This window comes from Lampetra planeri, chromosome 58, assembly GCF_965212315.1.
Source record: "Lampetra planeri chromosome 58, kcLamPlan1.2.h2, whole genome shotgun sequence".
Classification (NCBI taxonomy): Eukaryota; Metazoa; Chordata; class Hyperoartia; order Petromyzontiformes; family Petromyzontidae; genus Lampetra; species Lampetra planeri.
The window spans coordinates 1985692-2088845 of NC_136164.1; the positions used below are offsets into that span (position 1 = coordinate 1985692).

At 48.8% G+C, this 103154-nt stretch overlaps 5 protein-coding genes across 7 annotated transcripts; 2 read left to right on the forward strand and 3 right to left on the reverse strand.

The window, feature by feature from the left end:
* Positions 1-10014: 10014 nt before the first annotated feature.
* Positions 10015-17127, forward strand: LOC144735953 (uncharacterized). Of its 2 annotated transcripts, XM_078618551.1 has the most exons (3): positions 10015-10191; positions 12239-12344; positions 14228-17127. In XM_078618551.1, the coding sequence occupies exons 2-3, from the start codon at positions 12241-12243 to the stop codon at positions 14724-14726; spliced, it is 603 nt and encodes a 200-aa protein (XP_078474677.1). In that variant the 5' UTR covers positions 10015-10191; positions 12239-12240; the 3' UTR covers positions 14727-17127. The 2 variants fall into 2 exon arrangements, with proteins under 2 accessions (XP_078474677.1, XP_078474676.1); XM_078618550.1 differs by having other exon boundaries at positions 10015-12344.
* Positions 17128-33497: 16370 nt separating this feature from the next.
* Positions 33498-51659, reverse strand: LOC144735977 (cAMP-dependent protein kinase type I-alpha regulatory subunit-like). The gene is made up of 10 exons (XM_078618577.1): positions 51464-51659; positions 49047-49244; positions 46854-46945; positions 44691-44752; positions 39662-39708; positions 38424-38582; positions 37438-37498; positions 36490-36611; positions 35908-35989; positions 33498-35349 (listed from the first exon to the last, which is right to left on the reverse strand). Exons 1-10 carry the CDS (start codon positions 51620-51622, stop codon positions 35177-35179), a joined length of 1155 nt encoding a protein of 384 aa, XP_078474703.1. The 5' UTR covers positions 51623-51659; the 3' UTR covers positions 33498-35176.
* Positions 51660-55253: 3594 nt separating this feature from the next.
* On the reverse strand, positions 55254-68258 carry DPH7 (diphthamide biosynthesis 7). 2 transcript variants are annotated; one of them, XM_078618665.1, is made up of 11 exons: positions 68169-68217; positions 67293-67350; positions 65899-66102; positions 63597-63718; positions 63255-63342; positions 62757-62851; positions 62081-62229; positions 61570-61639; positions 61173-61238; positions 58400-58575; positions 55254-57563 (listed from the first exon to the last, which is right to left on the reverse strand). In XM_078618665.1, the coding sequence occupies exons 3-11, from the start codon at positions 66091-66093 to the stop codon at positions 57106-57108; spliced, it is 1419 nt and encodes a 472-aa protein (XP_078474791.1). In that variant the 5' UTR covers positions 66094-66102; positions 67293-67350; positions 68169-68217; the 3' UTR covers positions 55254-57105. The 2 variants fall into 2 exon arrangements, with proteins under 2 accessions (XP_078474791.1, XP_078474790.1); XM_078618664.1 differs by lacking the exon at positions 67293-67350 and having other exon boundaries at positions 68169-68258.
* A 13-nt stretch (positions 68259-68271) lies between these two features.
* On the forward strand, positions 68272-74571 carry MPG (N-methylpurine DNA glycosylase). Its single transcript, XM_078618666.1, is given in 4 exon segments — positions 68272-68592; positions 68595-68809; positions 71425-71632; positions 72730-74571. Coding segments are annotated over 4 exon segments (891 nt in total). The 5' UTR covers positions 68272-68546; the 3' UTR covers positions 73152-74571.
* Positions 74516-84812, reverse strand: LOC144735959 (WAP, Kazal, immunoglobulin, Kunitz and NTR domain-containing protein 2-like). The gene is made up of 6 exons (XM_078618559.1): positions 83325-84812; positions 82029-82261; positions 78367-78526; positions 77463-77732; positions 77202-77299; positions 74516-76955 (listed from the first exon to the last, which is right to left on the reverse strand). The coding sequence occupies exons 1-6, from the start codon at positions 83568-83570 to the stop codon at positions 75407-75409; spliced, it is 2556 nt and encodes an 851-aa protein (XP_078474685.1). The 5' UTR covers positions 83571-84812; the 3' UTR covers positions 74516-75406.
* Positions 84813-103154: the final 18342 nt, after the last annotated feature.

The following is a 103154-nucleotide window of genomic DNA, read 5'->3' on the forward strand; positions in this document are numbered from 1 at the left end:
CCACCATTCCCGATATTTAACCGCGAGATTCCTTTACAGTACGGATCATAAAGAGGGCCTGTAACTGGTTATCCAACTGCACTGCTCGCGATGATGCTGCCACGGAAGAACACACACGCCGTCTTGTCTCCGTCCGTCTTGTCTCTGTCTTTGACTCCATCTCGACTCCCACGCAACCCAGAGTGGGTCTCAGGCCACGCGGTGTTCCCAGCCTTTAGTGAGAAGGCGGTGAGGTTCAGCCAGCCGCGAATTCTCATAAAAAATACATGTTTTTTATTCTAAACGTTTACTGTACAGGTTATATGTATACTATTTGGTTTGTTTCGGTAAAGTCACGTAGGTATGAAATAAAATAAATCACGACGTTTCGGGCATAACACAAGCGTCCATCATCAGGTGGGAAATTATACCTCCATGACTTTACCGAAAAAAAAACAAAGCGTATGGATTCCTGCAGTCACGAAAGCTTCAAATCAAGGTTATATTTATCGCTATAGAAATTTTTAATCACGTTTGACATTACATATACTTCCTGTTAAATGTTTTAGTTAATGTAGGGTAACATTAAACACATGGAGGAGGTGGCATTACGAACCGTGAACCAAATCCTCGTTTATTCAGTAATGCATTTAAGTTTGCAGATGTCGGTTTTTGCCAATTGTTGCTATTTTTCAAGAACGTAACCCCCACGGATGAGCAGGCGCTTGGTGTATAGCAGATAAATCCGGTTTTACAGAGATGAGTTATGCAGAATGGGATAAACAAAAATTGTCAGTGCTCCGTCTGAAATCTGAAAATATTATTCTCTTCTCCTGTGCCAAACATCACCAAGACGCATTCTTCTGAACTCCAGCCTGTCATGAAGCTTCTATGAACAGCTCGTCGGTGGAGAAGTCCTTTGGCAAACGGTTTGCTTGGAGTGAAAACGGGTCTCTGAACCAGATTTATTTTGTTACATCTGTAGTGAGTTCCAGGGAGACTGACGACGGAGTCGAGGCACACTCTTTTATTAAACTCAAGGACAGTACAACACTTGAAGGGGTAACGGCCCCTTCACCCGTACTAGATGGGAAAACACCCCTAGCACTATTTCCCTGTCCTATTCCCAGTCCTCCTCTAATAGTCTATGGGAGGCTATCTGATCCGGCCCTGGCAAAGCACGGATCCCGGCACCCAGCTAACCCGGCCATGCTCTTACAAGAGCAGAGGTCCGGAAGCTCTTGGGGCCGCGTCACTGGCTTGCCCAGCTCGGCCCTGACAAGGGCAGCGAGACAGGGGAGTCCCAGGGCCTATTCTGCCGGTCTTCAGACTTCACTGGTAAGCTTCTTCCACTCTGGCCCCGAGCTCTCTGGCTCCCCGCCTTTTATAGGAATTCCCTCCGAGGGGCGGAGTTAAGGGGGATCACAGAGCCCCCATGGCCCCCCAGTGGTTAACGGATGCGGACGTGGATGTAGACACCCGTGTGTGGGCGCAGACACCCTTGTGTTTTCTGTCCGCCCTTCTCCCCGTAATAACCCCTACACATCTGTAATGAGCGGCTTCCGTATCGCGTCGTATAGAGGGTACTTCTTTTATTCTCACATAGGTATAACCCAGACCAACCTTGTCCGTCTTGCTCTGAGTACAACACTTAGATATTAATGTCTCTACTAGCTACACACAACCGATCACTCGGCGTGGTCCTACCGTCCTCACTCGGCTATGCCGAGTGGAAACTGCAAAAAGACTGACAGAGATAAGATATTGGCATTCAAAATGTATTGTTATAGAAGGATACTGCTGCATCTAAGTTCGCCCAAAGAGTAAGCAACATAGAAGTAAAAAAGGTTGCAAATATAAGAAGACAATCTGATAATGCAGGCAGTGATGAGAAGGAAAATGAAAGAACCGGAAAGAGAGGACTACCGAACAGAGAATGGTTTCACGACGACATAAGAGATTGGTGCTTGAAAGATGTGGCACTATTTGAGCATATTGGCACTTCAAGACAGAGAGGAAAGTGTTTACCAATGACACAATGTGCAGTGGACCCCTACGGGGCTACCTGCCCATGGATCGTGACGAAATAAACATCTCGTTAATGGTCCTCACACTCACTGTTGTTCAAGTGCCCAAATAGGTTGATGTTATTGAATGTTGTTCGAGTGCCCAAACACCGTAAGCCACCAAATGAACGCTGCCAGGAAAATGTTTGCAATGTGAAAGCAGTTACTTGAACGCCATCTATGTGTAGTGTCTTGAAAAATCACTCAGACAGACACGTTGTAACAAGTCACCTGCTTACACTTTATTAACCTATTCTTGCACCAGTTGTAGACACTCCTAAAACTATCTACACGGTCATTTAGATCAAACTTCTTCCACTCGTCTCTACGTTACACCTCACCTATCCTGCCCTCGGCAGCTCTGCTCCCAGCGACTCCTCACGCAGCTTAGTCGCACTCAGAGTCTTCACACACAGAGGCTTCGCACACAGCGCCTCGGCACGCAGCTTCTTCTCTACACAGAGACTTCGCACTCAGCGCCTCAGCACACAGCAGCTTCTCACACAGAGGCTTGCACACAGCGACTCTGCACACAGTTTAGCTGCACTCAGAGTCTTCACACACAGAGGCTTCGCACTCAGTGCCTCAGCAAACAGCAGCTTCTCACACAGAGGCTTCGCACTCAGCGACTCCGCACACAGCAGCTTCTCACACAGAGGCTTGCACACAGCGCTTCAGCACACAGCAGCTTCTCACATTCCACCGCTGCCCTCGCCTACGCTCCCCCAGACCCACTCACTCGTCTGCCCAGGCGGAGGGATCAACCATCACCCGCCTGGCGACTCGTGAGGGTTGAGGTCTGTTGACGGCAGAGGTGTGGACTCGAGTCATGTGACTTGGACTCGAGTCAGACTCGAGTCATGAATTTGATGACTTGCGACTCGACTTGGACTTGCATAACAATGACTTTGTCCCACCTATGAGATGTGGACTCGAGTCATGTGACTTGGACTCGAGTCAGACTCGAGTCATGAATTTGATGACTTGCGACTCGACTTGGACTTGCATAACAATGACTTTGTCCCACCTCTGGTTGACGGCGTGAGCGACAGCGGCGAAATGTCTTCACTCTTGTACCCAGCAACAACTAACCCCCCTACGCTCACGCACACGTCCTTATATCCTCCTGCCAATTATCCGAGAGCTCTCATGCGTCTTTTTAAGGCTAGCCAGGCTGGTACCTGTCAGCAAAGTAATCAACCCTTATCTCCCGTCTCCCTGGCAACACCTCCGGTGTCAGCGTGCACAACCGTCGACCCAGTTTGCACCCGCTTAGTCCCTTAATTAGGTAGCGGTTTAAATTTTGATTTAAAGCTTTCGTGACTGCAGGGATTGAAAAAAGTGGCGGTTTTTCCTAACGTCAACGTCCTTGGTGCTGACGTTAGGAAAAACCGCCACTTTTTTCAAATTTTCTTGCCGTGGATATCACACCTGATGATGATTGCTTGTGTTGCAGTCGAAACGTCGTGAGAATTTTAATTGTTTTATATTTTTAATATTTTATTATTTCCCTTTTACGTGACTTTACCGAAAGAACCAAGAATATATATAGGTGGCGGTTTGTTCGTGCAACCCCATGTTGCACACGCGCACCTGTTTGCCCTCGGTTGCACTCGGTTAACAGTGTGCACAGAGTATTTTACTTATCTACATATGGATAACATTATAGACGAATTTTCATGCATTATTGTCATTTGTAATGGACAACATGAGCGATATAAGTTCGCGGCCATGGCGTGAATCGCATCTTCTCAGCAATCACGTCAAGATAACAAATTACTCTAAACTTAGATCTCACCACTTACGCCATAGATGCAATCAAACAATCGTTACATCGTATTTATGTAAGGCAGATCCGGTTTTGTGTATTGTCAATAATTTGGTGTGCAGTGGGTACTACAACTGGCTGCAAAGCGGACTTTATCCTTTGTGCCTATTAATCTGTGTACGCATGTGTTTTTGCAAGTGCCCTATGAATCTGGCGACCCGATTTCGTTTCCCGCTCACGACCAAAACCAGTGATAATTATCTGAACCTGTTCTGGGTCTCCCCTAGGTCGACTCTGCCTCCAATGAGTACCTGAAGCGATGTGTAAACTTCGCCACTAAGGAGACAAATGCGGCCGGTCGTGTGGCGTTCCGGCCTTTATCTTATATTAAAGGCATACATATAGCACCTTAACCAAGGCGCTTTACAAGAGATAAACATCGTTTGAATGTAATGGTGGACATCTCCACCATTACAGCACGCAATGGGCGAACCTATGATGCGTGAATTCGGTGAAGCGAAATGTATTGCAGTAGATGGTGATAAATGGAGTGAATGAATGGAGAATTAGTGAAAGCTATATGAAAATATGAAGAGAGAAAAGTAACGGTGGTGGTTATAAGGGGGCGATTACAGGGGGGGGGGGGGGGTCGCGGAGTGATATAGGGAAAATACGTGAGTTTTTAGTGTGGAGCAGAAACTTAGTGAGCGAAGGCGAATGCTTAATGTGGAGGGGAATTTTCTTGAAGTGAAGGGGGCGAGAAGAGAGAAAGAGCGAAAGCGTGGATTGAGCACAGGTAAGAGGAGGAACAGAGAGACACAGCAAAGACTGAGAACGAAGAGGGTGAGAAGACATGTAGAAAGATACAAGCGTGGCAAGATATAGTGGGGAAAGACCATGAAGGGATTTGTCGACCAGGGTGAGGAATTTGAACAGGCAATGGCAGTGCATGGGCAGCCAGTGCAGTTGCGCGAGGAAGGTCAAAGTATGGGAATTCTCGGAAAGGTTGAATATGATTCGAGCAGAGTTGTTTTGGATTTGTTGAAGAGGGGCAAGAGAGTAAATGGGCAGACTGAGCATAAGAGATTTGCAGTAGTCCAGACGGGTATGGATAAGGGAATGAATGAAGAGTTTTGCAGCAGAGGTGAAAATAATGTCGGATTTGGCGAATGTTAAATTAAATCGGCAAGCACGGGTAGTGGTGGAAATCTGGTCTATAAGGGAGAGGGAGGAGTCAAATATAACATCAAGGTTTCGGACTGAGGAAATCTGGTAAATAGATACATGAGGGAAATAAATGGTGGGACAGGGAAGAGGGGAACGGGAGGCAGGGAAACAAAAATGTAGTATTGGAAGAGTTGATGGACAGAAAGATACGTGACATCCAAGATTGGAGAATAAAACAGGCAGGATGAGACGAGAGATGCGAGGTCCGGGGAAAAAGATTGAAAGGAGAAGAAAATGTGGATGTCATCTGCAAATAAATTATGGGGAAAGTTCAGCGAAGGAAGGGGAAATGTAAGTGGTGAGATATAGAGAGAGATCAAAGTAGGGGACCAATAACTGACCCTTGGGGAACGCCAACAGTGACTGGGGCTGGGTGGGATGTGGTATGGTTAAATGAGACTGCAGAGGTGCCCAGCGAGAGACAGGACTTTAGCCAGGAAAGTGGTGTGCCAAAGATACCGATAAGAAAGAGTAGAAAAATAACATCGGATGGTCAACCGTGTCGAAAGCTGAGGACAGATCGAGGAGTATAAGAATAGAAGAGCAGAGTTAGCCAGATGATTTTGAAACGAAAATAAGAGTCGTTTCGGTTGAATGAGAGGGACAAAAAACATACTGGAATTGGGGGTAAAGAGAGTTGGAAGATACGTAGTCGGTAAGACGAGAGTGTACCAGGCGTCTCAAGAGTTCGGGGAAATAGGGGAGAAGGAAAATGGGGCGGTAGTTGGCAGGAGAAGAGGTATCAAAACAAGATGTTTTAGGAGTGGTACAAGAATGGCTGACTTGTAGATTGCAGGAAATACACCAGAGGAGAGGGGGGAATTGGATAGGGACACTAGGTAGGAGAGAATTAAAGGTAGGAGTCGGGATAAAAGGGAAGCAGGGATGGGTTCGAGGAGAGAGGAAGTGGGATGGACCTTAGAAATGATAGAAGAGATTTCAGTCATAGAAGTTGCAGGGGAAATGGTGAAAGCAGAGTCATTATGGATATTTTTACGTAGGGGGAGAGGCTGCTGAGGTGAGCTATGGGAGGAGGAGGATATAAGTGTAGATCGAATAGAGTCAATCTTGGTGGGAAAAGATGAGAGCCAGCAAACAGTTATGTTTGGGAAGCTCTAGGGGACATTGGAATTGGGAAAGGAGGGAGTGGTAGGAGGAAAGGTTCTGGAGTAAAGTAGATTTTGAAAGCCTTTCAGCTTTACGTAGTTGTCACCGCTCTGATTGAAGGGATGTAATGAACCAAGGTTGTGGAGGCTTAGATGAGCGGAGCTGAGATAGAGGGGAGCTAGGAGGTTGAGAGAAGAGAATTAGAGAGTGTGGAGGAAGCTAAGTCAGGGTGCAAAGAGAAGTCGGAAATATGAGGAAGGAGAGAGGAGATATGAGTGGTTATGGAGCTAGTTTGAAGGGATCGGAGGTTGCAATGCAGAATGGGGTGAGCCATTGTGGGAGTGTGGATAGGGGGGAAAGGTCGATAAATAGAGGCAGAGAAGGAGGTGATCGGAAGGTGGGAGGGGGGCCGTAGTGATAGAGGATCAAGTGGTGAGACCCAAGTTTCAGTGCGAGCGAAGGCATCAAGAAGGAAGGATAGAAAAGGATGAAGAGTCGAGAGCAGATTAATTGCCAAATGGTATGTGCATTCTAGAGCCCGAGTTTAAACGGACAGTACGGGGAGGAGGAAGCGGTGGGTGGAGAATGGGATAGGGAGAATATTAGCAAGGGGTAGGATGTGGATGAGATTGGATGGAATGGAGCGAGTAGTGTGAATACATTTCGAGGTGGACCGAGGGTGGCTAAGGGAGGAGATGATAGGTATTGACGAGGGTGATGACGAAGCGGTGGTAGGCGGTGGATGATAGTACGAGCTGTTTAGGATGGGAGTTAGTGGATGCATGGAGGAGATGGATGATCGAGCATGAGGAGCGACATGAAGACTATGACTCATGCCACCTCGACAACGGCGATGGCGAGGTCTGCGGCGTTTGACTCGGAAAACACCGAAACTGTGAAGTTAAGAGACGGCTAAGGAGTGAAGATATTTAAGAAAAGCAGTGGGGCGGAGGGTAAGCTGCCCGTCTTGTGAGTAGGTCGGACCATTGTTCGGGTGTATGCTGTCCCAGGTGGCGGCACGGCACACGAGGGTCAGGAGTAGCCCGACGCCATGGCAGCAGTCTGTTAAGGCTATAGGGGGGATCTTTGTCTTTCTTTGTGCAAGTGTTTGAATGAGTTCGAGCACGTTCTGCGTGTGTATGTTTTCAATCGCTGTTGCCGAGCACAACCCCAAATGTCGAAAAAGCCAAATAGCCAAGAACAAACAGCACTATTGAAGGTATATTCTCCAATGGGGTAATATGTTTCCAGCATTGCTCAACTTGGGGAGAGGAACGATAGAAGTACATTTAAAAGTCGAACAGTGCGATGAAAGGAGTGGAGAAAAAAGTGTTTGTTTCTTGTTATCAGCGGTGGTGTGTTGAAAACATATAAACGGATTAGACCAATAACCAATCTATCGGGTAGACTGTCCTCAACATGGGCGAACAAATCAATTCGTAAAACTCAAGAGAAGAGTTAACTGTGTCGCAGTGATCCGGGTGATAATGAGGCGACTGACTGCCAGTGAGTAAGTGACTAAAGTGAAAAGTTTGAGTACCGCATCGTTAGTCAATCTAGCTGGTTTACGTTGATTTATGTCAATTACTTTGACGCTGGTACTGGGTGATCCAGCCCAGATATGACAAGAGTAATCCAGCTTCAGCCGAATTAGCGATTTGTTTAGAAGTAAATGGAAGGCCATGATAACCAACGTCTTTGAGAAAGGACACAGCACAATAAGATATCAGAAATAATTGGTTGGAGCTAGATAACGTTTTGGCACAAAACATTAACCCAGCCCTCATTGATGCCCCGTTCAGCATATTATATCGTCATTCCATGACAGCATCGATGATAATGATGTGCCAATACGAATATTTGTTTTACTATACAAGAAATGCATCGTTAAATGTAAAGGGATAGGTGTGTTTTTTGCAGAACCTACGTGATAATATTACGACTGATTGAATTTTCCAGCAGAACGTGAGCAGGATTTTCTAACCCCAATCAAGATTTGTATTGAAGCAATTGGGAATTGATGGTGGAATATCAATCAGCACGTTGAGCAGATCCATGTCAATTATATTCAGCTTGTGTTGAGTATTGCGATATGCAGATTACTTCGTTTTTGGGAGGATTACAAGTCATAAATAAAGAGATAAATCATATTTGAGACGAAGCCGGGCCTTTCGTAATGTAAAGTCTGATATTATTGTAATAACAGCTATAGTGGGTTCACGTGGGGGATTGGCTTGCCGGTCCTGCTTGTAGCCAATAAGGGTCGAGATAGGGAGCGTGGGGCCGGCGTGATCACGGCATGTCATCAGGGGTGATTGGCCCAGCCATTGGGGCCCCAGCTAATGGGGATCCGGATAAGAGGCGTGGTCCCGGGAGTGACAGGGAACCATCGAGAACGGTCGAGATTGCCCATGGAGGATTGGCTGGGGGGACCACGTGACGAAGGGATTAAGAGGGAGGAGAGAGGGATGATCGAGGAGAGACGGGGAACTGAACGGGGTGAGAGCCACGCGCGAACGGGGCTCCGGGTGCCACGTGCGCGGTGGGAGTTGTGGGAGTCTGCCGCTCTCCGTTGTCTGCCAGCAACGGAGCGTGTGGGAACAAGCGTACCGTGAAGTGAAAATAAAGAAGACCGATTCCGAATCCATCTCCGGAGAATTATTACATTATTATACTTATTCATCCAGGAGAGCCACACTGAATCGTGACTCATTCAGGAGGGTCCTGTCACATTGGGTGTTTATTTCAAGATGTGGTCAGCCCAAACCATGATGACGAGCTCTGTGTTTATTATACGAGTGGAATGAAACCGAAGCACCTGGAGAACGCCCACGCCTTGTGAGAAGGGGAAACACACGATCCCCGTACAGATGGAATCAGGTGGCGATTAGTCCACTCGCTGTACCGCTTTCGCCTGTCGATCAGGCTACGGCTCTTTCTCGGTGCCCACGGGAAGGGACTTTCACAAAAATTGTGCGGTGACGCACCAACCCTCGCTGCTTCGACAGCACTGGATTACAAACCACGTGCATAGCCCCACCGCTCAGCTGATGGTGAAGTTGTCAAACTGGCATCCTGTCAAACAGCTAGAAATCCAAGCTGGCAGATTAAAGTGGAATCCAAATGAGGGCAGCTTGGCAAGTCCTGCATGATGCCAAACACGATCGCATTGCTTCAGAAATGTCCAGTGCCATGACCATATACTTTACGATATGTTCAAAACGTGGGCTAATAAGCTAACAGTTACGTTCTGCTCCAGGATTCCTGCAGGGCTGCTCACTACGCGTGCTGAATTTTGGCACTCACCAAACTCTGCTCAAAGTGGTTGTCTCGCTTGCTTTGTTCTCTCGCTCTCTCTTCTGGCACAGCTCGATTTGTTTGCTCACGGATTGCTTTGTTTGCTTTAAGACCTTTACCTTTGTTCTTCCTTTGGTGTATGTTATTTTACTTCCTCTTTATTTTATTCCATATTCCCCCTCCCCCCTCTTTCTCGGTCCATATCTCATCTCCTTCCTCACTGCCTCAAAACCCGTTCACATCTCCACTCACTCTCCGGTGGTGACGTTTATTAGTCGTGAACGAGAATAAAACTCAAGGCGCCGGATTTTTTAGCCCTTGCACCTAAACCGGCACGACACCCCCCCCCCCCTCACAATAGTTGCCCGGCTCAGAGCACCTGCCCGGTAGTCTGTTGAGTTAAAGGCCTTTGCACTTTGTGTGAACGTGACGTGCGTGAAAAATATTGAACCTGAATACACACACGCACACCTCCTATTCAAGCACAGCACAAACATCTTGCCCAAGACACGACAAATACCCCCCTTAAAGCCTACATAGATGTTTTTGGGCACGTTTTGTTAGCGAGCACCTATGAAAGCTGGCACGGCACACGAGTCGGCGGGTTTCCAGCACCACACACGACTGCCTCTTTCTCCCTAGTGGCGATGTTCACACACCGCACCGTCTACTAATTTTGAGGCTGAGACGACCTAGATAATCGTCACTGGTGTTGGCCGTGAGCTGGAATTGAACTCGGGAAGACGGGTTCGTATAGCGCAACCACTACGATACCACTCCACCTGCCCAACACACACACATCCAACACAATGCATCAACAAACACATACCTTCAACATAACAAGGGGCGCGTACACTTCCAACAGACACGTGGCTCGAACACAACACACAACACCAACACAACATCATACTCACACATACACCTCCACACACACGACCCCAACACAACACACACACAACACCAACACATCATCATACTCACACATACACCTCCACACACACGACTCCAACACAACACACACACAACACCAACACATCATCATACTCACACATACACCTCCACACACACGACTCCAACACAACACACACACAACACCAACACATCATCATACTCACACATACACCTCCACACACACGACTCCAACACAACACACACACAACACCAACACAACATCATACTCACACATACACCTCCACACACACGACTCCAACACAACACACACACAACACCAACACAACATCATACTCACACATACACCTCCACACACACGACTCCAACACAATACACACACCATACACCAACACAGCATCATACTCACACATACACCTCCACACACACGACTCCAACACAACACACACACACAACACCAACACAACATCATACTCACACATACACCTCCACACACACGACTCCAACACAACACACACACAACACCAACACAACATCATACTCACACATACACCTCCACACGCACGACTCCAACACAACACACACACAACACCAACACAACATCATACTCACACATACACCTCCACACACACGACTCCAACACACACACACAACACCAACACAACATCATACTCACACATACACCTCCACACACACGACTCCAACACACACACACACAACACCAACACAGCATCATACTCACACACACACCTACACACACACGACTCCAACACAATACACACACCATACACCAACACAGCATCATACTCACACATACACCTCCACACACACGACTCCAACACAACACACACACACAACACCAACACAACATCATACTCACACATACACCTCCACACACACGACTCCAACACACACACACACAACACCAACACAGAATCATACTCACACATACACCTCCACACACACGACTCCAACACAACACACACACCATACACCAACACAGCATCATACTCACACATACACCTCTACACACACAACTCCAACACAACACCAACACAACATCATACGCACACGAACACCTCCAGCGCAATACAAGCACAAAGGGCTCTTTGATATTTTATTCCGATTTGGACCTCTGCTTGTGACCACTAAGGTCGTACTCACTTTGTAAATGTTGTGGCTTTGCTGTCCAACACACACTTCTTTATTTTAAGCTTTCGTGACTGCAGGAATCCATACTCTTTGGTTCTTTCGGTAAAGTCACGTAGGTAGAAAATAAAATAAATCACGACGTTTCGGGCGCAACACAAGCGTCCATCATCAGGTGGGAAAGCATGGTCTGCTGCTGAGGAATGTTTTGTTAACGTGACAAACCTTACTAATTGGCCGTGATGGGTGGTGGGTGGTTTAATTAAACATATATTTACGCAATCTAACCCCTGTATTATAGTGTTTATGCTGTTCGTCTTTTGGCGTTCCATTGCTCGACATCACTGGTGAGACAAAGCCATGGCAAAGTCTGTATCTCTGATGCAAGTCAATACGTTTCAAGGAGAACGAATAGCATAATTATCAAGTATGTTTGTTTGCATTGTTTTACCACAAGTATGTGTGGTTAATGCATACTTCACACCTCGTAATAAAAGGTGTCTATTGTATTTGAACATCGGAACACCTGCATTATTGCCTGTTATAATTTTGTATTGTCAAATTACCATGAGTTCTCAAGAGTATATATGTTGAACAGTGCAAGTCTAGAAAGGCATGCAATCAAAAATGAAGTAAACAAATTAAACAAGCAAACATACTTCAAACTAAAACACTTCAAGTGCCGTCGTGAGCCCCACACACACAGGATCGTCCAGCGAGGTTAAACTCTTCACAGGGATGGCGCGGTCATCTCCAGAGACGATGCTCAGCGCGCTCACGACGGATTGCAAGGTCGTTGTTAATGTCACCAACAACTCCAGATACACTCTCTCCGAGCCACGGTGAGTGAAAGGGCACACGCTACACGCGCGGTAGGTGTTTGGCGCGATGCGCTGCGATCCCGGCAATGATTCCCGCTCATGGCCACCAACACCAGTGACGGATGATCTGAACCGGTTCTGGGCCTCCCCTAGGGCGACCCCGCCTCAAATGAGTAACTGGTGACACTGGGGAAACAAAGGTGGCCGGGCATAGTTCTGGCCACCCACCCCCTCGTGTCCCGTGCCGGCCTTCATCGGTGCTACGAGCTAACAGCACTTGCTCAAAAACATCTGTTAAGGCTACACGGGGGATCTTTGTCATGCATGGATAACCATTGCTTCGAGTAATCAATAGTAATTGATAGCGTAGTGTGCGCGTGCGTGTGTGGAGAGCGGTAGTGTAGCTACCGCTTAGGGCGCTGCGCTACGAACTCGGCGATGACCCGAGTTCGATTCCCGATCATGGCCACGTTGTATGCAATGCGTTACGAACGCAGGCGACGTGCGTAAAATTTACAGCCATGGATAGCATCAGCGGCCAGTGATATCTGAAGCAGTCTTGGAGCCCTTGATCCACTCAGCCTTAAATGAGTACCTGGTGCTATGTGTAAACATCCGGTACTCGGGGTACAAAATCGGCCGTCGTGGTGCGGATCACTCCACGTTATCGTGCGCCGGTGCCAACCTCAATAGGTGTTCACGAAGAGCACTTGCCAAAATAGTTTATTGGAATAAAAAAAATTGGAAGGAATGGTGAGGTGTTGTATTTATGAAATAACCACTCGGCTTAGCTGAGGGACAAACAGGCTACAATCATGGGTCAACTTACTCTATATAAGATACAATTGTTGTAAAAACGAATCAAGAGATCGGAATACTATAGGGGAGGACCATCCAGAATCATAAAGGGTAGAAAATCCGCGTTCTCGAGGTTTTCAAGGGCGTGGGTTCTATATGCAATGGCTAGAGACTGATCCATATATTTATTATTTAAATAAAATAACCCACTTTTTTACATTGTATAATAACTCATTTAACTTTTCCTGTCTTAACAAATGAATCTGTAAGGGATCTGTTCTTGATTCACGGTTGTTCTTCCTCTTCGTAAATAATGCGGTGGTGTACAAAGTTAGGGGCCGTCCATAAATGACGTCACGCACCTAGGGGGGGGGGGGGGCAGACATTTGTGACGATGTGTGACGAGGGGGGGGGGGGGTTGAGAAATGTGCCGTCACCACAAAATGCGAAACTTTAAATAAATATAGACAACACGTTCTACTTAATTAAATACACTTTTTCATAAATGTTTTCTCCTACAACATCAGAGTGCAGCGCCACATTAAATACGCACTACAATTACAATAGTTTAAAGCGATTTGAAGCATGGTTTTTTTTGGGGGGGGTGGGCAGAGCTTTGTGACGTCAAATTTGAGGGGGGTCTGACTTTTTGTGACGCCGTGTGACGAGGGGGGGGGTCAAAAATCGTCCAAAATCGCGCGACGTCATTTATGGACGTCCCATTATTACATTCTCATATTCCCACTTTCATTCCGTCATAGTGAAAATGCTAATTTTGTTCACGAGTTTAATGAGAATTGCCTTCCTGTGGGGAGGAAACCAGATCACCCAGAGGAAAGAAAGCTACCGAGGAGTTAAAACCTGCCATCTTCTAGCCACACCTCGCAGCCTCACACTCATAACTTCTAGCAAGCCCTTTGGTGTCACCCATTCAAGTACGAGCCGATATTCTGTGATTTGGACGAGATTGGGTGCACGAGATTGGGTGCAATTCTGGTTATTTGGCAATCAAAATATCGCAAAACTTGGCAGAGTGACGACTTAAAAAGTAAACAAAAAGATTCCTTGCTTTTCCTGACAACCTCACCTCTCCTGCATTTGTTCAGATTTTTCCTGAAGTCAGGAATTTGCCAGTTCCCACATAACGAACCCATAACGCCGAGAAGACGCGCGCTGTACGGATTCCGCAAGATGAGTTCCGACGTTAAAGGCTGCCACGGCATCCTGGGCCTGCGCTTCAAGGGGACCGACGAATATTTGGTGCTGCTCTTCAAAATCCCGCTTATGTATCAACGCAGGAAGCTCGCCCTCTCCATGGAGAACTGTGCCGGTGTTTGCGACATGGACTTGCGGAAGCTGAGAGAGATGACGAGGCAAGAGGCGACTGCGGACGGCAGATTCGCGTGGTCGCATGCAGGCCCCGACTGCTTGGTAGTGAAGAGCGAAGTACTCAGAGTTCGAGTCAAGGCAGAGATGTCCGCATGTCACGAGGCCATTGCGCACGTGACGGTGATGGATGATGGCGTGGACGAGCCGCATAAGAAGAGTCCCAGGATCAAACACTTGATTAAGATATTTGAGAATGACGTGCGCGCGGATAATTGAGCCAATTGTGCATTGAAAATGCCAAAATATGCGCTGACGTATGTACAGATGTACGTTGAACTTCTTTCGCGCCGTACGTAGCCGACGTGCAGAGAAAAGACAATAATGCACGCAAAAAAAATCAAATGAGTTTTGATACAATATAATAGTTGTTTATCCTAAGAGGGTCCCTACGTTTGGAGGGATTATTCTAACCAATGTCATGATGTAGAACAGCAACGTTTTACAAGCACGCAAGTCTACCCCAGGACTAGGAAAATGTTCAAAGTATCCTAAAGTCATGTTCTACTGGTTAACATAAGTCCAGACTCTAGAAAACCATAGGCATAATAGACTTAATATAGGTGTTTTTTTATGTGCAGGTGCAGAGCAGAAATGGAAATATTTGTTCAACTTATGCGCAAAAAAGCCCACCAATTTCTTCCGTAAACGTCAAGTAAAAAACAACGCATCCCATTAGATATTACGTTTGATTTTGAAACAATATTACACATAAGCCATTTACATCTTGAAATCGCTGTGGTTCTCCACTTATAACAGTGAGAGTGAAATGTAATACATATGCCAAGAGCTTTCTTCTCTGAAACTCTAGCTGTCTCTCAGATGATGGGCCCTGGCTCCATTGGTGATGGACCATGTACATTTAGGCGGTCCCTGGCCACAAATGAAAGCTCAAAGACGTGGCTTATTATGTGGGAATTTATATTGGCAGCCAAATAATCTAAACACATGATACTGATTCTAAATGTGGAGGGGAAAACCAGAGGACCCTGATAAAAATCCATGCCATCACAGGGAGGAACACGCAATCCCCAAATATACAGCCATCGTCAAGGTCGGAATCGAACTCGATGAGAATGGGTGGCTATGTATGGTGCGAAACATTTTCAACATACATTTGTGGCCATGTTGATTCTGAACAAGAGCTACAGCACCGAGAAAAAAAGTGTGAACCCCAATGATTATTATGGAAATTCCATAGTTTTACCTTGATAGCCTTTTTTAATCAAAATCGGTCTTTTCTTAAATATCCAAAAGGGTTTATATTAACAAATTCCATTTATTATGAAACAAAATGATGTATGAAATGAACAAACGAAGAGTAATTCAGGTTCAGGGTATGTGAAAAAGTAAATGAACCTCTGGTTTCATTCGCACCAGTAAGGTAATAATTATAATCAGGTGTTTAAATAATTAGGTAGATCTTCAGGGGTGAGTTTGGGAAGCCCCGCCATATATAATGTTCAGAAACATTGTGAGTCTGGTCTTCACCATACAGGTGTGTGCAAAGGAAGTCATGCCACAAAGTAAAATAAATCTCTGAGGATCTCAGAAAAAAAGTTATTGATGCTCATCAGTCCGGAAAGGGTTACAAAAACATTTCTAATGATTGGGGCTCCATCAATCCACTGTCACACTGATAGTCTACAAATGGAGAAGTTCAAAATCACAGTCACTCCACCCAGGAGCAGTCGTCCTACCAAAATCTCTCCAAGAATAAAACGGGAAAATCATCAAGGATGTCACAAAGAACCCCAGGGAAACATCCAAGGATCTACAGGCTACTTTCGCATTAGCTAATGTGAGTGTTCATGACTCGGAAATTATAAAAAGACTGAACCAGAGTGGTGTTCATGGAAGGATAGCAAGGAGAAAACGACTGCTCTCCAAAAATAACATTGCAGCCTATCTGAAGTTCGCCAAAGAGCACATATATGATCGACATGACCTCTGGAACAATGTTCTCTGGACATACGAGTGAAAGGTATAACATTTAAGCCTCAATGAGAAACGATATATGTTTGGCGAAAACCAAACACTGCTTTCGAACAGAAAAACCTCATCCTAATCGTCAAGCAGTGTGGAGGGAATGTGATGGCTTGGGGCTGCATTGCTGCTTCAGGACCTGGACGGCTTGCCATCATTGACACAACCATGAATTCTGCATTATACCAGAAGATTATAGTGGAGGATGTCAGGCCATCCGTCTGTGGCCTGAAGCTGAACTGAAATTGTGTTTTACAGCAAGACAATGCTCCTAAACATATAAGCAAATCGACAAAATAATGGCTGCAGAAGATGAAATTCCGCATTTTAAAATGGTCCAGTCAATGTCCGGACCTAAACCCCGTAGAAATGTTGTAGGAGGACCTTAAGCGAGCTGTCCATACAAGGCAACCCTCAAATGTCACGGAGTTGCAGGAGTTCTGTAAGAAGGAAGGGGTCAAAATCCCTCAAATCCAATGTCAGAGACTGACAAACGGTTACAGGAAACGCTTCGTTGCAGTCATTGCTGCTCAAGGGGGTGTCACCATATTCTTAGGTTTTTTCGGTAAAGTCACGTAGGTAAAACATTAAAATTAATAAAAGTAAAAGAAAATAAAAATCACGACGTTTCGGAGGCAACACAAGCTTCCGTCTTCAGGTGGAACCGTCACAGCCACGACAGCTGTATCAAGTGTATCAAGTACAGCTGTCGTGGCTGTGACGGTTCCACCTGAAGACGGAAGCTTGTGTTGCCTCCGAAACGTCGTGATTTTTTATTTTATTTTACTTTTATTAATTTTAATGTTTTACCTACGTGACTTTACCGAAAAAACCTAAGAATATGAATCCTTGCAGTCACGAAAGCTTCAAATCTAGGGGTGTCACCAGTTACCAAATCTAAAGGTTCACACACTTTTTCAAACATGGTTATTGAATGTAAAATCGTTTGAGGATGAATAAATGTTGAAAGAGTATCACGTTTTTGTGTAATTTGTTTAATCAGGTTATCTTGATCTATTATTAGGACTGAGATTAAGATCAAATAACATTTTAGGTTGGAAATATGTAAAATGTTAAAATCCTTCGGGGTTCAAAAACCTTTTCTCGGCACTGTATAAAGTTCAGTGAGCCTTACCTGCTAAAATAAACGTTTAGTTTAAATAATTGTAACAGAAACATAGATTATGAAAATCAAGGGGAACATTTTTAAGGCGAACCCAGACCAGAATGAAAGAATATACAAGCGATTGAGAGCAAAATGGAATGCTTCTGGAAATTCTTATTTGATAATGAAGAGCACACGTTATCCGCCGTGGATCGGACACCTAAAGAAGGACAAAGAGTGTGACACAAAAGCTGAGATGTACTGAGAGAGAAAAAAATAAGCGTGGCAAGTTGCACTCTGAGAAGCATAAATAGGAACACAATCTACATTTCGTGTGCATCCAAACCCTGGCCAGCTCTACGTGTAGACTAATCGACTGAAAATCTCCCAGCCACGCTGTTTGATAGTCCGACGGAGCTGAACAAATTGGGGGCATGGCTGTTAAACGATCGCTGGGTGCTACCTGTACGCATCAAATACACTGGTCACATTTAAGTTGTGAATTGGGGAATCCTTCATTCAGCAGCAGATAGAGCAGAGGCTACTTCTGACAATGATTATGAACCTATATTTATTTCCAGGCAGTGGTAAAATGCATTTCCAAATTTTACTAAGTTTGTTTTATTAAATGTATTTTCTCTCTCTCTATGTCTCTGTATTGTCTCTCTAGTAATTCCTGCAGTCACGAAAGCTCCAAATTTCTCATTGACATGCTCATTTCTCTACCCCCCCCCTCTCTCTCTCTGCCCCCCTCTATATTTAAGGCCTTGACACAGAGTCGTCGTCTCTCTGTGTGCTTATGTGTGACTTTCTTTGTGTCTCTGTGTTATCTCTCTCTGCTTATGTCTGTCTATGTGTCTGTGTTTTGTCTCTCTCTCAAATGTAGCACTCTTTGGAAGAACGTAATCAACCAGGTAGGGTGTTGACTGTTATGTTAGTCGACTCTCTGTGTTGTATTGCATTATATTTCTAAGTTTACTAGGTTTGTTTTTTCTCATTCATTCGTACCTGATGATTGCTTGTGTTGCAATCGAAACGTCGTATTCTATTATTTAATGTATTTTCTTTCTACGTGGCCTTACCAAAAGAACAAAAATATTGTGGTAAAATATGTTTGATTCACATTCCCGTGGCATGAGCAGCCTTGCTTTGTAGTGCTTACTCGAATAAAGGTTGAAATTCGTTGCCAAGGTAACCCGTGCAAATTGTTACATTGGCATACACGTGTAGGGGTGATTGTCACTCACCATTCTGCAGGTTGGTAGTTCCCCTTATTGTCAATAGGGGGCAGAAGCGTTACCACGCCAAGGCGAATGTCCATGGGTCAGAAAGGGGCCAACGACAGATCCCAGCAAACGGATCCTAGGACACATTCCCCAGGGTCCCGGGTGGGGGGAACCGGGGGAATGATGTCACCTTCCAGAATGTTCCAGAAGGAAGGCATGGCTAGGGCGGAACAAGCCACGAACGAGTATATAAGCCAGAGCTCTCAGAGCTCTGGCTCAGTTATCTACACGCTGAAGACTGAAGACCGGGCTGGAGAATAGGACACTGGCGCCCAAGTTCCGCTATCCTTCTAAGGGCCGAAGCTCAGTGAGGCCAGTGGTCAGGACCCACGGACCAGGAGGGTCGGGTCAGATAGCCTCCCCTAGGTCCCAGCCGGAGGACGATAGGGTACGGGTTACCCAGTGATAGGTACAGTATAGTCCGGAGGCCATACCTCCCCAGGTATCGGGTAAAGGGACCGATATACCCTTTGTGTTAGGGACCGTGTCGAAAAGACAATAAATATCGTGTTGCCTCATAAGAAGTTTATTCGTCAATATATGCAACACTACACACGTATTTAACAACTTGGTGAAAGTCAGATATTCGGAACAATTCGTCTGTGAATTGAGGCGATGAATCTAATTCCGAGTGGAGAGTGCTCGGAGTTAGAGAAGTGTGACTGGAGCTGTTCTGCATAATGGTCCAGACAGTTAAGGAAGTAAGCCATTAATCTGTTATTGTTTATAGTTTGTCCAAAGGCACGTGTACATGTACGAATGAATACAATTGATGTATTGAAATATATAATGGCTAGCTTGTTTGCCCATCCTAGGACGGAAGCTGTAATATTTATGAAAAAATTGAGCAGAGTATAATTGTATCTTGTGTAAATTTAATGGCAGTGAATATTGCACGAAAGTACGTCATCAAACACTTCACTGCATTGTACTGTAGCACTGTATATAACTGACCTTCAATATGTTCAAATTCACTGCTCTGATACTTTATTCTCTTCTGCTTTCGGTAGCTGGGGTTGAAATAAATTGGAATTCGATACAATATGTGGAAAATCCTCGAGAAATTAATATTTCTCCATAATGTAGACGCATAAATTAGACTTACCTTCTGTCTCAAGTGCTGAAGAAATAAAGACACCAAATCCACTTTGTTGCTGCGTAGAATTATTTATTTCTTGTACCCAGGTGTTGATGTACCCAAGTGTTGATGTACCCAGGTCTTAATTATTCAAATTAATAACACAAATTCCATCCAAGAATCTCAGTGCACAAGGCACGAAAAGCAGGAAACAAAAACACAGCCAGGGCAACCGACCAAACTAAAGAGGGACGGACAGTTTCATTTCAAGTGGCAAGGCGTTCCATAGTTTGGGTGCCACGCTAACAAAAGCCCGATCACCAAAAGCGCGCAACCTAGACCTCGGAGTGCCGAGTAGTTGGAGATCAGAAGATCTTAAGGACCTTAATGGAATATATAAATGTATTAGTTCCTGCAAGTAATGCGATGTGAGCCCTTTTAAAGCCTTATAGATGTAATAGCAGGTTATTAAAATCCACTCGGGATTTGACTGGAAGCCAATAAAGAGATGAGGACTGGTGTTACGTGGAAATAAAACTAAATAATTGTATTTCTACCTACGTGACTTTACCGAAAGAAGCAAAGAGTATGGATCCCTGCAGTCACGAAAGCTTCAAATCAAGATTGGTCTTCTTGGTTCTTTCGGTAAAGTCACCTAGAAGGGAAATAATAAAATAATAAAAATAAAACATAATCAAATAATTCTCACGACGTTTCGGCCACAACGCAAGCAGCCGTCCTCAGGTGAAGAACAGGTCTGTCGGAAAGACAGCGTCCTCACCTGAGGACGGCTGCTTGCGTTGTGGCCAAAACGTCGTGAGAATTATTTTATTATGTTTTATTTTTATTATTTCCCTTCTACGTGACTTTACCGAAAGAACCAAGAAGATGAATCCCTGCAGTCACGAAAGCTTTAAATCGAAATCAAGATTGGTGTTATGTGCTCACGGGAATGGTGTACGTGTCAGCACTCTAAAAGCTGCATTCTGAACGAGATGCAGACTGCCCAGTACTTTTCTCGGAATCCCAACCAGTAAGGCGTTGCAATAATCAAGTCGGGATAATACAAAAGCATGGAACAGTCTCTCCAAGTCAGCAGGTGACAGGAACCTATGCATTCTGGCAATATTTATTAGGTGGAAAAATTATATTTAACCACCTAGATAATCAGGGTGTTTCAAACATATGGACCCAATTTCAAAGCAGTATATTTCACGATGGCAACATATTACAATTACACAAAAAGTTACAAACGGTTTAATGAGTTATCAAGTTTTACTAATCCTTTTATAAATGCTCTATGTGCCCTCCACCTGCTGTACGGACAACATCGAGACGATAGTTGAATTCGTCCCAAACGCCTCTCTTCTCACGTTTTCCTGAGGTGCGTGGTCGCCCTGTGCTCTTCCCCTTACATCAACAGCCCGTTTCCTCAAATTGTCGGTACCAAAGACGAATGCTCTTTGACATTGGCGGGTCAATGCCAAAACGCCGTTGAAACGCACGCTGCACCGCAATTACGGATTCTGTCTTGCTGAACCGCAGAACGAAAAACGCCTTGTGTTGTGGGGTCACCATCTTGCGAATGACTGAGGCTAGGGGCTGTTTGTGCGCTGGGAGAGGCATCGAGCGGTAATCATTTGAAACTCTATGCTTCGCCCTTTCAAGTGGTAAGAGTTTCATTCATGGGCGGTTCATGATTGCAGAGATATAGCGATTTCAAATCGAATCCATCTTTTTGAAACACCCTGTATGTGCCTCAAAAGATGACCGGTCAATCTGAACACCAAGGTTTCGGACCTCCCATGTGGGACTGACATCATGACCATCAATCAACAAACGAGGCCAACCAATTTTAGAAAGATGCAGAAGGGAGCCGATAAATATGGCTTTGATTTTGTTGGCATTTATTAGCAAAACGTTTTGGCTCAACCATAAATTCACTGTTAGTGATGCAGACAGTGCAAAAAATCTGTTGCGTAGTCTGGTCCTAACCAGATATAAATGTGAGTGTCATCTGCATAGCAATGGTATTGTAATGCGGGCGAAAGCGACCTTCCGGATGTGACGTCACGAGGAGGCGGAGCCAGGTGACGTGGGTGAAAGGTTGGGGTCCTTAAGCGGGTAAACCGGAAAGAGAAGGCAGTCGGGGTGTGAATGGAAAGGTGTGGGGCCACGCGGGCGTACGAGCCGAGGGGGCACCGTCGAATCTCGTTTCTGCCGTCGCCCTGGGGGCGACCTGCTTCGGCCGTACAGGTGCAGGCGCTGTCCGTCGCATCTGTGGACATCCCACCTGGTTCACAGATGCTTATACCCTTGCGGTATCGGAAGCCCCTGCCCAATCGGCTAGGAGCAGTAGGGGTCTTGTTGTCGCCATCCGCCACGATAACAACAGGATTGGCGTTAGTTGGGGCACAGACCATCGTCCGGCCGGATCAATTACCGGTTTTACAGGTGCTTAATGCGGGGGTGGAAAACATCCGTGTTCCGGCCGGTACGGTTGTGGCACATGCCACTACGGCGTTTGCGACGCACGATTGTCCGCATCGCCGGGGAGTGGTCGCTGGTGTTTCCGAGCCAAGGGGTTCGGATAATCGTTGGATCGCTACCTTATGTGACGAAAATTCTTCCCTGTCCGTGGGGCAACGTGATGCGCTGCGTAAATTGTTGCTGACGTATTCGGATGTGTTCAGCTCCGACGATTTGGATTTGGGACGCACATCGTTGCTTTCCCATCACATTGAGACGGGCGACGCTGCCCCTATTCGGTTAAATTCGCATCGGATGAGTCCAGCGGAGCGAGAACACGTTCGGGGGGCGGTGGAAGACATGTTGGCTGCGGACATTATATCGCCATCTAACAGCCCATGGGGCGCTCCTGTGGTCTTGGTTAAGAAAAAGGATGGCAACTTGCGATTTTGTGTTGATTTCCGGAAATTGAATAAGATATCGGTGGCAGATGCGTACCCCCTGCCGCGTATGGACGACTCCCTTGACGCATTGTCGGGGGCTAAGTTCTTTTCCACACTGGACCTCTCTTCGGGATTTTGGCAGCTTCCCCTTGACGAGTCCTCACGGGAGAAAACCGCATTCCGTACGCCGCAGGGGTTATTTCAATTCAACTGCCTCCCGATGGGATTGAATGCGGCCCCTGCTACGTTTCAAAGGTTGATGGAGCTCGTTTTGACGGGGTTGCAGTGGGAGACGTGTCTTATATATTTGGACGATATTATTGTGTTCAGCCGCACATTCGAGGAACATTTAACGCGGCTGGAGACAGTGTTCACGAGGATGCGCTCTGCCAATTTGAAATTCAAACCAAAGAAATGCCACCTACTGCAACGGTCCGTCCGTTATTTGGGGCACATTGTGAGTGCAGAGGGGGTGTCCACGGATCCCGAAAAGACGGCGTGCGTCCGGGATTGGCCGACTCCGGCCTCCGTGGGGGATGTTCGGCGGTTTTTGGGATTTGCCTCGTATTACCGAAGATTTGTGCCGGGGTTTGCGACGATTGCGAGGCCCTTGCATCTCCTTACGGGTAAAGGACGGAAATTTGTTTGGGGAGAGCCGGAAGAGGCGGCCTTTCGGAGTCTGCGTGATCTATTGGCTACGGCCCCGACATTGGATTATCCCGATTTTGATCGCCCTTTCATTCTTGATACGGACGCGAGTGACACAGGTATTGGGGCGGTATTATCACAGTCTAAAGGGGGCGTAGAGCGCGTCGTGGCGTATGGTAGCCGAGTCTTGTCGCTTGCGGAAACACGCTACTGTGTCACTCGTAGAGAACTTTTGGCGGTTGTTTTTTTCCTACGCCAATTTCGACCGTACCTTTACGGTCGTTCGTTTATTGTGCGTACGGATCATGCAGCCTTGCAATATGCACTCAAAATGGACCAGCCATCGGGACAGTGGGCACGTTGGTTGGACACGCTGCAGGAATTTTCCTTCCAAATTCAACATCGGAAGGGAGTGCGCCATGCGAACGCTGACGCACTTTCCAGATTACCAGGGCGCGCCCCTTGTAAATGTGCGTCGGGGACGCATAGGTGTTCGCCGATTCTGAACCCCCCTCAGCCGCTTACGTTGGCCGTCGGGAAGTCGGATACTCCGATGGAACCGGGACCGACTGATGGGGTTTTGAATCTGCCGCGGTCTGTCTGGATTCGGGAACAGATGATGGACGAGTCGTTGTTGTCCATGCGGAAGCGGTCTATGAGGGACAATGGGAGTCCGAGTTCGGCTGTGGGGCCGCGAACTGCTCTCCGAGATGGTCTGCTTATGTGGCAAGAAAGGTTCCAGGAAAGCTGGCGTGTGGTGGTACCAACGTCCTTGCGATTTGAGTTGATTAGAACTCTCCATTGTGACACACTATTGCATTTAGGGGTGCAGAAGACTTTGTTGACGTTACAACGTCATTATTTTTGGCACGGCATGGCGACAGATGTCGTAGGGCACGTGCGCGCGTGCCCTGAATGCGCCCGGCGTAAGCCGCCTATGAATTGGTGGCACTGGACATATTGGGACCCTTCCCACCATCGGCGAGGGGAAATAAATATTTGCTGGTAGGGGTTGAGTATCTCTCCCGTTGGCCGATGGCCTGGCCGTTGCCCAATCAGTCGGCCACGGCCATCACCGACGCCTTTTTGTTTGGGTACATTATGGACAAGGGGGCGCCTGAGAGACTCCTCACGGACCAGGGCCGAAATTTCTCTTCTAAATTATTGGCTGAAGTGTGCGCAGGCCTTGGGACTAAGAAAATACGGACATCTCCATACCATCCGCAGACGGATGGTATGGTTGAGCGGCTGAACAGGACATTGTCTGCCATGCTTTGCCATACTGTGAGTGAACAGCAATCAGATTGGGATCTGCACATCCCCGGAGTGCTTTCGGCGTACAGGATGACGCCCCATGCGGCTACAGGGTATTCGCCGTTTTACCTTATGTATGGTCGGGAAAACGTGCCTCCGGTGGATGTGCAATTGGGTACTGGGGTGAAGGGACCTCGTAAACCACTCCCTGAATACATTCAGGACACGGTTCGCCGGGTTACGGAGGCGCGGGAAAACGCCCGCGTGGCTACGGCCAAAGCCCAGGCCCGGAACGAGCGGTATGCTCGGCGGTCTGAGGGGGAGTGCCCCTGGAAGGTGGGAGACCTGGCCTGGCTCCATTGCCCGCAGGTGCGGCCGGGGACCTCTCCTAAATTGCACAAACCTTGGCATGGTCCTGTGCGCCTCATTGAGGTTCCCAATCCACAGTCGGCGCGCGTTCAGATTGGGTCTCGCCGTTGGTTTGTTCATACGTCGCGGTTAAAACCATATGTTGCTCCCCTACGTGATGCGTCATCTCCCAATGTTGCCTTGCCGGGGTCTGTTGCTGCTGACTCTGACTCTTCCCCGCCTGCGTCCATTGATCTTGCTAGAGCGCCTGTCGTACCTGTTCCAGACAGGCCGACCGTGACACCGCGGGGGAGGAGTGGGCCTGTTCGGAGGGCGCCTGCCAGGGCTGCGGGACCTTCAAGCCCGGCGACCCTTCCGACCCCGCTGCAGGCGCATTCGCGGAATACGACCAAGACTGATTCGTCAGGGACACGAGACGTCGGTGGACTTCCAATCGCAGCAGGGGAATTACCCCCTGTCATTCCTCGTGTTCCATCGCGTCCCCGTTCTACAAGTGGGCCGCCGACCGTCCGGGACGGGCCGGCGACCCGCACTCGTTCCAAATCGCTTACGTTTCGTTGATTGTATGTTGTTATTGTTCTTGTTCTTGCCGTCGTATTTATCGCATGCTTTCGTACGTTCGTCGATGTTACTTGTGTTGTTGTTCTTGTTGTTATATTGCATGCTTAGTGTCCTTTAAGGGGGAAGGTCGGTTCACCGCATTACGCTTTGGTATTGTTCAGCCGAGGTCGGCTGGGTTTTTTCTATGGGGGAGGGTGGTGTAATGCGGGCGAAAGCGACCTTCCGGATGTGACGTCACGAGGAGGCGGAGCCAGGTGACGTGGGTGAAAGGTGGGGTCCTTAAGCGGGTAAACCGGAAAGAGAAGGCAGTCGGGGTGTGAATGGAAAGGTGTGGGGCCACGCGGGCGTACGAGCCGAGGGGGCACCGTCGAAGCGGGAGCCAACCCCGGGAACAGTAGGGAGCTACTGGGAGGTGTAAAGCTGCAGATAGAGATAGGCAGTAAGGCTGTGTGTGAGGGGCAGCGGGGTGGCTGCCAAGAGTCGCAGGAGCGACGAGGAGGCGAGACAGCACGAGGCTGTCAGAGCTGCAGCAGGAACAGCCAAGGGAGCTGTGTGAGATTACAGCAGCGGAGCTGCTGTGGGGCTGCAAGAGCGACAAGAACAGCAGCGGGGCTGCTGATGGTGACTGGAGTGACATCGGAACCAGCACTGAGAGAATAAGAGAGACAGCCGTGTGGGAACGCAGTACGGACCGAATAAAGGACACTGAGCCAGAGATCGTGGTCAAGTCTTTTATTACAGTATGATACGCCAAGATGTCGGAGCAGAATACCCAATGGTGCGATGTAGATGCTAAAAAGTGATGGGCCAAGCACAGATCCCTGCAGAACACCACAGAGAACTGGTTTAATTGGAAACTTGACGCCATCCTTTGTGACGAAGTATCTACGTTTCTTTAAGTAAGAGTGGAACCACAACAAAGTTATGCGAGAGGTCCCCACTGAAACTTTCAGTTGCTGAAGGAGAACCCCGTGATAAATGGAGTCAAATGCCATGCTTAGATCGAACAGAATGAGGAGGCTGACAAAGCCTTTGACTGCTGACAAAACGTAAATCATTGACCACCATTACCAGAGCAGTCGATATGTGCAGCAGCTGAAAAAGCAAATACAGTCGACATGAAAGGCTGGCAGTACACTGAGTGAGGTAAAGAAGCAGGCAACAGATTATAGACTGGCATTCACTCATAATGGTCAAAAGGAAAATTAGCAGTGTCGATAATAGAATGGCAGTGCGCTGACGTTAATTAAGCAGCAGGCAGCAGGCACATCATAGACTGGCAGTAGACCGTCGCAGCGTCATAAAAGCACAGCTAAAAAAGGGAATATTTAGCAACCTAATAATAAAACATTAGTTTTGTGCACACAAACATTATAATTGTAATATCTGCCAAAGTATTTGTTTAATAATAAACAAGAATACTACAAGAATGCTATCTAAACGCTGTAATAATTTGAATATCTACGGTCTTTATAGCAGTAACTGCACGCATTGTGTTGGGGGGGGCGCGAAGAGGACATGACACTGTGAAGAAATAGCCGCAGTGTTATGTGTATATTTATTGCATGTTAAACGCGTAAAAGAAAATGTCCCCCGTGAGCTCAACCGAACGCGCATCACTTGGCAGGGTCCACCCCCCCCCCCCCAGCGCAATTGGCGTGAGTTGGTATGGTCGATGGCGCGCAATAAATAAATAAGTATAGCAAAATCGCACTAAATCGCTCATTTAACTCATTTAAAGGTGACGGACGTGAAAAAAGAATACCATATTCCCACCACGGCGCTTAGGGCGTGCCGGCTGGCAAATTTTTTTGACCTCAAGCCCACCGTTCAAGAGCCAAATCCCTCGCAAGCGCGCGCGGAGACTTTTATATATAAGAATAAAAGAAAAAAAGAAGATATCATCCATAAGAGGTTTTTTGGGTTAGATCGTGTAAATATATAAACGTGTTGTTAAACCTGCCACCACCCGACACAGCCAACTAGTAAGGGTTGTCACGTAAACAGAACATGGCAATTCGTCCCTAGTGTAATAAACGACTTCCACGAGGATTGTCGACTGGCATCTTTTTATGAATAGAACTTCTACACAGCTCCACTCTCTCCCTCTCTACTGCCGTTGACGAGCCGTTCTCTGGCCACTGTCGTGGCACGCCTCTCTCTCCGATCCCGCCGCTGGCTGCGGCGCGCCAGGAGGAGAGACTGCTTCGCTGGGAGTCCGCCACGTGGTCGTCGGCGAGGAGAGGTTGAGCGGCGATGCAGTCCGGACCCGAGGCTTCCCACACCGACCACGGGTCCCCTCCTGCCTCTGCTTATATTAGTTTTGGTGGAGCAAAGCTCCGCCTCCAGCCACACCCCCTTGTGTACAGCACACAGTCTGTGTACAATCGTACACAAATTGTAAATGTTGTGGCTTGGCTCTCCAACACATCGATGTGCTGTACTAGTGACGAATTGGCATGGTCTGTTTATGTGACAACCCTTACTAGTTGGCTGTGTCGGGTGGTGGCGGGTTTTAATGACACATTTATATATTTACGCGATCTAACCCAAAAAACCTCTTATTAATGTATCCATGTGATGTCTCCGTGTTTGTGGATCGGGCACTGCGTCGGTATATGTTGTTACGGTCTATTCTGGATGACCAGTCGCACGCTGGAGAGTTTTTAATTTTCCATTTGTGCATCAGGTATCTGCATCTGCCATGGTTTGTGCAATGGATGCAGCTTAGGGTGGACCATGAGGTTCGTGTAAGATCAAACTCAGGGATCTGTGTTGGGTCTTTAACAACAAGGCGGTGTTTGTTTACCAGTTCTTTTGAACACCATTCAGCTCTCCAAGCTTCATTGGGGGTTGAACTCGCTCGCATTGTTGAAGGTTCAGCGCATGGGTCCAAAAGGGCTTGCGTGACTTCAAGCGATGACGAGGGACGTTATTGACGTCCTGATGAATGGGAAGGCGACTGTCTTTCTCGATTCGCAGGACTTCCCGGACGGTTGCAGCATTGCGGCAGATGGGTTGGGAGAGATATGTGATAACACAGGAAGCCAGGATTTTGAGGTCGACTGGAGGGTTCCAGTGATACACCGCATTGCAGAGTTCATTTGGACATCAACAAGTCGAGTGGGTGACTACTTCTGGTCAATACTGGTGCACAGCACTCGGCTACAAAGATGTCCGTAGCACTGGTGCTGATGCTTCCCAGCTTGTGCTTGCCAATTTCTGGACTCGGTTTCCCCTTGTTTTGGTCTCGGTAGCTACCTGTTTCACGTGGTTATGAAAGGTGAGCGTACGGTTTATCTTCACTCCGAGATACGTTGGAGTGGGATCGTGCCAGTGTTGCTCCAGGTCACTTTCAGAGTGTGCTTCACTAGTTTGGATGCTCGAAAGTTTGGCAGGACTCTTGCGGTCCGGTATTGTTGGGTTATCAGCACCCAGGCATCGTAGTAGGCCCCAGGTACGGTGGCTGGAATGTGTGAAGTCCAGGCCTTTAACGCACTCAATCCACCGCCATTGTCTGGCTGAATCTAAAGACTCCAGCAGGGCCTTTCCAACATGTGGGCTGCCAAACTGGTTGTACTGTCTTCTTGGTTCTTTCGGTAATGTCACGTAGAAGGGAAGTAATAAAATAATAAAAATAAAACATAATAAAATATAATAAAATATTATGTTTTATTTTTATTTTATTACTTCCCTTCTACGTGACATTACCGAAAGAACCAATAAGATGAATCCCTGCAGTCACGAAAGCTTTAAATCGAAATGGTTGTACTGTCTGAGCAGTGCCTGGGAAGCCTTGGGGGATGCTCTTCTTGGCGGCTGCAGCAAGGAGGTCAACTAAACGGTGACAACATTCTGGTGTCACGGGAATTCAACTCACTACTCTCTCTCTACAGCCTCCTTATAATGGTCCCAAGTCAGCTTTGACCAAGTTCCACCTTGGTCATCGTTTTGACACAATCACAGGGATTTCGATGCCAATGTGGGTGATAATGGGCCTATGTTGACTTTTGGGGCAGCTTGGGAGTATTTTTCGGGATGCGTTCAGTGTGCTCCCACGTTGATCTTTGGAAACGATGCCATGGTCCGGGCTGTAGTCACGTTGCGAGTGAGCATAGTGGAAAGTTGCGCACTGCTTGGGATCGAAAATGAGATGCAGATCTTCAGCATACATCCATTCAGTGAGGTCTTCGCCGATGGCCCGATCTACTGCATAGCCCAGATAGTATGGTGCCTGTTAAAGTCACCAGAATAGGTGAAGAAAGAGCAGGAGAGTGGTAACGAGTCAGAGTTACTTGATTACACTCGGCAGCTTGATGTGTTAATTATGCGAGTTTGTGTTGATGTTGATCCTGATTGGTGCAGTAAGACGGGGAGCGTGGAACATGGGTGGGAGCAGAACTGGCTCATAGAACTTAAGGCTCCCTTGGGATTCTTAGTGTTCAGTAACAATACATGAGGCTCAGAGCCAGACGAAAGCTCCCTTGGAATGCTTAGGGTTCAGTGATAATGCATGGGACACCACAGCGGCCAGATGTCAATTCCCTCGCCTGGTATGCAAGTCGTGGGTTTGATCCCGACCCTCACGATATCTGTATATTTGCAGTTTGCACGTTCTCTCTTCACGTGGTTGCATGGATTTTTCTCAGCCCTGTTATTTCTCTCCCCTTTTAGAAACATGCTTTTAAGTATTTAGTTGCAATACATTTACACATAAGCCACTATGTTGAGCGACCATTTGTGGCCAGGTCGCTTCTGAACAGAGCTATATAGCTCAGTGGTCCTTACATGGCAAAATAAACGATTTTAGTTGAGTTTAAATGCATGAGGCTCATGTGACCTGACAAAGGCTCCCATGGGTTTCTTAAGGTTCAGTGATAATGCCTGAGGCTCAGAGCCAGACTAAGGCTCCCTTGATATTCTTAGGGTTCAGTGGGGAGGCCCTCATCCAGCAGTGGATTTACACCAGGGGCTTAATGCAACAGTTGTCAATGGCAGAGGCAATCCTACTATAACACAACACATTTTTAAAATATTTTATTAAAGTTTAAGAAAAAAATTGAAATACTTTCATATTCAGAGTCATGTATAATTAAAGCCAATGTCTACAACGTTGCTAAACAATGATATATGAACTTAATACAAATGTATGCTGTTAGGTAATACACTTTGAACATAAATGACTTCACACTGTTTATAAGGTATTATTTAAAGGTAGACAGTTTGACAATATGGTACATTTGTGGCTGAGTAAACCTAGACATTACCCAGTACATGCACTGCTTTGTTAATACAGGCGATATCCCATTTAGATGCATGGTCACTTGCCACTGAGGTCCTTTATTTAACCAGGTGAGCACCCATTGAGAGGCTCATAATGGCTTGCGAGACACTTGACGAGCAAACTTAAGAAGAGTTCTCGGTAAAATTCCTGGTCTACCAATGGTCGGGTGTTCTATCCTTCCCCTAAGTCTACTCAGCCATTACACAATTATGATTATAATCAGGTGTCGATTGACAGACAGGGTAAACACTGGTGCGATGGAGAGTATGATATATAAAAAAAATACACGCGCCACTATTGTATCTCACGTAAATCAAAAGCCAAATTCCACCAACACTGACCACCAACGGAAGCCAATGTGCGCAGAACTCCGCTCGAGTCTCTGCTTGTAAATAAAAACGTATCTTTGTCCTTCGGGCCACCTCCCCATTGGCTTTCCACACCAACATCACCGAGCGGTTTTTATTGAAGCACAAAAACACCGTGGACCGGTTACGACCTCCTGGTGTTCATCAGCAGAGTAGACACAGGTTCGTTAAAGACAAACGCTGCCGACTGTTGATCTGGAAAGCCAATAGGCTGATGGAACTAAACCACGAGGGTTATTTGTTCTTATTAGTCGAGACACAGAAGAGATATCTGCTTTTACAGGGCGTTCGTTCGTCATTATGAGGGCAGCGCTTGCAGTGCTGGAAGAATGTCTGCTGCTGTGCCAGGGTGTTTACGAGGTCGGGTTCAATGACAAACTGAACCGGGCATTCGAAGAAACGCGTAACATTAACGCACTATCGCCCCAGCCGTGTACATATATATTCGTACAAAGATACCCCGTATAGCCTCAACAGTCTTTTGGGAAAAGTGTTATTAGCGAGTAGCACCTATGAAGGCTGGCATGACACACGAGGGGGTGGGATGGCCAGCACTAGTGATGATGTTTACACATCACAACCGGTACTCATTTGAAGCAGTCAACCCAGTGGAGGCCCAGAACTTCTTTCCCAAATGTACATTGCCAACCGTGCTAATCGGAGGTGTTGGGGAAGGACAACAAACTAAACAGAAAAAGAACCTCAGATCATCATCACTGAGTGTTGGCCATGAGCAGGAATTGAACTCGGTTCTACTGGTCACGAGCAACATTAAACAATGCACACGGGCACCGTTGAGCAAACGAGCGACGATCGATTGGAAGTTCGGCAGCACGCCACGCATGGCTCATTATAAAGAGGCAACAATACTGTCTTTGCCTTCACCCATAATGCTAGATGCCCACGCATCTTGAGTGTCTCCGTTATGAAGCCAGGAGTGTGTTGCTGTGGTGTGCTGCATGTGTACACGATGGGTAATGGTAGTTAGTGTCTGCACAGACTGGGGCCACCGCGGTATCATTGTTAACGATACTTTGGGATGTCAAATTTCGCGATATTCACGACACCAGGTTTCCCACGACTTTGTAATTGCTTTAAAAATGTTATCCTATCGTTGCTGTGATTCGCTAGATTTCCAGGATGAATGGATATTGCTCGAAAAAGTCCTTCAGGTGCGGGTCACTCAACGCGAGCCGTGTTATGACATCACAACGAGTAGCTGCTTGTAACAGGACGCGCCGTCAGGAAACGGTGAAGTTGAATAATCGCCGTGCCCTCAATTACCCCGGAATTTTTTTTTTTACAAAATATTATCTTCATGGGTCAGAGCTGTTTTCTTCAGAACTTAAATTATCATCATCAACTTTAATTACGGTTCTTTCTTGAATATTTTGTTCGCAAATGAAATACTTTAGGAAAACATTTACAAACCACAGTTAGGATATGGCGATATTTTGTGCGACTCAGATGCGACGATGGTCGTCGCATCTGATCTTGGCGGCAGCGCAGTGAAAACACTTCCTGCCTCGCAGAAATAGAGTCCAGGATTTGATTCCCGACTCAGGTGCCCATATCCCCTTTCTGCATTAGGTTTCCCTCTGGGTTCTCCAGTTTCCTTCCATAGCTTAAAAAACACGTTCCTTCGGAGTGGGCAGGTAGAAACTTGGTTGGACAGCGCATTCGTGCACGGCAGAAAGCTCGCGGTCACGTGACGCACTTCAACCAATCCGGGAGCGTACATGTTTGGGAGGGGCTATGCACGACAGACAAATAATCCCTGGTGGGCAGTGTGGGACTGTTGTTCCTACCTGTAAAAACCCAACCATACAATGTAACTGGTATTGGCCAAAGACATTCCAATGTAAAAAGTTTAAATTACCTGCTAATTACTCAATTGGGATTACAAAGAGCAACACTGACCACCAACCCCGACTGTGAAAAGTTAGCAGGACCCTCCTCACAAAGGGTTTTGAGGCTCGGTGATGATTACATGGGGAAACGTAATAACAATATCGTATGACGCGATGTAGTATCGCCAAATGATAGCAACCTTGAGTACGATGGACCAGTCCTTGTGCATACCGATTGTGATGCGTATGAGGGACACAATGAACGGCACGAATTATGGGTGAAGAGCTGGGATACAAATCATACGGAGGCACTTGTTTGTAGATTCAAAGTTTGGTTAAAATACACTCTGAGACTTGAGTGTAAACACATACACACAGACACGCATGCGTACATACAAAGACAAAGATTCCCATATATCGGCTTAACAGACTGTTGGGGCAAGTGCTGTTAGCAAGTAGCACCTATGAAGGTCGGTATGAGGGGGTGGGTGGCTAACACCATGCCCGGCCGCCTTTGTCTCCCCAGCGGGCTTGTTTATACACCACACCAGGCACTCATTTAAGGCTGGGTCGACCTAGGGGAAAGGTGGGGGATCGGTTCAGATAATCATCACTGGTGTTGGCCGTGAGCGGGAATCGAAACTCGGGTCACCGGGTACGTAGCACAGCGTGCTAACCGCTACACTAGATACTCCCCACATAGAGACAAAGATCCTCCATATAGCCTTAACAGACTGTTGGGGCAAGTGCTGTGAGCGAGCACCCACAAAGACATGCATACACACACATAAGGATACAGACCGACACACCAATATACACACGTACAGAGGTAAACACATGTACCCAGGGCTTAATTTCTACACTGAATATTGGACGTGGTGTGCACGGAGAGGCACATATTTGCTGGTAGAATGGTGTCGGTGACCTGTGACTAGCAGTATCCACAGCTGTTCGAGAGAGGTATACTGGATGTGGTGTGCCACATTTCGAAAATGGAAGCGTCTGCACGTACATATTGACCGGCGCATACGCTATGTGTAAACGCACAAAGCGTAAAAAAAAGCGCGTGCAGACATATGAACGTGCCTATACAGACACATGCATTCACACACAGATGCACTTACATGTAAGCATAGACAAAGATCCCCCATGTAGCCAACACAGATTGTAGAGGGAATTGCTGTGAGCAACTATTAAGGCTACCATGGCACAGGATGAGTGGGTGGTGCTGCTGTTTCATTCTGCACGAGGTACTCAGTTAAGGCTGAATCAACCTAAATGATTCCCAGGACAAGATGAGATCATTTCCACTGATATTAACCATGGCGGGGAATCAAACTTAGGTCGCCGAGCTCATCGTTAAAAGCGACAACTGCACCACCACTCCCCAAAAGGAGACACTCACTCACACAAAGACAAAGACTCACACTCGAGATACATAGGCATACGAACACACGGAGAAAAGACACTCACACAGAAACAGAGGGACTCGCACACAAGACACACAGAGGAACACAGACATAAAGCCTTTTCTCCAGGAAGACGCACAGAAACCCAATGACACAAACACAGCGTCACACAGATACACACACACACAGCATCACAGATACACTTACACATACAGACTCACTCTCACAATGATACTCGCACAGACTCTCAAGACTCGCTGCTCTCGCAGACACCGGCAGAGACACTGACAGATGAACAGAGAGACTCTCACACGGAGACTCTCTCACACGGATAACACTGACAGAGATGCCGATAGACACTCTCACACGGAGACACTAACAGAGACACTTAGAGATGCACAAACAAACTGACACACACACTTTGTCACATGGAGACACGAACAGAGATGCCGACAAGACACAGACAAAATCTCTTACACGGATAATGACAGATGCTGATAGACAGACTTGCTAACACGGGGACAGTGACAGAGACGCTGATAGATGCACACAGAGACTCTCACACGGAGAGAGACACGAAGCTATTGTACTGCTGGATGTTCCGCTTGAGGATGCTGGAGCAGGGCCCCATGACCCTTTCGAAGCGAGGCCGGTCCAGCTTCACGCACTTGAGCTGGCTGCGAGCCACCACCGTGGCCGCTCGCGGGCGGTCCAGCAGCAGAGCGATCTCTCCTGGCATTGCACACAGAGCCCAGCATCACACGCAGCGTCACACGCAGCGTCACACGCAGCGTCACACGCAGCGTCACACGCAGCGTCACACGCAGCGCCACACGCAGCGCCACACGCAGCGCCACACGCAGCACCACACGCAGCACCGTCGCACGCACAGCAATAGTGTCACACACAGAAATAGTGTCACACACAACAGCTACTCATACACCCAGCGTCACTCAGCACAAAACATTAAACAATCACCGGCATGATCTATCCACTGCTAGATGAAGGCCTCCCCAAATCCTGCGCTGTAACAATCCACAAGCACCTGCTCTACACATGAGCCGATTTCATCATCGTTCCATTGCCGCTGTCTCCTTCTTGCCCCCCCCCCCATGTCTCCCTTCCCCTCCTCCCCGTGTCTCTATCCTCCTACCCGTGTCTCCCTCCCCCTCCTTCCCGTGTCTCCCCCTCCTCGTGTCTCCCACCCCTCCTCGTGTATCCCTCCCCCTACTCCCGGTGTCTCCGTTCCCTCCTCCCAGTGTCTCCACTCCCGCTCCCCGTGTCTCTCACCGAAGTAGTCAGAGGGGCCGAGCCGTCCGACCTCCACAAACTCGTCGCTCTCGGCGCGACGCTGCAGCACGGCCGCGGAGCCCTGGACACGGACGGGCGGTGGGGGCGGGAGTGTGAACAGGTGTCTGTGTGTGGCAATGTGTGTCTGTGTAAGTATTAGTGTGTCAGTTTTTTTGTCTGTGTCTCAATGTATGTCTGAGTAAGTAGCAGTGGATGTGTCTGTGTGTCTTCATGTGCATGTCTCAATGTATGTATGCACAAGTATCTGTGCATGTCTCATGTCTGTGTGTGTCTCAGTGTGTCTCAGTGTGTGTCTGTGTGTGTCTGTGCGTGTCTCTGTGCGTGCGTGTCTCTGTGCGTGCGTGTCTCTGTGCGTGCGTGTCTCTGTGCGTGCGTGTCTCTGTGCGTGCGTGTCTCTGTGCGTGCGTGTCTCTGTGCGTGCGTGTCTCTGTGCGTGCGTGTCTCTGTGCGTGCGTGTCTCTGTGCATGCGTGTCTCTGTGCATGCGTGTCTCTATGCGTCCGTGTCTCTGTGCGTGTCTCTGTTGCGCGTCTGTGCGTGTCTCCGAGTGTGTCTCTGTGACCTCTGTGATGATGTAGAAGTCGTCCCCACGTTCCCCCTGCACCACGATGTTCTCCCCGTCCTGGAATTGAACCGGTTCCAGGGCATCGGCCACAGTGAGGCGCTCCCACTTGTCCAGGGACTCTGAAAAAGATAAACACAAAGATCCCCCATATAGCCTTGAACAGACTCTTGGGGCAAGTGGTGTCAGCGAGTAGCACCTATGAAGGCCGGCACGGCACACGAGGGGGTGGGTGGCCAGCACCAAGCGTAGCTGCCTTTGCTTCTCCAGCGGCGATGTATACGCACTGCATCTGGATGAGTTGACCTAGGGGAGGTTCCGGAGCAGTTCAGATGTTTGTCACCGATTTTGGCTATAAGCGGGGATTGAACTCTGCTCACTGGGCTCGTAGTGCAAAGCGCTAACCACTACACTACCGCTCCCCATGTCACACACAAAGTCAAAGATTCCCCGTATAGCCTTAACAAACTGTTGTGGCATGTGCTGTTAGCGAGCACCCATTTAGGACAGCATGGCACACAAGGGGGTGGGTGGTCAGCACTACGCCCGGCCGCCTTTGGCTCCCCAGTGGCAATGGGTTTACACACCGCACAAGGTACCCATTTGAGGCCGAGTCGACCTCGGGAAGGCCCAGAACCGGTTCAAATAATCGCCACTGGAGTTGGCCATGAGCGGGAATCGAACTCATGTCGCTGGGTTCGTAGTGCAGCCGTGTTAACCGCTACACTACCGCTTCCCCATAGACACGAATACACTCGCACACACACGGCAACATTCACTGAGAAACAAGACACGAATACACTTCACAGACACGGAGACGTGCGCGCACACACACACACACGAATACAATCACAGAGCAACTCAGAGGCACGGACACACACAATGGCAGACACGCATAGACTACTACACTACCGTTCCCCACGTCACAGTGACCACACGCACACTCACCGAGTATGGATACTTTGCTCAAAAACTCTTCATACATCTTCCTCTTCCGCAGAGTGCTTCCCTGTACACACACAACACACATAGTATACCGGTGTAAGTGTCAATAGGTGTATATCGCCATCTGTGTACGTATAGATCTCGGTTTGTGTTTATCTACATAAGTGTGTATCTATATTTGTGTGTGCTTCGGCATGTGTGTATGTGTATACCCGTTGTCTCTGTGTGTATCTATGTTCATCTCTGGGTGGCAAAAATGCAGCAAGTTGGCACAGTAGGGGGTACAGCTGGTGCATCTACCAGTCATCTCAGTCAGCCAGCCCATGGCACCTGGGTCTATCCCGTGACCTCCTGTCAGCGAGTCTTCGACGACACTTCACGTGGCCTCAAAGTGCACGTGGCCTGGCACAGGCGCCGTGATGACATCACTGTCACTTAGTGGTGAATGGCGGGTATTGCTATCTCTGTGTGCATCTGTGTGTGCATCTCTATGCTTGTCTCTCAGCCAAGAGGATGCATCTTTAGCTGCCTGTGTGCATCTCCCTGTGTCTCTGGCTCTCTGTGCAGATCTCCCTGTAGCTGTTTTCATCTCTGTGCATATATCTCTGCGCATATATACAGCAATACCCCGGTTTACGTCATGGATGCGTTCCTGAAAGGTGCGACGACGAATATCGAAACGTAAAACAAAGCGATTTACAGGGTAGGTGATGGCGAAAGCTGAGGTGATGGATACGGGAAAGGATGACCGATGATGCTGTCAGCTGAGTGTGAGTTGAGGCGACGTAAATCTGGTCGTGGTGTTATAAAAGTGATGTACTTGCCAAACAACGTAAAAGTGGATAGCGTAAATGGAAGTCTGACTGTATCTCTGCGTGTGTAATTCTGCATGTGCATCTCTGCGGCGTATTTCTGCGGCGTTTCTCTGCCCGGGTATCTCTGCGCGCATATTTCTGCATGCGTATCTCTGCCCGGGTATCTCTGCGCACCATGAGGATTCTCCGGTAGCTGTCTCTGTCGATGCCCCACAGTTTGATGTCGCTCCGCGCTTTTACGGTGGCGGCGCGAGGAGTCCCATAGATCAGCGCCAGCTCCCCAAAGCTGCCCCCGTCCCCGATGGAGCCCACCCAGTCACCCCCCACGTACACCTACACACACACACACAGGGGGAGAGAGATACAGAGATATACTTATACACAGATACACAGCCACCAACGTACACTGACACGCCATGGGAGAGACATACATAGAGAGATACAAAGATGCCCCTCATAGCCTTAACAGACTGTTGGGGCAAGTGCTGTGAGCGAGTGGCAGCTAGGAAGGCCGGCATGACACATGAGGGGGTGGGTGGCTAAAACCATGATTGGCCCAGCTTTGTCTCCCCAGTGGTGATGTCAACACACCACACCAGGTAATCATTTAAGGCTTAGTCGATCTAGGGGAGGTCCAGGACCGGTTCAGATAATCGTCACTCGCCGGGTTCGTAGCGCAATGAGCCAGCCGCTGCCCCACAGAAATACACACAGGTACACACAATAATAATAATTGAGTTCAATTGCGGTTTGAGCTATCGTTCGTAAACTGCAAGGGCTATCATACCGCAAGGCGCTGTGTTGCAAAGTCTGCAAGAGTAGGGGGCGATGTTACTGCTGTGTCTGATCCCAATTGAGTAACTTGCCGTGTAAATGTAAACATTTAGCAAATTTTTACCGTGATGCCAGCACACGGTCGCCTGTTGCTCGTTCATAATGGCATGACGGGTTCTTTCACGTCCACTGTTTGTGAAGCGGACACCAGGCAGTATTTTACAGTTAACATGCACCGCAAAAGTTACTGGGGCGGCCTGCAGGTGTTGGTGGCCATGGGAGGGAATCGAACTCGGGTCGCTTGGATTCGTAGCGCAGTGTGCTAGACCCTGTAGTACCGCTCCTTCATACATAGAGAGATAAAAGCCAAAGATTCCCCCATATAGCCTTCACAGACTGCTGGGGTAAGTGCTGTTAGCGAGCAGCACCTACGAAGGCCGGCACGGCACACGAGGGGGTGGGTGGCCAACACCACGGCGGGCCGCCTTGGTGTCCCCAGTGGTGATGCTAACACACTACACAAGGTACTCATTTGAGGCTGAGTCGACCTCGGGGAGGCCCAGGATCGGTTCAGATAATCGTCACTGGTGTTGGTGGCCATGTGATCTAACGTGGAGAGGGAACACAAGGACACTCACATCAACTTCTCCCTGATCCAGAACGTAAAAATTATCCCCTTCATCACCTGCAAATACACATCATCCTCATCAGGATCATCCTCATCGGCATCATAATCATCAGCAGCAATATTGTTAATATCATCATGATACATATATAATTTTAACACACAGGCTTTTGTGACCAATATCATCCATAATAATGGCTGTCACCTGATGAGGCTAGTTGTAATTACTGGTGAAACATCGTACTCAGATTGTAAATGTTGTGGCTTGGCTCTCCAACACACCGGTGTGCTGTACTAGTGATTAATTGGCATGGTCTGTTTACGTGACAACCCTTACTAATTGACTGTGTCGGGTGGTGGCGGGTTTTAACGACACATTTATATATTTACGCGATCAGTATTTATTACTATGAGCCAAAAATGTGTGTGTCCCGTGCGTGACGTCACTCCATGTCGGCCAGTCCTCCGCATTAATAGTCATGAACAGGAGACGTCCTCCACATGAACACCCCCCCCATTAATAATAATTATTAGTGGGTGACCCTCACGTCACGCGATCTCCGTAACGCTATTGAGACATTGAAGTAAAAAGGACGTCATTATGAACAAGGGATTATAACCTTTAAATGAAAAAGCTCTATCACCGCAGCCTTACAAACTGCACACGAATTGATGCAATTGTAATAACCGACTCTGGACCACGATGTCTGGCTCAGTGTCCTTTATTATTCGGTTCGTGCTGTACACCCACACGGCTGTCTTGACTCGGTAGCTTCTCCACGGTGCTGACTCCAATGTCAGCCCGATCCACAACAGCAGCTCCGCTGCTGTTTCTCTCACACAGCCCCCCAACGGCTGTACTCGCTGCTGCTCTTCTCCCTCCGCAGCTCTCGCAGCTTCTTGCTCTCTCTCTCTCTCTCCGCAGCTCCTCCTGGCAGCCACACCGCTGCCTCTAACACGCAGCCCTCCTGGCTGTCTCCTCCCCAGCTGCACACCACTCCGCAGCTTCCTCTTATCTTCGGGGTTGGCTCCCGATGGCCGTCGGCGCCCCCCCTCTCCACACTCGCCCCCGTGGCCTCTCCACACTCGCCCCCGTGGCCTCTCCACACTCGCCCCCGTGGCCTCTCCACACTCGCCCCCGTGGCCTCTCCACACTCGCCCCCGTGGCCTCACCCTTTTCCATTCACCACCGGACTAACTTCCCCTTCCGGTTTCCCCGCTTAAAGCCCCGAACCTTCCCCCCACGTCACATGACTCCACCCCCCGTGACGTCACCTCCGGAAGGTCGCTTACGCCCGCATTACACCACCCTCCCCCGTAGAAAAATCCCAGCCGACCTCGGCTGACCAATAGCAAATCGTAATGCGGCGAACCGAGCTTCCCCCCCTAAAGGACACTAAGCATTTAATGTAACAACAAGAACAACAACAACGCAAAGCACAACAACGCACATCCGCATGTCGTACACGACAGCCCCCCGGCCCCAGGATAGAGATGATGTAATTCCGGGCCGCTTAAGAAACCCCAATAATTACCCAAATAACCGCGATGGACGCCCCAGTATTTACATTTGAACAGCAATATTATTTACACGTGAAAACAACAACAACAAAAAAAAATTCTGCTCTTACCCACCAGCAGTCCTCCCTTGAGGACCAGCACAGACCTCAGACGTACACAGCATGCACCCACAGTCACTCTCAACAAACCCCTAATCGCACACCCTCGCGTGGAGAGCCACGCTCCCCAGCGGTAACGTTTAACTCGCCGTAACCCTCACCGTGGTCGTCAACCCACGGCAACATCCATTTACCATACTCTCGGCTAGTGCCATTTCGGGGATGAGCAGCACTCGGCCATGCTCCTCCCTTACTATCCCATCAGCGATGGACACACACCAGCCTCTTATAGTCTGACGCTTTATAGCCAAGGGAAGATCAATCCCTCGGCAAGGCCAGATATCAACGACCCCCCCCATGGGGTAATGTTCTCTTATAGAGACAATAACGCCCTAACCCAATCCCGTGAGCCCCCGGCACACCAGGTTCAGTCTGCCACCGCACAACTGAACCATGACTCCCCGAGCCATATGAGCACACGGCCCATTAGTTTAAGACATACCACGGAGGTTTCGCCTCCCGGCTGTCAGGTCAGCCATCAGCCATAGGCCGACGTGACCACCACTCGTGCATCACCCAATGAACAATGGCAGGCATAACAGATGGAATATTTGCCCCACCGAGGTTTTTCCCGCGCGCTCACAATGGCGGCCCTTTCCGCAAAGCGCATCGTCGCCATACCCCGCGTGTGCGCAAAATGGCGGGCCAACGCGCGAACACGTGGCCAGTTTTCTCCATTCGTGCACCCCAGCTTCCCTTTGCTGGGGGTCACAAATTGCATCCCCCGTCTTATTGTAACAATCCCAACAACGATAGACGCACAGCCCCAGCTTGCTGTGCGCAGCAGTCATATCGGGGAATTTTTAACCAATATTTTACCAACCACATTGGTTACACAACCCAACTCGCAAAGCAACTCGTGGCTGCATGCGACCAACCGAATACGCGACGCAACTTGGCGCCAATTACGGTCCCATTAGCATTAACCTTTGAGACACCCACAACGGCGTCATCACGCACCCTCAAAGCGCGCTCTCTCTCTCCCAAAGCGCCGTTACCCATAATATACACAAAATCGCGTGTACATAACATCCATACGACCAAATAATAGGGTCCCCCTCGAATTTGTTACCACATTCCAAACAGGTACGCACAATTAATAACATCCCAATCCCAATAGTCAATCAATGCATCGCACCCCATAACCGTACAGAACGGTGTAACAGCACATACAGTCAGCATATCGCGATCACACGCGCACATTTAAGCACAATAGCAACCCGATCTGCAGGTAACCAACACACCATTAATCCAGTCGTAACATTGCAGCAACAACACCAATATTCTCTCTCTTGCAACAACCACATCGCACCTAGCACCTCGCAGCACAATACACCAAAAAAAATATATATATTTTCCAATTAAGCCCATCGCACAAGGTAACCCACGAGATGATACAGCGCAAGATACCCGACGCTCCCGAGTTAATAATTAACTTCGCCATCAATATAACAACTCCACACTGCAGCGCACAGACACAATTTAACACTCAGCAAGCACAGCATACTCTCCGTCCATTCTCAACACACGTACACACTTTAATTGACACCGAGCAACAAGCAGATAGCGCGTTCATCGTTACTACACACACATACCCACAGTCCGAACCGCGCTCCGCACAATCGAGTCATGAGAGAAACAAAATCGCCCCCACCCGGCCCTCGAAAGATGGGTGAGGTGTGTGTAAAGGCCGGTTGCGTATCGTTACGACCCGCCCGGGGCTGCAGCAAGAAGAGGATGGCAGGGCGGCAACTTGAGTCGTCTCGCAGAACTCGTTCGGCGACTTGACTGCTCCGTTGTCACGCACCCGAGCCAGGATGGGAGAGCTCCCGCCCCAGCAGCTGTAGCGTCGTCGTCCTCTCCTCGCAGCTCCCCCTCGCAAAACAGCAGCTCACAGCAGGCTGCTCTCCCCGCGGCACCTCCAGATGGCAGCGCAAGGCTGCCTCTCCGCCGCGATGTTGAAGATGGCGGCGTCTCCCCGCCGCGGTGAAGACAAGATGGCGGCTTCCCGCCGTTTCTCCCCTGCCACGCCCAAGATGGCGTCTCCGTGCCGCGTGGCAGATGGCGCTGGCAGCGCAGGCAAGGCGTCGGCCTGCAGACCACCATCGGCTTTCCCCACTGCCGTCGTCGGCGTGGTGAGCTCACACGGTTTCGCCAGCACGATTTTCCAGGTCTCCAGCTGCGCCATCTGTCTCAATCGTAAGTCGGATGATGTAGCAGATGATGGCACAGGAATATTCTTTCTTCCGAGCCGTCTTGACAAGCCGTTTCACTTCTGACACCAGTGTAATGAACGACTCTGGACCACGATGTCTGGCTCAGTGTCCTTTATTATTCGGTTCGTGCTGTACACCCACACGGCTGTCTTGACTCGGTAGCTTCTCCACGGTGCTGACTCCAATGTCAGCCCGATCCACAACAGCAGCTCCGCTGCTGTTTCTCTCACACAGCCCCCCAACGGCTGTACTCGCTGCTGCTCTTCTCCCTCCGCAGCTCTCGCAGCTTCTTGCTCTCTCTCTCTCTCTCCGCAGCTCCTCCTGGCAGCCACACCGCTGCCTCTAACACGCAGCCCTCCTGGCTGTCTCCTCCCCAGCTGCACACCACTCCGCAGCTTCCTCTTATCTTCGGGGTTGGCTCCCGATGGCCGTCGGCGCCCCCCCTCTCCACACTCGCCCCCGTGGCCTCTCCACACTCGCCCCCGTGGCCTCTCCACACTCGCCCCCGTGGCCTCTCCACACTCGCCCCCGTGGCCTCTCCACACTCGCCCCCGTGGCCTCACCCTTTTCCATTCACCACCGGACTAACTTCCCCTTCCGGTTTCCCCGCTTAAAGCCCCGAACCTTCCCCCCACGTCACATGACTCCACCCCCCGTGACGTCACCTCCGGAAGGTCGCTTACGCCCGCATTACACCATGAATATCACGTCGCGGTCTGCTTTTCGGTTGCAAGTTTCAGATTTACTGCAATACACCCGTCCTTGGATGGACAAAAGGCTAGTTAACAACATAATCATCATCATTTGTAGATATATTAGCATTGGTAGCATAAAACTGGTCTCCTGGAGCTGAGTCTTGAGACCCTAAGACCCGGTCTCTTGGAGCCGAGTCTCAAGACCCTGAGACCCGATCTCCTGGAGCCGAGTCTCAAGACCCTGAGACCCGTTCTCCTGGAGCCGAGCCTCAAGACCCTGGGATCCGGTCTCCTGGAGCCGAGTCTCAAGACCCTGAGACCCAGTCTCGTGGAGCCGAGTCTCAAGACCCTGAGACCCGGTCTCCTGGAACCGATTCTCAAGACACTGCGACCGGGTCTCCTGGAGATGCGTATCATTCCGTGGGAAGGAGAGAGTTGAGAGAGCAGTGCACCTTGCTGTATGACGACGTCTCCGGCAATGTGTGTGACTGAGAACATCGCGTCAAATATGTCACTGTGGAACGAGAGAGATTCGCAAACCAGGTTACACACACATGCACGGTTAGGAATGGGTTGATGCCAAAAACAGACAATGGTGCTGGCTACCCCACGTAATCGTGCACCGTTCCAACCTCAACGAGCCCTCGCTGACAGCCCCAGTTGAGAAATACTGAATTGGGATTTCCCGTAGCAAAGTCCCCCCCCACACTCCGCCCCCTCCAGCGAAATAATCTAAATATTTATTCAGACTGGGGGAATCCGATGAGCTACGAAGCTCTTTTACACAGGTGTCGTCGGGGCAGGTCAGGATGCTGCCACGCCGTCTGCTTCGCTCACGGCGGACATTAAAGATCCCGTGACGTCATTCGCAAGGAGGTTGGCCATCGCGTGCCACCGGCGTCATGGCCCAAGTTGAGAAATTACACCGCCAAGAACTCGACTGGAATATACATGGCGATCATCGCATCCCTCCCAAAACAATTTGACAGGACCCTCCCTAATAAATGTTTGTGAGACTCAGAGGCTTTCCTTTTTAACTCTTTCCCGATCTGATGACGTAGGTGTACATCATAAACATTTAACAGAAAAATGTAAAAGCTGAAATAAAATTACTTTATCGGTAGCGAGGCTCCCACAAGGCCATGCGGGAGGGCTATGTGTGGCACAATTTGGCGCCAGCTATCGTAGAGTGCGGTGGTCGTGTCGTTATGGTTCTTTGTGGTGAGTAACAATGTATTTAAAAACAACGGCGCTACGACGCCAATCTAAATAAAATTAATGTTGAGCCGCTTGCTCGCTCCGAGATTCAGCGGTGAACGGGACACCCACCCTACAACTTGCAGACATCTTGGCACGGGTCAAACAATCGCACTGCTTATGATGTTAATACGGTAAAGGCCCGTTATAATGCAGCTCACGGAAGCATGGATTCAGGCACACCACGGGTCAAGCTTCCCAAAAAAAAATGTGTTCTAAACTTAAAAACTTTTAACTAAACTTTGTATTTATTAGGAACAATGAAATATATTTATCTTACCAGGTAAGGCCCACTGAGCTATATAGTTATTTTTCAGAAGCAACCTGGCTATCACAAATGATCAACGAAGTGGCTTATCATGTGGAAATGTATAGCAGCCAAATTATCTAAACGGATGTTTCTAAATGTAGAGAGAAAAACTGGAGGACCCAGAGGAAAATCCACACGACCACGGGTAGAGAGAACATACAACTTCAAATATACAGGTGTAAGGGTCAGGATCGAATCCATGACCTCCTATATACCAGGCGAGCGAGTTACATCCCGCTACCGTTGCAAATCCAGCCCCCACGTCCTGTCCTCTCAACTTTCTCTGTCACGAATGCGCAGTTGGACAGACACTGATACACATGCACAGATTCACACACACACACAAATATAATCAGAGACACAGACACACGGACACACACACAGACATGGAAGACACACACAGAGACACAAATACAGACACAGAGACACAAATATCCCCTGTATAGCCTTAACAGACTGTTGGAGCAAGTGCTGTTAGCGAGCACCTATGAAGGCTGGCACAGCACACGAGGGGGTGGGTGGCCAGTACTACGCCCGGCCGCCTTTGTCTCCCCAGTGGCAATGTTTACACACCACATCAGGTACACATTTGAGGCTGAGTCGACGTAGCGGAGGCCCAGGACCAGTTCAGATAATCGTCACTGGTGTTGGCGGCCGTGAGCGGGAATCAAACTCGGGTCGCCGGGTTCGTAGCACAGCCGCATTAACCGCTACACTGTTACTCCCCACAGACACGAAAACACTCGCTCACACACACGGAAACATTCACATAGAAAGAGACACGAATACACTTCACAGACACGGAGACACACACAGACAAGAGAGACAGAAAATCACAGAGAGATACGGACACACGCAGACAACAGGAGACATACGCAGACACATATATACAGACACGGAGACACAGGCACGAAGGCAGACGCGGAGACACGGGAAACAAGCAGAGACACGCTTTTTCAATCGCTAAACGGGCAGAAGCCTATAACGCGGGTGCTATTCGCATCCCTCGACAAATGCTCCATCGGGCGTTCAGCAAAAGTTAAGGCACCTGCGTTCGGAGTCGTCGAGGTGAGAGAAGAGGACATTGCGAGCGATTGCTTTGGACAGGGCGGCCATGGTTTTGTAGTCCTTGGGGATGACCTGGTAGGAAAAGACAAGCGTTTGCTTCAGGAAATAAAACGGTTGTCCCTCTCTTAAAGAGACCGAGTCGATTCTGACTGCTGCTTAAAGCTCAACACAATGTAGCGAACTAGAGGCTGCTGGTGGGGATAGTTGCAGATTGATGGTGTTCTACGCAGATGAGTGGGAGTCTGGAACAGGGTGCCCACACACGCGGTGGAAGCGAATTTAGTGAGACTCTTCAATAAGCGTGTCGATGAGATTCCAAAATCCACCTGCCACTCGCAACCGAGCGAGCAAAATGGACCGCATGGCCCCCCAGCTCCCACTCGATTCGTATTCTTTTTTGTGTTCCGTGATTTTGAGACATGCATTTCAGATGCTTTAAAGAAAAAGAGAAATACACAGCAATACAAAGATCACCTGTATAGCCATCTCAGACTGTTGGGAGTAAGGGCTGTTAGCAAGCACCTATAAAGGCCGGCACAGCACACAAAGGGGGTGGGAGGCCAGCACCACGCCCAGCCGCCTTTGTCTCCCTAGCGGCGATGTTTTACACTGCACCAGGACCGGCTCAGATAATCGTCACTCGCCGGGTTCGTAGCGCAATGCACTAACCTCTGCCCCACAAAAATACAAACAGGTACACACAATAATAACTGAGTTAAATAGCTGTTTGCGTTATCGTTCATAAACTGCAGGGCTATCATACCGCAAGGCGCTGTTTTGCGCAGTCTGCAAGAGTAAGGGGTGAAGTTGCTGCTGTGTCTGATCCCAATTGAGTAACTTGCCGTGTAAATGTAAACATTTGGCAATTTTTTACCGTGACGCCAGCACACGATTGCCTGTTGCTTGTTCATAAAGGCATATCACGGGATCGCAAACATCTGCAACGAGCAGATGAACCCGCTTCCGTGGGGCCGCATCATGAGAATAACTTTTCAAAGTTGTCGCGACCTCGCGTTTACGGACACACGCGCACACACAGATGCTGCAGTAATAACCGGGTGGTCTGCAAGATTCTAACTGCAAATCTCTGCAACAGTCGAATCGCAAACCTCTGCAACAATGCTACCGTTCAGGACCTTGCATAAGACACACGCCAGAGGTCGCAAACGGGTTTTGATTCCTTACCCGTACCCGGCCGCACCAGGGTCGCAAACGGGTACCCGTACCCTACCCGATACCCGGCTACCCATACCCGGCCGGGTATCGGGTAGGGTACGGGTATCAGGTAGCCGATTGCGACCTCTGGGATGAAGCCATGTTGCAGGCACGGGTGGGTTGATTCTAGGAACTTGAATTGTGAGAAGAGACACGACGTTGGGAAATGAGTGACAAACGGTTACTCACCAGTGACTCACGGCCTACCCGTACCCGTACCCGGCCGCACCAGGGTCGCAAACGGGTACCTGTACCCGGCCGGGTACGGATAGCCTGGTATCGGGTACCCAATTGCGACCTCTGACACACGCACGGTCCGAGCCCTCGCATTAAAACCATCAACCTTAGTTGGAAGGCGTTAAAAATCGCACAGAAAAAACCCCAACGGAGGATTTAGCCCTAAACTAAACAATTTTTTTTACTTTAACCAAGTAAAGCCCACTAAACTTTATAGCTCTTTTTCAGAAGCGACCTGGTCGCAACATGCGTTCAAATACTCTGAATGCATGTTGATTATGAATGTGGAGGGAAAAACCGTAGCACCCGCATAAATATCCACACGACCATGGGGAGAACACACAAACTCCAAATATACAGCAGGCATCTGGGTCGGGATCGAACCCACAACCTCCTGCATACCAGGCAAGGTAGTTAACATCTCCTAGCCACCGTGATGATGATGACAGAGAGACACGCAAACTCCAAGTATACAGCAGGCGTTCGGGTCAGGATCGAACCCACGACCTCCTGTATACCAGGCGTGGTAGTTAACATCTGATAGCCACCGTGATGATGATGACAGAGAGACACGCAAACTCCAAGTATACAGCAGGCGTTAGGGTCAGGATCGAAACCACGACCTCCTGTATATCAGACGAGGGAGTTAACATCTCGCCACTGCGGCGCCTCCAACAGCTCAAACCTCCCACGCTCGGCCCGATGCCTCCCTGCCTCTTACCTTGCGCTCGTAGCCCTTCACATCCTCCTCCGTGTAGACCTCGGCGCTCACCGCTCCGCGTCGGTTCCTCGTGGCGATCACCGGATTCGCGGTGGGAGAGGCGGCGTTCACATCGTTGGCCGCGTTCCCACCCTCCTGCTGCTTCTGCTGCTGCTTCTGTTGTTTCTCCTGCTGCTGCTCATGCTGCTCCTGTTCCTGCTGCAGTGCGGGTGAGTGGAGGGTGATGGCAAGGATGTAGGGCATGGTGAGCCTTGCTCAATCCACTGCTAAATGATGGCCTCCCTCCCAAAAGTCGACACAACCTCTCACAATGTGATAGAACAATCCACCCAGCCGGCACCTGCACAGCAGCCGATTTCATCGCTCCATCTCCGAGCCGCCGTGCCTCTGCTCCGTTTTCTGGCTCGCTTGTAGACTTAAGTAGTTTGCACGTGAATAGTAACCACAGCTATAGGGAGAGTGAGTATATTATGTGGTGTGCTGAGCAAGGACATTTTTTAGGGTCTGGTGGCCATTCCTGCTGAGGCACAGGTGCTGCCACTGTGCTACCGTGCCGCCCGATTGGAGATTTGTGGTTATGACAGGAGATGCGTGGGCTTTATTCGTACGAAAGAGTATTGTAATTATGTACAGAGGTAGGTTAACACTAGGGAAGCCTCGGTTAACATTTAGAATGATCCTAATGTACAAAATAAATAGGCAGAAAGTACGCCTATTTATTAACATGTATCTCCACATTAAAAAGTATATATTATGTACACATCCCATTGGCCACATGGCCTTCTGGAAGTAGCACTGGTCCATAAGAGGCTTTTTGGGTTAGATCGTGTAAATACGTGTCGTTAAGCCCACCACCACCCGACACAACCAATTAGTAAGGTTTGTCGCATAAATAAAACAATGCCATTAGTTACTAGTTATGGATATTGGTCTCGGAAGCCTACGCGTTAAACTGACTAGCATTGGTCCAACCGGTTTTGATATTCAAGTGTCCCATCAACGACGTCACATAGAGACCCACAAACTCACATACACCTAGAGCCCCAAAGACACACACAAATGCATAGTCTCTGAGACCCACAAAGTCAGAGACCCACACTCAAGTAAAGACCCATAGTCACAGATATCCATAGACTCTGACCCATAAACTCACGCAGACCCATAGACTCAGACTCGTAGACTCTCAACAGACTCGAAGTCATCCATGAACTCGAGAGAAACCCAGAGACTTCGCAGATACTCTTAACGCATTAACAATTTTTCCGACTTTCAGCAACGTTCGTCCTAACCAGCAACACAACCTCACGCTCTCCAAGTCTCAATCATATCGGGTCGCCCATTCACGATAGTTACCCTACCCAGACCCTCCGGCTCCCCCTCCTTACAGCCAATGGCGACACTCGCGGACCGCACTGTCAAGAGACCACGGGCGTCACTGTGTAACCAAGTGAGACATACAAGAGGCCACGATAAGAGTCTCATTCGCAAATGTGAGCCTGGGGCAAGTGTTCCCGTGGGGGTGATGATTGCTGTTGCTACCTTAAACAATGCGAACTCAATCCCACTGAAGCTTGGAGAGTCGAATGGAGTTCAAATTAACTCACAAAACCACGTTGTGAAAGACCCAGCGCTGATGGTTCACTGTTTAATCTTCAACGAAGCTCATGGTTCCCCCCCCAAATCGCATCCACTGCGACTGTGGTCATGCAGAACAGACCGTACGAGGTAGAACACAAATACAGCACGAAGGAGACACTCCTGGCGCGGTCACCTGAATGTTTAGTTTAGAATGTGAACTTGTAGTTGTTACCCCGTATCTCCATCAGCCATACGGGAAAAGTTATAATGCTGCTGCATGTGATCACAGCTGAGTGATTTTGAGGCCCTCTTAGCGGATCTTTAATAACGTCCGCGGGATCTTCAATATTAAACGTCCACGACCCATGAACTCACGCCCTGGTCTTCACCTGAGGACGGCTGCTTGCGTTGTGGCCGAAACGTCGTGAGAATTTTATTTTATTGTTTTATTTTTATTATTTCCCTTCTACGTGACTTTACCGAAAGAACCAAGAAGATGAATCCCTGCAGTCACGAAAGCTTTAAGTCGAAATTTTCGTCCACGAATATTTGACACCCGCGCCACGGGGCATTGCATGAGGGCGGGTGGGCGGAAGCGAAACCGCGAACGGCGGTGGCGAAGGATCGCACTCGGCTCTAGCGGACAAGTGCGACAAAAAGAAGAGCTTTGCAGCTCATCGGATTCCACTAGTCCGAGTCAAGATTCTGTATTCGCAGCTGCCGTTTTGTGGCGGGCGAGTTAGGAACACCGCTCGTCGTCAATAAAAACACACAAAGGAGATTTGGAATTCGGCGGTGGCGGCGACGGTGTGAGGGTGAGGAGAGAAACATAAAAACACCTTCTCTAGCTTCTCGAAGAACTCGCGGAGGAAGCGCATGGGCCGCTCGGGGCGCGCCACGCAGAGCTGGACGATGCAATCCTTGAGCAGCGCCTGGATGTTGTGCTTCTGCACGTAGCGCTCGCAGTCGCGAACTCCCTGCTCTGCCGCCGCCGCCATCTTGCGTAGGGGTGGTGGTGGGGGCGCGCGCCAAGCCTCCACTTCCGGTTTCCAAGTTAATTCCCCCCCCCCGCTTCCGGCCCCGCGAAAATAATTAAAATTTAATGATTTTTTTTTTTATAAAGATTTCGATATGGATCATTGTGTTGGGTTTTAACGGCTTTTAGGGGGGGGGGGGCGTTATTGTTTAAAATAATTTAAAAAGTGTTTTGGTTTTAGTTCGCGTTGAGGTCGACGCGAGCTTCCGGTTTTGAAGATTGACGTCTACAGTAATAAATAAAAACATTGTAAATATTAGTGTCGTGATGGAATTGCTTTAAAAGTCTGTGTAAAGTTGTGTTAAGTAACAGAAAAAGTAGTTTGTTACGAAAATGTTTTGAGTTTGGTGTTCGACTTCCGATGTTCGCGTCACCGTGACGTGGGCAACATAAAATAATATAAATACTCTTCATAGCTGGATTAAGTTAAGGATAACGTTATGTTAGATCAGGGGTCGGGAACCATTTTGACTGGGAGAGCCATAAAAGCCAAATATTTCTAAATATATTTCATTGAGAGCCATATAGTATTTTAACGTATAATAAATTAAATGTCTTACTTTTAATGAGACTTCTGGTCACAGGACCCGTGACCCGAGAAATTGTATCTTCAAAACTAATTTCTGTTTACTTTAAAATGACACAGTATTATTAAGCAATATCACAAGTATTTTAAAATCAGTTCCAAACTGATTTTATTTATATTTTTTTATTATTATTTTTTCAACTCAAAATTGTCTGGGAGCCATATGCCGTCACCGGAAGAGCCATATATGGCTCGCGAGCCATAGGTTCCCGACCGCTGTGTTAGATGATACAAGTCTGTATTTAGATACGGTTTCAAGCTTTTTAACAATTTCGTTTGGTGTTGAGGGGAATCATTTTCAAAATACAAGTTTTAAAATTGCGGGAGGCAATGGTTTTAGTTGCTGACAAAAGTATAACTTAAATTAAAACTATTGTCTTGAAGTGTGCTTTTGAGGTTTACTGTTAACTTCGTTTTAAATTTCCTAAGTTAGGACTGGGTTAAGGATTGTGCTAAATTTGAACGATTAAAAACTTTAATTGCAAAAAAAACAATTGCGTTGAGGGTGATTTCATCTTGCTGCTACACGACCACAATGTTGTGCGTGTAACTTGAGCCAAACTTGGCAATCTTATTTACCATCAAACTCTTGCTACAATTTCCTTGTAAAGTCGCATCGGCTCTTTTATCCCCAAGTTTGTAATAACGTATAAACTCTTTATGCATTACAACTTTCATTTTAATCTACGAAACTATTTTGCCTTTCAAATCACATCTGGTAGGTAGCTAGCAGCATTTAAACCTGCCCCGACTGTTGATGAGACCCAGAAGTTCGAAACAGTGGGCAGATGTTTTGCTTAAACAAAACACATTGTCCTGCGGAGGGAGCTGGTAGGAACGTTGGGTTGCTCGGTCAATGGCCAGGGTCAACGGCGGCGTGGTGTATTCCGCAAATATGCCCGATTTAGGGCGGGCACAAGTCGGCGTGAGTAGGTTAAACGTTGAGTTTTATAAGGGCACCACGGGGTGACCAGCCCCTCCCCACCCAGCCCCACCCCTCCCACCCCCCACCCAGCCCTACCCTCCCCACTCTTCCCACCCAGCCCCTCTCCACCCAGCCCCTCCCCACCCTCCCCACTCTTCCCACCCAGCCCCTCCCTGCACGACGGACGGACACAATAATCCCATGTGGGCTGGTGTAACCAGGAGGTTCCTACCAGTATAATGCTGGGTTACATTGGCATGCAAAGCCAATATCGTTCCTCGGGACTTACGCTACACTGGCTTTCGGATTATTCGAATACGTATACTGGAGAAATCCGATAAGCTATAAAGTTAGTTTTTTCACAGATGTAAAGTAGTCCACGGGGCAACACTTTACAGCACCTATGTATACGGCTAATACGATATCTAAAATATATATTGATAACCTAACTTAACTTCGAATGGGTTTACAAATGTAACTTAATGGCCACACAGATTGGAAGCAGTAAAAGTGATTCCACCACTGCTGGTACCGACAGGCGAAGGGTCATCTGGCTTGTTGCAGAGGTTTGGAGTTCAGTGGCCCGAGGGGCCGTCCATAAATGACGTCACGCGATTTTGGACAATTTTTGACCCCCCCCCCCCATCGTCACAAAAAGCCAGACCTCCCCCCCTCAAATATGACGTCACAAAGCTCTGCCCCTCCCCCCCCCCAAAATGCTTCAAATCGCTTTAAACTATTGTCATTGTAGTGCGTATTTAATGTGGCGCTGCACTTTGATGTTGTAGGAGTGTTGTTATAACAATCAGTGTTATAACAATTCTATATTTAAAGTTGTGCATTTTGATGTGACGTCACATTTCTCGAACCCCCCCCCCCCCCTCGTCACACATCGTCACAAATGTCTGACCCCCCCCCCCCCCCCCCCAGGTGGGTGATGTTATTTATGGACGGCCCCCTACTCTTGCGGGTGACACGGGGATATTTCGCGTACGTTGGTGAAGTCGATGTCGCGGAGTTATTTTTAAGTTAATAAACCAGCGCGGCCGCCGGGGTTGAACCGCGAACTTCTACAACAAACAGCTTCCTCAGGGCTGTATCACCACCCCAAATATGAACGTTAAGCCTCTCGTCTGCAACCTATCCATGCATCTTTTAAGCACGTGTCAAGGCTGGAACTAGGCCTCGGCAAGGTAAGTTAAAAGGTAAAAACAACGTGCCTATTTTTACCCTACCTTTTACCTTACCACAATACAATCACTCTACCCTACCTTTTACCCTTTAGCAGGTAAGGTAAAAGGTAAAAAGCAACGAGCCTACCTTTTACCCTTACCCCATACAAATTACCCAATTACAGGGTAATTACTAGGGAACTACACATGAACAAGGTTTATAACGGTAAATGCTAGGTAGAGCGCTTTATTCATATAGAATACTCTCAATGATTCCAATTTTACATGCTTGTTGTTGTTGCCATTGTTGTCGTCGTCGTCGTATCCTCAAATCTTGTAACTAAATTTTTACCCACTTCCTAATGTGGTATCGACTGCAAACTTGGTATACTTATGTCATACTGATGACAACACTATATTCTATCATAAAATCATTTTTTAGATGTTATGTTTCGGCTTGGGTCTAATTGTCCACGGTCAACTGACGTTGGCTGTAAATCACCACGGCCTCTTACGTTATGGCGAGCTTCAGGGCCACTTCCTGGAGTCGTAGAGTTCTGTCATTACTCGTACATTTCATAAAAGCATGTTTTTAAGAAAGTTTGTTTTAATATTACTTATTAAATGGAGGCCACAGACTGCGCCACGGAGCTTTTAGCTGTAAACAAGGTACCGTATTTACCGGGTAATACTTCACGCTACCTTTACCCTACCGGGTAATTCTTCCGAGCTACCTTTACCCTACCCGTTACCTTACCCCTTGGCATGTCGACATCTTTACCTTTACCCTTTTACCCGGTAAAAAGGGTAAATTACCTTACCTTGCCGAGGCCTAGCTGGAACGTACGTCACTACTGTAAGATAAAACAAACACATACTGTATATACAAATTATGAAATGCACAAAGTACGCCAGTAAACTTTTTTTTATTCAACGAGTTTTTGACAAAAAATATAGCTTTGAACATTTCATTGCTCAACGTTTTGCGATTCATAGTGCAAATAGGCAGCTGCAATGGAAATTCGATCGCTGTGTTAAAAGCCCTACCCGTCACATTTCATAGTATGGTATGGATAGTGCACGTACAAATGCGCGCGTCGTTCCTACAGCGATACAGGGCGATCCATGTTATTACAGGTAGCCCACTAATATTACGTCGGAGAAAGCATCACCAAAACATTTTACTTTCAAAGCCTCTGCACATTCTCCCACCAATCTCAATTACATTGGTTACTGTATTCACCGGATTATAAGAGGCACATTTTGTCCACCACCTCACCCACACCCCCCGTATTTTAAACAAAAAGTTGGGTATGCGTCTTATAGTCTGGATAATAGATCTGGAAGACGTGTTTTAATCAAACTTCTTCAAAATTGTTTTACAGCAGGTGGTTCTCCGCAGGGACATACGACCACCCAGATGAACCATCTCTTCCCACTTTAAAGCAGCGCATTCATCACCTTCCGGAAGACGGTGCTCTTATTGTTATCATGCTCGTTTACGCAGAAAAGCCTCGCCGAGTCTCATGACTCTTTTGAGGAGGGTCCTGCCAAGGGTTTCACATTTGGGAGTGATTATTTACGTGCGTAATCCCGAATAAGTAACATGCGTAAAATTTCTTACATTTGGCAACAATTTGGACCACGATGCCGGCACACAATGGCCTACTCCGGCAAATTGACGTCACGGGGATCTTTGACATCAACGGTGACACAGGTGACGCAGGCGGCGCGGAGTAATTGAGTTTTTACATCCGCGGTAATAACCAGGGTGGCCGCTGGATTAGAACCGACAAAATCTGCAACAATCGGCCAACGCATTTCCGCTGGGCCAGCAAGTCACCACCCCAGTGTTACAAGAGGTCTATGTTCAAAGGCCGCTCACATTGCGAGGGTTAAGTGGTCATTAAAGATTCTACGTCATTATTACATGTCTTGGACCCACTACACATGTAACAGTTGGGCATTATGAAACTACTCAAGTCGCATCCAAGACATTTACTAAATGGTAAGGCACATTCATAATAAAGGGTTTCTGTACAGGATGAGATGAGAAGCTTTTTGTTCTTTACTCGGTGGGAAGTCACTCATTCTCCTCCGCTACAGCCAGACTGGAACACCCTTCCCCCAGCCACCCATGCTGTCATCTCCCTGCCCCTGTTCAAGACCTATCCTCTTCTCCCTATGACATAAACTCACAGAGACCGACATACCCACATAGGGACCCATAAACTCAGAGACCTAGGACTGCCTCGTTCTCTCCCATAGACTATATATACACATATAAACAGAGACCTATGACCGACTCCCTCTGGATGGGACATGAGGTCTGCATCAGTAAAGCTACCAAACTGCTGGGAGGCTGAACCAGGACAGTTATGTCCCCCACCTCACCCTTTTCCAATGGCACACTTGAGACAAGCCAGCACGAGACCGTCACAGTACGGGTGGTTTTCCACCGGCTGTTTGCCGAGCCGAGCCGGAAACTAATCCGTACTACGCTGGCCTCACAAGACGTCTCAATCTAGCTCAGGACCAAGCAGGGCCAGGCCAGGAGCATGGCGAATGAAGCGCTGATTGTGAGGATACTGCATTGCCGCGCAATATACACGTCTCAAATCATTCATTGGGTGCAACATCAACGGCACGGCTCAGCTTGCTTTTGCAGTAGAAAAACAGCCTGGCTCCTTCTGAGCTGTGCTGAGCTGGCTCGGTTGTGCAGTAGAAAAGGGGTACATAGGACAAGGGGAAACGTGGGGTCACTAGACCTCACAGCTCCACACGTGCAGAGCGTGGTCATAGAATGAGCAAGTGGCCACAAGATGGAATTTATTACCACCACCAGCATCATCGCCATCACTGACACCACAACCACCATCATTGTCGTCATCATCATCATCATCATCGAGGATGTCAATGAAGCCAGTTGAGGACTCGAAGCGAATGGTAAGGTTGCCCTTGGATTTGGATCTAAGAGGGGCAGCACTTGAAGATGTATTGACCAAAGATTGAGCGGCCGTTGAAGATGTATCCCCCAATGAGGGCGTGGCATTGGAGGAGGTGGAGCTAGAGGTTATGTTCACCAATGAGGAGGCACCGGCAGTGAAGGGGGTGGGGGCTGGTTGGATCAACGACCAATCAGCTCCATAGGCGAGTGATCCGTGATGCTCGTAGGAGCACAGGACCCGTAACAACGGCGACGAAGAGCCGCCACCCCTGCCTAAAGACACACAGACAAAGATCACCCATATAGCATTAACAGGCTGTTTGGGGCAAGTGGTGTTCGCGAGTAGCACCTATGAAGTCTGGCATGGCACACCTATGGGTAATATGGATAGAACTATGCCCAACCACCTTTATCTCCCCAGTGGAAGTGTTTACACAATGCGCCAGGTACTCATTTTAGGCTGTGTCGACCTAGGGCAGGCCCAGGACTGTTTCAGACATTGGCCATGGCAGGGAATTAAACAGATGTCGCCGGGTTTGTAGGGCAGAGTGGTAATAACCACTGCGCCACCCCTTCATGTAACCTCAGAGATTGCTGGAGCAAGTGCTGTTAGCGAGCACCCAATGTCGGCACGGCACATGAGAGGTGGGGCAGCTAACAGACAAATTGCATGTTGTAACGCAGTGCACAATGCATAGCTATGCATGAATCCTCCTGACGTGTTTCGGATACTTTATGTTAACCCTTTCCTGTTCTGAGACAGGGTGGGGGTCCCGTTCACCGCTGAATCTCGGAACGCACAAGCGGTTCAGTGTTAATTTTGTTTAGAAAGGCGTAGCGCCGTTCTTTTAAAAATACATTGTTACTCACCACAAAGAACCGTAACAACACGATAGCTGGCGCCATACTGTGCCACACGCCCTCCCACGTGGCTTTGTGGGAGCCTCGGTACCGACAAAGTTAATTTATTTTAGCTTTTCTTCTGACTTCGTTTCAATGGGTATAGACGTACGTCATCGGAACGGGATTGGAAGAAAAACTGACAGCGTACACGTACGTCATCGGAACAGAAAAGGGTTAACTAGGTCTGCTCAGATGCAAATCCTCACCGTGCTGCGGGGGTGTACAGTGCAGCACGCGGAACCCCCCGTGCATACAGGCGGAGAGTAGCAAGCCCGGGGTGCTGGGGTGCCACTTGAGACGCCACACCCCGCCCCCTGTCGCCAAGGAAACTAGAGGCCTAGTCACGTGACGCGGATCCCACAGCCGCACCTGCTCGTCGTAGCTGGGGGAGAGGGGGGAGCAGTGCGGCAACAAGGACCCGAAGTTGAACACGGCCGATGATGAAACTCTGCTGCTCTGCGTCCTTGCTTTATTGCAATTATCATCAGCCGTGGTCAATCCACTGCTGGATGAAGGCACCCCTCCCCCAAGCCGCCGCCATCTCTCACAATCTATGATGTAACAATCCACCCGGCCGTGGATGGACTGCAATTGATAGTCCATAATACAGGTTTTTTGGGTTAGTGTAGAATTGAAGCTTTCGCGACTGCAGAAATTACTATACTCGTTGGTTTTTTCAGTAAAGTTACGTATGTAGAAATAAAATAAAACTAAATAAAATTAAATTAAAATAAATCACGACGTTTCGAACGCAACACAAGCGATCATCATCAGGGGGAAATGGGGTAAAACACATAGCGAGGGAACACACAGGGGGACATCACGCACATAGCACATAGAAAACGGTAAACTGCACGGAGGCAAATACAACAAGAAGATGAGAAACGAGAACTCAACAAACCTTAGAAATATAATGCAGTGATGCCACGTACATTATTTTTCACCGTCACTTTCTGTAAAGAAATGTCATATTTGAAGCGACTTTGCGTAATAAATTATTTAATTCAACTCGACCTTCCTCTGCGTTAGTGTAAAAATCCACCCACTCATGAATATTAATGAGGGGGGAGTGGGCCTCATGTGGAGTGACGTCACGCGGGGGGGGGGCCTCATGTGGAGTAACGACACGCATGGGACACACACACATTATTGGCTCATTATATTAGTAAATGATGCTCGTTTACCCGGGATATCTTACCTATAAACGTCATTCTTTGTCTGTCTGTGTGTTTGCACATTTGCGAAGGATTTGGCTCTCAAACGGTGGGTTTTACGTAAACAAATTAGCCAGGTACCATGCCGTAAGCCCCGCGGTGGGCAAGTGCTATTCATTTTTCACGTCCCTCAACTTTAAATTAGTTAAATTAGCGATTTAGTGTGATGCCTATTTATTTATTTTTAACACACGCTCGACCATACCAACTGACACGCCTTCGGTGGGGGGGACGGCCTCTACCAAGTGACACGCGTTCAGTGGGGGTGAGGGGGAAATTTTCTTTCGCGTTAAAAATGCTACACAAAAACACAAAACGCTCAGGTAAATTCTTCAGTGTGATGTCCTCCCCCCCACCCCGATGCGTGCAGTTACTACCATACAGTCGGTAGATGCTACCACTATAGGCCGTACATATTACTGCAGAGTGGGCGGGGGGATCGTGGCTGGGGGAAGGGGGGTATCAGCCCCAGCCTGCCAAGGTGCCACCTCGGTCGGCTGGTCCATCTAGGCGAGGCCGGGGGCTCTGCACGGCACTAGGCCTCACCACGGCAATATTAAGTAATTTTTTCATGCTTCTTTCGCTAAACTCACGTTGAAAGAAACCTCTTCATTAAATAATCACCTTGCAAATATTACATTAAATATTTTTGTTTGTGCTGACAACTAATATTTCTAAATTTACTTGCTGAATATTAATCTAATTATTACTGTGTCTAAGTCCTTGTGTGCGTGCGAGTCCATGTGCGTGTCTGCGTCGATATGTGTGTGCAAGTCTGTGTGTGTGTGGGTCTGTGTGTGTGTGAGTCAATGTGTGTGTGTAAGTCCATATGTGTGTGTAAGTCGATGTGTGCGAGTCGCTGTGTGTGTGTGTGTGCGCAAGTCAATGTGTGTGTGGGTCGATGTATGTGTGTGTGTAAGCCCATGTGTTTGTGTGTGTGAGTCCATATGTGCATAAGTCGATGTGTGTGTGTGGGGCTCCATGTGTGTGTGTAAGTCAATGTGTGTGTGTGAGTCCAAGTGTGTGTGTCAGTCTATGTGTGTGTGTGTGAGTCGCTGTGTGTGTCTATGTCAATGTCTGCGTGTCAGTCGATATGTGTGTGTGTGGCGCTATGTGCGTGTGTGAGTCGATGTGTGTTTGTGTGTCTATGTGTGTCAGTCGATGTGTGCGAGTCGATGTGTGTGTGTAAGTCTATGTGTATGTATCTAAAGTCGATGTCTGTGTGTGCGAGTCCATATGTGTGTGTGTAAGTCATTGTTTTGTGTGTGGGGGTCAATGTCTGTAAGTGTGTGTCAGTCGATGTGTGTGTGTCTTTTTCGCCTGCGCAACGCCGGGTACTTCCTGCTAGTGCTCACTAAGTTTTGTACTTTTTCAGCAGGGTCCTTACCAAGTTTTTGCAGCAGGGGGCGATGTTGCTATGCAAAATACCATTTGAGTAATTTGAGTATTTTTTTTCAGCATTGGGATGTTTTGGCTAACAACAGTTATAACATTGTATTAACGTTTTCTATCAGTGGAAACTGGAGAACTCAGAGAACACCCATGCAAAACAGGAGAACATATCAATTCCACACACTCTCATTCACCCTCTCACACTGCAAATCAGGGGGAGAACACAAACTCCATGCCCCGAGGTGGGAATCAAACAAAGGCCCTTCTTGCTACGAGGCAAAAGTGCTGTTACCTCTCCACCACCCTGTCACCCCAATGAGTATACACCTATGTGTCTGTACGTGCGAATGTTGCAGTGTAAATGGGTACACACCTTCCCGTCGCCAATACATTATCCCAGTGTGGGTTGCTCTGAATGCAGCAAACCCCAGCATCATGTCTGTGGAACACACAGAAATAGAGACAAAGATCCCCATATCGTGTTAACAGACTGTTGGGGGCAAGTTCTGTTAGCGAGTAGCGCCTATATAGGTTGGTACAGCACATGAGGGGGTGCATCGCAAGCACTAACACGGATGACTTTGTCTCCCTCATGCTGATGTTTACACATCTCACCAAGTACTCATTTGAGGCCGAGTCAGCCCAGGACCGGTTCAGATATTGGCGACTGATGTTGGGTTCAGATGATCACGACTCATTAACAGCCCTGAGCCAGTGGTATACATTCCATGTTACTATGACAAGGATTAGTCTGTTCAAAGATAGCTTACCTCTGGCAAAATATGGGTGTCTTACAATCTGTCCGTGTGTCCCAACCACAGAATCTGCTGTCATCTCCACCTGCACAGTTACAATGAGAACACACACAGCTATTAGCAATGACATGCCTGCTGGCAGTTTGGTCCAGAGTGTACAGAGATGAAACTGATCCTGGGACCCGATCTTTAAATGTGGAGACCCGGTCTCCTGGAGCAGAATCTCAAGACCCTGAGACCCGGTCTCCTGGAGCCGAGTCTCAAGATCCCGAGACCCCGTCTCCTGGAGCCGAGTCTCAAGACCCTGAGACCCGGTCTCCTGGAGCTGAGTTTCAAGACCCTGAGACCCGGTCTCCTCGAGCCGAGTCTGAAGACCCTGAGACCCGGTCTCCTGGAGCCGAGTCTCAAGACCCTGAGACCCGGTCTCCTGGAGCCGAGTCTCAAGACACCTAGACCTGGACTCCTGGAGCCGAGTCTCAGGGTCAAGTTACCTTTGACCTGATTTGTGCGATTGCTGCTCTCTCACCAGAGTAAACGATGTTTGGGTTCCAGGTGTTGAAGGCAGAGACCCAGGCCTCAAACTCGTGGCCCTTCCACTGGGAGAGGAGTTTCAGTGATGTGGAGTCGTCCAGGTGGAGCAGGGAGAGAGAGCCAAGCGAGTCGCTTACACAGAGACTGAAACACATGCACCACCATCACCCACATCACCATCATGGCCCATCCACACCAGCATTACCCCCATGGCCACCACCACCATTACCCTACCACCAAAGACAAATTTCCCCCATATAGCCTTAACAGACTGTTGGGGCAAGTGCTGTCCGTGAGTAGCACCTATGAAGATCGGCAAGGCACATGAGGGAGTGGGTGGCCAGCACCGTGCGCAACTGCCTTTGTCTCCCTCGTGGCGATGTTAACACACTGCACAAGGTACTCATTTGAGATCGAGTCGACGTAGCAGAGGCCCATGATCGGTTCAGATAGCCGTCACTGGTATTAACCGTGATTGGGAATCGAACCCGGGTCGCCGGGTTTGCAGCGCAGCACGCTAAATCGCTGCACTACTGCTCCCCCACCCCCGTCACCACCACCATCAACCCCACCATCACCACGACCAACACCCCCACCATCACCACGACCACCACATGCACCATTACCACCCCCTTCACACCCACCATTACCACGACCACCACCCCCATCACCTGTGTGACTCAGTGCTGTTGTAGTCGAGGGACAGGGCGAGCCGATTGTCTCCAATGCTTAGCGCTGTGCCCGGCTGCAGGTGAACGCCCTGAGGCTACTGACCCGATGGACACACACACACACACGACACATTACTGGGTAACACCGAGATTGTGTGTTAATGTGCGGCTGTCTACCAAAGATATTTGAAATTCCTAATCGGCCCTCAGTAAAAAAATGCTGTTCTTAAATAGCGTGCACCTATGAAGGCCGGCATAACACACAAGGGGGAGTGTGGCCAGCTCGACGTCGCCTTTGTCTCCCCCGGTGCCAATGTTTACACACCGCACCAGGTACTCATTTAAAGCTGCGTCGACGTAGGGGAGGCCCGAGACCAGTTCAGATATTTGTCAGCGATGCTGGCCGCGAGCGGGAATCAAACTCCCTTCGCCGGGTTCGTAGTGCAGTGCTATAACCACTTCACACAAACACAGAATAATGTGCCCAGAAACACACACCTCTGCAGTCTGGAGATGATGAAGTCGTATTTCCCCACGTGCATCTGCTGTGCAGAGAGTGGGGGCTCCGGCTATGGGTTTATGGCACCTGCAGTCAAGAACATTGCATTAACAAAGTACCAATCTCAATGGAAGTCAGTTTGAATTCAAACTGATGGGTTCCACACCCCATTAAAACCAATGAGTCTCATTACCCATTCAATCCAATAGGACTTATTACCCATTTTATCTCACTCCAAACCCATTAAATTCAATGGCAATACTTCCCCATTAAACCCAATGATACTCATTCCCAATGCAATCCGAAGGGACTCGAACCACACTCAATCCAATGGGACTCACCACTTCATATCCAGGATAGCGGCTGTGTCCTGCCGATGTAGCTCCACTATGCCTCCTTTCTTCTCGTCCACCTGATACAGCAACACTCTCCCCACCCTCTGTACGGGTGCTTCTGATGTACCCTGTGGTTGTCACAGCAATGCACAGCTTAGGACTTGGCAACAGCACCGGGCAGTAGTGGTGGCTACGCGTGCCTGTAATCCAGCACTGTGGAGGTGAGGGTTGCTGGATCACGCAAACATTGTGAGACTCCCTTACTGTGGGCTTGTCAGGGGAGGTGGTAAAGCAAAATCAGAATCAGAATCTTTATTTAGACTGGAGATATCCAATGAGCTTTGAAGATATTTCTCACAGATGTCCAGTAGTGGCGGGTCAGCAAGTTACAACTCTCAACTAAAATTTTTTTATTTTACCAGGGAAGGCCCACTGAGCTGTACAGCTATTTTTCACAAGCGACCTGGCCAACAAGTGATAGCCCAACCAAGTGGCTTATGACGTGGAAATTTATATCAACCAAAATATTCTAAAAGCATTTTTCTAAATGTGGATGGAAAAATCGGAGGACCTGGAGAAAAATCCACGCGACCACTGGGAGAGACACTGAGAACATGGGTTCAATCCCCAGGTCTGCGTCTCTCTCGGGCGGTTCACAATGGCCGTGTTGGTAATGCTGAAACAACAATGGTGACACCATTCGTTCAAGGTTCAGGCCCCTGGGTTTGAGTCCCCCTCTCTCTATCTCTCTCTCTCTCAGGGGGGTTCATAAACGGCTGTGCCAGACACCCTGAGCTAGTAACACAAAATCCTGGGTTTGAGCCCCGATGAGTCTAGGTGTCTCCCCACTGTCTCAGTAGATTCAGAATCAGAATATTTATTTATACTGCAGGAGGAATCCGATGAGTTATAAAGCTCTTTTTTACAGATCTCCAGTTGTGAGCACGGGGTAAGAACGTTACAATAACAAACAGTTACAAAAACACGACGGGAGTGCAAAGTACAAGAAAGGTAAACAAATCACCCAAACACAACACGAAACCATCCCCATCCTACCAGACAAAACCCACTGAGGCATTAAATTGTTTTTAAGATGCAACCTGGCCACAAATAACAGCTCAACAAAGTGGCCCATCATTTTGTCAAAATAATCTAAGTAATCTCAATGCATGGTTCTAAATGTGGAGGGAAAAACCGGAGGACCCAGAGAAAAAAAATCCACGCGACCACGGGGAGAGACACACGCAAACTCCAAATATACAATAATAGGTTTTTTTACCCTTTTTGCTGGCAACAAAACTGACACCTTTTACACGAAAACATGTTTATATTAACCACAATACTTGCAGTCAAAATTCAAACAAAAAACACAATCTGATAATGTATGCACTGTCCTTGAAATTGATTGGTGCACACGCGAGACAGCTTTTGTTAGAGCCCAGTCTCATATAGTGTTCGACCAGATGACGCCAAAAGGCGCACAACTCAAAGACAATGCATCATCAGAAAAAAGGGTAAAAAACCTATTATTATATTTTTCTACTGGCAAAGGAGGTCTCATGATCCAAATATACAGCAGGTGCCAGGGTCGGGATCGAACCCACGACCTCCTATATACCAGGTGAGGTAGTTAACATCTCCTAGCCACCGTGATGATGACAGAGACACACGTAAACTCCAAATATATAGCAGGCGTCGGGGTCGGGATCGAACCCACGACCTCCTGCATACCAGCCAAGGAAGTTAACATCTCGCTACCGTGGCACCCCTATAATTACAACACTACAAAAAAAAACAATACGGCTGCCAATTAAGAGAAGGTAAACAAATCACTAAAATAAATGAATATAAAGTATATGAGTACAACTTGCTCAAGTACATACATTCCTGAGAATAGGTTTTCCCCTTTTTTCTGGCAACAAAACAGGTGTTGAGATGTTAAAACACCAAACTGAAACCTTTTACAAGGAATCATGTCTGCATTAACCACAATGCTTGTGGTCAGAATGCAAAAAAAAATACTCTGATAATATCTGTGGCATTGTCTTTGAAACTGATTGGTCCACACCAGAGACAGCTTTCTTTTGAGCCTAGTCCCAAACAGTGTTAGACCAGAGGACGCCAAAAGGCGTACAGCACAAAGACAAGGTCCCATGATGTAGCTGCTTACCCCGAGCTCTCATTACTCTGATACTGCTTGTCTTTTAAAATGCATAGCTCCAGTGGCTTCCTAATATATGGAGAAAGAGCGTTCAGATGGCCACAGAAGCGCATCTGAAAGCGTGCGAGGGGGCGACCGTCTGCTTGCCTCTTCTGTGGGTTTGGAGATCTGGTAGGTGCCACAAGCAAGCAGGGTTTCATGCCCAGGCAACGGGCACCACTCCACAGAGTCGGCGCTCAGCTCCGTGTCGACAACGTGCAGCGAATGGCACCGGTGGTGCCGTTTCGACCCCAGTGTCTCCTCCCCGTAACTCCCCACTCCGACAGCGCACTCCTCACTCATGGCTCAGACCTGGAGAACAATACGAATGCGGCGCAGTTACGGTGTGTGTTTATAATGGGTCCATCGTAATAAACGTACTCTGCATTATAACACGAACTCTTTCCCTTGAAAGTACACACTATTACTGCAGTAATACATGGTGACCCATTCATATCTATCCCACCACAATAACTGGGAGAAATCATAGAAAAAACTTTTATTTGAAATACTCTACACATATCCCATCAATCCCAATGACACTTATTAGATGTGTTGTGTTCTCTGGACTATAAGATGCACCCCCTCCCCCCACCCCTCCCCTGTATCTGAAAGCGAAGTTCAGAGAGCATCTTATAATGGGCATTGTCTCTTCCAGAAGACATTTTTTAATCTAACGGTTTGAATTGATCTGATATAAGCCGGTTTTCCATATGGACACATGACGCAGAGCGACAGCAGACACCATCAGATGCTCAGAATGATCTTCCAGAAGAAAACATTGCACAATTAGTGCGTTTCGAGTAATGTTGTTCTATTTTTTAACCAAGTCACCTACATAAATTAACATTCTCCGATCGAGTAACTCGTAAAATAATGCCATGAGCAAATCAGTTGAATCCCCTGGCTCTCCATGTACTCCAGATTATAAAACACGATTGTTTTCAAAATAGTCCAAAAAGTTTTGGCAGTCGTCTTATAGTCTGGAAAAAAATAATTTTGTATTCTGTTGCACTGCCCTCTGCTCAAAAATACAGCCCTGTCACTCCACTGCTAGCCAAACTCAACTTAACTATATTCTTGGTTCTTTCGGTAAAGTCACGTAGAAGGGAAATAATAAAATAATAAAATTTTTACATAACTAAATTCTCAACGTTTCGACCACAACGCAAGCAGCCGTCTTCAGGTGAAGAACAGGGCTGTCCAAAAGACAGCATCCTAATGTCTTTCGGACAGCCCGGTTCTTCACCTGAGGACGGCTGCTTGCGTTGTGGCCGAAACGTCGTGAGAATTTTATTATTTTATTATGGTATATTTTATTATTTCCCTTCTACGTGACTTAACCGAAATAACCAAGAATATGAATCCCTGCATTCACGAAAGCTTTAAATCGAAATTCCACTTAACAATTTTTTTTATCAGGTGAGCTGGTCATCACAAATAGCTCAATGAAGTGGGCTTATCATGTGGAAATGTATAGCAGCCAAATGTCCGAAACGCACGTTTCTAAATGTGGAGGGGAAAAAACTTGAGGATCTGGAGAAGAATCCACGCGACCACCTGGAGATGGAGAGACATTGCAAACTCAAAATAAACAGCAGGCGTCAGGGTCGGAATCGAAACCATTTCCTCCTGGACACCAGGCAAGAGAGAGATCTCGCCTTCACTGTGTTAGTCACTACGAGTTAAAGATGAGAGGTCGTTTGGTTTCGTGCGGAGTGCATTCTGCAATGTAACCAGATGAGAGCCATAAAGATCCATTATTACGATCGACGGATTTTATTTAAACAATCGATATTTATTTCTCCATTCTTAGATTGATTTCTCTATTCTCAATACTCGGAAAAGTATAAACAAAGATCAATAGTGTTACAATGATAACTGTGCACGCGATAATTGAAGTTAATTGGTAAAACATTTACTTTTCCTGTAATCTTGAATCGTAATATTAACATTATAAAATGTAAAACTACGGAATCGAAACAATCGATTCAGGACCGGGAATCGATTCAATACATTCGCCACTCCTGCGCGAGTCTTGTAAGTAATTCAACCAAACGCAATTGACGACTCTAGCACCATTAACATTAATTGCCCTTGTGAAAACTTCACACCCAGACAAGTCTTAGACGTTTAAGATAATTGCATTTTTTTGTTGCTGTTCGTAAATTCTGGTAGGCCTCGAGTGTGCCTCGGTGTGGCCTAGGCAAGGGCCTAGACCGCGCAAATTGAACGACTTGTGCAAAGTTTTCGTTCGCCGTCGCGAATGAAACGAAGGAGCGCGCATCTGCGCCCACGGAATACAAAATTGCGCCGCGCTTTTTTATATTCATGTACAAATACAATTCATGATGCTAAACTTTGCATTTCTACCGAACCTGCAAGTTGGGGGGGGATGACGGCCACCCGGAAGTGGTTGTCGCGCTTACCCAGCAACCGGCTCGGAACCGGATGCCCTGGATTTAAAGGGAACCGATTCCTGCCCCATTGGCTTGTATGGGAAGTCGGTCCCATTGGCTTGTATGGGCAGTCGGTCCCATTGGGTTGTATGGGAAGTCAGTCCCATTGGGTTGTATGGGCAGTCGGTCCCATTGGCTTGTATGGGCAGTCGGTCCCATTGGGTTGTATGGGAAGTCGGTCCCATTGGGTTGTATGGGCAGTCAGTCCCATTGGGTTGTATGGGAAGTCGGTCCCATTGGGTTGTATGGGAAGTCGGTCCCATTGGGTTGTATGGGTAGTCAGTCCCATTGGGTTGTATGGGTAGTCCCACTGTTTTGCAGCAGATACAAATATTTTATCTCCCTCCCCAAGGTTCACAATGGCCGACCAAGGAACGCCTGTGCCGTCGACCAATCGGAAGAGGCGACGTGGCAAGGAGCCGGAGCCTGCGCCTGCCATGGCCAGTCCCAACAGCAGCAGATATTTCTCACGGAGCCTACCCGCGTGCGGGGTGGAGCGACTGGGATTTAGTTTTTTCAACCAGCCTTGCGAGCAGCTCGCAAGGGCGATGCTGGGGCAGGTAAAGAGGCATAAGGGGCCGTCCATAAATGACGTCACACGATTTTGGACGATTTTTGACCCAACCTACGTCGCACGGCGTCACAAAAAGTCAGACCCCCCTCAAATGACGTCACAAAGCTCTGCCCCCCCCCCCCCCCCCAAAATATAAAACATGCTTCAAATCACGTTAAACTATTGTCATTGTAGTGCGTCATTAATGTGCCGCTGCACTCTGATGTTGTAGGAGAAAACATTTACTAAAAAGTATAATTAATTAGAACGTGTTGTCTATATTTATTTAAAATTGCGCATTTTGATGTGACGTCACATTTCTCAAACTCCCCCCCCCCCCCTCGTCACACATCGTCACACATGTCTGACCCCCCCCCCTAGGTGCATGACGTCATTTATGAACGGCTCCTAAGACGGGTTGAGCTACGTGGGGAACTGACCTGTAATTATATTGGTAGGGTCCCTTCCCAATAACCCGCTGTGTGCCTGTGGGTGAAGGAACAGCCAAAGCAATGTCTCTCACGCCACTGCCGACACGAGGGGGTGCTAGACAGCCAGACTCATTCAGGCACTCTCACAGTGGGTGTGCCACGGTGGCTAGGAGATGTTGACTACCTCGCCTGGTATACAGGAGGTCGTGGGTTCGATCCCGACCCTGACGCCCATTGCATATTTGGAGTTTGCGTGTCTCTCTCATCATCATCACGGTTGCTAGGAGATGTTAACTACGTCGCCGAGTATCCAGGAGGTCGTGGGTTTGATCCCGACCTTGACGATGTCTGTATATTTCGAATTTGCGTGTCTCGTATCTCCCAGTGGTCGCGTGGATTTTTCTTCGGGTCCTCTGGGTTTTCCCTCCATATTTGGAAACATTGTCATGCTTTTAGAGTGGTGGCTATAAATGTCCACATGATGATAAGCCACTTCGTTGAGCTATCATTTGTGATTGCCAGGTCACTTCTGAAAAAGAGCTACATAGCTCAGTGGACCTTACCTGGTAAAATAAAAATAGTTGAGTTTCTAGTACATTCTTTAATCTATAATTATATTTGCTTTTTCGCAGAGCGGTTTACACGCGATAAGCGACTTAAATCTCATCTTGGCACGTTTGAAAGGTCACCCCCTAGTGGCAGTTGTCGCTGTGCAGCACAAGGCGACTTCAGCACCTGGCCTGCAAACTGCCATTAGTCTGCCAGTAGGGGGTAAAGTTGCTGCTATGTGTTATTCCAATTGAGTAATTTGCGGGTAATTTTCGACCATTGGAATGTTTTGTCAATACGAGCTACATTGGATGTGTTTTCAACTCTGGGAGGAAACCCGTGCAGAACAAGGGGAGAACGTACAAACTATACCACCTCATGAAGACAAAGATACCCCGTGTAGCCTTAACAGACTAGTGCTGTTAGCAAGCAGCGCCTATGAAGACCGGTACGGCACACGAGGGGGTGGATGGCCAGCCGCCTTTCCCTCATGGAGTGGAGATGTTTACACACCACACCAGATTCTGATTTTGAGACTGAGTCGACCTAGGGGAGGCCCAGAACCAGTTCAGATAATCGTCACCAGTGTTGACCATGAACGGTAATCGAACTCGGGTCACCGGGTTCATAGCACAGCCGCTATTCACACAAAGACATACAGACATATGCAATAGCTCACACACAAAGATACAAACGCCACAAAGGAATCTAACCCAGGCTCTTCTCGCTGTGAGGCACGAGTGTGACCACTGTGCCGTATCGTAACAAAACAACTTAGCGGCCCATACTCCACCTTCTTACCGTATGCGTGAAGAACATATAAACATCCCATCAGTCACACAGCCTTCTGGCAATGTATAATTTCGCCAGCATTAATTCAAGACGAGCAAAACTTCGGCAATCGATTCAGTAAACCAACCCAGATCCTTCTTGCTGTGTGACACAAGTGTTCGCACTGCGCCGCCCTGCTGCCGATGTGTAAGCGCTACGTATGTTGAACTTATTTTGCACCGCACGTTGCCAACCGCGTTCATTGGAGGTGCGGAGGAAGGACAACAAACTAGACACAAACAGCAGTTCTAAAGCAGTGAGTTTTTAATCTAAGTGACTGATAGATGCATAGCTCGAGTGGCTTCCTAATATCGGAAGGAAGAGCGTTTCAGACGGCCGTAGGAGCGCATCTTAAAGCGCGCGATGCGGTGACCGTTTTTGATGGATGGCTGAGCCAAAAGCCGCCGCCGCTGCAAGGATGACTGGAATTCGCATCACGATTCATGTCCGTTGATGAGATAAACTATTCAATATTTTTTTTCTTTTACCAAGTAAGGCTCACTGAGCTATGTAGCTTGTTTTCGGAAGCAACTTGGCCACAAATGATAGCTCAACGAAGTGGATTATCACGTGGAAACTTATAGCAGCCAAATACTCTAAACGCGTGTTTTTAAGATGGAGGGAAAAACTGAAGGATCCGGGGAAAAATCTACACGACCACATGCAAACCCACGACCTCCTGTATACCAGGCGAGGTAGTTAACATCTCGATGAGCAAACGTATCACGGTTCATCTGTGGCTGAGCACTTTGTGTACGCGCGTATCGACTGCGACCCTGTCCCCCCCCCCCCCACCCCTGCACTTCGCCAGACCCTGGTTCGCCGCGTGCCCGGAGTGGAGGGGGCCCTGCGGGCGCGCGTGGTAGAGAGCGAGGCGTACCCGGGAGGTCTGGACGAAGCGTCGCACTCGCGCCACGGCCGCCGCACGCCCAGGAACGTGGCGATGTTCATGCCCCCCGGCACGCTCTACGTGTACCGCATCTACGGGCTGCACTGCTGCCTCAACGTCTCGAGCCGCGGTGAGTTGTGAACATTCTCCCCTCCCCATGCCCCTGCTGGACATCTGGCTGGCGACAACAATTTCCCAAGCTCTGAGGTCGTATATTTGTATACAGTTGGGTCTCAGGGTCCTGAGACTCGACACTGGGTGAAGAGCCGGCCCAGGACACGCTGGTGGGACGATATCGATCGACTGGCCTGGGAACGCCTGGGAATTCCCCAGGAAGAGCTCGAGTCTGTGTATAGTAATGTAGTGTATAGTCGTGTATAATAGTATATGCTGTAGTGTCTAGTAGTATAGTTTATAGTGTAGTAGTGTATAGTAGTATATGGTGTAAAAGTGTATAGTAATGTAGTCTATAGTGTAGTAATGTATAGTAATGTAGTGCTGGAGTCTGTCGCCAGGGAATGGGAGGTCTGGACAGCCACTACTCAACACGCTGCTGCCACGACCCTCACCAGGACAAGCGGACTGAGAAACGAACGAACAGTTGATCATCGATTATCTAGCGTGATCTAACCCCAAAACCTTTATTTACTACTATAATGAGCCAAGAATGTCTGTGTGTCCCGCGTGTCACATCATTCCACGTCGGCCAGCCCCCCTCATTAATAATCATGAGCCGGTGACATCACTCCACATGGAGCACCCCCCCCCCCCACCTCATTAATAATAATTAGCAGGTGACGTCACTCCACATGGGGGGACAGGGCGCCTGCTCCCCCCTAATCAGCGTCAACTTACAACCCTCACTACAAAGGCAGAATCCTCACGTTACGCGATCTTTGTAACGCTATTGACACATGGAAGTAAAAAGGACGTCATGATGAACAAGGGATTATAACCTTTAAATGAAATAAGTCTGTGTCACCGCGGCATTACAAATTGCACATGAATGGATGGAATGAATATCACGTCGCAGTTTGCTTTTCGCTTTCAAGTTTCAAATTTACTGCAATACACCCGTCCTTGGACGGGCAAAAGGTTAATTATGAATAATATTGGTCGCGAAAGCCTACTACTAACATGTTAAATATAAAGAGACAATTAGACATAGATCTGCCATTCACCCCGCCCCCACACCTCATCTCTTTCTCCCTCTCCCCTTGTGCACAGGAGAGGGCTCAGCCGTTCTTCTCCGTGCTCTGCAGCCACTGGAGGGAGTAGCAACCATGCGTTTGCTCCGCCAGAAGCCGCAGCAGGCCAACACCAAATGTGGCCGTGGCCAGTTGCCAGATCGAAAGCTCTGCAATGGCCCCGGCAAGCTGTGCCAAGCCCTGTCCATCAGCTGCGCCCTCGACCGCACGGACGCCGCCTCGGAGGACTCGGAACTGTGGTTCGAGAGGGGTGAGGGTGACGTGGGTGAGGAATCGACGGTGGCGGCGAGGAGAGTGGGGATCACCTCGGCCGGAGACTGGGCCGAGAGACCGTGGCGGTTTTACATCCGTGGTAATGAATGTGTGAGCGTGGTTGATAAGACAGCTGACCAGGTGGCACTGAGGGTGACCCAAAAACAGGATACCGGAGATCAGGGTTAGGGGAGAGGTTTGTTTTGAGACTCAGCTCCAGGAGATCGGGTCTCAGGGTCTTGAGACTCGGCTCCAGGAGACCGGGTCTCAGGGTCTTGAGACTCGGCTCCATGAGACCGGGTCTCAGGGTCTTGAGACTCGGCTCCAGGAGACCGGGTCTCAGAATCTTGAGACTCGGCTCCAGGAGACCGGGTCTCAGAATCTTGAGACTCGGCTCCGGGGTTTAATGCAATCATACTCCAGCAAATACTTTAATGGACTTAAATGCTATTTTATTGCATCTCAATAAAGAATTTATTTTGCATCAATAATGAACGTGGTCTAACAACATCACGGGGTGTATTTAATATAGCTACTTGTATGCATTAGATGTACAGGGTGATCCATTTGTAGAATCCACAGATTTATATTGACTCTCCGACTTTCCTATCAACAGCTGATTGACCATCGTGACGTCGAAGAAAGGAATGGACTGGGCCAAGATGTCAGGGATGAGAGGGGAGGAGGGAAGAGAGAGAGGGAAGCAACGAACAGTAGGTAGCACAGAGCAGAGTCTGTTTTCACAGGGGAAGGCGGTGGGGAAGAGGGGGAGGGATTCAGAGTGGGTGTGGCTACACAGAAGTCACGTGATGTGCGGGAGTCTTGGGCTAATTTAGAGATAGTGGCTTTATCCATATTCATTTCCGTGGGGTGGCTATAAACGGATCAACCTGTGCATTGCATAGACACTCTCTTTATATGTATCGCGTATACGTTCCGCATGTGTCGATGGAAGAATATGGCACCAGGTGCACACGGGGGCCATCAACCTTGGTTCCTGCTGCTAAAATATCCCTGCAAAGTCACAAGGCGGTACTCATGTTATCTACCCAGTCTGTGGAGTCCTCATCTGAGTGTATGGTGTGGTGTGTGTGAATGTGTGTACATGTGTGTGTCCGTCTTTGTGGGGGGAGCGGTGGTGCAGCGGTTAGCGCCGCTGCACTGTGAAACCCAGCGACCTGAATTCGATTCCCACTCACGGCCAACATTGGTAACAAATATCCGAACCGGTCCTGTGTCTTTGCTAGGTAGACTCGGCCTAAAGTGAGTACCTGGTGCGGTGTTTAAACATGCGCCCTGCAGGTTGTTATATCTGCTCACTAACATCACTTGCCCCAAATAGTCTGAAAAGGCTATATGGGGGAACGTTGTTTTTTGAATGTGTGTACATATATACTGCATATGATGAGTGGTTGTCTAATCATATGTATATGACAGGGTAATGTACATACATGTAACTATGAACATTTTAAAATGTTTCACAATGCCCTTGATAATTATAATATGTGTATATATAACATTTAAGGTACGGTATATATTAAAAATATAAATGTTTAGAGATTGGTCTCAAAGTAAAGTATCTTTTATATCATAAATCATTATGTGTAAACAGCAGTTCCTTGTGAGTCCTCTACTCAAGCAGGCGATTGGTGATGGACACACGGTGGTAGAGTGTCTCTCTCTCGCAAAGGATTCATAATGGCCGTATCATGGCTGGAACCCTGGGTTCAGGTCCTGGGTCTAGATGTCTGTCTCTTTCAAAGAGTTCATTCAGTCCATGCCGAACGGCACTGAGCCAGAACCACCAAGATGCTTGGTTCAAGCCCCGTCTGCGTTTCTCTCAAAGGGTTCGTAATGGCCGCATCAGATCAGACGTATGGAGCCAGCACAGCTTATGTCGTGGATTAAATGTTTTGGATGTCTTTCATGTTCATAATGGCCAAGGCGGAGGTGCTGGCTTCAAGATTTGAGATTTAAGGCTGGGTGGCTTCACTATCACCACGACCACCATCACCACCACGACCACCACACACAGCCATCATGATCACCACCACCATTGCCATTACTACCATCACAACCATAACCACCACAATCACCATAATCACCACCAAAACTGCAACCACCACCATCCTCACCACCACCATTACGTCCACCATCTTTGTTGATCACAATAATTTTCAGGATCACCATCAGCAAAACCACCATCAATAATCACCATAGTTTTCATGCCCACCACTCTCACCACCATGACCACCACCACCATCATCACCATGCATCGCCACCACCACTACCACCACCATGACCACTACCACCACCATTCATCGTCACCATGACCACCACCACCATCATCACCATTCATCGCCACCACCACTACCACCACCATGACCACTACCACCACCATTCATCGTCACCAGCACCACCACCACGACCACCACCACCACCCTCTAGTCGTGAAACCTCTGCAGGAGGTCGCAGGTCTTCCTGTCCACCACCTCGTAGAGCTTCCGGGCCCGGCGCTCGCTCACGGCTCTCACATAGCTGTCCGGGTAGAGCACAGCGATGCCCTCCTGCACCTCGCCCATCACCAGCAAGGGGCCAGCCTCCGCGCTGGTGATGTTGGGGCATGGGCAGCCCCAGTCCACCTGCAGCATGGTGATCTCCAGCAGCTTGATGTTGAACGCCTTGAGGCCCATCTTGTCGTCCTTGAGCACCTCGTCGACCGTGAAGCGCACGAGGCCCGCGTCCGTGCCATCGTCCACCACCTCGAGCATCCGTCCGACGATGGCGAAGTCGCTGCGGCAGAAACTCGGCACGATTTTGTTCTTCGTCCTGCACGGCCGGCAAATGGACGAAGACGACGTCGCCGCCGAGGACGCCGAGGAAGACGAAGAGGATGAGGAGGCCGGCGGCGAGCCGACGGAGGTGCCGGAGGTCAGGGGGCACGCACGCTCGCATGCCGAGCGGCTCGCGAAGCTGTTGCCGTTGCCCTCGCAGCCCCCATAGAGGAAGGTGGCGCAGCGCTTGCCCAGCGGGTTGTAGCTCCACCGCGTCTCCCACGCCTTGCAGGGGCCCTGCACGGGAGGCAGCGAGCACAGGCGCGCCGTCTCGTTGACGCACGCGGCGCGGCAGTCCTCGTGCGTCTCGAACGCGTTGCTGTGGCCTCCAACGACGGTCGTGGTGGTGGTGGCAGACGGGCCTCCTGTCGATGCTGCTGCGGCTGCCGAAGATGAAGACGATGACGATGATGATGATGGAAACGATCCCAATGCATCGTCGTCACCGCTGTCAGCACCGCCAACACCGCCACCACCACCAGATAATGACAGTGAAGAAAATGGGGAGGGTCTTCTATTGAGACCGCCACCATCAGCAGCACCAGTGGCAGCAGCAGCGGCGGCAGCGCCCCACGCTTGTCCAAAATTGTCACCTTGAGCAGACGCTGCGGCTCGTGGTGGAGACGCAACACCTTGAGGAGGCCTGCCTCCTGCAGCTCCTTGCACGAAGCCTCTGTGTCCTCCTCCTCCTCCACCACCACCTCCACCACTGCTTGATGCCGATCTCCTGCAGTCGCCCCGGAGGAACGTGTAGCACCCGTTGCGCCGCGCATCATAGAACCAGAAGACGTGCTGATTGCCTCCGCAGCCGGCGTAGCGGTCCGCCGGCTGATGACAAAAGTCCTGCTGATGATTCTGGTGATGCTGCTGCTGCTGGTGGTTGCTGTGGTGATGAAGATGATGTTGATGATGGTGATGGCTGTGGTGGTGGTTGTTGCTGTTGTGGCCAGACGATGACGAAGAGGAGGAAGAGGAGGAGGAGGACGCGGGAGGAAATGGGATGACGGAGAGAGTGAAGCTGGCCCGGACGGCGCCGGCGCGGTTCGACACGAGGCACGTGTAGCTGCCGCTGTCCTCCTGGCGCGCGTTGTAGATGACCAGCTGCCCGATGTTGGTCACCACGGCGTTGCCGTACACGTGGTCGGGCCTCATCACGATCACCGCGTCCGCCCCGGAGGGGCCTGGCCCAACCAACTCGGGAGCCTCACCGCCAGCACCATCAGCAGCATCACCACCAGTAGCACCACCAGCATCACCGCCACCAGCAGCACCACCACCAGCAGCACCATCACCACCACCAGCATCACCACCACCAGCAGCACCACCGCCTCTTGTTGCACCTCTTGCCCCTCCTGCTGCGCTGGTGGCAGCGGCGCTGCTGCTGCTGCTGCCGGCGCCGTGCCGGCTCTGTGGGTGCTGCAGCTGCTTCTCCCACGTCACCTCGGCCTTGGAGCGAGTTCCAATACCACACACGAAGCTCACCGTGCCTCCGGCGCGGATCACCTGAGCGGAGAGAGACGCACCAGTGGAGGTCTATTGGGTTCAGTGTGAGTCTATGCGTTCAATGTGAGTCTATGGGGTCAATGTGAGTCTATGGGTTCAGCGTGAGTCTATGGGTTCAGCGTGAGTCTATGGGGTTCAGTGTGAGTCTATAGGTTCATCTTACCTGGTGGACTGGGTTCGACAGGAGAACGGGGGCCACGACGTCTTCTGCCGGGGCCCGGGGAGGTTCATCATGGCCCAGTCTTCCGGAGTCTGGCTGGGCGGTAGTGACGGGTGTGGGAGAGTTGATTGAAGTGGCCTCTGAACCCCCGAGGGATTGGTTCGATATCTGCGTGCTGGACTCGGAAGAGGCAGCTGACCAGGACAGTTGAAACCTAGGGGTTGGAGTCAGCGTCGGGTTAATGCAATGATAGTGTAATGACAGTATCGCTATCTAGGTGCTAACTATGTGCATGGGTGCAGCATAAGATGACACACATGCGAGCGGCCACAAGGGGAGGATAACTAGGCCAACAAGGGTCAAGAGGTCATAGATCTGGAAGCTCTCTGAACCTGCGAGAAAGCACGAGAAGAGGGGCGTGGCCAGGGGCGGAGCTTGGCCATGCTGGATGAATATAAGTGGGAGGCGAGCGGGGTTGTTGTGGGGGTTCGGGGTCCTGGCTGTCGTCGCTGTCGTCTCTTTGTTGCCGTCGGCGCTGTGTCGTCAGTCGTCTACATAGTCTTCGTCGCCGTCGTCACTAGAGAGTCAGCCAGCTATATAGTTGTACGTCACCATCGTTGCTATATGGTCGACTTAGCTATAATTCAGTCAGCGCTGTTGTTACTCTGTGACCCTGTCGCCAAAAGTATTCAGACTTAAATAAGGAACGCTATACAAGTCGTGTCTGAAGACGTCTCGTTACAATAGTATGTGTAAATATCTATACTGTATTCTCATTGTTTAGACTTTTATAATTTGATGTTGTTGTAGAGTAACGTGACGATGGTGCGTTTAGTGGCAGATTAGTGTGTATCTATGTGTCTCTACGTCTCTATGTGTCTCTATGCATCCCTACGCATCTCTACACATCATCTCTAGCTCCTCCGTGCGGGAGACACCTGCAGGGCACGACCGCTAGCGCGACCCCCTTGTTGCACGCCTCGGCGTCCATGTAGCAGCGGTTGTAGTAGGTGAGGCCATCCGACGCGCACGTGAAGCTGGGGTCCGGCTCACAACGGTCCCTGCACCTGCACCGCACCACGGGGCACGCCGGGAGATGCCCGCGGCCGGGGATTATAAATATATATGCAACAAAACATATCTTTATATATAAAAGGGAAATTTGTGATGATGTGTGTCTGTTCAAAATGTTTAGCCTACTTCCCGACATGCAACAAACTTGAAATTTGCCATGTGGGTACTTTCCAGACTGTACACCATGAAAAAATTATAAAAATAAACTTTTGTATTTTTTGGGGGTGGGGGGGGGGCTCAATAATGTTTTTTTTTGCACGGCAAGTGAGCTGTGACGTCACATCTGTCATATGACCCGTGTGCGGAAGCATAACGCATTGTAGTGTAGTGGTTAGCGCTACGCTGCGCTACGAACCCGGCGACCCGAATTCGATTCCCGCTCACGGCCACCACCGGTGACTATTATTTGAACCGGTCTTGGGCCTCCCCTAGGTCGACTCAGCCTCAAACGAGTACCTTGGTGTGGTGTGTGAACATCGCCACTGGGGAGACAAAGGCGGCCGGGTGTGGTGCTGGCCACCCACCCCCTCATGTGCCGTGCCGGCCTTCATAGGTGCTCGCTAACAGCACTTGCCGCCTACAGTCTCACAGGCTACACGGGGGGTATTTGTCTTTATCCTGTGTGGGGGGGGGAGCAGCGACTGCGTAGCGTTTCGCGTGCTGCGCTACGAACCCGGCTACCCAAGTTCGATTCCCGCTCAAGGCCACCACCAGTGACGATTATTTGAACCGGTCCGGGGCTTCCACTAGGTCGACTCAGCCTCAAACGAGTAAGTGGTGTGTGAACATCGCCACTGGGGAGACAAAGGCGGCCGGGCGTGGTAAATCCAAGTCCCGGGCGAAGATGGGTAGTAAAGCTAGTACACAATATAATTACAGGGACTCCTCCACTTGCGAACATTTGACTTGCAAACTTTCAGAGATATGAACAAAACCTGTCCCGTATGTCGAGTTGCCTGTTCAGAACAAGAGTCGTAAGTTCAACCGTCGCGCGATAAATGCCAGTGGTAGCATCTACATCTGCAGCACGTAAACAACCAGTGGCATCATCTGCAGAACGTAAACAACCAGTGGCATCTACATCTGCAGAATGTAAAAAATCAGTGGCATCTACATCTGCAGAACATCAAGAACCAGTTGCATGTACATCTGCAAAACGTGAAGAACCAGTGGTATCTAAATCTGCAAAACGTGAAGAACCAATGGCATCTAAATCTGCAGAACATGAAGAACGAGTGGCATCTACATTTTAAGAACATGAAGAACGAGTGGCATCTACAGTTGCAGAACACGAAGAACCAGTGGCATCTACATGTCCAGAACGTGATGAACCAGTGGCATCTACATGTGCAGAACGTGAAGAACCAGTTGCATCTACATTTGCAGAACATGCATATTCAGTGGCGTCTACATCTGCAGAATGTGATGAACCAGTGGCATCTACAACTGCAGGACGTGAATAACCAGTGACATATACATTTGCAGAACGTGAAGAACCAGTGGCATCTACATCGACAGAATGTGAATAACGAGTGGCATCTACAGCTGCAGAACACGAATAACCAGTGGCATCTACAGAACGTGAAGAACCAGTGGCATCTACATGTGCAGAACGTGAATATTTAGTTGCATCTAATCTGCAGAACGTGAAGAACCAGTGGCATCTACAACTGCAGGACGTGAAGAACCTGTGGCATCTCCATCGACAGAATGTGAAAAACGAGTGGCATCTACATCTGCAGAATACCAAGAACCAGTGGCATCTACAGCTGCAGAACGTGAAGAACCAGTGGCATCTACATCGACAGAATGTGAAGAACCAGTGGCATCTACATCTGCAGAACGTGAAGACCCAGTCGCATCTACATCTACAGAACATGAAGAACCAGAAGCATCTGCAGAACATGAAGAACCAGTGACATCTACAGGAAAGTATATAACTTTTAAACCATTCCCCGTGTTTAGTGTACACTCTGTACAACGTGTTTGGAATCGCCAGGAGTAAAGTTGGACTTACGAACAAATAGACTTCCGAACAAACCTCTGGAACCTAACTCGTTCTTAAGTAGAGAAGTTCCTGTATTGTGTTTATATACAATATATACAGTAAACTCTCGATTATCCATGCTAATGTCGGGGACAATGGCCGCGGAAAATTCGAAATCGCGGATAGTCCAAAATATAACAATTTCCCACGGATCTCAATGGCAAAAACTAGTAATCTAGGGTATAAATAAAAATCACGAAATAAATGATTCAATAAATGACTCAAAATGAAGCACAGCTGAAGATTTCGATTGTTACTCTCTGTATTTAGAACGAATACTAACGATCGATCGATCGATATGCGAGATCAGTGATGACACTTTCCTGCTCCCGCCCAGCAGAAAACTCGGCCCACTAAGTGGATAACAGCAGCAGAGCCACGCCAATCAACATCAACTCCGCCCCACTGTTGTAAAGATATGGCAACTACTGTACTGTAGAGGCGATCTCACGTGGATTCCAGATTAACCGGAGCAACTCATATTTAGTCGGTTTACTTTGTAATAAACATTTCCAAGAATAACATTGTTGTATCACTGTTTTTAGATTATTAATTTTGGCCTTACGGGGAAACATACATGCCTTATTAGTTTACGTCAAAATCTCCGCAACTGGATAATCGAGAGTCTACTATGACTCCAGATAAACTACTTAAACGTTTATATTTTGACCAGGTAACGCCTCACTGAGCTGTGTAGCTTGTTTCAGAATTGACCACCTGGCTATCACAAATGATTGCTCAACGAAGTAGGATTATCATCACGTGGACATTTATAGCAGCCAAATATAAACTCTAAACGCCTTGATTCTAAATGATGAAGGGGAACCCCGCAGGACCCGGAGCAAACACTTATGTTACCCCGCAAAGAGAGACACGCAAACTCCAAATATATAGAAGGTGTCAGGGTCGAGATCGAGCCCACGACATCCTGTATACCAGGCGAGGTAGTTAAAATCTCCTAGCCACCGTGATGATCATGAGAGAGTGAGAGACACGCAAACTACATATATACAGAAAGTGTCAGGGTCGAGATCGAGCCCACGACCTCCTGTATACCAGGCGAGGTAGTTAACATCTCCTAGCCACCGTGATGATCATGAGAGAGTGAGAGACACGCAAACTCCATGTATACAGAAGGTGTCAGGGTCGAGATCGAGCCCACGACCTCCTGTATACCAGGCGAGGTAGTTAACATCTCCTAGCCATCGTGATGATGATGAGGGAGAGACACGCAAACTCCAAATATACAGCAGCAGGCGTCAGGGTCGTGATCGAGCCTGCGACCTCCTGCGTACCAGGCAAGGTGGTTAACATCTCGCCATGAGTTAACGTCTGACTCGACTCACCTTCCACGTGGTTGTGCCAAGGTTATAACAAACATCTGCGAGTGGTAAATAATGACAAAAACAATGATGACGGTGATGATGATGACGACGACGATTTCTCACCTGCAGATTGGCTGCCCGTCCCATAGGTCGCATCGTGACCCCTGCTGGGCGCAGATGACCCGGGCGCAGGTGGCTCCCGGTCCCCTTTGTCTCCCAAAAGGGGGTCTCCTCTGGTCGGCCGCGTAGGACGAGGAGGAGGAGGAGGTGGAGGAGGAAGGGGCCATGAAGCGGGAAGCCACGCAGCTCCGAGATCCGCACACGTTCTGGCAGCATTTCTCATGGGTTTCGCACACCTGGTGGTGAGAGTGGTGAGGGTGGTGGTGGTGGTGATGGTGGTGAAGGTGGTGATGGTGGTCATGGTGGTGATGGTGGTGAGGGTGGTGATGGTTCTTGTGGTGATGGTGGTGGTGGTAGTGAAGGTGGTGAGGGTGGTGAGGGTGGTGATGGTGGTGATGGTGGTGATGGTGGTGAAGGTGGTGATGGTGGTGAGGGTGGTGAGAGTGGTGAGGGTGGAGTTGATGGGGGTGAGTGCGGTGGTAATGGTGGTAGTGATGGTGGTGAGTGTGCTGGTAATGGTGGTGATGGTGAGTGTGTTGATGGTGGTGTTTTGGTGAGTATGGTGGTGAGTGTGTTGGTGGTGAGTATGGTATTGTATAGTGATGGTGGTGAGTGTGGTAATGGTGGTGAGTATGGTGGTGAGGGTGGTGGTATTGTTGAGTGTGGTGATGTTGGTGAGGGTGGTGATTGTGGTGAGGGTGGTAGTGATGGTGGTGGTGAGTGTGGTAATGGTGGTGAGTATGGTGGTGCTGGTGGTGGTGAGTGTGGTAATGGTGGTGAGTATGGTGGTGATGGTGGTGGTGAGTGTGGTAATGGTGGTGAGTATGGTGGTGATGGTGGTGGTGAGTGTGGTAATGGTGGTGAGTATGGTGGTGGTGAGTGTGGTAATGGTGGTGAGTATGGCGGTGATGGTGGTGGTGAGTGTGGTAATGGTGGTGAGTATGGTGGTGATGGTGGTGGTGAGTGTGGTAATGGTGGTGAGTATGGTGGTGATGGTGGTGGTGAGTGTGGTAATGGTGGTGAGTAGGGTGGTGATGGTGGTGGTGAGTGTGGTAATGGTGGTGAGTATGGTGGTGGTGAGTGTGGTAATGGTGGTGAGTATGGTGGTGATGGTGGTGGTGAGTGTGGTAATGGTGGTGAGTATGGTGGTGATGGTGGTGGTGAGTGTGGTAATGGTGGTGAGTATGGTGGTGATGGTGGTGGTGAGTGTGGTAATGGTGGTGAGTATGGTGGTGATGGTGGTGGTGAGTATGGTGGTAATGGTGGTGAGTATGGTGGTGAGTGTGGTGAGAGACCCACGTGGTCGGCCGTGCATTCCTTCTCGCAAGTGCTCTGCGCGTCGACCCAGAGGTTGGGGTTCACCTCGTTCGGACACAGCCCAGCGTGGGAATAGCGCACTCGGTGTGGGGTTGAGGAGCCCCCCAGAGACATGGGCCCCCCAACCACCCCCATGGGGCTCCCCTCAATCAACAACGGCAGCGGTGGCGGCAGGAGGAGCAGCAGCAGGAAGAGGGAGAGAGACGGATGGCAGTCGCGCGGAGACATTTGTGAATTTCTGCGGTTCTAAAACAGGAATGTTCGTTTTATCCACCTCCCGCTATTCAACCTTCTGGCTCTTGTATAGCTGCCTCTAGTGACAGGCCCCCACCCTGTTCCGCAAGCAGTGAGCTGAGCAAAGGAATTTCAGGGTTGCGCACAAAGCATATCCCCCGTGTCGTGAATCAATGGCCCATTCAACATTGACCTGGCCTAATGATTTGCTTCGTTGTTGTAGTTAGAGAGTTTGAAAAAAAATTGCAGAATAAATGTATAACGTTTACAACCTTTTTGTTATTGGTGTTAATATCGCGTTGATTCTTAATTTGTTCAAATGTTGTTTTCATGACGATCGGCCGTGTTTGTCATCAAAGTTCAGCCAAATACGAATTGCGCATCAGGCTATCTCGATACGAATGGGAAACTCTTGTCGTAATAAGCTGCAGTTGGCAGTAGCAGCAGCGGCTACAATAATCAATAACTTTTCTTTGGAAGTTAAGCAAAGAAATTCTCAAGTCTGTTGAGCAAAATGATACTCACATTGAGACCGCTGCCTCGTTTGCCAGATTCACCATTTGTGCGCACATTTTGTTAAATTGATTTAACTCTGCCGCTGAATGCGATTGCAGTTGTAGATACTAATTAAGAATAAAACAAATATTACATGTGCTTAATAAAAATTGGTGATGAAGATGCAAAGAGATTATAATATATACCGAATATACGCGTACATTTGGTGAAGGCTAATTTTACAATAACAGCGCCTGTGTTAATTGTATAATTATCATCTTATAGATTAAAATGTGTCAAGAGGTTAATAAACTCTCAAGATGTACCTGGTTCTAATCTAAAGACTCACACACAGACAAATATTCCCCGTAAAGCCTGTAACAGACTGTTGGGGCAAGTGCTGTTAGCAAAGCACATAATCAGACACATGAACCGATATACACACACATTCTAGTAGACACACGCACATATACCAACATGCATGCACTCACATGTATGATATATGTACTCACACATACACACATGGACAAACCTACACACACTCATACACGTGCAATATAAAATCACAGGCACGCGTTCTCACATAGGAAAGAGTAACCCTGGATACTCACATACGTCGGCTATACATGCACATATATCAACACACTCCCCATACAAAGTGCTAGCGACTGACTTGCACAGAGATACAATCGCAGGCGCAATAGAGGCGTCTCGGAGGAAGACGGAAGGAGTTAGCAGGTAGAAGATGTTACGAATATTCACTCTTGCCAAGAGTGAACGTGGGTTTTAAAGGAGCAGACGTATTGCGAGAGAGTGAGAGGGTGGGCGCTTTGGGGAGTGTCCGTGTTGTAAGTGGGTGAGTGGGGGGAGCGGTGGCGCAGCGGTTAGCGCGAGTTCGATTCCCGCTCGCGACCACACAACACCCGGTGTCGATTGTCTGAACCGGTCCTGGGCCTCCCCTAGGTCGACTCAGCCTCAAATGAGTACCCGATGCGATGTGTATACATCGCCGCTGGGGAGACAAAGTCGGCCGGACGTGGTGCTGGCCACCCACCCCCTCGTGTGCCGTGCCGGCCTTCATAGGTGCTGCTACTCGCTACAGCACTTGCCCCAACAGTCTGTTAGCGGCTATAAGGTGGACCTTTGTCTTTGTATACGTGAGTATATATGCATGTGAATGTGCTGTATATTGCTGGTGTATGTGTGAGTGTGTGTAGCTCTGTAATAGGAGCTGCGTTTGTCTCTAATGCCGTCATGTGGACAAATATTATTCGAGTTCCTAGCGCCTGACCTTTCATTCCTGCTCAGTGTGAGAGACTTAATAGAAAAACCACAACCAAAACACTCCGCCTGACACACACACAGATCACACACACACAGACACACAGATCGCACACACATCACACACACACAGACACACACAGATCACACACACAGATCGCACACAAACAGACACACAGATCGCACACACATCACACACACACACAGACACACAGATCGCACACACACACAGATCGAACACACACACAGACACACAGATCGCACACACATCACACACACACAGATCACACACACACAGATCACACACACACAGATCTCACACACAGATCACACACACACAGATCACACACACAGACACACAGAGACCACACACACATCATACACGCACAGAGATCGCACACATACACACAGAGATCACACACACACACATCGCACACACACAGATCGCACACACACAGATCGCACACATACACACAGAGATCACACACACACAGATCGCACACACATAGATCACACACACACAGAGACACACATATCACACACATCACACACACACACACAGATCGCACATACACACAGAGATCACACACACACACATCGCACACACATCACACACACACAGAGATCACACACACAGAGATCACACAGACACACACATAGATCTCGCAAGGAAATGTCAAACGGAGATATTACACAGATCACGCAAAAAGTGAAATTACGCCCACACACAGAAATGTTACACAGAGGTCACAGAGAGAGAGAGATCTTGCAAGGAGATGTTGCACAGATCACGTAAGGAGAGAAGATGTTCAAGACGTGTAGAATGTATGTTGGACAGTGCTCATTGGAGTGTATAGTCGTGTAGTGTTAAGTAGTGTAGTGTAGTGTGTAGTAGTGTATATTGTAGTAGTGCAGTGTATAGTAGTGTAGTGTGTATTGTGAAATAGTTTGTATGTATGTTAAACTTCTTTCACACCGTACGTTTAGCCAATAGTGCTAGTCGTAGGTGCCGGGGAAGGACACAAGTTTCCAGTTTAATTTATGCGGTATAGCCCTGTGCACACAATGGCATTGCAAATGTAAAAACCAAACAATGCAACGTTATCGAGATGTAGAGAAGGACGATGCACGCTCCAGAGATGTTACTGGGGGGCGAAAGTGGAGCAACACGACGCGTGTGAGTGAGTGTGGCCTCCCGCAGGTGTCTGCAACGAACGCGGAGCAGACGCGGTCCCGGGGAACGAGAGCGGCCCTCAGAGGAAGAGGGCGAAGTTCCGAACGTCAACACTTTCACTGGAGGGGTTGGGGGTCAACTCTGTCCCCCCCCTTCCCCCTTGAGCAGCATGAACCAAAAGGGGCAAAAAATACATTTCTGCTCTTCCTGCGCCGCCAGATGGCAAAAAAAGTCTGCGGGCGCCATCAAAGAAGCGGGGGGGGGGGGGGACTTGCGTTGTTGGAACAAAAAAAAAGAAGCCCTAAATGGAACCCTTCACTCAAATGTTTACACGGAAATCAAAGGGGGCGTCCATCATGGACCGATCACCTCGATCAGCCTCCTTCAAACGCCTGTGGAGCGGGGGGAGGATGCTGGGGAGAGGGGTTGGGGGTAGCTGTGGGGTGGTGGTGCTGCTGGTGGGGCAAGAGTCCGCAAGTGATTTGGAAAAATGACACAAAAGTATTTTTGGGAGTGCGTGGCGTTTTCGTCGTCCTCGGCTCGCCATCGAACGACAGCAGCACCAAGCGCAACGCGCAGCATCTTCAGATACGCGCTTCTGTGGCCGTCTGGAACGCTCTTCATTCCGATATTAAGGAAGCTACTGGGAGCGATGCACTTTAAATCATCATCATCTGGATTGACACAATCTCATTTCTTTAGAACTGCTTTTTGTGTGTTTAGCTTGTTGTCCTTCCCCCGCCCGCCTGCAATTATCACGGTTGGCTACGTACGGTGCGTATTTGTTTACCTCTGTACGTGTGTACATTTGTTTGTAGGTCTGTATCCTTACGTGTGGGTATGCATGTTTATGTGGGTGTTCGCTCACAGCACTTTCCCCAACAGTTAAGGCTATATGGGGGATCTTTGTCTCTCTATGGGGGGGGAGCGGTGGTGTAGCGGCGGTGTAGCGGCGGTGTAGCGGCGGTGTAGCGGCGGTGTAGCGGCGGTGTAGCGGCGGTGTAGCGGCGGTGTAGCGGCGGTGTAGCGGCGGTGTAGCGGCGGTGTAGCGGCGGTGTAGCGGCCTGCACGCTGTGCTAAGAACCCGGAGACCCGAGTTCGATTGCCGCTCATGGCCGACACTGGTGACGATTAACACTGTGTATCAATTTTTTTATTTTATTTTTGTGGTATTTCCTAATTTCTCATTGAAAATAGGTAAATTTCACAATATCACTGTCCTGGTCACAAAAGTAAAGTTTGTGGAGAATAATATCCATTTTCTATACTTTTGTAGAGAAGTAAAATACGCGAGGGCAAACAGGTGCACGTGAGGTTTGCATGGACAAACCGACAGTTGTAAGGGGCAAAGCAGGTGCAAACGGGGTCAACCGGTTGTGCACGTTGAGACCGGAGGTGTTGCCAGGGAGCAGGGAGATGAGGGTTGATTGATGGGCCAAAAGGCACTAGCCTGGCGAGAGCTTAACAAGTAAACCCGTAAAAACAAAGTTTTTCACTATAAATCCTTTATATGCGTGGCGGCTAGAGTCTTCTCGTCCTCTGGCTTGAGATGGCTGCCACCTATGGGTCAGATGATTGTCTGCCAGTATTAAGCAATTGGTAATTAAATATTTAATTTGTTTTCCCTAAACAGTGTAAAATTTTGGGAATTTTTTTTCACGAACATTAATTGTCTCGCACAACGAGTCTGTGTGGAAAATGTCAGCTCGATTGGATCACGGGAAGTGGGTTAAAAAACGACCGAAATATTTGCACGGTCGTAAGCAAGCAAGCACGCAAGCAAGCAAGCAAGCACGCAAGCAAGCAAGCAAGCGAACTTAATATAAAGGATTTAAAAAGATGCACGAGAGGTCTCAGATAATTGGCAGGGGGGTATAAGGGCGTGTGCGTGAGCGGATAGTTGTTGCCGGGGACCAAGTGAAGACATCTCTAGCCGTCAACGGGACCTCAACCCTCACGCCGTCGTCGGGCCGGTGTTGGCTGATCCCCCCGCCCGGGACAGACGGGTGAGTGGGTCTGAGGGAGTGTAGCTGAGGGCAGCGGTGGGGAGGTAGAGTCGCTGTGTGTGGAAACGCTGTGTACGAAGACGATGTGTGCGAAGACGCTGTGTGCGGAGACGCTTTGTGTGTAGACACTGTGTGTGAAGTTGCTGAGAGCAGAGCTGCTGAGCGCAGGATAAGGGAGGCAAAAGGTAGATAAGAGTAGGGAGAAGTTAACCATAAGTGACTGTACAGATAGTTATAGAAGTGCCTACAACTGGTGCAAGAATAGGTGAATAAAGTGTAAGCAGGTGACTTGTTACAACGTGTGAGTAATTTTTTAAGACACTACACTTTTTAGGCATAAGCAATTACGAAATAACACTTACTACCCAGGAATAAAAATTGTGTTGCATAGTGTTATCTGAACCTGTTCTGGGCCTCACCTAGGTCGACTCGGCCTCAAATGAGTACCTGTTGCGGTAAACATCGCCACTGGGGAGACAAAGGCGGTCGGGCGTGGTGCTGGCCACCCACTCCCTTGTGTGCCGTGCCGGCCTTCATAGGTGCTACTCGCTAACAGCACTTACAATAACAGTCTGTTAAGGCTACACGGGGGCTCTTTGTCTTTGTATCTATGGGACATTTTTTACCGTTTCTGGCAATAAAACGGGAGTTGTGTTAAGATGTTCAAACATCACATAGAGAACCTTTGCGAGGAATCAAGTTACTGCATTAACCACACACATTACTTGTGGTGAACATACAAACAATGCTCCGATAACACAATGATTCATTGTCTTTTAAACTAAGTGGCCTTAGAGAGAAAAGTGTGTGTGTGCCGGTTTTAGTTGTTGCTTGAAATCTTTGAAGGGCACCCACGAGCCACCTGCAATCGTGGCATGAACAAAATTTCGTGCCAGAATTTACTCGGTTTCAAACATAGTTGTAGTAGCAGTATTCATGAAAGGGTTTTTTTTGTGGGGGAGGGGGGGGAGTTAGATTCAGTAAATATAAATGTGTCGTTAAACTCGCAACCACCCGACATAGCCAACTAGTAAGGCTTTGGAACCTCCTCTGCCAGTATTATAGTAAGGCTTTGGCACGTAAACTAAACGTGGCCAATTCGTTACTAGTTCAGCACATCGGCTGTGTGTTGGAGAGTAAACCCACTATGACATTTACAATTTGAGTCAATAATAACACAATCAATGGACTTGCATATAGCGTGACTTTACCGAAAAAACCAAAGAGTATGAATCCTTGCAGTCACGAAAACTTAAAATCTAGAATCCAACTGTTATTATTATCCGCTCTGCCTCTGTGTCAGTCTGTGGGTCTCTGTGTGAGTCTATGGGTCTAGCGTGAGTCTGCGTGTCTCTGCACGAGTATGTAGGTCTCTGTGTGAACTTCAGGGTATCTGCATACGTATATGGGTCTCTGTGTGAGTCCGTGGGTCTCTGTGTGAGACTATTGGTTCCTGTGTGAGTCCGTGGGTCTCTCTGTGAGTCTATTGGTCCCTGTGTGAGTGCGTGGGTCTTTGTGTGAGTTTGTGGGTTTCTTTGTGAGTCTATGGGTCTGTGTGTGAGTCCGTGGGTCTCTTAGTGAGTCTATGAGTTTCTGTGTGAGTCTGTGGATTTGTATCTGTACTGTAAAGAAGGGCCATTGCCCCGAAACGTCGGCTAATTATGCATGTTCTCTTTTCAGGCCACACACGGGCACACGCTGGTGTTGTTGACAGGGGCCGTGCTGAGTTGTTAAGAGAGGCTGTTATCCTATGACGCGTGTCTTCACAACCCGAACTGGATATACCACTAGCAATGTACAGTGAGGGAAAAAGTATTTGATCCCCTGCTGATTTTGTACGTTTTCCCACTGACAAAGAAATGATCAGTCTATAATTTCAATGGCAGGTTTATTTGAACAGTGAGAGACAGAATAACAACAAAAAAATCCAGAAAAACGCATGTCAAAAATGTTATAAATTGATTTGCATTTTAATGAGGGAAATAAGTATTTGACCCCTCTGCAAAACATGATTTAGTGCTTGGTGGCAAAACCCTTGTTGGCAATCACAGGTCAGACGTTTCTTGTAGTTGGCCACCAGGTTTGCACACATCTCAGGAGGGATTTTGTCCCACTCCTCTTTGCAGATCTTCTCCAAGTCATTAAGGTTTCGAGGCTGACGTTTGGCAACTCGAACCTTCAGCTCCCTCCACAGATTTTCTATGGGATTAGGGTCTGGAGACTGGCTAGGCGACTCCAGGACCTTAATGTGCTTCTTCTTGAGCCACTCCTTTGTTGCCTTGGCCGTATGTTTTGGGTCATTGTCATGCTGGAATACCCATCCACGACCCATTTTCAATGCCCTGGCTGAGGGAAGGAGGTTCTCACCCAAGATTTGACGGTACATGGCCCCGTCCATCGTCCCTTTGATGCGGTGAAGTTGTCCTGTCCCCTTAGCAAAGCATGTTTCCACCTCCATGTTTGACGGTGGGGATGGGGTTCTTGGGGTCATAGGCGACATTCCTCCTCCTCCAAACACGGCGAGTTGAGTTGATGCCAAAGAGCTCCATTTTGGTGTCATCTGACCACAACACTTTCACCCAGTTGTCCTCTGAATCATTCAGATGTTGATTGGCAAACTTCAGACGGGCATGTATATGTGCTTTCTTGAGCAGGGGGACCTTGCGGGCGCCGCAGGATTTCAGTCCTTAACGGCGTAGTGTGTTACCAACTGTTTTCTTGGTGACTATGGTCCCAGCTGCCTTGAGATCATTGACAAGATCCTCCCGTGTAGTTCTGGGCTGATTCCTCACCGTTCGCATGATCATTGCAACTCCACGAGGTGAGATCTTGCATGGAGCCCCAGGCCGAGGGAGATTGACAGTTCTTTTGTGTTTCTTCCATTTGCGAATAATCGCATCAACTGTTGTCACCTTGTCACCAAGCTGCTTGGCGATGGTCTTGTAGCCCATTCCAGCCTTGTGTAGGTCTACAATCTTGTCCCTGACATCCTTCGAGAGCTCTTTGATCTTGGCCATGGTGGACAGTTTGAAATCTGATTGATTGATTGCTTCTGTGAACAGGTGTTTTTTATACAGGTAACAAACTGAGATTAGGAGCACTCCCTTTAAGAGCGTGCTCTTAATCTCAGGTCGTTACCTGTATAAAATACACCTGGGAGCCAGAAATCTTTATGATTGAGAGGGGGTCAAATACTTATTTCCCTCGTTAAAATGCAAATCAATTTATAACATTTTTGACATGTGTTTTTCTGGATTTTGTTGTTGTTATTCTGTCTTTCACTGTTCAAATAAACCTACCATTAAATTTATAGACTGATCATTTCTTCGTCAGTGGGCAAACGTACACAATCAGCAGGGGATCAAATACTTTTTCCCCTCACTGTATTATAAAAGCACACACACACTAACGTTCTTTTTATAGCGCGGATGCCAATTGGATATAACGCGATTGAGTGAACGCAACTACGTCGCAGCACGAGTAGGGATTAAAGGGGAGCGTAACGGCTGCCTCGGCGCAGCATCGACATCGCACGATGGGTTGCGATACTGCTGGATGCTTCAACAACAACCGCCATTCGCCACTAAGTGGCTGTGACGTCACCACGGCGCTTGTGCCAGGCCATGTGTACGTTAAGGCCACGTGAAGTGTCGAACGCGCGCTGTCAGGAAGTCACGGGGCAGACCCAGCAGGTGCCATGGGTCGACTGACTGAGATGACTGGCTGATGCACCACCTGTGCCCCCTACTGTGCCAACTTGCTGTGCTTTATCCGCCCGGCGCGTAGCTCCACTGCCCCCCGTTATTGCTGGAGGGCGACTGCCTCCAACTGCCCAGTATCAGCGTCCTTCTGGATTCTACCCACGGCGCGCAACCTCAGTCTTTGTTCAGGCCCTGCGTTACGTATCTCATGTGTATTATCGCGGACTGTGTGCCTCGGCCCCTATGTTCCATATATATCATTTATTATAACGCAAATATTTCCATAGCACGGTGTCCTTCAGGAACGTAACCATCACCGCGTTATAGGAGAACCAGACCTGTTATTGTTAGACTCTGCTTTGTGCACTATTGGCCACTACCACCACCACAGCAGCAGTAGAAGAACCGGGTCGTCTGCGTTGACTCCACACGGAGTCAGACGAGGTGACGACGCTCGTTGGCATAGACGACATCAGAAGATGGCAGGGGGGAGAGATGGTGGGGGATCGAGTCACAAAAGGCATCGACCCGTTAATGGGGAAAATATGAACCGGCTCCGATTTGCCGAAGACACGCGCGGTCACTGTTGTAGCATCCAGCGAGACGGGACGACCCCAGAGTGCTCCAGAAAGAAGAAAACAAACAAGGAAAACGTGGAGGAGGCTGCAAAAGCTGGGCTCAAGATAAATAGTGCACGGGGCAAAAACAATCGAGCAGTGGCTTAGCAAAGGGCCGAACATTGTTGCTGTTATGTGTGTGTGTATGGTGACCACATAGAGTGTGTGTGTGTGTGTGTAAACGGGTATCATAAGGATTCGTTCCTGAATTATCTGAACCAGTTTTGGGCCTCCTCTAGGTCGTCTCAGCCTCAAATGAGCACCCAGTGCAGTGCGTGAACATTGCTGCTGGGGGAGACAAAGGCGGTCGGGCGTGGTGCTGGCCACAAGCCCTCCTCGGGCGCACGCTAACGGCTCTTGCCCCCCAATGTTGATGAGACTACACGGAGGTGCTTTGCATATTGTCCTGCGTAGTTAGTGCCGTAGTGCGCCACGGACCCCGTGTTCGGCTCAGGGTCGACACCGGTGACGATTATCTGAACTGGTCCTTCACCTCCCCTAGGTCTACTTAGTCTAAGAATGAGTACCTGTCACGGAGTGTAAACATCAGCAATGGGGAAACAAAGGCGGTCGGGTGTGGTGTTAGCCTGATCACCCCCGAATCGGTGCTTTTCGCTAACAGCACTTGCCCCAGCCGGCTACACAGTGGGGGATGGGACCTTTGTCCTTGTGTATTTGTGTGGGACTGGGGGGCGTAGTGGTTGCCGCACTGCACAACAAAAGCTGGCCACCGCAGTTAGACTCCCGGCTGTTGGTGGCTCGCACCCCAAAAACGCTCCGTGGAAGCTACACGGGGGAACTTTGTATTTGTCTCTGTATGGATTCTGTATCACAAGCTCGGGGCTGAGTGCACGCGTTCCCCCGTGTCGTTGGGTTTGCATCAATATTGTTGAGGAAGCCAGAGAACGGGAGAAATTTAATCCTCCCTGAGCAATGGGGCCAGTGTGAGGATGGAGTCAAACGCTTAAAGACCAATGCAAATCTATAGGACCCAGTGTGAATCTATGGGACATTGCGTTAGTCTGTGGGACCCTTTGTGAGCCTGTGAGAAACTGCGTTAGTCTATGGGACCGTGTGTTAGACTATGGGACCCTCCGTTAGTCAATGGGACCCTGCTTTAGTCTATGAGACCCTGCGTTATCTATGGGATACTGCGTTATGCTATGTCTCTGTGTTAGTCTATGGGACGCTCCGTTGGTCCATGAAACCACTGGGTTACTCTATAGGACCCTATGCTAGTGTAGGGGACCCTCCGTTAGTCTATGGGACCTTCCTTTAGTCTATGGGACCCTGTGTTGGTCTATTGGAAGCTGCGTTAGGCGATGAGACAATGCGTTAGTCTACGGGACTGTGCATTAGTCTATGGGACCCTGCGTTAGTATATGGGCCCCTCAGTTAATTTTTTAGACCCTGTGTTAGTCTATGGGTCCCTCCGTTCGTGTATGGGATACTGTGTTAGTCTCCAGGACCCTCCACTAGTCTATAGGATGCTGCTTTAGACTATGGGACCGTCTATTAGTCTATTGGAAGCTGCGTTAGACTATGGGATCCTGTGATATACTGTGGGACCCTGTGTGAGTTTGTGGAACATTGTGTTAGATTATGGGACCCTCTGTTAGTCTATGGGACCAAGCGTTAGTTTATGGAATCCTCCGTTAATCTATGGGATGATCCATTAATCTATTGGACTCTGCATTAGTCTATGGGACACGGCGTTAGTCTATGGGACCCTCCGTGAGTCTACTGCACCCAGCGTTAGTCTATGGGACCCTGCCTTAGACAATTTGATTCCTCCGTTAGTCTATGGGACCCTGTCTTATTCTATGGGATGCTGCATTAGTTTATGGAATCTTGTATTAGTCTGTGGGGCCCTGCGTGAGTTTGTGGGACACTGCGTTAGTGTATTGGATGCTGTGTTCGCCAATGGGATGCTGCGTTAGTCTATTGGATGCTGCATTAGTCTATGGGACTCTGTGTTCGTCTCTGTGATGCTGCTTTAGTCTATCGGATGCGTTAATCTATTGGATGCTGTGTTAGTCTTTGGAACCCTCCGTTGGTCTATGGGACCTTTCATTAGTTTATGGGACGCTGAAATTAGTCTATGGGACCCTTTTATAGTCTGTGGGACCCTCCGTTAGTCTATGTGATGATGTGTCAGTCTGTGGGGCCCTGTGTGAGTTTATGGAATGACTCGTCAGTCTATGGGACTTTGTGTTATTTTATGGGACTCTGCGTTTTTCCATGGAACACTGTGTTAGTCTATGGGATGCTGTGTTAGTCTATGGGAATCTGCGCTAGTGTATGGAACCCTCCGTCATTCTATGGGACCATACCTTCGTCTATGGGATCCTCCGTTAGTCTATGCGTTTCTGTGTGAGTCTGTGGGACCCTGTGTGAGTTTGTGGGACACTGTGTTAGGTTTTGAGACCCTCTGTTAATCTATAGGGTCCGGCGTTAGTCTAGAGGACCCTCCATTAGTCTACGGGACCCTGCGTTAGTCTATGGAACCCTGTGTTAGTCTATGGGATGCTGCGTTAGTCTATGAGACCCTGCATTATCTATGGGATGCTGCGTTATGCGATGTGACCCTGTGTTAGTCTATTGAACCCAGTGTTAGTCTATGGGACCCAGTGTTAGTCTATGGGACGCTGCGTTAGTTTAGGGGACCCTCCGTTAGTATATGGGAGTTTCCTTTAATCTATGGGACCCTGCCTTAGACTATTGGATTCCTCCGTTAGTCTATGGGACCCTATGTTATTCTATGGGATGCTGCATTAGTCTATGGGACCCTCCGTTAATCCATGGGATCCTGTGTTAGTCTGTGGGACCCTGCGTGAGTTTGTGGGACACTGCGTTAGTTTATTGGATGCTGTGTTCGTCTATGGGATGCTGCGTTAGTCTTTGGGATCCTGCGTTAGTTTATTGGATGCTGAGTTAGTCTTTCGGACCTTTCATTAGTCTATGGGACGCTGAATTAGTCTACGGGACCCTGCGTTAGTCTATGGGACGCTGCGTTAGTCCATGAATCCACTGCGTTACTCTATGGGACCCTCCATTAGTCTATGGGATGCTAGGTTAGTCCATGGGACCTTCCGTTAGTCTATGGGACCCTGCGTTAGTCTATGGGACACTGCGTTAGTGTATGGGAATCTGCTTTAGTCTATGGGATGCTCTGTTAGTCTATGGAACCATGCGTTAGTTTATGGGACACTGCGTTATTCTATTGGACCCTGTGTTAGTCTATGGGACTCTACGTTAGTCTATGGGACCGTCCTTTAGTCTATGGGACCCTGTGTTAGTCTATTGGAAACTGCGTTAGGCAATGGGACACTCGTTAGTCTAAGGGACCCTGTGTTAGTCTACGGGACTGTGCATTAGTCGATGGGACCCTGCGTTAGTGTATGGGACACTGTGTTAGTCTCCGGGACCCTCCATTAGTCTATGGGATGCTGCTTTAGACTATGGGACCCTCTATTAGTCTATTGAAAGCTGCGTTAGGCTATGGGATCTTGTGATAGTCTGTGGGACCCTGTGTGAGTTTGTGGGACACTACGTTAGACTGTTGGATTCCTCCGTTAATCTATTGGACCCTCCGTTAATCTATTGGACCCTACATGAGTCTTTGGGACGTGGCGTTAGTCTTTGGGACCCTCAGTGAGTCTACTGCACCCAGCATTACTATATGGGACCATGCGTTAGACTGTTGCATTCCTCCGTTAGTTTATGGGACCATTTGTTATTATATGGGATGCTGCGTTAGTCTATGGGACCCTGCGTTTGTCTGTGGGATGCTGCATTAGAATATGTGACCCTCCGTTAATCTATGGGATCCTGTGTTAGTCTGTGGGACCCTGCGTGAGTTTGTGGGACACTGCGTTATTTTATTGGATGCTGTGTTCGTCTATGGGATGCTGTGTTAGTCTTTGGGATCTTGCGTTAGTCTATTGGATGCTGAGTTAGTCTATGGGACCTTTCATTAGTCTATGGGATGCTGAATTAGTCTATGGGACCCTCCTATAGTCTGTGGGACTATGTGTTAGTCTACGTGATGTTGCATTAGTCGATGGAACACTGCGTTAGTGTTTTGGATGCTGCATTATTCTATGGAACTCTGTGTTAATTTTTTGGATGCTGCGTTAGTCTATGGGACCGTGCGTTAGTCTATGGGAGCCTGCGTTATCGATGGGATGCTGCGTGTGTCTATGTGACCCTGTTTTATTCTATGGGACCCTGCGTTAGTCTATGGGACGCTACGTTAGTCCATGAAACCACTGGGTTACTCTATGGGACCCTGTGTTAGTTTATGGGATGCTGCATTAATCTATTTGACCCTGTGTTAGTCTATTGGAAGCTGCTTAGGCTATAAGACACTGCATTCGTCTATGGGACCCTGTGTTAGTCTACGGGACCGTGCATTAGTCTATGGGACCCTGCGTTAGTCTATGGGCTGCTCAGTTAGTCTTTTGGACCCCGTGTTAGTCTATGGGAACCTCCGTTAGTCTATAGGACACTGTGTTAGTCTCCGGGACCCTCCATTCGGCTATGGGATACTGCTTTAGTCTATGGGACCCTCCACGCCACGAACTCCTGGCGATTGTGTTCTTTGTGCGGCTGTACCGCCAGTATTTGTATGGCAGACACTTCATGGTGCGCTCAAAAACGCTGCACAGCCATCAGGCCAGCTGTCATGATGGCTTGAGGTCCTTCAGGACTTCTTCTTTACCATAGCGTACAGGAAGGGCGCCCAGCCGATGCCCTGTCACGCTTTCCGCCACGCGCAGAGTGCGCTTGTCTTTCGGGCTCTGGGCGCTGCAAGCTGCCTCCAACCAAGTCGGCCCTGCCCCGTGCAGCGTCAGCTGAGGTGCCCCCCCCCCCCCCCCCCCGGAGGTGTTGGACGATCCTGTGCCTCGTGACGCCGACCTCAATCTAGCCCTGGCCGAATGGGGACGTCTCCAAATGGAGAACGTGTCCTTTGTCGGGATGCGCCGCCGCGTCGTGCATTCGGACAGGGAGGAAGGCCGAAGGGGCTTGGCCCTGGTAGTCTTGTGGGACGGCTTATTGATGTGCCGGGACGAAGGTGCACGCCGCTACGTCATTGTCGTGCCCACTGCCCTTCGAGGGAGGGTTGGGTGGGCTGTGCACGAACGGCTTATGCACTTGGGCGTGCAGAAAACCCTCTCCACAATCCAGCGGGACTTTTTCTGGCCGGGCATGGCCAGGGATGTGGCAAACCTACTGAAGGGTTGTGTGCAATGCGCACGGCGTAATCGACCGGCCAAGCCCTGTTGTCCGCCCTCACAATCAATTCGGGTCTCCGGCATCAATGAGCTCGTCGCTCTGGAAATCCTGGGTCCCTTTCCCGCCACCCCACGGGGTAATACATTTTTGCTGGTAGGGGTCGAATATTTTTCACGATGGCCAATGGCCTGACCTCTCCCCAACCAGTTTGCAGCTGCCATCACGGACGTCTTCCTAAATGGCTACGTTATGGACAAAGGGGCCCCCGAGTGTTTGCTGACGGGCCAAGGGAAACATTTTTCCTCCAAATTGCTGCGGGAGGTGTGCAACCTGCTGAGCACGCAAAAAATTCGGACATCACCGTACCACCCCCAAACGGATGGTATGGTTGAGCGTCTGCGCAGAACGCTCGCTGCAATGCTAAGCCACCAGGTCAGCGAATCTCAGCTCGACTCGGACTTGCGCATTCCTGGCGTGTTGGCAGCATACCGTATGGCCCCTCATGCGTCCACTGGCTTATTCGCCATTCTTCCTAATGTACGGCAGGGATCACGACCTCCCAATCAACGTTCAGCTACACGTAGCACCGACTAAAACTGCATCCAAAATTTCTGATTCCGTTTGCTTTAACATCCAGAAGCTGTCCGAAGCATGGGAACCTTCAAGGGTACATTCTAATTCGCGCCAATTGGCTAATAAACGTCTACAGGGTCTGCGTACTTCTCACCATGTGTGGAGTGCGGGTGAAGAGGCGTGGCTCCACTGCCCTCAGGTTCTGGTGGGAACGTCACCGAAATTGTTCAAGCCTTTGGCAAGGGCCTGTCGTGATTGTCCGCGTCATCCGGCCGCAATGCGTACAAATTCGCTGGTGCCGCCGTTGCTGGTTCATCCACCCGTCGCTTCTGAAGCCCTTCGTTGCTCCGCGCAATCCCATCTCACCTCCACAATGCTGGGTCCGAGTGTGTGATGTGTCCGACGAGCCGGGGTGTACGCCTGCTGGGGTGGACCCTCAGCAGCAGTCTGTGCCTCCACCCTCAGATGCCATGCAACTAACACCGCTCCAGACGCCGACGTCTTCTGCTTCCCCAGCTCCAGCCGCCGGGAGCTCCTCTACCCTGCCGGATGCTCCCTCCGCAGAACCGGCTGATCTGCCGCATGTGCCAGTCCCCCCCAGCTCCTCCGGGGCGAGTGGGCCCGCCTCCACTGGGGGCCCGGCCACGAGGACTTGGTCCAAAACTCTTCGCTTCTCATGACCCCCCCCCCCAACAGTCACACCCTCCCCCCCCCCCACACCGTTCATTAATTGCCTCACTCATCGGGTCGTTTTTGTCCTTGCCTTTATTGTTGTTGAGTGATCGTACATGAGGTTGATGGCATTGGTTGATGGGGTGCGGGGTCATGTTCTTCGCGCGATCGTTTTGTTCCCCTACCCCATATTATTGATGTGTATATTGTATATAGTGCACATTTGTACAGGTAGGCTGGGGTATTTATTGTAGGGTTTTGTTTTGTTGTGGTTCGTGTTGAGGCACTCGTTATAGTCTTATAGCTGATTTAAAGCTTTCGTAAAAGCTTTCGTAACTATAGTCTTATACCTGTTATGAGTCAGCATGTTTTCAAAGAGGGGGGGTTTCCGCCGGGACAGCTGAGTGCTACGAGGTGGGGGGGGGGGGGGTGATGTAGTGGCATCAGTGGATGCCACTGCATGCCACGTAAGGCCGGCCTGTGTGTGGAGCAGGAGACACGCTGTTCACACCACTTCCAGCACGGCAGTTGTGCGACATTGCACTCTGTGTGCAGTGTCAGCCCCTGGAGGCTAAGGGGTGAGAGCGCCTGGAGCAGCGCAGGGGACCATTGCACTCCGGATGAACCCGGAGGACTGGTTGCCGGAGGTACTGGGGGTGGGGCCCCCAAGGAGGGGGGATGGGGGACCCCGGGACCGGTTCCAGGGGCCTCTGGAAGGGCCGAGAAGGGAGGTGTGCCTAGGGGTGGAGGAAGCCCCGGGACTGGGAATATAAGCCGGACCCCTGAATGTCCTCCTGAAGAAGAAGCCCCGAAGTCAAGACGAGGACACGAGTCGGGGTCCAGGCTTGACGACCTCCCCCAATTGTGTTAGGGCTAGTTAGCCCGGAGGGACTACCTCCCCAGGTTACCTGGTGGAAGGGGCAGCTACCCCTTTGTGTTAGCGAGTGCTGTTAAAATAAATGTGTTGCCTCCAGAGAAGCCTCGTCTCCATTTGTACCCACTACATATGTGATCCTGCGTTAGTCTATGGAACACTGCGTTAATCTATGGGATCTTGTGTTAGTCTGTGGGACCCTGTGTGAGTTTGTGGGACACTGCGTTAGTTTATGGGACCCTCTGTTAGTCTACGGGACCTTGCGTTAGTCTATGGGACCCTCCGTTAATTTATCAGACCCTGGATAAGTCTATGTGATGCTGCGTTAGTCTATGGGACACTGCTTTCGTCTATTGGATGCTGTGTTTTTCTATGGTGATGCTGCTTTCGTCTATGGGATGCTGCGTTAGTCTATTGGATGCTGCATTATTCTATGTATTAGTCTCCGGGATGCTGCGTTGGTCAATGAAACCCTGCGTTCGTCTACGGGATGCTGCGTTATTTAATGGCACGCTGCGTTAATCTATTCAATGCTGTCTTAGTCTATGGGACTCTGCGTAAGTCTATGGAACCCTGCGTTAGTCTATGGAACCCTGCGTTAGTGTAGTGGATGCTGCGTTATTCTATCGGATGCTGTGTTAGTCTATGGGATGCTGTGTTAGTCTATGGGATTCACAGTTAGTCGATGGGACCCTCCATTAGTCAATGGGATACTGCACTAGTCTACGGGAACTTCCATTAGATTATGGGACACTGCGTAAGTCTATGGGACCCTCCATTAGTCCATGAGACTCTGTGTTAGTCTACGTGATGCTGCGTTAGTATATATGACACTCCATTAGTTTATGGGTCATTGCGTTATTATTTTAGATACTGCATTAGTCTATGGGACTCTGTGTTAGACTCTGGGATGCTGTGTTAGTCTATAGAACACTGCGTTAGTCTATGGGATGTTGCATTAGTATATGGGACCCTCCCTTACTCTTTGGGACCCTCCATTCATCTATTTGACCATGCGTTAGTCAATGGAACGTTCTGTTAGTCTATTGGATACTGCATTAGACTACTGGACCCCCATTATGCTATGGGACGCTGCTTTAGTCTATGGGACACTCCATTAATCCATGGGATCCTGCGTCAGTCTATGTGGTGCTGCGTCAGTCTATGTGGTGCTGCGTTATTCTATGTGGTGCTGCGTTATTCTATGGGACTCTGTGTTAGTCTCCGGGATGCAGCGTTGGTCTATTGGATGTTGCGTCATTATATGGCATGCTACGTTAATCTATTCGATCTTGTTTTAGTCTATGGGACTCTGTGTTAGTCTATGGGACCTTGTGTGAGGCAATGTGACCCTCCGTTAGTCTACGGGACCCTGCATTAGGATATGGGACCCTGCATTAGTCTATAGGATTCTCCGTTCGTCTATGGTACCCTCGGTTAGTCTATGGGACACTGTGTTAATGTATATGACCCACCATTAGCCTCTGGGATGTTGCTTTAGTCTATGGAACCCTCCATTCGTCTTTGGGACGCTGTGCTAGTCTATGTGATGTTGCATTAGTCCATGGGATGCGGTGTTAGTCTATTGGATGCTGCGTTATTTTAGGGGACTCTGCGTTAATATATGGGATGTTGCATTAGTCCATGGGATGCTGCATTAAACGATTGGCTGCTTCGTTAGTCTATGAAACCCTCCGTTAGTCTATAGGACCCTCTGATAGTCCATGGGAACCTTTGTGAGTTTGTGGGACACTGCGTTCGTTTTCGAGACCCTTTGTTAATCTATGGGAACCGTCGTTAGTCTATGGGACCCTCCATTAGTCCATGGCACTCTGTAGTAGTCTATGAAACCCTCCGTTAGTCTATGGGATCCTGTGTGAGTCTGTGGGACCCTGTGTTAGTTTTTGGGACCCTGTGTTAGTCTTTGCCACCCTCCGTTAGTCTACGGGACCCTCCATTAGTCTATGGGACCCTCCGTTAGTCTATGGGATCCTGTGTGTGACTGTGGGACGCTGTGTGAGTTTGTAGGACACTTCGTTAGTTTATGGAACCCTCCGTTAGTCGATGGAACGCTGCATTAGCCTATGTGATGCTGTGTTCGTCTATGGAACACTGTGTTAGTCTATTGCATGCTGCAAAAGTCTATGGGATGCTGTATTAGTCTATGGGACCCTGTCTTAGCCTACGGGACCTTGCATTAGTCTATGTCCCTGCGTTAGTCTATGGGACTCTGAGTTAGTCTATGGAACCCTGCGTTAGTATATAGGACCGTGCCTTAGTCCATTGCTTACAGGACCCTCCATTAGTTTGTGGGACGCTGCTTTAGTCTATGGGACCCTCAGTTAGTCTGTGACCCTCCGTTATTCTATGGCACAATGCATTAGTCTAAGGGACTCTGCGATAGTCAACTGGACCCTGCGTTAGTCTATGTGACCATGCATTAGTCTACGGGACTCTACTATAGTTTATGGGACGCTGCTTTAGTCTATGTGTCCCTCCATTAGACTATTGGACCCTGTATGAGTCTATTTTACGCTGCGTAAGTCTATGGGATTCTGCGCTAATCTATTTGATTCTTCGTTAGTCTATAGAACGCTGTGTTATTCTATTGGATGCTGCAATAGTCTCTAGGACCCTCCATTATTCGCTGGGACGCTGTGTTAGTCTATCTGATGTTGCATTATTCTATGGGACACGGTGTTAGTCTATTGAATGCTATGTTCTTTTATGGGACTCTGCGTTAATCTATGGAATGTTGCATTAGTCCATAGGACGCAGCATTAATCTATTGGATGCTTAGTTAGTCTATGGGACTCAGCATTAGCCTGTGGAACCGCCCGTTAGTCTATGGGACCCTTCGTAAGTCTATGGGATCCTGTGTCAGTCTGTAGGACCCTGTGTCAGTTTGTGGGACACTGCGTTAGTTTATGGGACCTGTTATTTTATG

Coding starts and splice junctions, on each gene's coding strand:
- LOC144735953 (XM_078618550.1), top strand. CDS start 12,241: ATGGCGCGGTCATCTCCAGAGACGATGCTCAGCGCGCTCACGACGGAT. Junction 12,345..14,227: donor TACACTCTCTCCGAGCCACG/GTGAGTGAAAGG, acceptor GCATTTGTTCAG/ATTTTTCCTGAAGTCAGGAA.
- LOC144735977 (XM_078618577.1), bottom strand. CDS start 51,622: ATGGCGGCGGCGGCAGAGCAGGGAGTTCGCGACTGCGAGCGCTACGTG. Junction 46,946..49,046: donor TGAAGGGCTACGAGCGCAAG/GTAAGAGGCAGG, acceptor TTTTCCTACCAG/GTCATCCCCAAGGACTACAA. Junction 36,612..37,437: donor GAGCAAAGTATCCATACTCG/GTGAGTGTGCGT, acceptor TATCTTTTTCAG/AGTCCCTGGACAAGTGGGAG.
- DPH7 (XM_078618664.1), bottom strand. CDS start 66,093: ATGAGTGAGGAGTGCGCTGTCGGAGTGGGGAGTTACGGGGAGGAGACA. Junction 63,343..63,596: donor GCTATCCTGGATATGAAGTG/GTGAGTCCCATT, acceptor TCTTGACTGCAG/GTGCCATAAACCCATAGCCG. Junction 61,640..62,080: donor CCCAAACATCGTTTACTCTG/GTGAGAGAGCAG, acceptor GTAACTGTGCAG/GTGGAGATGACAGCAGATTC.
- LOC144735959 (XM_078618559.1), bottom strand. CDS start 83,570: ATGTCTCCGCGCGACTGCCATCCGTCTCTCTCCCTCTTCCTGCTGCTG. Junction 82,262..83,324: donor AGGAATGCACGGCCGACCAC/GTGGGTCTCTCA, acceptor TCTCACCACCAG/GTGTGCGAAACCCATGAGAA. Junction 77,300..77,462: donor TGTCGAACCCAGTCCACCAG/GTAAGATGAACC, acceptor CTCTCCGCTCAG/GTGATCCGCGCCGGAGGCAC.